The sequence below is a fragment of the Anopheles arabiensis genome, chromosome 2, assembly GCF_016920715.1.
Source record: "Anopheles arabiensis isolate DONGOLA chromosome 2, AaraD3, whole genome shotgun sequence".
Lineage (NCBI taxonomy): Eukaryota > Metazoa > Arthropoda > Insecta > Diptera > Culicidae > Anopheles > Anopheles arabiensis.
Window position 1 is genome coordinate 58,662,294 of NC_053517.1, and position 144,179 is coordinate 58,806,472.

The following is a 144,179-nucleotide window of genomic DNA, read 5'->3' on the forward strand; positions in this document are numbered from 1 at the left end:
TCTAGGATTGCAGTCCTTAGAGAGACGTAGGGAGGTAGCACAAGAAGTTTTTGTAGCAAAATTAATAAAAGGCGAAATTGATGCTCCCGGGCTTCTTCTTAAAATAAATTTGTACGCCCCTGACCACGCGCTACTAGAGGAGCTCATGATCCAATTATTTCAATGTGTAAAGCTTTCAATAAGTTCTACTGCTTTTTTGACTTCAACATTACAGTTGCCACGTTTAAATGTTCATGTCTGTTTTCAAATATATAGCAGGTAAGGTTATTTTAAGTATTACTTTATTTTAATATTGCAAAGGCCCCTGCGCGCGCCACGCAATTATCTTCAATAAATAAATAAATAAATAAATGATCGATTCCCTAGCACATGAGAATGTTTTGGCTGTACAGTCGGAAAGACACTTACAAGTCAAAAGATCGCTGCTAGATCAGCGTACGACGCAGAGTAAGCCCTGCTGGGCATGTGAGGATATCCACTGGCAACGTGATTGCCCATATCGTACAAAAGAATGTTTTAAGTGTAGGAGGATGGGCCACAAAGCTAGTCATTGCAACAAAAATCGAAGGAAATTTAGGCATCCTGAGTATGGCCTCGTATATGAGGAACAGGAATGGAATGTTGCACAAGTGGTAACTGTGATTGTGCAGAGCGTAGCATCTAGGAGAAAATACGTGGAGGTTAGTCTCAACAACAAGCCAGTTCACCTACAACTCGACTCAGGGTCGGATATTTCTATAATAGGCATGCGTACATGGAAACAAATAGGGAGCCCCGGCTCAAACCCCTTTCCGTCGCAGCGAGAACTGCTTCAGGAGCTGGTCTTATGCTCGAGGGTGAATTTCTATGTGAGGCCACACTAGGCAATGTTACGGCTGAAGTAACCATAAGAGTGGCAAAACATGATCTTATGCTATTCGGTGCGGATCTGTTTGAGTTGTTGGGTCTGTGGTCAACACCCATTGAAAGTTATTGCTATAGAGAGGGCAGAAATTTAAAGCAGCATGAGAGGCTTGATAAAAAACAGACCGAATGTCTAGTAGCTAGTATAAAGGCTGGTGATGGCATAGATTATGCAGCAGGCACGGGAAATGCAATTTCATTCCTTTACAATGAGGTGGTTAAGTCCATGCAACGTGATACAATGCTGTGCAGATTATATAGCTATGGCAATTATGAAGGTCGAATAGATAGCGCCAATTACCTTCGTAAACAGCCCTCGCCGATAATTTGTCACGAAGCGTACCAAAGAAAAGGGAGACACATGAGGTCGCAAGAACCTTAGCGTAGGCGTAAATAATGATTTATAAACGGGCATATGAGTTAAAGGATCCCTGGCGAGAGGGCACATGTCTCAAAGAAGTGCTAGAAATTAAGTGATACAAGAATGGAAAATAATGGTATTAATTTACGGTAGAATGTTTTAATGGCTGAGGGTAGAGTTTCTGGAACAAAATAGCCGTCACAATTTTTAGCATTTTAGCAAACCCAGTTTTAGCCATCGTGGCACAACATTCCCCTAGCATAGTCTGCGTATGTGAACAAATGAATGGTCCACCTCGCCGCTCTTCTCGTGATAGAAGGGCGTCGCGCAGGTTGCAGCTGTACCAGCTGAATTAAGAGAGGGAGATGTTGTGTACAGAAACGGTGCAGTGTAACCGCGACTCGATGCTGTCGTGCAACTGACAGCATCCGACGTCCGAATGGCCGTTAAGGGCTTCGGGAGCGATCGGGCTGCCGAGGGTCGGCACTCGATCATAGGCCGCGACCCGACACACACAACAGTCTTGTAGCATATATGTTATTTATATTAGAATATAAGTGGTTGATACAGAAGAGCCGCGTGTGTCCTTAATATCCTCAATTGTGCACCAGTCCGAAACACAAAACTGAGTGTTTGCTCTTTTCCATCCAAGCCAAAGAGCGACTTCAGTGTGCTCTGAACCGTGGACATGAGAGTGTGTGTTTGTGTGCTGCGTGAACTATTTTACCTGCATAAACCACTTTCCCGTACTGCACCATCCGCGATGTTTATTTATTTATTTATTTATTTATTTAAATCAAAGTTATCGGGCAGTATGCCTAAATAACTTAATGCTTACAGTGTACAAGTTTAAATTATGGCCCTAGAACTAACTTGAATATGCTGACGCAGCTGACTAACGGATTGATTGAAATCTGCTGATAACCCTAACCTATTATACACATCAATCATTTTGAGCAGTGGATCATTGGCACCAAAACCAGTCGATCTAAAAGGGCTTCTTAGTAGCTCTCTACTTCTAAGACCTCTAGAGGGAGTAGAAAAGCAAATAAAATTTAAAATGTCAGGTGCATCAAAATCTCCAATTAATAATTTATGCATGAAAGTTATCTGAGCCGTAGTTCTCCTATGCTGTAAAGTCTCTAAGCCAAATAGTAAACACCGAACATTATACGAAGGACGTGGAATTTGGTTTGACCAGGGAAGACGATGAAACATAACACGTGTGATTTTTTTCTGAATTTTTTCAATTTTATCTATGTATGTGATTTGATGGGGACACCAAACTACACTGGCAAATTCCAGGATGGGACGGACTAGAGAACAGTATAATGTTTTTAAACTGAAAGGATCTTTAAAGTCGGCCGAGACACGTAAGACAAATCCTAACAGTTTAAGAGCTTTAGTGACGATAGTTTGATAATGGCTAGATAAACTAAGCTTACTGTCTAAAATAACTCCTAAGTCCCGAACCTGAGAAAAACGTGGAACGCTGTCTTCATTGATTTTGTAGTTATAAATAATAGGATTTTTTTTCTTTGAGAATGTTATACAACTACATTTGCTAACATTAAGTAACATTTCATTATTAAAACACCATGCAGAAAAATAGTTTAACGAGTCTTGTAACATTTCACAGTCGTCAGAATATTTAACAGGTAGGAACATTTTTAGATCGTCAGCATATAATAACAATTTAACATGAGGAATAGCAAACACGACATCGTTAATAAATATAATAAATAGTAAAGGTCCTAATATACTCCCTTGAGGAACACCAGATAAATTATGGAATGTGGCAGATAAACTAGTTCCTATCTTAACGTTAATGCAACGATCAGTTAAATAACTTCTTAACCACTCAACAACATTTGTGTGAACACCATACTTTGATAATTTAGATAGCAATAGAAAGTGGTTGACCTTGTCAAAAGCAGCGCAGAAGTCAGTATAAATGACGTCAACCTGTAAGCCCTTGTCAATATAGGAGTGGCAAAAGTTAAGTAAGTATATTAGATTGGTCTCAATCGATCGTTTCGGCATAAAGCCATGTTGAACATTAGAAATTAATGGTGAAAAGGCTTGGAGCATATGACGAGACATTATCTTTTCAAACAGTTTACTGCACGCACATAACATAGAAATTCCTCTATAATTGCACACATTACTTTTATCAGATTTTTTATAAACAGGAAACATCCACGATGATTTCCAAAGACGCGGGAAGCATTTCGATTGCAAGGATTTGTTGAATAGTTTGGTCAGTATGGGAATGAGAGCAGCCTTGCAATTAATGAGAATTGCGCTGGGAATATTGTCAGGCCCAGGTGCGTAGGAAAGCTTCAACAACGAAATAGCAGATTCCACCTCATCATCGTTGATTAGTGGTGTGCATAAATTAACCTCATCATTTATGAAGGATAAAGCCGATGTTGAGTTAGACGGAACCGAGGAATTGTTGGTGTACACAGAAGAGAAATATGAGGCAAATGCATTGCAAAACTCTTCATCTCCGGTAATGGTGTTTCCCTCAAACTGCATCGAGGAAGGAAGTCGTCCACAGGATTCCTTATCTTTAGCAAATTTCCAGAATGATGTGGGATGTCTTTTGATATTGATTTCAATTTTCCTGACGTAGTTGGCGTAGGCGGTTCGGTTCAGCTGCTTATATATTTTTGAGGCGCGAGCAAAATTTATTTGATTAGTGCTGTTTTTTAGTCGATGCAGTTTTTTAAGGGCCCGTGATCTTCGACGTTTAGCCAAACGTAGTGCAGAATTGGTCCATGGTGGATGAGCACGAACATTAAACCGTGGGATGAATTGTTCATACAGTTCATTCATTTGAGAAGAAAATTCAGCCACACTGTCGTTGATGTCGTCATAGTCAGCGATAGAGTCCCAGTTGATTTGGTTAAGTGCAGAAACGAGATCAGTGAAATTAGTTCGTCTAAAATTGAAATCTGCTTGAATGTTCTTTTTTCTTTATCGGAGGACGAATTGTTATCATCTAATTGTTTCGGTAAGTGTCCTTTTCTAAGTGTCTAGTGCTATGTGACATTTGTTCTAATTAAAACATTGCACTTTACAAGTTTCAGATGTGTGCTGCTACCGCTAGCTGTTCTCCAAACCTCTTCAAATTGGGACACTGTGTGCACGGGCGTTCAAGGCTCAATTGATCCTCAAGTACAAAGGTAAGTTTGTCACATCTTTAAATCAAGTGTATTTTTTTTAACAAAGTGTGTCTATTAATTGTGTACTTTCATCATCAGCCTTCATACAACGCCGCGGTTGAGGCGCGCCAAATCTGATGACATCTTTCCTGAACCAAGCAGGCTGAACACGCGCACCACCACGGGCACCAGCGCGGTGTGAAGAGGGAAGAAGAAAAGACAGAATTGGAAACAACCGCACCAGGCTTCCATCCACAGTGTGTGTGTATGTAAGTATGTGAGAACACATGTGTGAATCCTCTTGTGGGAACTGCAAAAAGATGAGAATAAAGAGTGTGAAGCAGCTAGACTGCCGCAACCAAATCAGGAGAGTGAATTCTCATTTCAATCCGAAAAACTGGGAGAGAGTGATGACATGCGAGAGAGAATAAAACTAGAAACACGAGAGAGGACACGAAGCGCTTTCGGGTTTTTTTCGCCTTCGCGCACATTTTGCTTTATGCGCGCGAAAAAGTGAGCCTTGATCAGCACCCCAGCCAGCAATTTCCGAAGGCGCCCCGTGTAAAAAATTTTAAGCTTTCCTTAAGTTTTTACACTAGCAGCAGCTAAAGTAAAAACTTTCAGCACGGCACAAACCGACGCACACATTCAAATGCTTGGATTGCTGGTCCTGCTTACGCATACATTTGTATTTATCCCTCCCCTTATATTTTCGGATTGCTGGTTGTAGTAGTGACGCTTTTTCTTTTTGCTTTATGCACACTTTCGCATGCTATTTATTGGACCTCCGCTTTCCACATGCGTTTTGGCACACTCACACTCTGTACACGGCTGGATGCTTCACCCCCTACAATTGTAGCGGTTCCGTTACCCTTCCTCTCGTTCCTCCTTCTGCCCTTCTCGCTAGGACATCCTCGACTGGTGCTGCGCGTGTTCAGCCGGCGCCTGTCTGGAAATGACGTCACGGACTGGTGCTGCGCATGTTTAGCCGTATCCTAGGCGTCCATGAAGTGCGCTCTTCTACGAAAGAGCTGTGATGAAATCTGTTGATGAAAATTAACCAATAATAAATCCATGTTTTTTATAACAAACTAAACAATATTTTGCACATAGGATTATAGAAACGCTTACCTTGATATTTTAAAACCGGACACCGTTTTCCTTCCGTCGATCGTTTTGCGAGATGTTGGCAACCGTCGATTAACATGCGCGTGCACCTGTAACTTTTTAGACGACAAGCGTTAGTTTAATGTACACATTCAAGAACACACAAGAAACTTACCTTAGAAATTTACAAGGATAAATCATTCCATAATTGAAGAAGAAGGACTACGACACAAAACGTAAACGAGCAAAGTACGGGGCACAAGAAATCACACATCACTCCTACACATCCTTCCACAGTGAAAGTTCTGGACAGACTGAGGATGCCTAACACCCGGATGAGCGCCATAGCAGAAAAATCATGGGAGATCGAGAGAGATGTGTAGTCTCGGTTCAGCGGAATACGCATGCAGATGCATGCGTGTGTGTCACTCGAAGGATATCGGTTTCCCCTTCTCCCATTTTTCGTTCATAGGCCACACGATCGGCGTTGTGCCGTCCAAAATCTAGAGAAAGAAGACATGCTCTCTCGCTTTGGCACACAGGAAAGTTTTCCAATAGCTTCGGTTTTGCTGGTTGGGACGATGGCTCCCATACAAAGGCCTTCGGCTTTGCTATCTGGGTACATTAGAAAGATCGAATTCAGATTCAAAAAGGATCCACTAGCATTCTGGAAATTCATACGAAATAAGAAATCATGCGACCGTCTTCCAGCTGTAATGAACTTCAAGGGAAACATCATTTCGGGTGAAGATGACCTCTGCAAAGGTTTTGCAGAACATTTCGCTTCCGTGTACACCTGCAATTCTTCGAAACCTCTCAACCTATCTTCAGAACTTTCCGCAATCAACGACGCATGTTGCCCGACCTCTCCGCCGCACCGACCAGCCGCGAAGGTAGCTGGTGCCTGGGTCCGCCGTGGAGACGAGCAGCAATTCGAACTAAGCCCCGCTTCACTAACACCGCCAGGAACTCCGCCTTCGAGATCCCTTTGGCAAAAGTTCGCGCCTCACAGCGACTGGCTTCCAGCTAGTTTCCCCAGGCTTTCGGGGGGCTATGCAGATGGAAGGGGAACCTTTACCGCAGAAACTCTCAAGAGGAGAAGCTCAAGGAGTAGAGAGTGAGCGAGCAGAGATCGGATTCGACTTCGCCTTTCTGCCTACTGGTGTCCGCCGAGGATTACCACTGGAGGGTCCAATAGCGGATCAATAAGCTTTCGAAGATTATATCGTTTCGGGAGTGAAATAATATATTGCGTTTCGTTTCTCTTGCTTAGCTCATTTTGTTTATTTTCAGTTAGGAAAGGGATGATTTTACAGCGTGTTTTTCTAGCGATGGATAACATCCTTTTCTAGGAAAAATATTCTTCCTTAGGTGAGGCGAAAAATATATTAGGATCGAACGCGATCCTCTACTACCGCGCCCTGGACACCTATCTCTAACGCTAAATTATGTTTCTAATTCTGTGTAGTGCATACTAGGTTTTTATTAGGAAATTCCTGGCCTTAGTCGAAAAATGTCCTGATGAGGACGAAGGGAAAATATTTATTCGAGGATCGAACGCGATCCTTTTTAATAGTGTACCGCATTCCTGCCGCATGCACTACCTAGTACGCTCGGATACTAGGCGCTTAGAACCATAGAGGATGCTCTATTCTAATTTACTTATCTGCCTATCGTACGCGCTACTACCACCATCACATACACAGCGCGTTCGCTCGCTTGTGCTCGCATCTGATAAGCCTGAGCGACATCCTTCCCCTCGTAATACAACCCGTTGGTTGGATTACCTTGGTACCTTGGTGAATGGCTTTCAATTCTATTGATTACACCTGTTTGATTTAGCAACGCTAGTTGTTCCATTATTAAACCCTTTTCTTTTCCTGCTATGTAAGTTTAATATGTGTTCCTTCGCAGTGACATCCAGCGACGCTACCTTTACCGCTGGACGTTTGATTATACCGCTGGCGGTCTGCACTGCTACCGATCGTACTTGGTCGTCTGCAGCTCGATGCACTTCAACTATCCGCCCTTTTAGCCATTTTCCCGGAGGCGCGTTGTCGTCCGATAGTACCACGATGTCATCCACCTTCAAGGGTACCACTTTGCTCGTCCATTTGTCTCTCTTAAGAAGCGTTGGTAAATACTCCTTTTCCATTTGTCCCAGAAGATTTTAGAGTGGTGTTGGACTAATTTGTATTGCTGACGTTCGATGCTAGAGGTAGTCAGCGCCATAGGTGGAATTGCAGTACCACTCCTACCTATCAAAAAATGAAAAGGGGTTAAGATCTCCTCTTCGTCTCTAGTGGTGGGTATGTGTGTTAATGGCCGTGAATTCAAAATGAATTCAATCTGAAGTAACGTAGCCATTAACGTTTCTGGTGAGGGTTTCCTCAGCCTGTATTCTTCCATCATCTGTCGAAGTCCCTTCTTTATAGTCTGGATCTGCCGTTCCCAGATTCCGCCAAAGTGTGGAGCCGATGGCGGGTTGAAATGCCACTCAATTTTGAACTGCAACGCTGCTTCCTTGCCCATCCAGGCATCTATATCCATCAGTAGTTGACGTAGTTCTCGTTCTGCTCCGACGAAATTCGTCCCGTTGTCGCTGTAAAGGTGGCTGACTTTTCCTCGCCGGTGCTGAAAGTTCTTTAGACAGACTAGGAAGCTGTCTGTATCCAGCTTCTTTGCCAGCTCAAGGTGTACAGCTCGCGTTGACATGCACATGAATAGTACACCCCAACGCTTCTCCGTCGAACGTTTTACAGCTACTTCTAACGGTCCAAAGTAGTCTACGCCGGTGTGCAGGAATGGTGGGTTGTATGGCGTAGCGCGATATTCTGGAAGCGGGGCCATCATCGGAGAAACTGGTTTCGCAGAGTGCAGGATGCACCACTGGCAGCATCGTTTTACGTTGTTTAGGACTGCTCTCACATTGATTATCCAGAACTCTTGTCGTAATTCGCCGATCACAACATTGTCCGCCTGATGTAATGTCCTCTCATGATAATCACGAACAACAAGTTTGGTGATTCGATGTTTCTGAGGCAAGATGATTGGAGTTCTTGCTGATGACGGCATGGCCTGGATTTTCTCCAATCTGCTTCTGGAACGGATGACACCTCTTTCATCCATAAAAGGAACTAACTTGTTTAGCGCACTTTCCCTTTTCACATTTTGACCATTTCCTAAAGCCTTGATCTCTTCAGGAAAGCCATGTGATTGCGCCATTTTATAAAGATATGATCGTGCTGCTTCTGCATCCGACATCTTGATCGTCGGATCAAATGACCTTTTGTTGATTATGTACTGGACAAATTTTCGAAGAAATATCGTGTGGCGAACCAGTCTTGTCCAGCTAGAATAGTTTTCTACGGATATTAATTCGCCTGATTCTGACATGGTCAATACCATCTCTTCTTGGGTCTCATACTCTCGCTTTGACGTAGGCCAATCAAACTCTGGTTTCAATAAGAACTCGGGTCCATACTTCCACAGATTCTCGTCGTTCGTGATTTTGGTTGCCGCGTCTGCAGGATTTTCCTTACTTGGCACCCAACGCCACTGGTCCATTGTCGTTGTTTCTAGAATTTCACTCACACGATGGGTTACAAATTGTTGGTACTTCCGTTTTCTATTTTTGATCCACCCGAGGACAGTTTGGGAATCACTCCAAAATACGGACCGGTTAATCTCAATGCGAAGTTCCGCTATCACTGTCTTCGCTAGTCGAGTTCCTAGTAGCGCTGCCTGTAGCTCAAGACGAGGAATTGACAGCTGTTTAATGGTGCCACTCGCGCCTTTGCCGCAAGTAGATGATTTGTGAAGATGTTGCCATCATAGCTTCTTGCGTAAACGCACGCGGCGAAGGCGTCTTTAGATGCATCGACGAACGTATGGATCTCCGTAAACAAGGCTGCTGCTGGTCTGATGCACCGTGGTACGACGAAGTCACCGATGTTGTTTAACTGCTTCAACCAACTACGCCAGGCGTCAGCTAGGTCTGACGGTATTTGCTGGTCCCAATCTTTTACTGCGATGTGTATTCCACGTAACTGTATTCGTCCTTGAATGGTGATATGGCTTATCAAGCCTGCTGGGTCGTAGACGCTCATTACCAAACTTACTGCTTCTCTCTTTGTTGGGTTTCGTTGTGAACGCAGCAAATCGTTTCGTACATGCAGTTTGTTGAGGTTGTAGCCGAAAACGTCTGACTTGGTGTTCCAATATACCCCGAGAATCTTTTCATAGGGTCCGTTCTTTTCCTCAAACAAAACAATGGTTTCACCGACCTGCCTTCTGTCTGCTGGAATTGACTGTAGAAGCGTATCCGAATTACTTATGAAGTTGCGGATATAAAACCCGGCATGTTCGTGAACATTAATCACTTGATTGGTTGTTTCTTGGGCAATAGCGTCAGAGGTAAAACTATCGATGTAGTCATCCACGTAGTGCTGGCTCACGATGGCGTCGTATGCCAAGGGGTGGGACGCCTTGTGACGTGAAGCGTTTTCGTTTTTTACGGCCTGAGCACACGCTGGAGAACAGGTAGCGCCAAACGTCATTACTTGCATAACAAATATTTCTGGTGTTTTCTGCTCGTTGCATTCTCGCCATAGTATGCTTTGTGCGTATTGGTCCTCCGAACGCACCTTCACCTGGTGAAACATCTCTTTGATATCACCAGCAACTGCCGTGTTGCCTTCCCGAAATCTCAATAATACTCCGAAGAGTGATGTCGTTGCATCGGGTCCTGCCAACAGTTGCGAATTAAGAGATATTCCCTGCACTTTCGATGCTGCGTCGAAGACTATGCGAGGTTTTGGTTCTTGTTTGTTCGAGTTTGTCACAATAAAGTGTGGCAAATAGTACACTCGGGTAGGTGGTTTCAATAGTTCTGCTGCCGTTAGCTTTCGCAAATAACCCTTTGAGATATACTCCTTGAATGTGCGCAACGCCCATTCCTTTAGTTTGGGTTGTTTTTGCAGTTGCCCTTCTAGGCTCTGTAATCTGCCTAGAGCGTTCCTATAGCTGTCGGGGAATTGAACTTCATTCGTTCTCCATAAAAGCCCAATCTCGTACCTTCCGTTCTCGTACTTCATCGTTTGTTTGATGATATTGCAAGCTCTTTCATGTTCTTCGCTGCATACTTGTTTAGCTTCAAGCTTTACCCCAAAATCTTCCGTAGAGAAGTAGTTTTTTAACATTGTGTTCATGCTTTCTTCTTCTTGCATGATCATTACTCGTTCTGGATCGTCACTGAGTACGTTTTCTTTTCCGAATACTAACCAGCCAAGTTTAGTCTTTATCCCGATGGGCTGGTTGTCTAACCCTGTTTTCCGATCAAGCGGAAGGATTAGTTGGCTGTGGTTAAGGCCGATTAGCAAGGTTGGTCTCACATCTGCAAAGCTCTTCAGTGGAATGCTTGAAAGATGAGGATATTCTTTTTTAAGTCTTTCTGCATTAATGGTCTGCATAGGAAGGTTCAAGTTCATGAGCGTTCTTGCATCATCTATGAAGTGTTCTACGTTGTTGCTTCCAGTTACGTTGAACTTTACTCTACGACTCTTCGAATCACAATTTTCTATATTGCCAGTCCACTTCAGTTTAAGGGGATCGCAATCTCCCTTTAGATCCAGTTTTTTGGCTATATTTTCCTCTAAAAGTGTTAATGAGGAACCTGGGTCAAGGAATGCGTATGTACTGACGGCTAAAGTCCCGTTTCGTAGGGTAACTGGCACTATCTGATAATATATTTTTTGTTTCGCCCTTGAAACTTCGTCATGTTGCAGATGATGATATGATGTTTGGGCGTTGCTCTCACTATATATGATAGGATGGTGCTCCCTTACAACTTCGTGGTGTTGATTTACCGATTGTGCTCTATTTTCGTTATGCATTAAGGGGTGGTGCGGTCCCGTACACCCGTTCACACCACAGCCCTTCCAGATTCTGCAATCAGTAAGCTTATGGTTCGTGAAGCGTAAACAGCCGTGACACAGACCAGCCCTTACTATTGTCTTCCATCTTTCGCTGATCGTCTTCGCTTTGAACGTCTCACACTGTGGTAACGAATGGTCGTTCGCGCATTCCACACAGCGCAGCTTTGACTTGTTATTTCGTTTTGGGATTGCTTGAGGTTGCTTGCGTTCCAACTCACCTTCGTGGATGCAAACATGATCTCGTCCCGCTGGTTTTATTACGCGTCGAATCTTTCGAGCAGCGATTTTTAGCCATTCATTCACTTCATTGATCGTGGCATCTCTTTCCGACTCTGCCACGTCGAACCACTGAAGCTGGTACGACATCGGCAGTTTTGCCACAATGTCATCGATGAGTCTTGCATCGTTCAAATAGTGAGTGCAATTCAGAGCCGTTATGTTGGTTACCAAATTGTCTATGGCGTCTGAAAGTTCTGGTATTTTGGACGTATTATCAATACGCACCTTCAGCACGTCTTTAACCAGATCGCGATACACCAATTCTGGCCTGCCAAAGGACTCTTCTAATCTATCGATGATTGCTGGAACGTTCTGCGGATCAAGCATCAAAGGTTTCACGCTTTTCTCCGCTTCCCCTCGTAGGGAGCGCTGAATTCTGTGCAAATTCTCTAGCTGCGAGAAATTTCCATGTTTTGATGTATCCAGCAGCGTTTTTTTAAACAGCGGCCAATCCTTAGGCTTCCCATCAAAACTGGGTAGTGAGAGAATGCTCTCCCTCTTTATGAGCACCTCAAGCGCCTTTTCACCATGGTTGGGCTCAATCGCTGCATTCTTTAGAGCTTTTACGAGCTCCTGTATAAGCGACCGATCGTTGTTGCCAGCCATGGCCGGTTCTTCCATTTTCGAAGTGCTCGGACGTAGAACGCACTTGATACACAAAAAAGGTTCATCCGGCGTTGGGGGTACGCTAAGCTTCGCGCACTCCAGGTGGAACCACCGGTCACAGTCGTCACACTGGACCATATGTTCCGTTTCTTCGTCCGGGTCGTGGCATAATCTACATGCCCCTTTCTTGTTGTCCACAAAAAATTCCTTCCTCGTGGTCGTTTTTATGGGCGCCGTCGTGGTCGCCCTTTTAGATACCGTCGTGGCCGTCTGGCTGGTATCTTGCTTCGTAGCCATTTCACCTGCTTCGTTGCGGGGTTGCCGAGTACCGCTGATGTCGTCTGCCGGAATTCTCGATGAAATGCGATGGTCTGGCAGCGCCGTCCGTTGTAACACTGTCTGTGTTCAGGATACGATCATCCACCAGCTCCTATTCCTCCACCAGTCCGATCACGCTATCGGGTCCGATCACGCAAACTCGTACGAACCTGGTTCGCGGTACGTATCCGCACGCCTAGAGTCGTCTAAGCGTTTGGGAACTAACGGATGCTAGTTCCTCTCTGGAGCCACCAATGTTGCCCGACCTCTCCGCCGCACCGACCAGCCGCGAAGGTAGCTGGTGCCTGGGTCCGCCGTGGAGACGAGCAGCAATTCGAACTAAGCCCCGCTTCACTAACACCGCCAGGAACTCCGCCTTCGAGATCCCTTTGGCAAAAGTTCGCGCCTCACAGCGACTGGCTTCCAGCTAGTTTCCCCAGGCTTTCGGGGGGCTATGCAGATGGAAGGGGAACCTTTACCGCAGAAACTCTCAAGAGGAGAAGCTCAAGGAGTAGAGAGTGAGCGAGCAGAGATCGGATTCGACTTCGCCTTTCTGCCTACTGGTGTCCGCCGAGGATTACCACTGGAGGGGTCCAATAGCGGATCAATAAGCTTTCGAAGATTATATCGTTTCGGGAGTGAAATAATATATTGCGTTTCGTTTCTCTTGCTTAGCTCATTTTGTTTATTTTCAGTTAGGAAAGGGATGATTTTACAGCGTGTTTTTCTAGCGATGGATAACATCCTTTTCTAGGAAAAATATTCTTCCTTAGGTGAGGCGAAAAATATATTAGGATCGAACGCGATCCTCTACTACCGCGCCCTGGACACCTATCTCTAACGCTAAATTATGTTTCTAATTCTGTGTAGTGCATACTAGGTTTTTATTAGGAAATTCCTGGCCTTAGTCGAAAAATGTCCTGATGAGGACGAAGGGAAAATATTTATTCGAGGATCGAACGCGATCCTTTTTAATAGTGTACCGCATTCCTGCCGCATGCACTACCTAGTACGCTCGGATACTAGGCGCTTAGAACCATAGAGGATGCTCTATTCTAATTTACTTATCTGCCTATCGTACGCGCTACTACCACCATCACATACACAGCGCGTTCGCTCGCTTGTGCTCGCATCTGATAAGCCTGAGCGACAACGCAGTTGACTTATCCATATCTATTATCAGTGAAGATGAAGTCGATGCTGCCATATCGCAACTGAAGCTTTCGTATGCCTCTGGGCCGGACAACATTCCCAGTGCAATTCTTATTCACTGTAAGGCTGCTCTTTTGCCTATTCTGACTCAACTTTTCAACAAATCCTTACAGTCGAAATGCTTCCCGCAAATATGGAAATCTTCTTACATGTTTCCTGTCTTTAAAAAAGGAGACAAATCTGATATATGTAATTATCACGGAATCTCTATGTTATGTGCTTGTAGTCTATATCTGTTATGCAACACGGCTTCATGCTTAAATGTTCGATTGAAACTAACCTGCTTCATTTGCTTCAATTTTGCTACTCCAATATTGACATGGGCCTCCAGGTTGATGTCATTTATATCGACTTCTGAGCTGCCGTTGACAAGGTCAACCACTACTTATTGCTTGCTAAATTATTAAAATATGGTGTGCACTCAATTTTTTTAGCCAGGTTAGAAAGCTACCTAATGAACCTAATGAAAGATAGCAGAAAGCCGGTAGCACCATCCATCTGTTTGTGGGATACGCAACCAGTGGAGCTTTCTCGTTTAGAGGAGAGCTTTCTCATTCCTTCTGTACTGTTGTATGGTTTCGCATTGAAGTTATGCATCGCTAGAACTGGAACGGCGATATATTTGTTTAAATACTAAACTCCAATGGCAATCACCAGCACTGAAGCAAGTGAGATTTGAGTAATGGTCGTTGGTGTTGATACCCACGTATCGGACCACACGACCATTCATATAGATTTTTGGTCAGAAAGTTAGAAGGCTATTGTAAGGATTGAGATAGTACAGCCAGTGGCGGATCTAACGGTAGGCGGACTAGGCGGTCGCCTGGGGCCCCGCCGATTTAGGGGCCCCGTAAATCACCATTGTATAGTATGCCATATGGACAGATGACTAGCGACAAGGGTCTCCGGAAGGATGGCTGATGGGGCCGCGAGGCTGGCGAATCATTTGCAACACCCCCCCCCCCCCCCCCCAACAACATTTACCATTTACATGGGGCCTCAACTCGTCTTTCCGCCTAGGGCCCCTGATACCCTTGATCTGCCACTGAGTACAGCGAAACAATAATAATTAAAAAAAATAATAATGATTAAAAAGACTAAAAGAAATAAAGAAGCAGGAGATAAACTAATATATCAGTTGAATGAGAAGGATGGAAGGATAATATTGATAGGAACGGCTAAGAATAATATTCAAAACAAAAAATTGAATTACCCTTGGAAACAAATATAAATTAATCAAGCAATTTGCTTGAAAGGGCGAAAGAGCGTCAAGCGCAAGACAGGCCGGGCGAAATAGGAGAGAAAAGAAAGTTGGAGATGAAGGACGGTAGTAGGGAGGATCAAAATCGACCGAATAAAGTAAAAAAAAAGAAAGAAAAAATTGGGATAAAAGTTAAGTAAACTAGACGATAGTGAAAGATAAAATGTCCACCGATCACGACAGCTATATAGGTCATGATTAGATCAAACTTGTCGAAACACATTGCAAGAAAAAGACAGCAATATAATAATGGGTTGTAATATGCCATCTATTGTGCAAACCAATGAAGCTAGGGAGCTTTCGTTTTTTCTATGGATATTCGATTTTCTAGTCGTTTAACCGTCAACTCTACAACCGGATACCCGATATGATTTCGATTTTTAATCTTTAATAACTTTTTACAGAGAAGTCGCAGCGACCAAAATTGTTCATGTATCTTTAGACTATTTTATCCTCTTCATTTTCGAGCAAAATAAAAATATTTTTTTTGAAAACTCGAAATATGTTTTTTCTTCGATATACTTTTTGTACCCCTTACCTGTACAACCAGCATATCCGGGTATCCCATACATTTTGTATGGGGATGTTTCATTCATTTTATGCTAAAACTTTAATAACTTCTGTTCTAGTCGTAGGAGTTGAATTAAATTTGAAAAGAAAGTGTATACATTTGTTGTATAAAACAACGAGGTCGGTGAAAAGAGACAAATTGTTGTTTACAATTTGTGTTTATTGATAAGCCGTTGACAGCCGAACCGAAACGTCGCCGATTTGCCGTTACCAGAGGGAGCAGAAAAACCTCGCCGCGCGAATCGAAAAAGGGACATCGCGCTAGCGCCATGAGATCAAGTCAGAAAGCACAGGAAAGCGTACGTGAATTTTTTTAACAATCCGCCGCGAAATTTACTTTGCTACGTTGTGAGATTTTGAGCAATAAAGTAGGGCAGTAAACGACGAGTTAAAAGATCATGTTTTAAGTTTCAGTTGAAGAAAGAACTTTGCTTTTAGAACAACATTATTATTCTTTGCCTTTGTATAGTTGATAGAATTTTAAAAATTCTTTTGATTTTTTTTATCTTTCAACTAATGATCACTCACTTTTGCATCTTTTCAAATCAGTAATATTGCAGGTGTTACGGAACTAATTTATTATTTTTCATGCAAATTTGCATGTTTGTTACTTAAGTTTAGTTTTTGCTATTGTACATTATTGATATATCGTACGAAAAGTGAAATTATTTTATGATGTGATATTTTTGAAAATTTGTAATAGCCAGGAAAAGCAATCGCAAAGTTTAATGTAAAATGTGTAACATAAAGGTGAAAATGGGTACATCGTACAATTTAGCACTCTCTCTTATGCTAGACTATAAATTATCAATCTTGGGCACTGTGAACAAAAAATGTACTTTTGTTCCAGAATTCTTCGTCAACCTAAAAGGAAGGATACAGTATCGGACAGAATGATAGGACCCTAGTGTTTTCAACGCAGCATGCACCCGTTGGGACAGGTTTATGTGTGGTTTGTGTGTTTGTGTTTGTGTGTGTGCATGTGTGTGTATGTGTGTGTGTACATGTGTGTGTGTGTGCATGTGTGTGTGTGTATGTATGTTTGAATGTGTATTGGTGTGTGTGTTTGTTTCACAAGTATGTCGTTTCGGATAGATTTGTTAGTAGTTTTTTTGTGTTTTGGGTTAGGTTTTTGTTGTAATTAGCAGGACCACCGCCCTCGCGAGCAGTGATGCCTATTCAAAAATGCAGTAAGCTCAGTTTTTGATCTTATTGCCGTCGCCCACGATGACATTTATCATGCGTTGACGCATCAACATCACCAGATTTTGGATCGTTTCAGGTGGATTTTGCACCACACCTCTTGCATGTGATCGAAGAGGTGATCCAGATCTTCCGGTATTTTTTTACCCAGCCTCTTCTTGAATATTGCCCAGAGGTTCTCAATGGGATTGAGATCCGGGCTAAGGGCAGGCCACTTCATTGTTTTGACATTGTTGTCAGCAAGCCAAGTTTGGACAGTCCCGGAAGTATGCTTAGAATCGTTGTCTTGCATAAACATCCAAGACCGAGGAAGGTTCTTCCTAGCATGCGAGAGCAAATGAGTATCAAGAATGTCTCGATAGCCAAAACGATTTAAATTACCGTGGATTCGAACCAACGGACCCATCCCATAGTAGGAGAAGCATCCCCACACCATGAGACTACCACCGCCATGCTTGAAAGTTTTGAAGCAGTACTTCGGATCAAGAGCACAATTAACAGGGCGCCGAACCAACCTGCGTCCGTCCGACCCCTGTCGATTGAATTTCGACTCGTCTGACCACAAAACCCTGCGCCAATCCTCCTCATCGAAGAACATGTGCTCAATTGCAAATAACACCCGTGCGTTTTTATGCGCAGGTGTTAAATTCGGCACTTTGCGTGGCACTCGCGCGAGTAGCCCGGCACTGACCAATCTTCGCTGAACTGTTCTCGGCGTCACCGCCAATTTCAGTCTGCCTCGGATCTCTGGTGCCGAGTTAAACGGATGTTTCTTCGATATGTTTACGATCTTACGGTCTTCCTCCGCCGTGGTCTTCCGAGGACGTCCGGGTGACTTGCGCGTTTCGGTTGTCCGAAGGGCGTTTGCCACAAAAGTACGCGATCGTTTCATCACGAACTAGATCGTTTTGCGCTTAATGCCAGCAGCCGCCATTCGCTTTATCATATGGCGCTGATAATCGGTACAATGTTTACCTCGACCCATTGTTGCTAAAATTGCTTGCTTAGACCGTCAAGAAAACACTGGTTAAAAACTTGGACACGACTGATGCCGTGCACTGCCTACGTTCTGCTTTTATACGTGATGAATCACATATAAAACACACCTTTCCTGCCACTTGGAAATCTTCCTGGATGACACCCATCTACAAGAAGGGCTGTAAGAATGATGCTGTAAACTATCGTGGCATAACCTCACTCAGCGTGTGTGCAAAGGTGTTCGAAATGCTAATCTACGAGCCATTGTTGGCCTCGGCCTGCAACTATATTAGTGTGAATCAACATGGTTTTGTACCCAGGCGATCTACAACGACTAATCTACTAGAATTTGTTAGCAAATGCCATAAATCTATCGATAACGGTTTACAACTAGATGCTATTTATACGGATATCAAGGCAGCATTCGACAGTGTATCGCACTCCATCTTGCTAGCGAAACTCGACTTACTTGGTCTCCCAAACCCTATGATAATGTGGCTTAGATCGTACCTTACAGATCGTCAATATTCTGTGAAGTTAGGCCCGTACATGTCAAGTCCAGTACATGCATCTTCTGGAGTCCCGCAGGGCAGCAACCTGGGTCCTTTGCTGTTCCTTCTTTTCATCAACGACGCGACATTGATCCTTCCGGCTGATAATCATCTACTGTACGCAGATGACGCGAAAATTTTTCGTGTTATTCGTGAACCAGAAGACCACGCCCGACTGCAAACTTCCTTGCATGAGTTCCAGTGTTGGTGCAACCGTAATGCTTTATCCCTATGCACAGATAAATGTGAAGTCATCACTTTCTGTCGTTCTCGCTGCCCATCATTGTATGAATATGCGCTTGATGGACAGTCCTTGGTGCGAAAACTATGTGTTAAGGATCTAGGTGTTTTGCTCGATACAAAACTATCATTTAAGGATCAGCTGGATCACGTAGTAGCCACCAGCAATAGAATGCTAGGACTAGTTATCAATATGACTCGCGAGCTTAACGATATACCTTGCACCAAGGCGCTCTATTGCTCACTTATCCGGTCGTTGATGGAATATGCAAATATCGTATGGTGGCCAACTGCAGCGCGTCCGTTAGCTCGATTGGAATCAATCCAGCGCAAAATTTCACGATTTGCACTTCGCTCATGGAACCAAAGGCTCGATTACCGGACTAGGTGTTTACTACTCGGGCTACCCACCCTAAGTGAGCGAATACGAAAAGCCAGGTTGTCGTTCATCACGGGACTTCTCGACGGCCGTATTGACTCTCCGTCACTACTGGCTGCCATCAACCTGTACGTTCCGGCCAGGCCGCTCCGGACTCGGGCAATGTTGGCCCTCGACGACCGTAGAACGCAATTTGGCTCCTCTGACCCGTTCATACTTATGTGCCGTGCTTTCAACGCAGTCAGCGACGCTTTTGAGCCGAGGATTTTGCCAACTGAGTTTAATGATCGTGTTTCTGTGTTAAATTTGGTTCCATAGTGCACATTTTTATGTTTTATGTTATTGTAAACCAATGTAAAGAACTCATTGTAAAACATTGCTAAAATGGTTCGAGAGGGCATTATTGTCCATCGATAGACAAATAAACATAAACATAAACATAAACATGTCGAGCAGCAAAAAAGCGTATTGATAAAAACTATCAATGAGTAAGCGAGTGAGCATCTACCCATTCAAAACCAGAACAGAATACTGCCGCGGTCATGAAACAAAACGCCCATTGAAAAGAACACCTGCGCTCTTGCTCAATGCACACACAAAGTTTCCCATGCGCACACAACGTTCAACGCAGAGATGCACGCATGCCTTTCAATGGCGTGCACTGGTGAAACACCTGTGAGGGAATGCCGAGTTCATTGCTATTGTGCGCGTTTTCATTTCGCACCGGTGTCGTATTCACATTCATGAAACAGCACACCTGCGTTCTCGTCCGAGGAACAAGCGCTGCTGTCGATGCAAACTTTAGCTTTTATCCAAGTGTAAACACACGCTGTTTCACATGATAACACACATAAACAGAATGCTTTCAACCCAATATGAAACCATGTCAAGCTACGTTTCTTCAGACAAAAACCCGCACACACACACACACACACACACACACACACACACACACACACACACACACACACACACACACACACACACACACACACACACATAAACACAAGTAACGTGGCAAAACAAGTGCACGGTGCGTTGAAAACACCAGGGTTCTATCTTAATGTCCGATACTGTACCTGAATCAACCTTATTTGGGTTCAGTGAGAATGTATGTTTATGTTCATACGTCGAAACAAAAAAAAGTGCGTTATCCTCATGTCTACTTCTCACTATGACAAGGAAATAACCTAAGAATAAGCCTAAAATGATCGACGACTACAACAAATTGAAAGGCGGTGTCGACAATATGGACAAGTATTTGTCAGAATATACTACAAAAAGAAAAACCAATAGGTGGCCACTGGCTTTTTTTACAATATGTTAGATGTAGCCGCTCTTGCTGCATTCATATTGTACAAAGAAAACTAATCCTCAGTATAACACGTCTACAAACAAGAGACGTATGTTCATTCAACAACTGTGTGAACATTTGGCAATGCCAGAAATAGAAATTCAATCAAATAATATACATATTACGCGTCACTTCGGGCCACGTAATGGTTATGACAGGAGGTCCTATAACGGCCAAGCTACACGTACCGGACGACATCGGACGATGCCATAAAACGTAGGACCGCAGACAAGAGATTCGCGTCGGGCCGGGCCGTGTCGGATCACAGCGGGCCGATTTTGTATGAGATTTGACAGTTGGCGTTAACGGATTTATGGCATCGTCCGATGTCGTCCGGTACGTGTAGCTTGGCCGTAAAAGCACCAGTTAGGCCCGTGTCTGTGCTCCATCGGATGCAAGGTGTTATAAATGACAAGGTGAAGTTGTTCAGAGCAAAATGACATTTCTCGACTTGACATTTCTCTTCCGGGGGCTCCGGTATAAAAATCGGGGAGGGCTGGTGCGGGGTAAAGAAATTTGTATGCAGAGAGTGACAGATGTCCCCCACAATGTCGCCCAGCAAAAGCGATAAAAATCAACCTTCTAAATACATTATCCTTGATCGGATGCGATTTTATCGGAAGGCCGATTTTATATGGGATTTGACAAATAACGTCGGACGTGCGATTTCGTCGTACGACGGAATCAAAAATTTTTGATTTCGTCGGACGCCGCATCCGATTTAATCTGTCAAACTAAATGTGTGGTGTTTTGTAGGAACAATCTCAACTTAATTTTTCATGATCGTTATATTATTCAAATCATCCAATTAATCGCAATATTATACGAAAAAGCGTTTGACAGCACGTGCGATAAAATCGCATGCGATGGAGCACAGACACGGGCCTTACTAATGAAACAATTACTCCAACTAAACGGGACGCTAGTGGTAGAGTTAAGCACACCGGGACTTGTTTCCTTTGTGTTAAAAAACGGTCTACTAGAAAAGTTTGTGATGAATGTAAGAAACCAGTTTGTGCACATCACTCCAAAATTATAACATAGTGTGATCATTGTGGAGACTCAAATCAAAGAAATCAAATAAAAATTTATTTTCTTACTCTTTTTTCTTTTGCTGAATGTAAATTAAGCTTTTATATTTATAAGGAAAAGTAAGTTTGAAAAAATTAATTTAAAAATATTTCCTGCGTTTTAACTACACTTTAAAAAGTTGAAAATAAATTAATGAATTCCATAATATATGCAGTATTATTGACTTGTAATTGGTACCATAACGAGTAATCATAAGTTTAAGGTTATGTACAAATTATTAAATGAATTTTAAAAATTCTACCAATAACACGATGTCAAATTTTATTCAAAAACTACCACTAGAATAGAAGCTATTCAAGTTTTAGCAAAAAAAGTTTAATCACCCATACACAATGTATGGGATACTCGAGTATGCCGGTCGTAGAGATGAAGGTGTAAATTTGGTCATTGACACAACGGTTAAGCCTAATCTGTGGGGCTTGACCGTTCAATTAGACACAGAGCGACGTCTCGCGCGACAAAAAGTAGCTCAATTTTGCAAACAGAGCTATTCGTCTCACGCGACATATCTGCTTCAACCGAAATAATCGAATTGTCAAGTTTTGTTACGTGCCGAATCAATGCCAAATGCAAAAAATAGATTGGAATACATTTTAAGTCATTTTTATGTTTTTAAACAAAAAGCATGTAGGTTAGCTGGGCCAAAAGAGCTACTTTGATCTACGCGTAGTGAAATTATGAGATACATTTTGTAGCGCGCGACGTTTTCACTCTATGTTTATTTGAACGGTGAGTCGGGAACCAAAGAATTGAACAACAGTCCACGAACGAGCGCACAAGACCAGTAAACAACGACTTAAGAAATAATTACATTATCGGAATTGTCGAAAGATCAAACCTAGCATCTTATATGCCTTGTTAACAGTGTTGTCAATATGTAAACGGAAATTTAAATTACAGTCTAGTGTAACACCTAGATAAAAAACTTCCTGGTGACGATCTTACAACCTGCCTAACAAAGAATAATCATACATGATCGTTTTTTTAGTCTATGAAACGTAATAATGAAACATTTTTCAAGGGCTAACTCTAGATCATTTTTAGACCCCAAGTAGTAAACAAATTTATAATATTTTGAACGATGATGTAATCGTTCGGTTTCTTAAACGGTAAAAAAAGTTTGACGTCGTCAGCATACATTAAACAAGTATCAGGCGGCATACAATACGTCAAATCATTAATAAATGTAATGAATAGAAGAGGTCTTAAATTACTGCCTTGCGAGAAACCGGAAGAGCTAATAAATTAAGCAGAATTAGTGCTCTTCATTTTGATTTGATTACACCTATTTTCGAGATACGAACTTGTTATATACTTAGTGGCCACATCTTAGTGGCAGACTACGATGTGTTCAGATTAATAGCTTTATTCCAACTGACTATTCTATATGGTTATACATGTATACTACGATCGTACAATAACTGTTCTATATGGTTGTACATGTGTACTGTGTGTTGTATTGTTTAAAACTTATTCTCTTTATTTTAAACGCCACACATGAAATTCACTTTTTAACAATTAAATAAGCGTAGCACGCACGTCTGACCCTTATCGCGGTCCGTAGGAGAGAGCCCCAGTTCGTGTATCGATCTCTTGCATCATGCAGAAGACCGATCACCGATTATCTCTCCCGATCGGCACTCATCCAGTCGGCTTCCAGGGGTAGGCAACCTCTTTTGTCGCACACAACACTGTGATATCCAACAGAACTTATTCATGATACTGTATGCTGAGAAAACCCAATGTGTAAAAGCTTCAAGGCAAGTAGTTTATGGTTAACACTATCAAAGGCCGCTGTAAGATCGGTATAAAGCGTATCACCTTGGAGCCGACAGTCAAAGGAGCGCACGCATGATATCTTGCTGAAAGAGTGTACAGTCTGTTCCCGAGTTACGCGGTTTCTGCGTTCCCGGCGAATCCGCGTAAGTCGAATTTCACATTTTTGAATAAAATACTATTCATCACTCAGATTTTTTTATTTAATTTAGTACTTTTATACACTTTATCATTTCTTTGATATGATTTGTGCGAAAAATTCTAATATTTCTGGCTTTTAAGCGGTTTCAATTTGTTAGCAAAAATGAAATTTTTACCAAACTTGAAGCAAATTGTACTGATTTGACATATGGTTTGTCAAATTAAGAAAACCGCGTATCTCCGAATCCGCGTAAGTCGGGAACCGCGTAACTCGGGAACAGACTGTATTACATTATCCGATATACGCTATCGCACGGGACCGAGCGCAATAGCGTATCTCGAGTTTTCGCGTATAGCGGATTCCTATGGAAAAATAGTTTAAATTGTTGAGATACCAATTCAATACGTGGAAACCGTGCTTAATGTATTCACATATACGTACAGTTGTATATATCTTGTATATATCTACTTGTAAATATCTTGAACTAGAATGTGTTGAACGCAGTCAATGTTAACCATTCGCTGAGTAAAATAAAAGAGGACAAACCAATTTGTTCTGCTGCGCAAATCCACGTTTTATTCTTGTCTATTTAATCCAAAGTGGGTAGAAAGGAGGTGTCGTCATGTAGAACAATTGGGCATCGAGGCTTTAGAAAAAAGCAAAGTGAGTAGAAAGGAGGTGTCGTCATGTCCCAGTCCGCAAAAGCCGAAGTTTTGTATGGGATCGTGTCGTACACATATGGCCCCACTTACGTACCCACTTGCAGTAGAAGTGTAAATGTGGTTTCACGCACACATAGACACATTCGACCCGAACGATCGCGTTCACTCATACTATAACGCTCCGATTTCTTCTGCATCTCACGTATACCAATGTGTTTGCTCCACCCTCTTTTCGGATTGCTTATAGAAATGATGAGGCACACATGTTTACTTTTGCTGTATGCACGCATTCGCATGCGGTTTATTCCACACTTTTTCTCTCCCTTCCAACACGTGCTTTGGCATACTCACACTGTGGAGACGGCAGAACGGTCTCCCCCTACCAAATTTACCGTTCTTCCTCCTCTCGATCTTTTTTCTTCTTACCGCGTCCGGGGTACCATCAGAGCTGCGCGCTGGCTTTAGTTTTTCCTCCTCACGTTCTTCCTTTCTCCTACCGCTCCCGGGGGCTGTGCGCGTTTCGACAGGTTCTTAGCGCAATCCAGTGCGTTGTTTTGTGGCTGAGTTGTGCTGAACGCTGTCAATAAAAATGAACCAATAATTAATGCATGTAGTACGTATTACTTTGGATAGTTTTACGTATATGATGAGAGCAACACTTACCTTCATATTTTAAAACTGGAAAACAATTTCTTTCCGTCACCCACTTTGAAGATTGTTGATGATGCCAACAGGTAGGCGTTGATGAATAGCGCATGCACCTGTAACTTTGAAGACGATAAGCATTAGTTGAATTAGTACATTGAAGTACATATGAGATCAAGAAACTTACCTCAACAAGTTAGCTAGGATAAATCATTCCACAATGGAAGAAGAAGCAACACTGCGCAAAACGTAAACAAGGAAAGTAGGGGACACAAGAAATCGCGCATCACTCCCGCACATCCTTCCACAACGAAAGTTCTGGGCAGACTGAGGATGCCTAACTCCTGGATGAGTGCGATAGCAGAAAAAATCATGGTAGATCGAGAGAGATGGGTAGACTCGGTGTAGCGCAATCCAACGGTAGATGCATGTGTGTGTGACCAACGAAAGACTTCGGACCCCGCTCCTCGCGTTTTTCATCCATCGTTTTTCGTCACACGCACACACCTCTACACGCGCAGCGGTTTGCTGTCCAAAATCTAGAGAGAGAAGACAGGGCATCTCGCTTTGGCACACAGAAAAATCTCTGAAAAACTTCGGCTCTGCTACTTGGGAATTGGGCATCGAGGCTTTAGAAAAAAACACAAAACCAGGATCGACGGCAGTTGTCAAATGGGACGAATGTTGCTGGTATTTGGATAGGATAAATGTATTGTTTTCGTTTAATTAACATTTGTTTAGCAATAAAAAAATGTATCTTGCATCCACACTCCATAAATTGGCATTTTACACGTTATCATGTAGCTGCTGCCTGTAAACAAAAATCGACGGCTGTTGTCAAACTGAATCTCAAAATGGCAACATGCCAAACGCTAAGAAGACACCTCCTCTATATTCCACCTTGATTTAATCCACACACGGAAGCTGTCAGCGCGGCTCGATGACAGCTAAAACACAGTTCAATGTCTTAGCCATATTATGGCGTGGAAACACCGTTCAGAGGGTTTATAGGAACAGGGTTCTTCGGCATGACTTCCAACACTCCTCCTCATGTCGAAGAATTTCTCTTCTCAGTTATTCTAACTTCAGCATCTTACAAATAAATAAATGAAATGAAATGAAATGAAATGAAATGAAACATGTCATGTTTCTGCGGACCTAATGGTTTAGTCATTATATCTGCAACCATGACATTCGTAGGGCAATATTCCAAAACAATTTTCTTCTTCTCACAAAGTTCTCTTATAAACCGCTCTCGGGTATCGATGTGCTTCGATTTCCGACTTATTCTGTCTGTTTTTACAAAGGCGATACAACCTTGGTTATCTTCTTTGATTTTAGTCGCGTTCAATCGATTTTCTCCAAAATCTTTAATCAGCTGCCTTAGCCACATTGCTTCTTGGCATGCTTCCGAAAGTGAAACATATTCAGCTTCCATAGTTGATAATGTCACACACGATTGACGACGGCTATACCATGATATTGTACCACCTTCAAACGTGAATACAAATCCAGATGTTGAACGTCTACTTTCTGAATCGCCTGCCCAATCGGCATCGGAATATCTGATCAGGCCTTGGTTTTTGAATCCACCGAGATGCAAGAAATACTCTTTTGTTCCTTTTAGATAACGAAGTATGCGTTTGGCAGCTATCCAATCTTGTTGCGATGGCGATGAAAACTTTCTGCCCAGTATAGCTACTGTCGCCGCAATATCTGGTCTGGTCATAACGGACAGATATAGCAATCCACCCACTAGACTTTGATACATTGTAGCATCTTCTAAATTCTCTGCATTGGCACTTTGTTTCAGGTATCCAGGGTCCATTGGTGATCTAGCAACTTTAGCTTCTAGCATTCCGTGATCCGTTAGTAATTTTTCTATGAATTGTTTAAGCCGAATTCCATATACTCCATCGGTACATATCACTTCCATACCTAAAAAGTGACGTATTTCGCCCAAGCAATTAATTTCAAATTTCTTGCTTAAATGATCGTGTATCTTCTTGGCTTTTACTTTGTCTGCTGCTGCGATCAGTATGTCGTCCACATAGACTAATAAGAAGATATGTTGACCACCATGAATCGACTTGACAAATAAACATTGATCTGCGAAAGAGGATTTAAAACCTAAATTTGTAAGTACTTCATTTAGCGTCTTATGTCAACAACGAGCTGACTGATGCAGTCCATATATACTACGTTTCAATCGACACACTAGCTCCTCGTGTCCTAGAGCTTCAAACCCAGGTGGTTGATGTATATATACTTCATCTTTTAATATTCCATTAAGGTTTGCTGTTTTGACATCATAATGACGTACTGTTAGCTTTTGCTTCCAAGCAATTACGAGAAAAGTTCGCAAGGTAGTGTGACGGGTAACGGGTGCATACACTTCTTCATAATCCAGTCCATATTGTTGTTTATAGCCTTGCGCGACCAGTCTGGCTTTATGTTTAACTATTTCATCATCTTGATTCTTTTTGATTTTGAAAACCCATTTCGAACCTATTACCGTTTTACCCTTTGGAAATGGTACGAGTTCCCAAGTATTGTTTTGTTTGTGAGAGTGAATTTCTTCTTCTATCTCAATTTTCCAATTTGGTTCTTTCATTGCTTCGCGGTAATTAACTGGTTCTTCTTTCGCGCAAGCTGCTAATCCCATGGTTAAATCAAGGATATAATCGTTTAAATGTTTAGGTAGTTTTACTTTTCTCTTATCTGGTGGTTACTGTTCTTTAGTTGTTTGAATATCAGTTTCAGCATCCGTGAATTCATCATTAGAATCATCCTTAACCGTTTGATCATTACTGGTTTCTGATGGCTCCTCCAACAATGATTCAATATTAACTTCTTCCGAAGTTTCTTCTTTATCTTCAATAAAACGAACATCTCGGCTTATAGTGATTTCATCAGTTTCTAAATCAACAAAACGATATCCTTTATGTTCTAAGGAATATCCAACGAACGTTAGTTTTCGGGCTTTATGATCGAGCTTGCTTCGTTTTACATCGGGTATATGTACATACGCTTGACTTCCAAAAAGGCGAATATGGCTCAAATCTGGCTTTCGACCCCACCACAATTCATAAGGTGTTTAGGAACAGTTCTCGACGGACAGTGCAGTGAAAACTGGTGGTGTTGAACCATGGAAGATGATAAAGCCGATTTATAAGATAGGTAGCTGTTTGAACGGCTTCTCCCCAGAAACGCTTGTCTATGTTTGCATCCAGCAACATACAGGTAGCCATTTCAGTGATAGTTCTATTTTTACGTTCAGCCACACCATTGGACTGAGGTGAATATGGTGTGGTGTACTGTGGCTTTATACCCTCTTCTTTATAAAATTTACGTAGCTCTGTATTATTAAATTCTCCACCACCATCTGAACGAATAACCCGAGGCTTACGTCCAAAATTGTTTTCTACCCATCGTACATATTCTTTAATATTTTCTACTGCATCAGATTTGTTTTTCATTAAGTATGTAACTGTATATCTAGTGAAATCATCAGTAATGTGCATCATGTAACGGTTACCGCTGGGTGTTTCAGTTTTCGATGGCCCCCATACGTCGGTGTGCACTAAATCAAGAATTTTGTTTGATTTTCTATAAGAGACGGTTGGAAAAGGAGATCTACATGATTTACCTTTCATGCAACATTCACATGTTATTCTTAAACCACAATCACTCACCTTTATTCCGGTTCCTAGATCTTCTCTATACATTCTCTCAATCGCTGACCAGTCACGATGCCCAAGCCGTCTATGCCATTGATGTTGATAATCTGCTTTGTGTTTTACCAGTAATGCAGTCATCGAGGTTTCTACCTCGTCTAGAAAATATAACCCACCGTTTATAGATCCTGTAGCGACCACTGCACCACCGGCACTCACAATTTGACATCCCTTTTCATTGAATGTCACTTCCAGGTTCTTTTGTGCTAATTTCCCGACAGAAAGAAGATTAGTAGAGAGCCCGGGTACGAATCTAACATCATTCATTTCGATTTGCATTATTTTGCCGGAACCGTCAATGCCCTGTATAATGCCTTTTCCTTCGCCACGAATTTGTGATTTGTTACCGTCGGCCATGGTGATGAATCCACCTTCGTATTCATCTAATGATGTAAAAAATGATCGATTATTGGTCATATGCGCACTAGCGCCACTGTCGATAACCCAGCTATGCGACTTTTCTATTCTGCCCACCGTGAACGCTATTGTTCGCGAGTCGCTTTGTGCTGCTTTTGCTCTTCCGGAATTATTACCGGCACTAGTAGATTGCTCTTCATTTTTCTTGATAGCCAAAAACTTCCTACAATTCTGCTTGAAATGGCCTGGTTTCTTGCAGAAACGGCATGTGCGTACCCCACCACCTAATTGATTATTGAATGGCTTACCCTCAGCAGACCGCATAGCCTTTTCAGTTTTTAGAAGATTCACCTTCTCGTCTTTCCATTTGACGATTATATTCATCGATAAGTTTAGATTTTACTCCTTCAAGAGATATGTCTTCGTCTGAACGACTATCTAACGCTGTAACTAAACCATCATACGAAGCTGGTAAACTGCGCAATAACATGCACACTTTTGTATCTTTATCTAATGCTGTACCTGCAGCTTCGAGGCGGTCGAATAAATCGTCGAAAATGCGCAGGTGATCTTCCACGTTACCTTGTGTTGCCAGGCTTGTCGCACATAATTTCTTCAAAAGAGATACTCGAACAGATCGTGTCGTTTTCTGGTGGTATGTTTTCAATTTGTCATAAACGTCGTGTGCAAACACGGAATTCTTCACCAGTGGTAATTGGCTATCGTCGATTAGTAATATTATTGTGGCCTTTGCTTTTCGGTCTGTTGTCTTCCAAAACGGGGTGCGCTCGCTTTCTGGGGGGAATGGGTGATTCTACAACATCCCACAAATTTTCTCGACTCAGAAGCATTTCTATCCGAATACTCCATGTTTGCCAGTTGCTCCCATTTAGCTTATCGATTGTGAATTTTGTCTCACTCATTTTTCACGTCGTAGCAGCACTGATTTTACAATGTGAAAAGAAATCACTATCCGGCTCTTCTCGGCCGAATCTTTCAGCTGAATGTAATACTCTTGTTTTGAGTCAACTTGCTGGGCTCATAACCTGTTGAACGCAGTCAATGTTAACCATTCGCTGAGTAAAATAAAAGAGGACAAACCAATTTGTTCTGCTGCGCAAATCCACGTTTTATTCTTGTCTATTTAATCCACACACGGAAGCTGACAGCGCGGCTCGATGACAGCTAAAACACAGTTCAATGTCTTAGCCATATTATGGCGTGGAAACACCGTTCAGAGGAACAGGGTTTATAGGAACAGGGTTCTTCGGCATGACTTCCAACAGAATGTAGAATAAAAACCTCAGTTGAGCATTGGCAATCGACAGCAACGGTTGTGTTTACTGCGCTCGCTCAATACGCTCAATAGGTTATGGGCCCAGTCCCGCCTGAACACGTTTAATCCAGTACTGCGAAAACGAATACCGGCTCCTTTTGTGAAGTGATTGTTTAACGGACAGTGCAGTGAAAACTGGTGGTGTTGAACCATGGAAGATGATAAAGTTGTGTTGTTACCATTGCTTAATGGAACGAACTTTGTTTCATGGAAATATAGAATGTTATATATAGAATGTTAATTCTATACTCCGAAAGAAATGTGGGATACACTCCATAGTATTTACGAAAGAAAAAGTTTAGCGTCCCGAATGTTCTTGAAGAAACAGTTGCTTGCGCGGAAACACCAAAGTGGCTCGCTTCGAGAGCATTTCTTGGAATTCGACAAATTGGTGCGCGATTACAAAGCAACTGGTGGAAAAATGGACGATGAATATGTGATTTGCCATCTTCTTCTTACTTTGAATTCGTCGTATGCAACGCTCGTGACGGCTTTGGAAACAATGCCGGAGAATAGCTTAACTGTCGAATTCGTGAAAAGTCGACTGCTTGACGAAGAGACAAAGCATCAAAGTGGTAGTGTGGTGGACAGCTCGAGTTCGGAACCAGCAGCGTTTTCTAGTGCAAACGGTTGGCAGCGAAAACCACAGCAGCAAACGAGAACAATAAAGTGTTTTGTGTGTAAAAAGAACGGCCACAAGGCAAATCATTGTCCAGAAAAGAACAAAGCAACGGGAAGAAACCCAACAAAGAAATCCAGCGCGTACCTTGGTGGTGACGATGACGATTCGCGTGGTGTGTGTTTCGTGAACAATGGGAAATTTCCGATGAATTCTGACGGAACATGGATTGTCGATTCTGGGTCGTCGGAGCATATATCGAATAATAAGAGTTTATTTCGCGAGTTAAGGAAATTAAGTTCATCCGTGAATATTTCGGTCGCGAAAGAAAATCAGTTTATTACAGCTTGGCATGAAGGTGATATAGTATTTGATCGTGGTGGTAGTGATGAAATTCCAGTTACCCTGAAAAACGTTTTGTATGTGCCGGAAGCTCCTACAAATTTATTATCCATACGGAAAATAACAAATTGTAGACAAACAGAGACCGAACTGTCATGTGTAGGCATTAAACGTCAAATGACACATATGTACATACCTTTGCATTTATACAAATGTCAAAAAGATGTGAACTGTCAACAAAAATAATAAAGAAGTCAATTCACGCTGAACTGTTAACAGAAAAACACGTGAATCTGTGTCTGCTGTCCTTACGTCCTTATGTCCCTACGTTCAGCTCGCCTCCTACATCTCAGAAGTGGGATACGATAACTAGATAAAATTCCACGCAGTTTCTGTATTTGTGATTGTGTTTGAAAGTCTGCGGTTCGAAATGCCAACGAAAGAGGAAATGCTGTGCGCGCTCGAGTACGCCAAGGTAAATGTACCACCGACTGCTACAATTTCACAATTACGTGAATTGTACAATGCAAACGTTGGAAATATTGATGAACCAGGCGTGTTAAGCGATGTTCCCGCGGATATTGAAACCCCGAAAGCAGAAGGCAATTTAGCATTGCCAACCGAGCTGGTCAATGCTGAGAACAATGGCGCCGCCATTTTGCGTAGTGCTGTAAGGCATGCTGAGAACAATGCGGTATCGCATGATTCAACTTTAGTCGGAACTCTAGAAAACGTCACACATTTGGTTCCAAACCCAATAAACACCGCTCCAAGTGTACATGAAGAGATAGAACTTCTCAAGAAAAAACTCGAAATACTTGAACTAAAGCAGCGAATTAGTCTCCTCGAAGCTCCGGTTGTTACACATACAACGCAACAACCGTTATCCATCAAGTTCAATGAATTTGTCGATGTATTCAGCGGTGATAAAAGAGAGCATGTTGAGCGATGGTTCAAGTAACTTGAGCGTGCATTTCTTCCCTATCGCATGGATGATACTATGAAGTTCCACAGTACACGCCAATTGCTTACCGGTACTGCTGCTTTGTTTGCTAAATCCCTAGACGTTACAACATATCATGAGTTGAAAAACCATCTGATACAAAATTTCGGCACAACCACATCTTTAGAGAGTGTATACAAGCAACTGAGAGGACGACGACTTGCACGAAACGAACCCGTCATAAGGTATATTTTGGACATGCAAGCTATGGCATGCGATGTACCCATCCCAGAAATGGATTTAATTAATATTATCATCGATGGAATCGGTGATCCCATCAACGAGGCATGGATTAGATTTTCTGCAAAATCTATGGGCGATTTAAAACAACTGCTGAAAAGATATGAGGAGATTCGTCCACGTAATGCTGCCACACCATCATCATCAGGGTCCATCTGCCAGCCGTTAGGATCATCAAGCAACCAACAAAGTGAAGTAAGATGCTACAACTGTTCGAAATTCGGGCATTATAAAAGTTCCTGCCCAATGCCGCGTAGACCACCAGGATCGTGCTTCAAATGTCACCAAGCTGGACACGCTGCTCGTAATTGCCCGAACAACATAATCATTCCATCGGCAGCAGCTCATCACTCAGTTCAGGATAACGTACAGCAGGAAACATTTAATACGGATCTAGAAGAATTTCAACAGGTGAGTGTTGCCTTCAAAGATCAAAAAGGTCAGAGTAGTGTGATGACATGCATACGTTCTCTTCTCGATACAGGAAGCCCAGTGAGCTTTATAGATTCTGCTGTAGTGCCCAAAACTCTTTTGCAACCACCTTCAATTTCACTATATCAGGGACTCGGAAACCAGAGATTAGTCGTCTGTGGTGAGGTGTTATGCCAAGTCAAGTTTCAGAAGAATCAATTAGAACATCCATTTATTATCCTACCCAGTGAAAGTATTGCTTGGCCGATGATCATAGGTCGTGATCTATTAAAAAAATGTAATATTTTTCTTTGTCAACGCAATTTAAACAATGAATTCAATAAAGAAAATCTCACTCCTAACAGCGATGTATGCATGTCTTCACCTGCTCACAGTATTTCGTTGGCTCAATATACACTAGAATCAATACCGACTAAGCTAGAAAGACTATGTCCTGAAGAGTATCATGACAGTCAAAGTGAGGCATTTGCAGAAATTTGTGCTATTGATTTACCTGACGTGAATGAAGTGGAAGAATTAAAAATAGGCAAACATATTAGTAGCGATGAAAATACTGCTCTATTAAGTTCCATTCATCAAAATTACATTAATTACCCGCCTGATAAAATCATTTCACCCGATCATAGAATGAAAATCAGTCTTATTCATGATATGCCTCTATATACAAAACCTCGCCGATTGTCTTACGGAGAACGGAATCAAGTACGAGAAATAGTAAATGATCTTTTAGAAAAAAAAATTATTCGTCCCAGTAATTCGCCATATGCCTCGGCACTTGTTTTAGTTAGAAAGAAGAAGGGAGAAATCCGTATGTGTATTGATTACAGACCTCTTAATAAAATTACGATCCGAGATAATTTCCCCCTGCCGTTGATCGAGCCATGTCTAGAGCATTTGAGTAATAAACGAGTTTTTTCTCTGCTGGATCTAAAAAGCGGCTTTCACCAAGTAAAAATGCACGAGGATTCCACCAAGTATACTTCCTTTGTGACTCCTGATAATCAGTATGAGTATCTTAAAATGCCTTTCGGATTGAAAAATGCTCCTTCTGAGTTTCAACGTTTCATCAACACGATACTCCGGGAATTTATCGAAGCAGATAAACTAGTTGTATATCTAGACGATATTATAATTGCTTCAATGGATTTTAAGTCCCATTTGAACACACTTAGTGCCGTCCTTAGAAAAATACGACATAACGGATTGGAGCTTCGACTAGACAAATGTCAGTTTGCTCAACAAGAACTGGATTACTTGGGGTATAGAGCAAATTCATGTGGAATACGCCCTAGCGATAGGCATATAACGGCTATAAAAAATTATCCTATGCCAACAAATACCAAACAAGTACGAAGGTGCTTGGGACTTTTCTCCTATTTTCGCAAATTTGTCCCTTCCTTTTCCAACATAGCAAAACCCTTGACCAATTTATTGCAAAATGATAAGCGTTTTGAGTTTGATTCATCATGTGGAGAAGCATTCTGTTCGCTACGTGACAAACTTATACAGTCTCCTGTCTTGGCAATTTTTGATCCGAAGCGTGAAACGGAACTACACTGCGATGCCAGTTCTTCTGGTTTTGGAGCAGTTCTATTACAAAAACAAGATGATGGAAAATTCCATCCTCTAGCTTTTTTCTCTAAAAACACAACAAAAGATGAAGCTAAGCTTCACAGTTATGAATTGGAAACGCTTTCTATTATATACGCATTAAAACGATTTCACGTTTATGTCCACGGAATTCCGATAAAAATCATCACAGACTGTAATTCACTTGTAGAAACCCTTAAAAATCGTAATTCCTCTGCAAAAATTGCTCGATGGTCGCTTTTTCTCGAAAATTATGAATACTCCATCCAACATCGTTCTGGTGCTTCAATGTGTCATGTCGATGCCCTGAGCAGACTGCAAGCTAGTTGTGCTGTTCATGAAATTGATTTAGATTTTCAATTGCAATTAGCTCAAGCGAGAGATCGTGCTATTGAACAGATGAAGTCCAAGTTGGAGCTAGGAGCTGTTGATGGTTATACGTTGCAAGATGGATTAGTGTATCGAGAATCTCCAACCAAGGGACTTCAACTGTATGTGCCTCATGAGATGATAGATAACATCATTCGACATACCCATGAAAAGATCGGCCACTTAGCAGTAGATAAGACATGTGACAAAATAAGCAATCATTACTGGTTTCCTTGTATGAAGCCTCGAGTGGAACATTTTATAAGAAATTGCTTGAAATGTATTGTATATTCCGCCCCTCCCCGCATCAATAATAGAAATCTGCATAGCATCCCCAAGGAAGGAACACCATTTGATACACTTCATATTGACCATTTGGGTCCCTTGCCATCAGTGAGGTCGCAGAGAAAGTATATTTTGGTGGTCATCGACGCTTTTACAAAATTTACTAAAATTTATGCTACTCGCTCTACAAATGCTCAAGAAGTCTGTAACATTCTCAATCAATATATGTCTTATTACAGTCGTCCGAAGCGAATTATTACCGATCGAGCAACATGCTTTACTTCCAATCTTTTTAAAAATTTTCTTGAAAATAATGGCATTAAACACGTCTTAAATGCAACATGTTCACCTCAAGCGAATGGACAGGTCGAACGAGTTAACCGCATTCTTCGCCCAATTCTTAGTAAACTCTCAAATAGTCCTGATCATTCTGATTGGAGTTCACATTTACGCGCAGCCGAATATGCATTGAATAATACCAAGCACGCATCTACAAATTTTGCCCCTTCTATTCTCCTCTTTGGCGTCGAACAAAGAAGTCATGATGTTGATGAATTGACCGAGTTTCTTGATGAGAAAAAATATACCGATATAGCTCGAGACCTAGCTGAAAATCGTAATAAAGCATCAGAAAATATAAAAAGATCTCAGGAAATTAATGAAACCTACTTCCGTAAAAACCACAAACCCGCTCCCGAATTCGAAATAGGTGATTTTGTTGTAATAAGAAACGTTGACACCACCGTGAACCAAAACAAAAAGTTGATTCCAAAATTTAAAGGGCCATATATTGTACATAAGATTTTACCTAACGATCGCTATGTTATTAAGGATATAGAAGGTTGTCAGATAACCCAAATTCCATACGATGGAGTTTTAGAAGCTAATAAATTAAGAAAATGGATAGAACCTTCCGAGGTTATTGAGACCAACGAAACTTAACGGCAACATTCACTTAAAATTAGATTTAATTGAGGGCAATTAAATACTCAGGATAGCCGAGTTGTAGACAAACAGAGACCGAACTGTCATGTGTAGGCATTAAACGTCAAATGACACATATGTACATACCTTTGCATTTATACAAATGTCAAAGATGTGAACTGTCAACAAAAATAATAAAGTCAATTCACGCTGAACTGTTAACAGAAAAACACGTGAATCTGTGTCTGCTGTCCTTACGTCCTTATGTCCCTACGTTCAGCTCGCCTCCTACAAAATAGTGGTTTTGTAGGAGGCGAGCTGAACGTAGGACACAGCAGACACAGATTCACGTGTTTTTCTGTTAACAGTTCAGCGTGAATTGACTTCTTTATTATTTTTGTTGACAGTTCACATCTTTTGACATTTGTATAAATGCAAAGGTATGTACAAATGTGTCATTTGACGTTTAATGCCTACACATGACAGTTCGGATTCTGTTTGTCTACAGTTTTAAAGTTATTTTTGATGATGGGTGCGTAGAAGTGTTAACAAAACGAGGGAAATTAATAGTGAAAGGAGAGTTACGTGGAAAACTGTATTGGTTGAATTTCAACAATTCGAACACACATGAGGCGTATTATTCTTGTGGACAAATTCCACGGAACCTAGAACAATGGCATCGTCGATTTGGCCATCTTAGTTTCAAAATTTTGGATAAGCGTGATGAAAGGTGATATCGTTCGCGGTTTGGATGTGTCGGACAAAAGAAGCCTCGGAAACGAAAATGTGTTTTGTGAAGCATGCAATACAGGTAAGCAAACTCGGAAGCCGTTTCACTCGCGAGAAGAAAAACAATCACGTCGTGTGCTTGAATTAATACATTCCGATGTATGTGGACCTAATAGTCCAGTGGACAATAATGGCGCAAATTATTTTGTTACATTTATTGATGATTGGAGCCGATACACAATGGTTTTTCTTATGCAAAACAAAAGTGAAGTGAAAAAGTATTTCCAAAAATACGAAGCGATTGTTAGTGCAAAATTTGGTAAAAGAATATCCAGAATCCGATGTGATAACGGTGGAGAATATAAAAGTGAAAGTTTCTTGAGTTTTTGCTCTGAAAAAGGAATCCAAGTGGAATGGACTGTACCTTACTCGCCCGAGCAAAATGGTGTAAGCGAACGTATGAATAGAACATTAGTTGAAAAGGCTCGTTCAATGTTTGGTGATAGTGGTATCGGAAAGGAGTTTTGGGGAACTGCAGTGCAGACAGCGGCATACTTAACTAATCGCAGTCCTTCAAATGCGATCGATAGTGGAAAGACACCGTACGAGATGTGGGAAGGTGTTAAACCCGATGTTCGTAATCTGCGTATTTTCGGTTCTACAGTACATGTTCACATTCCGAAGGAGTGCCGGAAGAAACTTGATTCGAAATAATGGAAAGGACTTTTCGTCGGTTATAGTCATCGTGGCTATCGCATTTGGCACCCTCTGTTGAAGAAAATCGTCGTGGCAAGAGATGTCGTTTTTGAGGAAACCCAACGAGCAACACAGCTAAAGGTGACGTCAAGTTCTATAACTAATTCTCCAGTTAATATTTTGCAGCACATCTCTGACGATGAAAACGATGATGACGAACCAAATGTGCAAATCGAGAAATCTGGTGAAACATCTGAACCGAGCACAGTAGACGAAAGTTTCCGGACATGCGACGAAGAAGAAGCGATGGATGATCGATCTGATGAACGCGAAGAAGCAGAATCATCGAGTCGTCGATCTGATAGAGAACGTAAACCACCCGGATGGCATGAAAACTATGAGCTGGATTATGTGGGGTTTGCATTAAGTGCAACAACTTTTGTGAACGATTTACCGCGATCTTTAGAAGAAGCAAAGAATAGGCCTGATTGGAATAAGTGGAAAATAGCAGTCCAAGATGAAATGAATTCGCTTGAGAGTAACAAAACATGGTCTTTAGTACAACTCCCAAAAAATGAACTGAATGATGAATGAAATGAAAATGAACAAGAAGTTAGATACAAGGCTCGTTTAGTAGCCCGCGGATTTTCGCAAAGACAGGGTTTTGATTACACTGACACTTACTCCCCAGTTGCAAGGTTAGATACCATAAGAACGGTGTTTGCTATAGCAAACTACAAAAATTGGTATATTCATCAAATGGACGTATGTAAAGCATTTTTGAGTGGTGAAATAAGTGAGGAAATTTATATGGAACAACCAGAAGGTTTTGATCTCGAAAAGGGTCTAGTTTGTTGTCTGAAGAAATCTTTATACGGCTTAAAACTAGCCTCTAGAGCATGGAATAGGAAGTTCAATGAATTTGTTAAAAGTTTAAATTTCTTACCTAGTAATAATGATCCTTGATTATACACAAGAGGAAGTGGCTCGAAAAGAATTATTATGATTTTATATGTTGATGATTTACTAATCGTGGGAGAGAGTTTAGATATGATAGGAATAGTAAAGAAAGCTCTATCAGAACAACTCAAAATGAAAGATAGTGAAGAAGTCAAACATTTCTTAGGAATGGACATAGAACGTTGCAAAGAAAACAAATTACTGTACATTCATCAGAAAACTTTTCTTAATAATTTGTTGTTGCGGTTTAACATGAGTGATTGCAAATCAGTTGCAACTCCTATCGAATGTAATTTGAATTTAGAGAAAGGCAAAGAGAACGAACGAATTGATAAACCGTATCGGGAATTGATAGGCTGTCTAATGTATGTGGCACTAACATCCCATCCAGACCTATGCGCAGCAACGATTTATTTTAGCCAGTTCCAAAGTTGCCCTAATGAAGAACATTGGGTACATTTGAAAAGAATACTGAGATATATTAAGGGAACGTTAGATTTAAAATTGATATACGATGGAAATATGGATAGGGAGATATTAAAAGCATTTGCTGATGCCGATTGGGCTAGCAACAAGTTAGATAGAAAATCGTTATCAGGATATATTTTCAAGGTCTATGGAGCAACAGTTTGTTGGCTCACAAGGAAACAATCAACAATAGCATTGTCATCCACAGAAGCAGAATTAATTTCTCTTACTAATGCAGTATGTCACGGAGCTTGGTTGGAACGATTGCTTGAAGACTTAGGTTGCAAGCTAAGTAGTCCAGTTTCTTATTATGAGGATAATCAGTCCACAATACGTGTAGCTGAAGATGAACGAAACTTAGGTCGGCTGAAGCATATGAGTGTGAAGCATCTTTTTATAAGAGATAGAATCCAGAGCGGAAAGATCGTTTTAAAGTACATTGCTTCAGCAGAACAACAGGCTGACATAATGACGAAAGGTTTGCCTAGACAAAGTTTCACTATGCAAAGAATGAACTTAGGATTGTTAGGGATGTTGAATTGAGGGGGAGTGTTGAGATACCAATTCAATACGTGGAAACCGTGCTTAATGTATTCACATATACAACTGTACACTTGTAAATATCTTGAACTAGAATGTAGAATAAAAACCTCAGTTGAGCATTGGCAGTCGACAGCAACGGTTGTGTTTACTGCGCTCGCTCAATACGCTCAATATAAATTACCGGTTCGAGGGTTGAAATATATCGCCACAGAGTTTTGCAATGAAGTTTTTTTGTTATAAAACAGGTATCTTCTGCTCAAATTTAATGCAAAATGCATTCAGAACACTAAGGAAATTCAAAAAGAGTATAAAATATTTATACAAAATATATAATTAATTAAAATATTTGCAAAAAACAATTGGAGCTGTCAAATTTAGAGGAATCGCGTACTGCGAATTCGCGTATATCGAGTATCGCGTACTGCGAATAATTGTTGTATGCCTGAACTGAACTACAACTCGCTGAACATGTCTGTATACAGTCTGTTCCCGAGTTACGCGGTTTCTACGTTCTCAACGTTTTTTTAAACTAAAATACTACTGATTTCTTGGAGTTTTTTATTTGATGTAGTACTTTTATACACTTTGTTATTTATTTGATATGATTCGTGCGGAAAATTCTAATATTTCTGGCTTTTCAGCGGTTTCCATTTGTTAACGAAAATGAAATTTTTACCGAACTTGAAGCAATTTTTTTTTTGTTAAGTTTATGATAGTCTCTACGCTCTACCCTTGTTTTTTTTCTTTTCTTTCTTGCTAGGTCAAGACTAGGTTAGTTAGGCTTAGTTTTTCATGAATTGTTTTGTTTATTTGTTAGTATTTAATTAGTTTTAAGTCTATTATATTTAGCCTTCATGGCGGATATTGTATTAAATAAATGAAATAAAATGAAATGAAATGAAATGAAATTGTACTGATTTGACATTTAATCTGTCAAATTTATAAAACCGCGTATCCAAGCTGGAATTTATACCCATATAACCAAGATACCGAAAACGCCACCAATTTCTTGTACTAAAAATCCAGTTCCATCAAACAAAGCTAAAAAACTACCAGTTTGGTGGGTTAAGACACACGGCCACAGAAGCAGCCACTTTAATGTTGTTGAAGTCAGTTATTATGCTCGGGCAATTTATTTGCTCAACATGTTTCACCTGTGTTAAAATGTTATTTAATTGTGAAAAGAAAACAATTAAACGTGTGTGTTTAAGTTGGTTTGTTGTAAAACATTCATGTGTAATATGTGTATAGGGTAAGTGTACCAATTATGGCTGCAATATGTCATCAAGATAAGGATTTTACGCCTGTAAAAATAAGTATTGGATAAAATTTTAAACTTATTTATGTTTTTATGTAGCCTACAATGTGTAGAACACGAGAGTATTTTTTATTTTGACTCAATGTTCAGCGAAACAACAGAAAATTACGATTAAAAATTGCATCTCAAGTTACCAATTATGGCTATAGTGTTCCTAGCAATTCGCCATAGCTGTACCAATTGTAGTTGTAGGCTTACTCGTGGATATTTACACCAAAAATTACTTTGTGACATTGTTTTAACTGAAATCAAGTAAAAATAAGTTCACTGAACCAATATAATGTTTGTAGCCACCATTACATACGTAAAACTAACATTTTAAAATATCCGTTTTCTAACACTGGTTGTATTGATATCCACGCTCAATTCGCACAATTGATGAGGCTAATCATAAAAAAAATACTTTCGTACACCTTTGACACCGTACTTGGACACACACCTGACAATCTTTCACATACCGAAGCCAGCCACCGTTTCAGCGCGATACGTAGAGGAGCACAGACAAGCAGGGTGGTCTGTTGGAATTTATTTAAATAAAGAATCGTAGCCATAGTTCAACTATATTCTGACCAAGATACTTCTAGCCAAGACTAGCACTAACTATCGATCAGGGAAGAACAAAAGCGCATTTGGCAATAAGGCGACACGAGCGGCTTCAGATTTCGGTTTCCTCGTATGAAAGTCATTCAAAGCTGTATTATTTTGGTGAAACTGATTCGATTTCATTATACTGACTTTTCCGCTGATTACTGATTTGAACACTTTAGAAGAAAATGATGCTTAAAACACATATTAACACTTTATATTGCGAAAATAACAACGAGAAACCCCGATTTGATCACTTATAAACTACGCACTACGACCAAAACGACAGTTGTCAACAAAGCATCCATAGCATACTGCGATATTTGGTACACCGAAGGTTAGTTGTACCAATTATGGACGTACAGAAAAAAGGCATATTTTCGATGAAATTTTGGTGAATTTTGATGCGTAGTCGTTAAATAACTAATATTTTGCACCAAAATGATGATTTTGAGATGAAATTATGGTTAGGTGCTTGAAAATCGCTAATATCCTACAGTGCTGCTCTTAGCAAAATGGTAAGAGATACCAAAAATCTTGCCAACACATTTTAAAAGGGTGATATTTAACAAACGGAAATGACCAGCATGGAACTAATGAAGCACAAATGTGTTAAAATGTTCATATTTGAAAAGAAAAATCCTTCCGTGGTTTTAGAATGCAAAAAGACTGTTTTAGAGCAAAAATAGTGTTCGTTATAGCCATAATTGGTGCTAAAGCCACAATTGGTACACTTACCCTCCCAAGTGCCACAAATCCACTAAACGATCACTAAACGGCTTCTAAACGACTCAAGTTCTCTACCTAAACGGAATATAGAAAGACTTCGTTTAGCAGACGGCAAACGACTCATGCATTCTAAAAATAGCAAAAAAGCTGGTGGCGCTCTCTGTTGGTGGGATACCCCAACCAGTTGAGCTTCATCGCTTGGAGGAGAGCTTTCTCATTTCCTCTGTACTGTTGTATGGTTTCGCATTGAAGTTATGCATCGCTAGAACTAGAACGGCGATACGATTGTTTAAATACTAAACTCCAACGGAAACTACTAGCATTGAAGCAAGCGAGATTTGAGTTATGGTCGTTGGTGTTGATACCCACGTATCTGACCACACGACCATTCATATAGATTTTGCTCAGAAAGTTAGAAAGTTAGCCAGAAAGTTAGAAGGCTATATTATATAGGTTATGATAAGATGAAACTAGTCGAAACACATTGCAAGAAAAGGGTAGCAATATAATGATGAGTTGTAATACGCCATCTATTGATCAAACCAATGAAGCTGTGGAGCTTTCATTTTTTTCTATGGATTTTCAATTTTCCAGTCGTTTAAGCTTAATTTGTGGCGCTTGGAGAATCATTATTTTTTTGAATTTTCACATTACAGTGGAACGTCGATTATCCGGGAAACTCGGGACCGGGCGGTTGCCGGTTAATCGATTTGCACGAATAATGGTCCAAGAAATGTCAAATTCATATAAAAATTAAAAAATCCACTGGTTTTATGATTAATTCACCTTGAATCAATCGATAAATCGTTATTAGAATATTATTTTAATCAATAACTATAGGTTGAACCACAGTTCATGAACAAAAATAAATTTTGAAAACACCACTAGACACTACAGAGCTGCACAAAAAACTGGTTACCCACTTGACTAGCGCTGCAAATGTTTGCTGTACGTTTGAACAGCTGTCACATTTATGCGCACGGTTAAGCCACTCGCCGGTTAATCCGCCCCCGGATAATCGACGTTCTACTGTAATTCCTCACGTGAGATTAGAACTCTTACTCACATGATTTTAAATTTCGTGCATAAACAAATAATCAAATCTTTTGTTAATATACCTCATTTTTTTGATAAAATCAATAGACACACAAAAATGCACATAATAACATAGAAATCTGTTCTATTTGCTAAGCTTTGTGTGCGGAAATCAATGGTTAACGGTTTTAAAATGACGTAAAGTCCCTCAACTATTACGACCCCCCAAAGGCCCTAATCCACCACCTGATATTTTTAATCCACCTTGATAATATCCAAATACCAGCAACATTCCCCAGTCAGACAAATCGGACTTAATTTACCCCTATCTTACCGCTAAATTACCGGTAATTTAAGAGTACCCGCTGCGCAAAGCGACGCAAGAAATCATGGAGTTCTGAGAATTTTATCATGCCATCTTTTTCCCTCCTACGGCAAATTTGTCAAGCAGCTCGTCGAGCTGCCCGTCCCTGGCTCCGCCTCGTACCCCTCGCCTGAGCGCGCTGTCGAAGGTTTGAATGTGTTGGTGCGTCAGACGGCCAATCGCTGTCAGCCGTCGTCCGTGCTTTTTCCCTCCATAGCGCTATCTCTTTCTCGCGTGTGGTCAATGCTCGCGAGCTGTTGTGGCGCCAAAAATGCCGTTAACAAACTGTTTAGACGGGTTTGATTACGTTTGCTAGTTTTATTTTTAGTCCTACGTTGTGTTACAAAATTACAAGTTTTAGTGAAGTTAATGAAAAAATGGCTGAACAAAATCCGTGGTGTTTAAGTGTTGCGCACAAGTACGACTTTCTTGTCTCGAGTTCACGAAGCGTCTGTCTTCTCCTTACAAAAAATTGATAGTGATGAGCGTCACCGCGGAATCGATCATTCCGTGCGGATCGGAACTGTATCCCTCACTGAGCTGTCAAAATATGACCCAAGCAGCAAATTCTCCTAAACAAAATGTACGATAAATTCAAATCCAAACATGGCGCCCCTCTAAATTTAGGATAAATTTACCCTTCAATTGGCAAAATACAAATCTTTGAAGTTGGTCTGGTATAACTGCCTTTCTGCGTACGCACTTTAACTACTCGTACAACCTGATCTGGCCCTACAAAAGTCTTCTCGATCCTTCCCATTGGCCATTCGCAAACTGGCACATTATCCTCCTTCAAAAGAACTACCTGTCCCTCTTCAACTCTTTTAACAGGCGATACACGTTGCCCATAATTATGTAGTTCAATTAAATATTCTCGCTGCCATTGCTTCCAGTGCAGCTGGACCAATCGCTGAAGCAGTTCATAACGACGCAGACGATTTTCAGGTTGATTGGAGACATCCTTCTCGGGTAACGCCGTCAGGGGTGCCCCAATCAAGAAATGCCCTGGCGTAAGGACATTCATTTCCGACGGGTCTTCGGATAGTGGCGTCAAAGGACGACTGTTCAGTTGCGCCTCGATCTGCGTTAATACCGTTGTCATCTCAGGAAAAGAAAGTCTCTGGTTGCCCAGCACTTTCCGCAGGATCCGCTTAGCAGACTTTACGGCCGCCTCCCACAAACCACCGAAGTTCGGAGCATGTGGCGGGATGAAGTGCCACTCGATGTCATTTTGGAGAGCTGCATTCTGGATACGCTGTTGATTCTCTGGTTCGTTCAGGAGTTCATACAACTCCTTCAGCTCACTGCTGGCGCCACGAAAGTTGAGCCCATTATCCGAGTAGACCTTGGATGGAAGACCACGCCGGGAAACAAACCGACGAAACGCTGCCATAAACGCTGCCGTCGATAAGTCCTCCACCAACTCCAGATGTATTGCTTTCACCGAAAAGCAAACGAAGACTGCCATGTAGCTCTTTTGCGCCGCCGCCCGCCGATGCACCGGTCGCAAATAGAATGGTCCACAGTAGTCCATGCCAACCACTGAGAACGGTCGAGAAGGAGTAGCGCGCGGTTCCGGTAGTTGTCCTGAAGGTTGTGTCACTGTCGTGGGTGCCGCTTTGAAACAAATAACACAGCTTCTGCAAACGCCGTTCACCACGCTCCTCCCGTTGATTGGCCAAAATTCCCGTCTCATAACTGCCAACGTTGCTCTCGGACCACCATGCATAGCTCGAAGGTGGTACACACGTGCCAGTAACTTCGTCAGATGTGCGCTGCCAGGCAGAATCAGAGGATGCTTCTCCGTATAAGGAATTGCTAGTTGTGACAAACGTCCACCAACCCGCAACAATCCTTCTTTATCCAGAAATGCTCCCAATTTCTTCAATTTAGAGCTCGGTGGAATGACACGCCCACTCGCTAGCTCCTTTATCTCCGCTACGAAGTGTTCTTGTTGAAGCATCTTCACTAAAGCCATCTTAGCTGCAACGATTTCAAACATAGTTAGAGACTTACTTGGATACACTTCGCCGGACTTTCTGCATCCTTTTACAAATCTGAGGCAGTAGGCTGTCACTTTGAGGCATCTCCAAAACTGCGAAAACCTCTCAGCCCATTCCTCAGTCTTTTCGCTGCTAACTGCTACCAAGACCTTTCGTTTCCTTTCAAGGTCGCCTTCGTCAGGGGGATCCAACGGCATCGACTTTCTCCACTTGTCCTCTGAAGACATCAACCAAGAAGGACCGTGGAACCACGAAACTGATGCTATCATTTCACTCGGAAGCGCCCCACGAGAAACGATGTCCGCCGGATTCTCACTGCCTCTGACGTGTAGCCATGTATAGCCCTTTCCATTTTCCTGTACCGCCGAGACGCGGTTTGCCACAAATGTAGCCCACGTGTAAGAAGGTGATCGCAGCCACTGCAAAACAATTGTGGAATCCGTCCACATGAAGGTTTCAGCCCCCTCCATCTTGAGCGCTCTGCCGACACACTTTCTCAAGTTCGTAGCTAATACTGCTCCACACAGCTCTAGTCTGGCAAGACTAATTTTCTTCAAAGGGGCTGGCCTGGATTTCGCTGCTACTAGCTCCACTTTGACGTTACCATCGCCGTCCATTGATCGAAGGTAAACACAGGCACCATACGCCGCCTCTGAAGCATCGGAAAAACAATGAAATTGGACACTCACCGGATTGCTGATAACCACATGCCGCGCAAATTTGATTTCCTTCAAACGGGGTAGCTGATCCTGGAACTGGTTCCACAGGAGTTCCATTTGCGTCGGTATTGGTTCGTCCCAATCGTCGGTAGCTATCCACAAAGCCTGCATCTGGATCTTCGCCCATGCGGTAACTGGTGCTAGAAGGCCAAGAGGGTCGAACAATCTAGCCACCATGGAGTATACGCGTCGCCGGGTCCATGGCTCATCAGATACAGGAATGCTGGCCTCAACAAACAATTCGTCATCTTGGGGTTGCCAGGCTATTCCCAAGGTTTTTACCGGCTCCTCAGAGCTCAGCTTCACTATATTTGCACGTGACCAATCATCAGATGCCACTTGTGCCAGAACAGCAGATGAATTAGAATTCCATTTTTGCATATGGAATCCTCCCTTCGCCATGAGTTTTAACAATTCATCAACCAGCTGCCGTGCTTCTTCTTCATTGTTTGCTCCTCCCAAGAAATCGTCCACATAAAAATCTTGTAGCAACGCTTGCTGAGCTCTAGGGTAGGCGTCCCCTTCGTCAATCGCCAGCTGCTTTAAAACCCTGGTTGCTAAGAATGACGATGAAGTCAGACCAAAAGTAACACGCTGTAGCTCATACACTTCTATCGGCAATGCTGGATCCTCGCGCCATAATATACGCTGGTAACGCGTATGCTTCGGATCTACTTTTACCTGTAGATACATTTGTTTAATATCCGCCACCAATACAAATGCTTTCATACGAAATCGTAACAATATGTCCAATAATGAATCCTGAATGACAGGCCCTTTCAGTAAGGCTTCATTAAGCGAAACACCATTCGATGTTTTGGCGGAACCATCGAAAACTGGCCTTACCTTCGTGGTGGTGCTAGCTCTTTTGATAACCGGGTGATGAGGAAGATAGAAACTCTGCTGACGGTCATCACCGGTTTTGTCGATAGTTACTTTCTTCAAAAAACCTTGATTGATGTAGTCGGCAATCACTGCAGCATAATCTCGTCCCAATGACGGATCCCTTTTCAAACGCCGCTCCAACTGCAGAAACCTTTTGGTCGCACACTGCTTCGACTCGCCTAATGGCTCATGCTCGCCAATCTTAAAAGGCAGATTAACTACATACCTGCCTTCGTCGTCACGATGATGAAATTGTGCAAAACTCTCCTCACAATCCTTCTCCTGTTGCGAAAATTGAGGTTTGTCTGGTAGCTCCTCAATGGTCCAAAAACGCTCCAAACATTCCGTCAAATTTTCCAACGACGGCTCAGCGGTGACAAGGTGACATGCGGCTTGCTGGTTCTTCGGAAAACTTGTTCTGCCGGACGCAACCCAACCAAACACAGTCTTCACGAAACCCGGGTGATCACTACTTGCTGGAACAATTTTACACTCGTGCTGAAGAATGTCCACAAAATACTCCGCACCCAATAACAGATCGATCGGTCCCTTCTTGTAAAAGTTAGGATCTGCTAACACCATGTTACCCGGCAACCTTTTCACATCAAAACGCATATCACCACAAGGCTGATTTTCCGTAATATGTTCGAGCACTACAAAATCAACTTGTTCCATGAACATTCTTCCTTCCGATGATACTAACGCCTTTGCCATTTGGGTATTTTGCACACCGATCTTTCCTATACCAGTAACTGTTACCGAACCGCGCACTTTGGGCAAACACAAACGTCGACAAAGATCTGCTGTCATGATGTTGATCTGCGAACCATTGTCCAAAAGGGCTCTAACGGAAAACCATTTTCCACCTTTTCCTTGAATACGAACAATCGCGGTTGATAACATCACTTGCCCATGCGTAGACGATTTCAGCGCAGGTAGCGCGGCTAACATACTGCTAGCCCCCGCGGACACTTCTTGCTCTTCTTCTTCACCTGACACTTGTTGCACTTGTTCGATTGCAGGCATGCCTTCTTTGTGAAGCAAAGAATGATGGCGTTTTCTACACGTGCCGCATCGACCTTTAGAAAAACACTTGCTCGCAAAATGGCCAGGCGACAAACAATTTAAACAAAGCCTTTTCTGCATAGCCACCTTCAACCTGTCATCGATTGTTAACTCACCAAACGACCTGCACACCACAATGCTATGCTGTTTGCTACACTGCGCACATTTCGTTTCTCCTTTGAGAGCAAAATTAACAAAGCGACGATCAGATTTCTTCGTAACACCCAAACTGTGTTGATCAACCGCCATGGCATCCAGAACACGCGTTTCTGCTCGAAGAAAATCGAACAAACTTTGCACCGAACACTCGCTATCACTCTCTAACTGCCGTTCCCAATTCCGCTGAGTTTCATCATCCAATTTTGACAAAAGAAGCTGAGTCAAAAGCATACCCCAACCACTGGTTTTTTCGCCAAGCTGGTCCAAAAGCTTCGCATTTCGCTCGAAACTATCCACAACGCTGTGGATGTCTTTTGTTTTGCGCGTTTTCATTTTCGGCATATTCAACAGTTCGTTTACGTACCGCTTTTTCAAAAGATATTCGTTGGCGTATCTTTTTTCCAGAGCCTTCCAAGCGGCTTCATACGCCGAACCACACGTAGGAAAAGCGTCCACTACCCGGAACGCCTCCTCCTTCAACGCACGCTTCAGATACATTATCTTTTCTGTATCCGTCAAACTATTGTTTTCATGGACTGCCGTTTTGTACAAACTGTAAAAAGGCAACCATTCATCATAATTTCCCGAAAATTCGGGCAGCGCAAGAGGCGGTAGCCGAACCTTTTGTTCGTCCAAAACACGTACTGCCACTGCACTGTCACTTTCTGGACGCTTCAACTTTTCCTCGAATTGCCCGATCAACAACATGCACTGTTCGTCGATTTCGTCCACCAGTTCTTCATTTGCTTGGACTATTCCCTCGATCGAACGAATTTCACGGGTTACTTCTTGGAATTGTTCCCAACACGAACGAACACGTTTCAACCTTGTTGGAACATACATTGCGTCACTTTGTGCGTAACTTTGCAAAAACACTTCCTGACGCTTCAAACACCGGATTATGCCATCACGTTCAGCTTTTTTCACTTCTAACACTGCGTTGGGCTCAACGAATGCTCCTGTCTTAGGGCCCTCCCCCGAGGCTCCCCTGACCATCTTCTTATCCGACTCCGTAGAGTGGTGTTGAAGTAAGGATGCTTCTTTCACCAACACTGTATTAATTGTGGTTTCCAGATCTGCGAAACCACGCAACTCCTCATCCGACTCGTCCGAGTGGCCTTTAGACGTTGCCATTTCACTTCACTAACGCAAAAAACTCCAAACAACAAATCGAAAACCACGCTAAACGATCACAATCACAATCCTGGTCACGGCACCATATGTTTAGACGGGTTTGATTACGTTTGCTAGTTTTATTTTTAGTCCTACGTTGTGTTACAAAATTACAAGTTTTAGTGAGGTTAATGAAAAAATGGCTGAACAAAATCCGTGGTGTTTAAGTGTTGCGCACAAGTACGACTTTCTTGTCTCGAGTTCACGAAGCGTCTGTCTTCTCCTTACAAAAAATTGATAGTGATGAGCGTCACCGCGGAATCGATCATTCCGTGCGGATCGGAACTGTATCCCTCACTGAGCTGTCAAAATATGACCCAAGCAGCAAATTCTCCTAAACAAAATGTACGATAAATTCAAATCCAAACACAAACATTGCGGCGATGAAGTTGCATTTTCACAAATCTCCCTATACAAAACGAAGTAAGAGGTGACGCTCACGTCACGCTCACGTTACGCTCATAGGTGAAACGATTGCTCACTATAGGATCTTCCTGTACGAAAAAGTTACTCACTATAGAACGGTTTTGCTAACCAACTATGGGTGCTTGGATGATTTTTATTTCTTTGCGGTGTTTCCATTCTCCGAGGCAACAAGCAATGGTAGAGTGATTGAATCATTGATATATTCAGCCCAAAAGACATCATTGTTTTCTTCTACACACGTGTTGAAAGTGTATCAATAATTATCAAATTATTCCCAGTGATTCTAAATAATTCTGTGGTGGAGATTCTACCTCGCTCCATCCGTTTTATCATGCGTAGTAGTGTTTTTTGTGTAGTTCAAAAAGTTTAAATTAAAAGACTTGCTTCGAACTATCATGTACTTGCTTCATCTACCATCATCCAAATGCAGTCAAATGCTTGCTTGAAAGGATTGCCAAATCGTACGCTATGAACGTTTAACAATTACAATTTTCCATTGTACATTAACCCAAAAATACGTGGTACCATGCAAAATAGTAAAACCATCGGAGCTGCATAACTAGGACTAAGTGAACAACTTTAAAACATGCATATAACGGGTTTATATTTCCCACGTAATAATATACAATAATAATATACACGGAATAAGGACATTCCTGGGCTATGGGTTTTTTATATGAGCACATGATGAAGCAACAAAGTTAAATGAAGTTAGTTTAATTGATTTTATTTGCATTTAGCACTCCTGGCTGCTTGGTACACAAATAGTCATGCAGAAGATAGGGCACGGGTCAATAATAAGCCGTGACAGTGAGCCCTGTGGATGGAAGACCCATATGTCATATGAACATGTCATGACATTTAATAGAAGCTATTCCATAAGTTCAGCATGACTAAATTAAATTTTCGTATGTCCTATCTTCTTCTTCTTCTTCTATGGCTCAACAACCGTTGTCGGTCAAGGCCTGCCTGTACCCACTTGTGGGCTTGGCTTTCAGTGACTAATTGGCAACTAATATGGCGGCACGGTCTATTTGGGGATTGCACCCATGACGGGCATGTTGTTAAGTCGTACGAGTTGACGACTGTACTATATAGACCGGCTATCTCATGTGCTATATGGTTGTAAAAATGGTCAATGATAGCGGAATAGTCAAACATCTCCTTCTTTACCACAACAACCGTTGTCGACCAAGGCCTGCCTGCGCCACATCGGGGCTTGGTTTTTAGTGTCTTTTTGATAACCTATAGCAGGATAATAGTCAGTCATATTGGAACTTGAACCCACGATGGGCATGTTGTTAAGTCGTACGAGTTGACGACTGTACCACAAGTCCAGCCGACAGTCAAACATATTGAAAAAGAAAGTGGGCCACGATTGCTAATGTAATGGAAACACTAACATTTGTAAATAAAACATTTAAATAAGTAAATAAGACAAAACTATGGAAGGGCTATAAACCGGGATAAGAATTGGTTGGAAACCTGTACCAAGATAGCAACACGGTCATAAAAAGTATCAGTAAAAAGATATCAAAAGAGAGCACGAATCCTTATCTACATGTTTGCATGAAAACATTTAAATATGCCCTGCAGTCAGTATACACGTCTTAAGTTCTGTTGCGAAACCTGCAACCGGGCCAAATTAACTAGTCAAACCAAAAAATCGCAATAAGTTCAATTGCTGCAATTTAAAAATGACTAAGTAATCGCTAGCTAACGCTGGAGGGTTTGCTGTGAAACGCGCTGAATCTAATTCGCATTAACACGTTCATCCCGGCGCTGATTTTCATCAACTTTCCTTTCCACCAGCACCTAGAATGCAGGCTGGAAAGTTCACTGGCAGTCCCTGGGGCCTGCCATCGAACTGAACGTGTTAAGCATTAACCATAACATTGTTACCTTAACCTTTTGCTTTCGTATGCTGTAGATTACACAGATATGCTGAGCCGTTTGCGCATGGGTGGGAGTGTGAGTGTGTATGCAAAACTGTCGCCGAATTTATGCTCTTCCGGAATGTTATGATCGATCGGTCAAAGAAAGGAAGGAGTTTTTAGCGCGTTCTTTCGATTTGTAGGAATTTAACGGGGATAGAGATGTGATCGAGATAGATTGCGAGATAAGACTAACTTAATTTTATTCTGTACAAATTCAACTGGAAGATTTCGTGGTAGTAGTGTAATGATCCTTACATAGCGTAGGTAGTATAAGTTTGTAGTATTAGTGTTAATAGAGGAACGCGTATTAGTTTCGCAATAGACACGGAAGCGTAAAGGTGTGTACGGAACCTTACAAAGGTTAAAAGCTTTCGGCACTTTACAGTGCGTTGCAGTAATACGCAAGGTTGCCACAGTACTCCCCTCCTAGACAAGTTAACGGTAACGAGAAGGGATTATAACTTGTCGACCCGAACGCGTGACATTAGCCGAAGGAGTAATAGTAGGAGTTGTGGCAGCATGTTTCGTAATAATTGGCGATTGCTGTTCTTCCAGCGCGTAAGCGGGTTTTAGACGATCTATCGAAACGTTAGTTGTGCGCTCACGGATGTTCAGTTTAAAAAACTTATCGGTTCGGTTCATCACCTCGAACGGTCCTTCGTACGGAAGTGATAACGATGGTCGAATTGAATCGTTACGCACAAATACGTTCCTGCACGTTTGCAGGTCTTGATGCATGAATACACTTCGATTTCCGTGTCGCGCGGTTTCCTGGGGGCGAAGATCACGCATAGCCCTTCGTAGTTTTGTGACAAATTCAGCTTCATTCGTGCTTTGCGATACGTCAACAAAAAACTCCGATGGTATTCGGAGGGTCGTTCCGTATACCAACTCAGCAGGTGAAGCTTTAATGTCCTCCTTGTACACTGTCCGCAAACCGAGCAATATGATCGGTAAATGCTTGCTCCAGTGGTCGGCATCGTGACAAAGGATTGCTGATTTAAGTGTCCTATGCCATCGTTCGATGATACCATTCGATTGGGGATGGTACGCAGTAGTCCGGAAATGGCTGGATCCGAGCAACCGAGCTAGTTCGGAAAACAGCGATGACTCGAACTGGCGCCCTTGATCGGACGTTATTTCATTTCATTTCATTTCATTTATTAATTTCAATATGTCTGCCTCTGGGGTTGAACATATAATTGATGCAGGTTGAACATATAATGCATGCAGGAACGCCAAATCTGGATATCCACCCGTAAACAAGAGCGTCGGCGATTGTTGTCGCGGTCATGTCTGGAATGGGGAATGCTTCCGGCCACCGAGTGAATCTGTCGATGATTGTCAGACAATAACGGTTTCCTCTACTCGGAGGAAAAGGCCCCACGATGTCTATATTGATGTGCGCAAATCGACTGTCGGGTGCTGAGTACCGAGACACAGGCGATTGCGTGTGGCGAGTGACTTTCGATCGTTGGCACTGTAGGCAGCTTCTAGCAAAAGCGATGCTTTCCTTGCGAATGTTGGGCCATACAAATCTCTCCGTCATCATTGTGGCCGTTGCACGAGTGCCATGGTGAGAAAGATGATGTGTTGCCTGCAGCGCTGTGTTACGAAAACGTCTCGTAACGAAGGGTCGAATGCGATCGCCTGAACAATCACATAGCAGTTGTTTCTTACTGCCTGGAATCGAAAAAGACTTTAGATTCAATGACAATTTTAATTTACCTTGCTGAATGTCCTGGATTTCCTCGTCGATTTTTTGGTCATCAGCAAGGGCGTCGTAATCGAGCGTAGGCACAGTTTGGATGGCAGCGATGCGGGAGAGCAAATCAGCAACGATGTTCTCCTTGCCCACTATATGCCTTATGTCCGTCGTTATCTGTCCGATGAAGTCCAATTGACGAGCTTGGCGATCGGAAGCTTTGTCGAGCTTTTGATGAAAGGCGAAGATGATCGGCTTGTGATCCGTGTAGATGTGGCAATTTCGTCCTTCTAGCATGAACTTGAAATGCCGCACAGCCAGGAAAATCGCTGTAAGCTCGCGATCATACGTGCTGTAGCGAAGTTGAGCCTTGTCGAATTTTTTCGAAAAAAATCCTAGCGGTTGTGCGTTTCCATCTACAATTTGGTGCAATACCGCGCCTGCAGCGATATCTGAAGCGTCGACCCAGAGAGATAGTTCGGCTGATTTGGCGGGGTGAGCTAGCAAAACTGCTTCGGCTAACTGTTGCTTGCAACGGTTAAATGCGGCCATCGTCTCATCGGTCCAGGTCAGCGGCGTACGATCGTTTCGCTTATTGCCGGGAATCATCGTCAGCAGAGGAATCTGCACCTGGATCGCGTTTGGGACGAACCGCCGATAAAAATTGATCATGGCCAAGAAACTTTTCAAATCTTTAACTGTACTGGGCTGTTTGAAATTCTTGACGGCCTCGACGCGCTCCAAAAGCGGACGGATCCCCTCAGCGGAGACAGAATGTCCCAAAAATCGAGTGTGTCACGCCCGAATTCGCATTTGGCTACATTTATTGCCAGGTTGTGTTGCTTCAGCCTCTCAAACAGCATGCGTAAATGCTCCCGATGCTCATCAGGCGAAGACGAAGCGATGAACAGATCGTCGATATACGGAAAGATGAAATCGAGTCCCCGAACGACCTCGTGAATCAGGCGTTGGAAGGTTTGAGCTGCGTTCCTTAATCCAAACGTCATACAGGAGAACTCAAAGAGGCCAAAAGGTGTCGTGATGGCCGTTTTATGTACGTCGTCAGGATGGATGGGAACCTGGTGAAACGCCTTCTGCAAGTCAACTTTGGAAAATATAGTTTTACCTTGCAAAATGGTCGTGAAGTCCTGAAGGTAGGGCAGAGGGTATCGATCTGGAACCGACTGGGCGTTTAAGGCACGGTAGTCCCCGCATGGTCGCCAGGACCCATCCACCTTTTTTACCATATGAAGAGGGCTGGCCCAGTTACTGCTTGAGGGTCGGCATATGCCGAGTTTCATCAGGTGTTCGAATTCAGTTCGAGCTGCTTCTAGTTTGTCGGGAGGCAGGCGTCTTGGTCGAGCGTATACCGGTTGTCCTGTAGTTTCAATTCGATGACAGATCGTCGATTGGCTGATCGTCCCCGGGGGTGCGAGACGGGTGATCGTCGGGAACTGAGCCAGTAAATCTGCGTATGGTGACACTGAATTAAACGTTTTAATGGAGTACTTACTGGATTTGGCAAGCGATCCGTTAGACTCGAGATGGGTGGTGTTGTCGATGAGGCGATTTCTTTTTAAATCGATTAATAAATCGAAATTTCGTAAAAAATCGGCACCAATTATTCCTGATGTGACGTCGGCGATCAGGAAACTCCACAAAAATTCTCGTCGGAGGCCAAGATTGACCTTTAGTATTACTTCTCCATAAACTTTAATTGGTGTCCCATTTGCGGCGAACAGTTGTAGAGAGGTTGGCTTCACTTTTGCTGAATGCAATCCTCGCGGCACTACGGACACATCGGCACCCGTGTCGATTAAAAACTGCATGCAGCTGGTTGAGTCCGTAATTTTTAAGCGAAAGATTGTGACTGTGGAGGAATGTTCGCCGGATTCCCCATAGCATCAGCAGAGTGTCTTCATTGCTGGTTAGATGCAAATCGTGCACCGGTCGTACTCGGGTTTCGACACCTCCGGGCGTCGTTGCCGAACGTGCGATGATACCAACACGGTCCGGTAGAAGGCTCCCTTAAGCTACGGTTATCGTTCCAATCACTACGACGAGAACGGGAAAGCGATCGTCCGCGTTCATTTCTTCGGTTGGGCAAAACTCTTTCGAGCCGTTTAGATAATTCGGCGATTTCACGATGCAGTTCCTGTATAGGGTCAACAACCTCCTGTTCTCTGATGTGGGAAGGCGCCATCGCGAAATTTTGCATGTGGTCAATGGCGTCGATTTTTCGTAGCCCCATCGAATCAACGATGGCGTCGGCGATGGTCGTTTTATCCGCAGCATCTCCTCGAGAAGCGATCACCGCTACTTGAGCATGTGGCGGCAATCGAGCTGCCCACAAATCAAGCAGCACTTCCTCACTCAATGCATCGCCCGCTACTCGCTTCATCTCGTTAAATAAACGACTAGGTTTCATGTCTCCTAGCGGCATGTCCGAGAGGACACGTTGAAGACGGCGCTGCTGGCTATCGGCAAAATGCGCTATCAACTCTCTTTTGATGTATTTGTACTTATCGTATGCCGGAGTGCCATCGATGATCGAGCGTAGTTCCGTCAACTTATTGGGTGGCACCTGAGCCATCACGATATTATATCGGCGCACATCGTATGCTGAGCTGATCCCCGATGCCGCAAACCAAAATTCCAGCGACATGAAATAGGTTTCGATGTTTGTGTCGGTCATGCTGGGCGGATTTAGTCTCGGTGCTTTTATTTCTCCTACGAGCGATTGTGCTGCATCCCTACTCGTGCCGTCGGCGGCGGCGTCGGTTTTTTATCTTCACTATTCATCATTGCGCGAAAACGTAATCAACCGAATTTACACTTAATTTGCGATGCACGTTTCGATGCGGTAATGAATTAGCAAATTACGGATTAAATGATGGTGGATCACGTCGGGGTCACCACTTTAGCGCGTTCTTTCGATTTGTAGGAATTTAACGGGGATAGAGATGTGATCGAGATAGATTGCGAGATAAGACTAACTTAATTTTATTCTGTACAAATTCAACTGGAAGATTTCGTGGTAGTAGTGTAATGATCCTTACATAGCGTAGGTAGTATAAGTTTGTAGTTTTAGTGTTAATAGAGGAACGCGTATTAGTTTCGCAATAGACACGGAAGCGTAAAGGTGTGTACGGAACCTTACAAAGGTTAAAAGCTTTCGGCACTTTACAGTGCGTTGCAGTAATACGCAAGGTTGCCACAAGTTCATGACAGTGGCAGAGAAGGGAAATCAGGGGCCCTAGGCGGAAAGACGAATTGAGGCCCCTGTACATGGTAACTGATGACCGGGAGGAGGGGGTACTGCTTAACAGCTGTTGGGAGATTGAACAGTATACTTAAATTGCCAGCGGGGAGGGAGGGGGATGGTCATGGGATCCCTACGATCATCTTTCCGGGGGCCTTTGTCGCTAATACTTGTAGACAAACGGCATATCACAGACTAGAGATCTTGGGTGACCGCCTAGTTCGCTTACCGTTAGATCCACCGCTGGTTCATGACGGTGTTTTTTTTTATCGTGGAGGTGCATCCTTCCCCCTGCCTGCTGCGTATGCATCGAGCAGGAGACAGTGTGGCAGTATGCAAGTTGCACACTGGATAGGAGCGGGCCCGTGGCACCGCCATCATTCCGCACATCTGCATGCCCGTCGTGGGTTCTAATCGTGTATGTACCGTCCACCGTAGCAAGGGGTTAGTCGCCGGCTCCGACTACGTGGTACTCAAGTCTTGAAAAGGCCGGCATGATCGCGTTGGCTATTACGCCAATAATAATAATAATAATAATAATAATAATAATAATAATAATAATAATAAAAAGAACTCAGCATAGCAGTCCACACCCGGGTAAGAGTTTGTCTTGACTTTGTTGCTGCAGGATCTACCGCTACGGCGCGACAAATCAACGGAATGCAATCGACCAAAACATGAACCTACCGATCCGAACCCATTCCAAGGCAGTGCCGGTCGCACGGCGTCATGATACCGACTCAAAACCAACAAGCCACCAGATTCTGGACGGACAGGTGCAGTATCATACGCGCACCGTAATAAACCAAACCAGAATTCTCTTTTGTATGAATTCAATTCAAGTTTTGTTTCCACTTGCGTCCGCTAGCGGAATTGGAAAGAAATGTGTAACATATCACATGCACGTTTGCTTCGATCGTTTGTCTTTTTAATACCCCCAACAGCAGAACCGGTCGCAAAGATGGTGGTGCCAATTAAATGGTTGTATTGTCTCCTAGGTAGTGGTAATCGACCGGGCGGCGTACAGTGCGTTTTCTGAGAATGCATGGAGTGTGTAGACGCAGCCGGTGACAATGCACGCATCAGAATCAAACAGTTTTGGGGTTCCCGCACGCACACACACACATGCGCACGCACACATGCACGCGCGTACGCGAGAACGCACCACCGAACGCGCGTACATGCACGATCGATTTCCGCTACCTTATCGGTAGAATTGCTGGCTTAACTTGTAGCGCATCCTCATCCAAAGCACCGGGAGGGGGAGGGGGATCGCGGCATGATAGAGTGGACGATCACTTTCCCCGCGCTGTGTGTGTGTGTCGTGGCCAGAAAACTCGAGACAAATTCCGGCACATTGAAAAAAAAAATTTTTTTTATTGCCACTATACACCGTGCTACATGATGTTTAGAAGGTCGTTGAAGCATCAAACATGTTCAGATTTAAAAAAAATATTAGATCAGTGTTAGACGTTCTCGTACGCTTGTTTGAAATTGGCTTCTTCACCCTCGATTGGCACGGGCATTAAATGGCCTCATCAGCAGCGGCACGAAATAAAATAAACCATCAATACACCGATAACACTTTAAATCCCAAAATGAACCAGCTTCTCCCGCATCGTCAAGGTCACACACGAATAAATAAATGCTAACACCCACCAATTACAATACACAACCGCAATGTACATATACACCGCAATGCGCAACGCAATGTGTATGCGTTACACACAATCAGCTGACGGCGAAAGGCACAGACTGAAGCGCAAGTATAAGGCAAGGCAGGGAGGGGAAGGGAGTTAGAGGAAGAGGAGGAGGAAGGAATGGGCGCCAATATTTTTGATTTTTTCGGCCGTTTTTTTTGCTCCACCGTCTGAAATAGTTCATCCATTCCTTCAACAGATGGCGCTCGTTCCGCACCTAAAAACTGCAATAAATACGCTGGCTATCGTACTTTTGGCTGAAGTCTAGCGTATTTTTTTGCGTATTTTTTGACGCAAAACTACCCGCTGCGCAAATTCGAGCTGTTTCCAGCGCAGAAAATTTACCAAAATCTGCGCTGGCCAGCGCAGATTTTAACCCGTTCCCCGCGCTGGACTTCAGCGATTCCTGCGCTGGGTCGAGCAAGTTTAGCGCCATCTGTTGGCGAAATGGACGAACTATTTATGGCGGCGGAGCAAAAAAAACGGTCAAAAAAATTAAAAATATTGGCGTAAATTTTTTATCCGCTTCTTCTCCCTCCCTCACCCTGCCCTGCCTTACTTGCGCGTCTGCCCGTGCCTTCCGCCGCCAGCGGATTGGCTGTTGCGGTGTATGCGTTGATACTCATATATGCATTGCGGTTGTGTATTGTTGTTATTGGTGGGTGTTATTCTTTATTAATTTGTGTGTGGCCTTGAGACGATGCGGGAGAAGCTGGATTGGGATTCAAAGTGTTATCGGTGTAGTGATGGTTTATTTTATTTCGTGCCGCTGCTGATGAGACCATTCGATGCCCGTGGCAATCGAGGGTGACGAAGCCTATTTAAAACAAGCGTAGGAGAACGTCTAACACTAATCTAATATTTTTTTTTTAATTTGAACATGTTTGATGCTTAAAGGACCTTCTAAGCATCATGAAGCACAGTGTATAGTGACTATAATTTTTTTTTTTAATGTGCCGAAATCTGTCTCGAGTTTTTGGGTCACGACACACACACACACAGCGCGGGGAAAGTGGCCGTTCACTCTATCATGTTGCGATCCCCCACCCCGTCCGGCGCTAAGGATGAGGATGCTACAAGAAAGCTGAACCAACCGTTCTACCGATAAGGTAGCCGTAATCGATCATGCGTGGAGGGGGGGGGGTGGTCTAGTGGGGTGGGGGGGGGAGTGCGTGCTTGCGCGACTTCGGGGGTGCCTGCTCGCGAGCGCGCTTTCGTGGGTGCGTGCTGGCGTGCGCGCTTTCATGCTCGCGGGCGCGCGTACGTGCGTGTGTGTGTGTGCGTGCGTGCGTGCGTGCTGGTGTGCACGCGTTCATGCATGTGTGCGCGCGCGCATGTGTGTGTGTGTGTGTGTGTGTGTGTGTGTGTGTGTGTGTGTGTGTGAGTTTGCGCGTGCGTGTTTGTGTGTGAGTTTGCGCGCGCGTGTTTGTATGTTTGTGTGTGTGTGCGTGCGTTTGAAAACCCCAAAACTATTTGATTCTGATGGGTACATTTTCATCCGCTGCGGCTACAAAGTCCATGCATTTTCGAACTCGCTACCTGAGAGACAACACAACCATTGGTATTGGCATCTTTGCGATCGGCTCTGCTGTTGGGGGTATTAAAAAGACACATGATTTAAGCAAACGTGCGTGTGATTTGTTGCACATTTATTTCTAATTCAGCTAGCGGACGCAAGTGGAAACAACATTTTGAATTGAATCCATGTTTGTTTATTACGGTGCGCGTATGGTGCTGCACCTGTCCGTCCAGAATCTGGTGGCTTGTTGGTTTGGAGTAGTTATCATGACGCCGATTGACCGGCAATGCCTTGGAATGGGTTCGGATTGGTAGGTTCATGTTTTGGTCGAGTGCATTCCGTGTATTTGTCTCGTGACAGCGGTAGCCCGGCAGCAACAAAGTCAAGACAAACTCTTACCCTGGTGTGGACTGCTACGCTAAGTTCTTTTTATTATTATTATTATTATTATTATTAGTATTATTATTATTGGCGTAATAGCCAACACGATCATGCCGGCCTTTTCAGGACTTGAGTACCACGTAGCCGGATAGTCACTGTAGTGACCGGAGGAGGAAATACGCTTTTCGGATCTCATTAATACGCCACGCACTCACAGTATATGTGTTCCAGCTGACAGTTCTAACTCAACTGACGATTTATTTTCTTCAATTCCATTCCTTGTCCTTCTCTCGCTGTTGATACAACTATCCATCTATCTCCTTTTTTTCTCTTTTTTCTCTCTCACTCTCTTCCTCCCATACCTTATGATCCCTACAGTCACCTTTTGCTACGGCGGACGGTTCATACGCGGTTAGAACCCACGACGGGGGTACTGCCACACTGTCTCCTGCTCTATGTATACGCTGCAGGCAGGGGGAAGGATGGACCTCCACGATAAAAAAAACACCGTCATGAACCAGCGGCGGACCTAACGGTAGGCGGACTAGGCGGTCGCCGATGATCTCTACAAGTGGACAGAGTATTAACGACAAGGACCCCCGGAAAGATGGTCGTTAGGGCTCCGTGGCTGGAGAACCATTTGCACCTCCCCTCCCACCATGGCGACAACAATTTTAGGGCCTGTGACTAATGATCGTAGGGGTCCCATGTCCACCCCACCGCCCCCCCCATCCAGGATGCTGGTTTTACAATCAGGTTGCGTTCTTGATGCTGGTGGAACGGAAAGTGCGAAAATCAGCGCCGGGCTGAACGTGTCAATGCGAATTAGAGTTCTGCGCGATGCACAACAAACCCTCCTGCGTAAACTAGCGATTCCTAAGTCATTTTTATATTGCAGTGTTTGAACTCATTGCGATTTTTTGGTTTGATTTGGGAAAATGCAACTTCATCGCCGCAATGTTTGTTAACGGCTTTTAAGCGCCACAGCAACTCATGAGCATTGACCACACGCGAGAAAGAGATAGCGCTATGGTGGGAATAAGCACGGACGACGGCTGACAGCGATTGGCCGTCTGACGCACCAACACATCCAAACCTTCGACAGCGCGCTCAGGCGAGGGGTATGAGGTGGAGCCAGGGACGTGTAGCTCGACGAGCTGCTCGACAAATTTGCCGTTGGAGAGAAAAGGAAGGCATGATAAAATTCTCAGAACGCCATAACGCCTTCCGTCGCTTTGCGCAGCGGGTATTCCTTCCTCTATTTTATTTTTATTTTTGTCGGCCAAATTGTTTATAAATAACACGAAATGTATTATATTACAATTGAATGCTTTTATTCAATCAATGTCCTTAACTTATACAAACGATTACAATGTATTTTTTTAAGCAAACTTGATATGAACAGCCGCTTCACCCGCAGAAGGTAGTGCACAAATAGCACTAATAAATGCAATTTCTCGGCTGTTTTTTTACATTTTACAGTTTTAAACACATCGCCGATGTCTTCTTCTACTAAAAGATCATTAAAAAATACTCTTTTTGTTCTAATTTACATCTTTTCACTGACAACAAACGACAACACTTCGTACCGCTAAATTGTTCTTAAAATACTGTTATGACAGACACAAAACTGCTCGAATGGGTAAATTAACAGAAGGCTGTCTGACTGGGTCGTCGCATTTGACAACTGCCGTAAATCCTGGTTTTGTGCTTTTTTCTAAGGGCGGTGGCAACGCTTTTTCGCATGCGATTTTATCGGACGAGATTTCTATTGGATTTGACAGATAACGTCGGACGTGCGATTTCGTCGTCCGACGTTATCTGTCAAATCCCATATAAAAATTTGACAGGCCGTCCGATAATATCGCATGCGAAAAAGCGTTGCCACCACCGTAAAGGCTCGATGCCCAATTGAACCATTACGACACCTCCTTTCTACCCACTTTGGATTCCACCACCTCAACTCATTTATACACCTTGGGTGTGTCTGGTAGCGGCCTCAACCTATACACCAAGGTGGATTAAAAATATCAGGTGTGGATTAGGGCCTTTGGGGGGTCGCCATAGTTGAGGGACTTTACGTCATTTTAGAACCGTTGACCAATGGTTTCCGCACACAAAGCTTAGCAAATATAACAGATTTCTTTGTTATTATGTGCATTTTTGTGTGTCTATTGATTTTATCGAAAAAACGTAATATATTAACAAAAGATTTGATGATTTGTTTTTGCACGAAATTTAAAATCATGCTAGCATGAGTTCTAATCTCAAGTAAATTGTCCATGCGGCTCGTAGATAATGAGGAATTAATGTTAAAAATTGAAAAAAAAAAATGATTTCTTAATTTTTATCATCAAAAATGTCGAAAACACAAAGAATTCTAGAATAAATTCACAGAATAACACAAAATAACACACTTTAGTGTATGTTTCAATGTTAAATAAGCACTCACAAAGTCCAAAATATATTTTTAAAGAATATTTATTCGAAATAATGGGGTAGATAAATTATATGAACAAATTTAATTAATGTAAACAAAGCTTGAATCCTGGGGACCTTACGTCAAGTGACGAATTGTCAAAATGCACTAGAGTACACCACCTGATATTTTTAAATCCACCTTGCCTATACACCATGATTGTGATGGCCCCTCATTTCACATAAAACTTTGGTCATGTCATCATCTTGATGTGCATGCGCAGCTGTTCTTCTGTTTTTGTGGTTTTGCTTATACGAATTTTTCCATTCGCATTGGATCAATAATTCGTGGTTAAATTGTTTAGATAAGAAGGTTAGTTGTACTTCTGATTATGGAATAATCTATATTCATAAGTTACTGGTTTGTATAGTCCCGATTCAATTGTTAAAACTGGGTGTAGGTTTCAACATCAGATTATTTGTAAATTATTTTAGCACTCTTTCTAGACTCACTGGAGAGGATTTAGAGAAACATACCAAAGTAAACTTAATTTCACCGTCGTTCGATTATTACGTACACCAGGTTGGCTAGACTATTTTCACAATGGCAATGGTGAGATTTATTTTGCATGTAAAATATTTGTAATTGAATTATCCTACGTTAAAATCTCAAATCTTTTTTTATTAGATTATGAAAGCAGCAAAATGTCCCACAGATGAGCTGTCGCTGAAGAACAGAGCTATAGTCAACGCAGGAGACTTTCCCGCTGATGTCAAGTAAGATTATAAAAAAGTTAGATAATTTCATTTATTGCATTCGTTTAGACCAGTAATCTAAAACGCTTTGAGTGAACATCACCTTTTCTGGGATATTTAATGTAAGCTGCTATTCATTGACAACTTCATTCATTGACAATAATCATTTAACTCTCTTAACACGTTCAGCTCGGTGCTGATTTTCATCAACTTTCCGTTGCGCCGGCATGTAGAATGTTAGTGGTTGATTTTGAACCTAAAATGTATGCTGCCAAATTGAGTTTTTTTTCGCTATAATTTCAATTCTACCCTGTTCATCAACATTGTTGTGCATGGGATGAGGTTTTCATCGACCACAATAATTCTTAGAACACTATTATTTTATCTGCGCACCACTGCTGTACATGTAGGTGGAGTACGGTTGTGTGTAATGTTTGTTGTTTCCCTAGCAAAAGACCAATGGGAAGCCCCTGGGCCTTCCATCGGCATACGGGAAAATCACTGGCAGGCCCTTTGGCCTGCCATCGGGCCGAACGTGTTAAATAGCTTTTCACCGATGAACATGAGTACGTTGCTGAGCGAGTGGATCATTAACATTTTCAGCTATTTCAAAATGGTTTGACCTTTAAGTAGGCAACCGGATACACGGGTATTTTTTTCATCTTTAATCAGCAATAACTTTTGATTCATTGCTTGTATTGACTTAAAATTTTCAATAGCCTCCCAACTATTGATTTCCCATTATTTGGCGCCTACAGTCTGTTCCCGAGTTTATGCGTTCCCGACGAATCCGCGTAAGTCGAATTTCCCTTTTTTTTGACTAAAATACTATTGATTGCTCGGAGTTTTTTTTTTATATAATTTAGTACTTTTATACACTTTATCATTTATTTGATATGGTTTGTACAGAAAATTCTTATATTTCAGGCTTTTAAGCGGTTTCAATTTGTTAGCAAAAAGGCAATTTCTACCGAACTTGAAGCAAATTGTACTGATTTGATATTTAATCTGTCAAATTTCAAAAACCGCGTATCTCCGAATTCGCGTAAGTCGAGAACCGTGTAACTCGGGAACAGACTGTATATTGTAATTTTAAACAAGCAGTAAGTTTTTTTTTATATTTTAAACTTTACAACTTTAAAAACATTACTATTCCAGCTCGTTGCGGCAAGGTCATTTCTAGCCGACGTCATAAAAAATGTTGTCAGGTTTGAAATGTCTTGAAAGAGTTTGGAATTCAGGTGTCCGAGTTATTGAAGGTATTTTACAATTACAGTGGAACCTTTCATAACGAGTTGTTCACAAAACAAACAAATCAAAATGCTCTACAAATACCTCCCATAACTTACGAAATCTGGCATAACGAGTAAAATCCATTGTATTTCTGGTCCTTTTTACGGTGCGGATGTGAAATCAAGACCATGATCGATAAACGTTAAGTATTTCTTTGATTTTGATTATCGCTCAAGCAAATAACAGCTTTGATGCTAGGTAATCGCTTCATATAATTACGTACACGTAACGTATAATAATTACATTGATTGTTTACGTTTCGTTTGGCTTGAATTTGACAGATGGCGCTACGCACTGTGGTGAACGAAATTAAAAAAAATTGGAGTGCATTTTCAAACGCTAATTTGTCAGTGAATAAAACGAGTTATGAGTTAAACGACACATCATTTTAAAGCTTAACTCTTCTTCTTTCCGTTTTTGTGCATAACATGTGTCAAAATGTGTTAAATAATGTAGAAAACATAGGAAAACGTTCATCCCGATAGGGCTGTCGAAATTGACCGTCTCGTGTACGACCAAAAAACTCAACGTAACCGTACAACCGCCTATCCGGGTAGGCCATGCATTTTGTATGGAAGAATGATGTTTTTCATGGTTAAAAGCTTATATCTTTTGAATTACTTGTTAGATTTGAATGAAAACTGTCTTATAGGCTCGTCACAATGTATTATACATTTTATACAAATCCTTTCGCGGGCTGGATTTAATGTTGAGGCGGGCCGCATTTGGCTCACCTGCCGTACTTTGCCGACCGCTGGTTTAGAAGCTTCAGGAATGAAGTAATGGTAAAGATTTACTGTCTTAATTGCCGTTAAAGACCGAATTGTCTCAATGATAGTAATCATTATTCAGATAGAATAAATTACAGCTTTGCACTGCTTGAACATTTTTTTTTGGTGCATGAATTCTAAATTAGGCAAACATATTTTAAAATATGAATGATTCCTTGACAATAGCCGGCATCGTGAATAAATGAACACGTTTTAACAGTCGTTTAAAGTTAATTTTGGTTTAACTGAGTTCATTTGTTGTTCATTCCTGTTAAAATAAACGATCGTCAAGACAGTTAATGACTGCTCGATATCGCATATAGGCAAACACGGGGAAAAAATTCGAGCAGTATAATTAAACGACTGTTAATTTGTATCGCATACGCTCTTGACAGTCGTTTGTTTAACGACGGCATAGGACCTATCGTTAAAATTAACAAATGAACTCAATGCGTTTGCGATGCCTAATTCTAGCAATTTTAAACGACTCTGGTTAATTTTTAACGACTGTTAATTTTAAACCATTTCTTTCGCGATGCCAGCTAATGTGTTTTCTTTACGTGCGTAAAACCCATCGAGATTCATTTCATACAACCGATAGCTTTGATTCGACCTTCTACCATTCTGTTGTTTGTTATCTTCTTCTTCTTATTTGGTACAACAATCGTTATCGGTCAAGACGCTCTCACATACATATCATTTAAAGTTGGTGTCCCTTCTGAACTAAAAGAGATCGCGCTCTCTCCCACGACTTGGCCGTGTGGTTTTGTTTACAAAGAGTTTAACTTTCGCCCACGCGCTCTAAAAATATCCACACCATATTCGGGATTCACCTTTCCTGCACCGCTTTATCCTCAATCAGCTGTTCGGGAACCTGCGAAAACAAACACTACTCACCAGGACATGAATCTCACCAACACTATCACATCACCACAGCCGACTACTTCTTACTCGATCTCTACCGCGGTTATTCAAACAAACGCTGCATCAACAACAGAACCGCAAATAAATATTGATGGCAACTCTTCCGGATCACCTTTTTTACACAAACAATAACGTGTCCGCGCCGACACGATATTTCACTAAAGGATCCATTCTATATCTTCTATCAAAATGCTAGAGGTTTACGTACTAAAAATACCGAATATTTTACCAGTACAGCTATTTCCGAGTGGGATGTGATCGTTCTTACCTAAACCTGGCTCACCGATAGTTACCCATCTTCTCTATTGTTTGACAGCCACCGCTACAATACCTTCCGATTGGATCGCTCTGTCATAAATAGTGACAAATGTATTGGTGGAGGAGTTCTCATTGTCACGAATATCAAATATGCGGCTTCGCTGTGCACTACTAACATCATCAATTGAGTGTCTTTGGGTGCGTGTAAAAGTTTTGGATGTTTGAAAGGTGTAAAAGTTATGTTCCGCCACATGTCCTACGCTTTCCTACCTGTTATATCTGTTATGTAACACGGCTTCATGCCTAAACGTTCAATTGAAACTAACCTGCTTCATTTGCTTCAATTTTGCTACTCCAATATTGACAAGGGCCTCCAGGTTGATGTCATTTATACCGACTTCTGCGCTGCCTTTGACAAGGTCAACCACTACTTATTGCTTGCTAAATTATTAAAATATGGTGTACACTCAAATTTTTTAGCATGGTTAGAAAGCTACCTAATGAACCGTTGCATTAATGTAAAAATTGGAAAAACTTTTTCTGACCCTTTCTGTATCTTTTCTGGTGTTCCACAAGGAAGCATATTAGGGCCATTATTATTTATTATATTTATTAACGATATTGTGTTTGCTGTTCCCAACGTCAATGTTTTACTATATGCAGACGATCTTAAGATGTTGCTGTTGAAAATTCAAATTACTGCGAAATACTTCAAGATTCCGTAAACCGTTTTTTGACGTGGTGCCATGATAACGAAATGTTTGTGAATGTACAAAAATGTAACAGCTTTACTTTCTCTTTACGAAAAGGATTCCAATAACTTTTAATTACAAAATAGGTCAAGACAGTGTGCCGCGGTCATCTGTAGCTCGTGATTTAGGAATAATGTTAGACAGTAAACTTATATTATCGTGCCATTTCCACACAATCGTCTCAAAAGCATTAAATATGTTAGGTTTTATTCTACGTGCTTCTTCCGACTTTAAAGATCCTTTCTGTCTTAAATCGTTATACTGTGCCCTATTCCGTCCTATACTAGAATTTGCTTGCGTTGTTTGGTGTCCAAACCCAGTGACCTATATAGACATGATAGAAAAAGTTCAGAAAAAGGTGACACGCGCTATGTTTTATCGTCTTCCTTGGTCAAACCAAATGCCACGCCCCCCGTACCATGTCAGGTGTCAGTTATTTGGTCTCGAAACTTTAGAACACAGGAGAAAGAATGCTCAATGTATTTCCATGCATAAATTATTAAATGGGCTTATTGATGCACCTGAAATTTTAAATCTGATCAGTTTTTCTGCACCTACTAGGGATCTTAGAAGCAGGTCTTTAATCAGGATCCCATTTCGATCTTCCTCATTTGGCGCTAACGACCCTTTAATTAAAATGTGTGTCAGCTACAATAGACTTGAATCATCTGCAGATTTTCATATCCCTGTTTCTCGCCTTCGTCAGATGTAAAGGGCTAGTGTTATTTATGTTTAAGTTGTTTACTTATTAAGAATTTGTATCTGTTATTTAGGCCTATTGTCCGATAACGTAAATAAATAAATAAATAATAATAAATAATAAATAATAATAAGACTAGCCTGTACCACTAGTGGGCTTGGCTTTCAGAGACTTACTGATTACACACTGTTATAGCTAGCGCGGATTTTGCGTTTCGCGTGGATTTTGCGTTTCGCGCGGAGTTTGCGTTTAGCGCGGAATTTGCATTTAGCGCGGATTTCGCCCGTTTTTATTCTTTATTGGCTCGGATTTTGAGTAAATGATTTTTTTAAATCGTCATTAATTTTACTTCTGTGTCAAACACCTTACAAGTTTCTACAATTACAATCACTTTATTGTACTTTAATCGTGTGCATGAGAACAGTTTTGTCGCGGTATACCGGAGTATTAAGATAGAGAACTTATCCGTTCGGATGCTTACTCGTCTTACTCTGTCTTACTCGTCAGTGTAATTTAGATTTTGACTAGCGTGTCTTGCGGCGGCTAACCGAAGCATTTTATTAAACAATTGGGAGCCGCTTTAAAAAACATATTATTTTCCATGTTTTTTACTGAAACTGGACTCGAAAAGCATTGTAATTAGCGGGTAAAGCGAAAGAAATGGTTTAAAATGAACAGTTGTTAAAAATTAACCAGAGTCGTTAAAAATTGCTAGAATTAGGCATCGCGAACGCATTGAGTTCATTTGTTAATTTTAACGACTGGTCCTATGCCGTCGTTAAACAAACGACTGTCAAGAGCGTATGCGATACAAATTAACAGTCATTTAATTATACTGTTTATACGGGTTTGATTACGTTTGCTAGTTTTATTTTTAGTCCTACGTTGTGTTACAAATTACAAAGTTTTAGTGAAGTTAAAGAAAAAATGGCTGAACAAAATCCGTGGTGTTTTAAGTGTTGCGCGCAAGTACGTCTTTCTCTTCTCGAGTTCACGAAGCGTCTGTCTTCTCCTTACAAAAAAATGGTAGTGATGAGCGTCACAGCGGAATCGATCATTCCGTGCGGATCGGAACTGTATCCCTCATTGAGCTGTCAAAATATGACCCAAGCAGCAAATTCTCCTAAACAAAATGTATGATAAATTCAAATCCAAACATATACTGCTCGAATTTTTTCCCCGTGTTTGCCTATATGCGATATCGAGCAGTTGTTAACTGTCTTAACGATCGTTTATTTTAGTGATGGGCGGGTCGACCCGAACCTATCGGGTCGGAGTCATCCGTAAGCGACCCGGAGTCGTTCGGGTCGACCCGAAAGGTACAAGTAGGTTCAGTGGGTGCAACGACTCCAGTAGGTGCGAGAAAGCATAAGCGACTCCGACCCGTTGGTGCAACGAGTTCGGGTCGGGTTTGGTCACGGTAGGTTCAGTTTGACCCGAGGGTGCAGCGAGTTCGGGTCGACCCGATAGATCAGTAGGTGCGAGAAAGCATAAGCGACTCCGACCCGTTGGTGCAGCGAGTTCGGGTCGGGTCGGTCCACAGTAGGTTCAGTTTGACCTGAGGGTGCAGCGAGTTCGGGTCAACCCGATAGATCAGTAGGTGCGAGAAAGCATAAGCGACTCCGACCCGTTGGTGTAGCTAGTTCTGGTCGGGTCGGGCCACAGTAGGTTCAGTTTGACCCGAGGGTGGGGTGACCCGAGGGACCCCTAAGTTCGGGTCGACCCGAACTCATTGCACCCGCGGGTCGGATTTGATTCCGACTCCGACCTAGCGCTCCCGCTGCACCCACGGGTTGGAATCGATTCCGACTGGCTTGCACCTGACTCCGGGTCGGGTCGTGAAATGAATCGTATGACCCAACACTAGTTTATTTTAACAGGAATGAACAACAATTGAACTCAGTTAAACCAAAATTAACTTTAAACGACTGTTAAAATGAGTTCATTTATTCGCGATGCCGACTATTGTTAGATAAATATGTACATTAGCCATTTTTATATCAAAAAGCGGTGAAAAAACTACTTGAATTTGAGATCCGGCACAACCAAGGACTGTGTAGGAACGAAGTCCTATTATATAAAACGATTTGACAAAGAGCCAAAAGCTCGTTACAAGCAGTTTGACATCAAAGAGTCCTTTTCGATTCAAATTTTAATTATGAATTATTAATAATTAATCGTCCAGACTGAAAATTTGCAAGAAAATTTATATTAAATTGTTATGGAATGGAATTGAGAGTATTGTGAGAAAAACTCACGAATTTTCTCGGTTTCTTTCCTAAAAGTATATAAAAATGTGTCGGTTGTGAATTCAAATGTGACACGTTAAAATGTCCGTTTGCTACTGTATTTATTTATTTATTTATTTAGATACAATTATCTGCCTCAGAGGGCTAAATATAGGGAAACTTACTGACTAAAACTTAAAATTAATGATAACAAACAAATACTTAAATCTAACTAGACAAACATATACTAGACTGCAAGCAATTTGTAACACAGGCAACACAAGTAAGATGAAAGATTTAGGATGGGGAAACAAAAAGGGAGTCAAAGAACTGAAGAAAAAGGGGGCGAAGGGATAGAGGGGAGATTTGAAAATCAAACACACCAGAGGCACTGTTGAAGCGATGGAGGGATCGAAAAAACGGATCAATGGTGCCATAAAGCGTTCTTCTCGACGGGATTTGAAGGAAATCGCGGCGTCGAAGAAAGTGAGCATACACGTACAGCGGTATTCTGTTAAGTAGTGAAGGACAATCAATCTCGTTCCGAAGCAAACCGCTGATAAGCAAAGCTTGAGAAGCAGAGCGACGATCGTGCAGGGTCATCAAACCAAGCATACTACAACGGACTTCATAAGGGGGAAGAGAAGCACCCGATTGCCCTAAAAGACGCCTAATGGCAATACGGGTGAATCTGCGTTGAACGCTTTCAACCCTTTCAATCCATACCGAGCTGACTGGGCACCACACAATATTAGTGTATTCTAAAATAGGGCGGACTAAGCTACAGAAAAGGTCTTTAAGGCATATAGGGTCACGCACATCTTTTGCCATAGCACAAATCATTCCTAGTACACTATTGGCATGGTTAAAGGTGCGCTCCCCAAGCCAAAGCGAGATGCCCTGTCTTCTCTCTCTAGATTTTGGATAGCAAACCGCCGCGCGTGTAGAGGTGTGTGCGTGTGACGAAAAACGATGGATGAAAAACGCGAGGAGCGGGGTCCGAAGTTTTTCGTTGGTCACACACACATGCATCTACCAGCGGATTGCGCTACACCGAGTCTACCCATCTCTCTCAATCTACCATGATTTTTTCTGCTATCGCACTCATCCGGGCGTTAGGCATCCTCAGTCTGTCCAGAACTTTCGTTGTGGAAGGATGTGCGGGAGTGATGTGCGATTTCTTGTGTCCCCTACTTTCGTTGTTTACATTTTGCGCAGTGTTGCTTCTTCTTCCATTGTGGAATGATTTATCTTAGCTAACTTGTTGAGGTAAGTTTCTTGATCTCATATGTGCTTCAATGTACTAATTCAACTAATGCTTATCGTCTTCAAAGTTACAGGTGCATGCGCTATTCATCAACGCCTACCTGTTGGCATCATCAACAATCTTCAAAGTGGGTGACGGAAAGAAATTGTTTTCCAGTTTTAAAATATTAAGGTAAGTGTTGCTCTCATCATATACGTAAAACTATCCAAAGTAATACGTACTACATGCATTAATTATTGGTTCATTTTTATTGACAGCGTTCAGCACAACTCAGCCACAAAACAACGCACTGGATTGCGCTAAGAACCTGTCGAAACGCGCGCAGCCCCCGGGAGCGGTAGGAGAAAGGAAGAACGAGAGGAGGAAAAACTAAAGCCAGCGCGCAGCTCTGATGGTACCCCGGACGCGGTAAGAAGAAAAAAGATCGAGAGGAGGAAGAACGGTAAATTTGGAAGGGGGAGACCGTTCTGCCGTCTCCACAGTGTGAGTATGCCAAAGCACGTGTTGGAAGGGAGAGAAAAAGTGTGGAATAAACCGCATGCGAATGTGTGCATACAGCAAAAATAAACATGTGTGCCTCATCATTTCTATAAGCAATCCGAAAAGGGGGTGGAGCAAACACATTGGTATGCGTGAGATGCAGAAGAAATCGGAGCGTTATAGTATGTGTGAACGCGATCGTTCGGGTCGAATGTGTCTATGTGTGCGTGTAACCACATTTACACTTCTACTGCAAGTGGGTACGTAAGTGGGGCCATATGTGTACGACACGATCCCATACAAAACTTCGGCTTTTGCGGACTGGGTCAATATGTTGATTGAATGATAGCTTTGCATCAAGGAGAACCCCAAGATCACGAATGACATTAACACGATTTACAGGGTTTCCCACGATTTATTTTTTGGTTCCCTTCAATTTTTTTGAGTTCCCATATTTTTTGGGTGCGTTCTGACGATTTTTTGGCCGTTTCCCAGAATTGTTTGGTCAAATTGTATTGATATCCAATCGGAAAATACCAATAAATTATGAAAACGAACCAAAATTCTATGAAATACGAACAAAAAATCGTGGGAACGCACCAAAAAATCATGGGAACTGTCCAATAAATCGTGGGAAAACCTGTAATACAACAGAGCAAAGTAAAGGAAAGTAAATAAAAAGTAAAGGTCTCAAGACACTACCCTGGGGTACACCAGACAAACAATGAAACTCATAAGAAAACCGTCATTCAATTTAACACAGCAAAAACGATTCGATAGAAATGATTGTAGTCATTCAAGAAAGAAAGGAGAGAAGCCAATTTTCTTGAATTTAGCAATGAGCAGAGAATGGGGGATTTTATCAAACGCAGCTTTGAAATCGGTATACACAGCATCATCCTGCAAGCCAGAGTCCAAATTTGAGAGTGCTGAGGAAACAAATTCCATAAGATTAGTAGTGGTGGAGCGGCCAGCCATAAAGCCATGTTGATTTGTAATGATCCACGATTTAACCATTTCCATAAGAGGTAAACGAATCACAGATTCAAAGACTTTGCTGAACGCAGATAAAATAGATATGCCACGATGCTGCTCTCGTCAACACTCCGGCTGGAGCAATTAACATGAGCACTCCTTTCATCGACAGTGAGATCGTTTTATCTGCCCTAGCGCAACTAAAGCCTTCCTTCGCTCCTGGACCCGACGGAATTCCTTCTACCGTGCTGAAACGCTGTCAAACGACAGTAGCACCTATCCTTGCAAAATTGTTCAATGCATCGCTAGCCAATGGCTACTTTCCCAAAGCATGGAGGAAATCTTGGATGGTTCCTATTTACAAAAAGGGCGACAGGACAGATGCCATCAACTACCGGGGTATTACATCCTTGTGTGCCATTGCCAAGGTGTTCGAACTAGTGATATACAAAAATCTGCTACATGCATGCCGCAGCTACCTAAGTCCGTATCAACATGGATTCGTGCCAAAAAAGTCGACTACCACGAACCTGGTTGAATTTGTAACCTATTGCACTAGTCAAATTGATGCCGGAGCTCAAGTCGATGCAATTTATACAGATCTAAAAGCAGCATTCGACTCTCTTCCGCACGCAATTCTTCTCGCTAAACTCGATAAGCTAGGAGTTCCCAGCCCGCTCGTACAGTGGCTTAAGTCGTACCTAATTAATCGCACATACATCGTGAAAATTGATAAGCACATGTCCAAAGAAATAGTCAGCAGCTCGGGTGTGCCACAAGGAAGCAACATTGGCCCGCTTCTCTTCATATTGTTTATCAACGATGTTACCCTCGCTTTACCTCCCGACAGTATCAGTCTGTTTGCCGACGACGCAAAAATTTTTGCGCCTATTAACAACACAGGTACATTCCTGCAAGACTGCATCGAAATTTTCTGTTCGTGGTGCAAGCGTAATGGACTGACTATCTGCATCGAGAAATGCTACTGTGTGTCTTTTAGTCGATGCAGGAGCCCAGTGACTGGTACCTACTTCATGGACGGCACTGCAGTTAATCGACAGAATCATGCCAAAGACCTGGGCGTTCTGCTTGACTCTAGTTTGAACTTTAAACAGCATATCGATGACGTTGTAGCCAGAGGAAATCAATTACTTGGCGTGGTTATCCGGACAACTAATGAATTCCGCAACCCCATGTGCATCAAAGCTGTGTACAACTGTATCGTTCGTTCGGTTCTAGAATATTCGTGCGTAGTCTGGAGCCCAACTACCGCTTCTTCAATTGCTCGAATTGAGGCGATTCAACGTAAGCTCACGAGATATGCCCTACGCCTACTTCCCTGGCAGGATCGCAATAATCTTCCTCCGTATGCTGCGCGGTGCCGTCTTCTAGGCCTTGAACCTCTTTCGGTTAGAAGACGCAATACACAGTGTTCTTTCATCGCTGGATTGCTAAATGGCTCTATCGACTCATCGCCATTGTTGCATCGAGTCGATATCTATGCACCATCCCGAACACTTAGGTCTAGAGAAACTCTACGGCTCGCTCAACCCCGTTCCAGTGCTGGTCGGTCAGACCCTATGTTCCGCATGTCGGCTGTCTTCAACACTGTCTCGGATTGCTTCGACTTCGACATCTCAACTCAGTGCTTCAAGGAACGTCTCCGGCTTTTGCCGTGGCCGCAGTGAATTGCGATGCAAATCTTGTTTTTGCTATGTATTTTTTTTTTATTGAACTGTTACATCTTAATTAGGCCATACGGCCCGTTGAAGATTAATAAATAATAATAATAATAATAATAATAATTAGAGATACAACCACGATCACCCTTTTTAAAAACTGGCCTAATCCATGCTTGTTTCCAAATATTCGGAAAAGTAGCCGTGGACAAAGAGAGATTAAAAAGGAAAGAAACAGGAAGGGATAGTGCTTCACGACAATGAAAGAGTAAAGCAGCAGGAATACCATCAGGACCCGGCACTGAGGATGGTTTAAGGTTACCTAACGCACGTAAAACAGAAGCAGTGCTTACAGAAACAAATTCAACATTCAGGACATTGAGAGGGGTGAATGAAAGACGGGCCTCAAAGCTTGCAGAGTTATTTAAACCATTTTCATAGACACACGAAAAATGATCAGCAAAAAGCGAACGAAGGTCATTCGGGCACGTAGCAAGCCCATCACCAAGTGACATACTAGTAGGGAGGCCATTATTGTTTCTCATAGAGTTTATGTAATTCCAAAACGCTAGAGTGTTTGAACGGAAACGAGATTGAAGACGCAAAACATATAATTTATGGCGATATCTGTTATATGATCTGTAAGCGGATGCTGCATATTTAAATAACCTACGCGTGTACGGTGAACGCCAAGTCCGGTAAGCACGTGTGGCCCGATTTCTATCCCTAAGCAGAGAGCGCAGATGGCGGTCGGACCATAGAGGGGAAGGAGGTGGTCTGAAGGGAGGAACAGGAGTTTAAGGAAGTGAGAAGGATAGCATTGAACTGTGTTACAGCCTCACTAATGGTCGTACATTCAAACAAAAATGACCAATCAATAGAGGAAAAAATACACACAGCCTAGCATAGTCAGCCTTCTTATAATTATAAATATGACTAAGATTAACACTTTGCGCAGAAACAGGTAAGTTGGCAGTGGATAGATATTCAATTTCAAGAACAAACGGAGGATGGTGGGCATCAATTTTTACAAGAGGAAGATCTGCCTTATAAACGGAACACGGCGTGAAGTTAAGAGAAAACAGTAGTATAAGGTCAAGCACGCGACCATTATGGTTTGGAATATTGTTTAGTTGAAAAAATTCCATAACGTTGAATAAATCGACAAAAGGTGCATGACATAGCAACGCATTATGAGGTGTATAGTGCTGGAAAGGTGCCGTTAAATTAACAGAATTTATCCACTGCAGAGAAGTTTGATTAAAATCACCAAGAAGAATAAGTTGATTCTTGTAACGCATGCGGGCATTTACACCGTGAACGCATTCTAAAAGTTTTTCAAACGTACGCATATCAGCTGCTAAGTAGGGTGGGGCATAGATAACATCTATATATATATATATATATATATATATATATATATATATATATATATATATATATATATATATATATATATATATATATATATATATATATGTATATATATATATATATATATATATATATATATATATATATATATATATATATATATGTGTATATATATATATATATATATATATATATATATATATATATATATATATATATATATATATATATATATATATATATATATATATATATATATATATCAAAGCATTCATTTTTAATCACAACCCACACACACTCAAGCGGCGCGAAATTTACAGAAATAGGCGCTGATGTTAAACTGGTCGAAACAGCAATGAAAACTCCGCCACCGCGAGTACGAGAACTATTTATGTTACGATCACAACGGTAAACGATAAATTTATCACTACCAAAGAGCATACTATTGGGTAAAGAATCATCAGCCCAGGTTTCAGTGAAAACAATCACATTAAAATCAGCAATAATATAATATTCCTGGTAATATTCCTGTACCAAAAACTATTGGTACCCACACGTTTATAATCAAGACTGAACCTCAAATTAAAGAAATGCTCGATTCTGCTATCATTCAGCCATCAACAAGTCCTTACTCCTCACCCACCCCACGTTTACTTGGACGATATCGTCATCATAGGAAACAGTTTAGAATCACATTTGGAAAATGTTTCAACAGTATTTGCACGATTATCACAATTTAACCTTAAAATTCAATTAGACAAATGTGAAATTTTGAGAAGAGAAACTAAATTCCTTGGCCACATCATTTCCCCCTGAAGGCATAAAACCTAATCCAGATAAATTTAAAAAATATTAGAATGGCCATTACCTACAAACGAAAAACAAATGCGACAATTTCTTGGATTGTCCCGGTATTATCGCCGCTTCATTAAAGATTATTTTAAAATATCAAAACCTCTTACTAAATATTTAAAAAATTATCAGAGAGGGGTACGAAAGTGACAGGTCTATAGTATAGCCGAACTTGTCAACGCCTGCTTACGAACAATTCAATATTTCGCTGAAAGTGTCAATTATATGCCCGAACGAATCAACAACTCGCTGAACATGTCAATAATATCATTGAAAACCCTGTATCATTGAAAACCCTGTATCTTTTCGGAAATCATCCTTCATCAATTCTTCATTCAACCATTTATCAAAACATGCATGAAAAATAATAGAATTCCAAATTGGAGGTTAGAGTTAGAGAATTATCAATATTCTGTAGTGTATAGTGTAAGGGAAAGCTAATGTAGTTGCAGATGGTCTAAGCAGAAAAACTGAACTTCCCAGTGAGAATAACGCACAAAACATAAATATTACAGAAACAGTTCATTCATACATCAGACCTTTTTTTTATTAAATCAAGTGAAAGGCCCGTGAATTATTACCACAATCAAATAATATTCGAGCAATGGGATCAAGATCAGGATTTAATAGAAACTCGTTTTCCACATTATAGAAGAACTATTATAAAAAGAACAGAATACGATGGAAATATGATAACAAACATTCTGCAAAAGTACCATAATGGAAAACAAAAGGCAATATTAGCTCGAAAATGTCTCATACCATTAATATAAAATTCGTTCAAGAATCATTTTAACTGCTGCGGTTATATGATTATGACACACTCACAAGTCAAAGATGTGGCGTCAATCGAAGAACAAAACCAGCTCGTATCAAAGGAACACGAAAGGGCTCACCGGGGCATAAACGAATTCGAAAGCCAAATGAAGAGATCATTTTTCTTCCCCAAATTAAATCATATCAAATCAGCAGTCAACACGTGCATCGTATTCAATGAACACAAATGTGAGCGGAAGCCGTATAATATCAAGATCTCGCCGAGACCGATCACCAAAAAGCCAATGGAACGCGTTCACATGGATATTTTTTCCATTAACTCGAAAAGTTTTCATTCAATAGTTTGCGTTGCGTTTTCGAAATTCGCATAAATGATATCAATTGAAATTAAAAACATGATAGACGTTAAAAGTGTATTAGCAAAATATTTCGGAAGTTTTGGAATTCCAATGCAAATAGTCACTGATCATGAAACGAAGTTCAGATCAGTACAACTAAAAAAAATTCTTGAGCAGTTTAGGCGTTTCACTGACATACGCATCATCCTCAGAAAGCAACGGCCAGTTTGAAAAAATGCATTTGACAATAATAGAAATCTACAACACAAAAAAGCACAAATTTTTAGACATTAATACGATAGATATCATCGCCATATCGATTTCATTGTACAACGCGACTGTTCATACAGCAACAGGCTACACCCCAAACGAAATATTGTTCAACCAATTAAATCACACAAATCCCATTGTTGTGTTTGCCTATATGCGATATCGAGCAGTCATTAACTGTTTTGACGGTCGTTAATTTTAACAGGAATGAGCAACAAATGAATTCAGTTAAACCAAAATGATCTTTAAACGACTGTTGAAAAGAGTTCATTTATTCGCGATGCCGGTTAATGTAACCGGTATACGGTAATTTGTCAATTGTTGCACACTTAAGGGAACAGTGAATGTATTTCATATGTTTGAGATGGATAAAATTTCAATATTATTGTTATGTATGTCTATTATGCATGATAATTGCTTAAAAAATAATATGTATATTTCATTTGAGGCACGATAATTATGAATAATGTCAAGAATTACTGATTTTTTAACCTTTTCAAAAATCCAATCGTTACACACTTACGAAAACTCCAACTTGTATTATTGCACTCTTTGAACCCAATTATTGCACACTTTCCAACTCACTGAAATACACCAAAACAAGTCCTGAAGTTGATATTTTCTTTGGAATAGTGTTTAGAACAATACGAAACGCAGTTACATTACAGGGTTTCTACAATTAATTGGTTGATGACCATAATTTTTTGGTTGATACCCATATTTTTTTGGTGTGGTCCCACGATATATTGGTCGGTTTCCAGAATTTTTTGGTTCAATTGTATTGATATCCAATCGGACGATACCAAAAAATTAAAGAAACGAACCAAAAATCTATGGGATACAATAAATAAATCGTTAGGCGAGCCCAATAAAATATGGGAACCGTCCAATAAATCGTGGAAAACCCTGTAAAGGCCGGGCTACATTGATCGTACTCTCTGGTGTAATTTCAATTTTCACTAGCGCATCTGGCGGCGGCTGGAGGAAACTTTTTTTGGTCATCGAGGGAATGGTCGTGCCGGATCTCAAATATAAGTTGGTTTTTCATCGTTTTTTGATGGGAAAATGAAATACTTGCACAACATATTTATCTATCAATTGCATAGCTTTTTCAGTCCAGTTTAAGTAAAAAACATGAAAAAATAACATATTTTCTGAAGCGGCTACCAATTGTTTGGCATAATGCTTCGGTCAGCCGCCGTCAGATGCGCTAGTGAAAATTGAAATTACACCAGAGAGTACGATCAATCCCGCTGTACAAAGCGACAGGCGAAATCATGGCGTTCGAAGAATTTTATCATGCCTTCCTTTTCTCTCCAACGGCAAATTTAACAAGCAGCTCGTCGAGCTACCCGTCCCTGGCTCCGCCTCATACCCCTGAGCGCGCTGTCGAAGGTTTGGATGTGTTGGTGCGTCCGACGGCCAATCGCTGTCAGCCGTCGTCCGTGCTTTTTCCCACCATAGCGCTATCTCTTTCTGTCGTGTGGACAATGCTGTGGCGCTTAAAAAAGCCGTTTACAAACATTGCCGGTCTCGTAGTACAGTCGTCAACTCGTACGACTTAACAACATGCCCGTCATGGGTTCAATCCCCAAATAGACCGCGCCGCCATACGTAGGACTGACTATCCTGCTATGGGGGGGAATCAATTAGTCACTGAAAGCCAGGCCCACAAGTGGGTACAGGCAGGCCTTGACCGATATCGATTTTTTTTTTTTTTAAAATGTTTTATTGAAAACGTGCTTAGGTTCTAATTAACATTAATATTTACAAAGAACAACGCAGAACTTCTATGTCAATCACAGCATCATTGTTTCCAATGATGTGGATGACGTAGTTCGCAAACAAACTTAGGATAAGGTTACGTTTACCTGCACTAATGCCATTTAGTACAGGCAAACGCAACAAACCGAACAATAACGTTGACGAAGACGGACACCCTGAAATTACAACGCTAATTCGCTGGTGCAGAATCTGCCAAGCATCAGCAACTCTTTGCAGCCAGCGAATTTGTGTTCCAGGGTGTCTATTGCAGGACAAAACGAACATGACGGAGATGGGACGCGGTTCATTCGATGCAGCAGCTCTCCATGGCTGATCTTGCCGTTTACCAGCAAGAAGAGCGTGCTGCGTTGAAGGGACGATAGACAGGAGCGATGAATATTGCGCCAGAGTAGCCGCCAATTCACTGACGGATTTTGCAAGACTACCTTCGGCTCAAGTAGTACTTCCGTCAGTGTTTGGCGAATCCAGCGTGTCGTGATGGCGTCTGATGTTGGTTGATAACCAAGTTGCTGTATGACGATACGCAGACATGGGTACGTTGACGAAACAGCGGCGATGTTCGGAGGATTCCCAGCACAAGAAATGTGCTGACCGCCGACTCGTAGACACCCCTGTTCCGCAACATACCGGTTCGTCAACAGCGCCTTGGTCATGATGGCAGGAAGGTGAAGGTTAAGCCCACCACGGTTGCGAGGCAGCGCCAGTTGCTGCAGTGGGACTCGGAATCCTCCGGATCCATCCCAGAGGAACGAGTTCACGGTGCAGGTCACCTTCGCTATGTCCATTGCACGGGCGCCACAAACCGATGCAACAAACCACAGCTTGGGGAGTAGGAAGGTGTTCAGCAGAACAACCTTCTGCACCACGTTCATATCGATTGTTGAGCCAAAGAAGAAAAACAAACATTGCGGCGATAAAGTTGCATTTTCAAAAATCAAACCAAAAAAGCGCAATGAATTCAAACGCTGAGACGTAAAAATGACTAAGAAATCGCCAGCTCACGCGCAGAACCCTAATTCGCATTAACACGTTCATCCCGGCGCTGATTTTCATCAACTTTCCTTTCCGCCGGTATCTAGAACGCAAGCTGATTGTGAAACCGATATACTGGAAAGTTCACTGGCAGTCCCTGGGGCCTGCCATCGAACTGAATGTGCAAGGAATAAGCATAACTTTGTGAAGGCCGGGCTACATTGATCGTACTGGAAGTGTAATTTTGATTTTCACTAGCGCATCTGGCGGCGGCTGGTGAAAGCTTTTTTTTTAGTCGTCGGAGGAATGGTCGTGTTGGATCTCAAAATTAATTAGTTTTTTCACCGTTTTTTATGCAAAAACTGCTGAAATACTTGCACAACATATTTATCTATCAATTACAAAGCTTTTCCAGCCCAGTTAAAGTAAAAAACATGGAAAAATAAAGTATTTTCTGGGGCGGCTCCAAATTGTTTGGCAAAATGCTTCGGTCAGCCGACGCCAGATGCGCTAGTGAAAATCGAAATTACACTTGCGATTACGATCAATGTAGCCCGGCCTTAATATTTGACTTCGTTCCCTGGGCTGGGCACGACCATTCCCTCGATGACCAAAAAAAAAGCTTCCATCAGCCGCCGTCAGATGCGCTATTGAAAAAAATGAAATTACACTAGCGGAAACGGACAATGTCTCTTGGCCTTTAGACAATAAATAAAAATCAAAAGGTATTTGAAGCGCAAACAAAAATGATGGAGAACCTTGTAAATTCGATGAGGCGAGCCTATTCGATAGTTCCAAATTGAAGTTGGCCACGAATGAGTGGGGTGGAGGGCTAGGGGGTAGATATGATGAGTTGAGGATTTCTTTATTATTTTTGTGATTACCGCATTTGTCATATCGATTATGAGGCCAGCACTTTTCAAAATAATTAAAAATCATTCAAAATCAAACAATCAACAGCAATGTACTATCACTCGGACAGGGAATTATTGACCGTACAGAAGACGCACACTCTTAAAAATGTTTGCCGAATCTCGGTTTGCCGAGATCTGCAATACTGAGATCTCGGCAAAGATCTCAGTTAAATTTCTGTTGCCTCGAATAAAAAAATGCAAATGACATTTTATTTCATCGTTTACGTTTGACCGAGATCTTCGGTTAGAGCAAACCGAGATTTCGGCAAAATATAAAAACCATCTTGTTTTTTATTTTAGTGATTTTATTTTCGTAACGAGGTACAGGTAAAATAAAGAAAGAATATTATTTTTTGAGAGAAATAGCCATAGCGGCTTGTGCTCATGATGGTCGGTGTACAAAATTGTGCAGCATGATACCACCTTATTGTAGTAGGGCGGCAGGAAGACACCCTACCCTTGTGAGAGTTTGGTTGTGATGGGATGCATAGGAACGGGCGCCGGTTTAACCACCACAGGGGCACAGCATCTGGATGTGGTACAGGAAAGATGAGCCGGATATGGAGCGGGCACTGGTACAGGCACGGTTCTGTAAAGTGGGCAGAGGGAAAAAGCCTGAGTGAACCCTGATTAGACATTACGTGGTCGAGTGTTTGAATACTTACCTCGTGAAGAAGACCGAAAATGAGACCTGGAAATCTGAACGGTCCGGCAAAGATTGATCCAATGCCCGCGTACACACGACGCCTACGGGCTTGCCCATGCCCGAATGTAGACCAGATAGCTTACGATTATATCTTCACCTTAAGCACCATAAGCTAGCTTTCCGGAAAGCAGTACAACCGCTGGTACCTAATACGCACACATTTTTAACACTTTGACCACCGGCCTGACGTCACAGATTTTCGAGTGAACATGTAGCGCATCGCAAAAGAGCGATGAGAGGGACAATTTTTCGTGCGATTGTTATCACTCTTTTGTTTCGTTGCGATAATTGGCGGTAGCACATATCGTTCTCGTTCTCTCTTTGCTACATCATTTGTTCTCAAGAGAGTCACTGAGCGTCAGATACAAAACTGAGTGGTGAGCGGTTCGGCTCGGTAACGGTCGAGTGGATTCCGGAACGCAAACCCAACCATCAAAACTGAAGCTATTTAAAAAATTTAAAGAGAATACTTTTTATCCGTAAGGAGCAGACTTTTTCTTGATTTTGTATGACTTAGGCTGTTTTGGACATCACGTGTGGACGCAGGCAACTGAACTGCCCTGAGCGACGTTCTGATGAGCACAGACTACGTACGTTGACAAAGTTTCCTAGCCTCAACCTCACTCCATACCCGTGCCTAATCGCACGCTACTGATGCTCGGTTTTTTTCACGCTATTTGACTCATTTTCACTTATTTTTCCGTGACTCCGAAAATAACCGAAATCCCGGTTATTTTGACAGATGTTCTCGGTGACAGCAGTGTTTACGTAAGTGATCGGCATTTTGTGTTGCCGAGTTTCGGTTAAAATATTTATTTAACTGATATTTAAGTTTTAAATGGTACTGATTATCGGCGATGGCAAATGACAAATCGGTAAAACATGCAAGAGTTATTTAAACGAATGGAGGCAGTTTATTTAACCATGGTCCGAAATTATTTTTATATGTGTACGTAATGAAAACTGGGTATGGAAATTGGCATTTGCAGCAGACATAACAAATAATTATAATATACTAGCTGACCCGACAATCTTAGCTATTCCAAAAAAAAAAATTAAATATTTTATTATTGATATGTTACTTGGGATAGTTGTATCGTGCCCGTATCCCCTCAGAATTCGATGATCGAGTGTAAACCGCCAGGCTCCTCACACCAAGTGTCAAAGTTCCGTATACAACACAACAACAATCCTGTTCTTTGTATGGGAGTTAGAAAATCATTTTTAAATTAAATTTAGTGTAACATCTGAACGATTTTTAAGTCTTAAAACCTATTCTCATACCACCATAAGGTTTGTGCAAAGTTTCGTTGAAAATGATCCAGCCGTTTCGGAGTTTGCTCGCAACAAACACCGTGACACGAGATTTATATATATATATAGATTGAATCTAAAACTGCAAAAGCAAGACAATCTTATTTCTGCTACAAATTTAGAACAACAACAAATAAAAAAATAATGCATTTTCCGGAGTGTCAGAAATATCAAGAAGGTTTCTTCTTGCAAGCAGAGTTTTCAGTTGACTATGCTTGTGATCTTTTATTTTAACTACAAAACCATATTCATGAAAGGTTTGCTAAAGTAGAATGTAAAGCTTCTGAAATGAGAATTTTTCAAAATCCATTTGAAGCCGTTTTTGCGGATTGTCTCAATGCGTGCGAACAGACGGCGTCCACGGGCCTGCCCACGCTCGAATGCAGAACCGATGGCATACGATTCTATTTTCACCATTAACATGAGAGGGACAGAGCTTATACCCCGAACATACCCGAAAGGTGTGCATGCTTCACTCATCAGGATCTAAAGGCAAGGACAAGGCAAAAGAGACACAGAAAAAATTCCTCACGGCTACACATGTCCTCTAGACGCGTTGTCTATGCGTCTCGCTCGGTATCACAGCGGCATACGGCAGGTAAGCAGTACAAATGCTGCTACCTGATACGCACACATGTTTATCGAACACAACTATTCTGTTCGGCTCGGTAAACTTCACGAGGACGCCGGAACAAAAGGGCGCAGACTTTTTCATGATTTTGTATGACTTCGGCTGTTTTGGACCTCGCGTGTAGGCGCAGACATTGAAACCATTAGGAGGTTTCCCTTACTTTAGTTGGAGTTTAGAAGCCTTACCTTGGGCAGGAGAACAAAACAAAACTCTTTAAATGAGAAGTCGATAGATGTAGGATGGGCATAGTCCTATCCTGACAGTCCGAACGAATCTGACCTGCCATGATCGGAGTTGGTTTTATTTATACTCAAAAGAAGTTAAGGGTTTCTCACATGTGGTTCCGGGTTGTATGTTGGAAAGTTATTGTTTTCTTTCAGCTAGTTACGTTTGTGTTTTGTTGACAGGAACGATGGTTCTTGTCACTAAGTTCCTGTTTTGGGTTTAATGCTTATACTGTTCCTGCTTTGGGTTATAATGCATAAACTGTTCCTGCTTATGTTTTACTTTTCGGTTGGTTCTGTTAAGTGTGTCACAATTGTTTTTTATATGAACGGTATGGTCTGAATTCTTCAGGTTGCGTTCCTATGGTATGATTTGCTGAGTGTGTTATAGTGAATGTGTTGCAATGGTGTGATTTGGGTTTACAATGTGTCTATAGTTGATATTGTGTATTATAATAAGTTCTGTATAGCAGATATGCTACAGTAATATGTAACCTTCGGTTGATATTCTGTTGCTACAAGTCTAAAAGCCGCTTTGCTATACTTCTTCACGCTGCTTCAACAGTTCAAAGTTGAAGATTTCAAAGGAACGAGTTCTACTGTTTTTTAATCAGCATTTGGACAAATGAGGGTTGAAAGAAGTATTTTGATAGATGGATGTGTGTAGCTATGAAGACAAAAATTAAAGCTACGGGCTAGGGTTGCTTGCAAGCTTTCTTTGGTAATGTAAGTATTTTGCTACACAAATTAAACACGGTATTCAATCGTACTAGTAAAATGGATTCAATCGAAGCCATTTGGACTCCAACTGAGTGATCCCATTTCAGTCAGAGCAATCTGGGTCTAGATTGGAAGAAGCTGGATTCGAAACATAATTTTTTCGGGGTCGGATTCGCATTAAGAATGTAAGAGTCGTAGTGAATTTACGAATTTAATCAGAAGCTCCCTACACTATCACTCACTATGTTTTTTGCTGCTTGGGGATCCTTATGCGGACATCCAGGCTTTCTCTATTTTGGTTTCTTTCTCTTCCATGTCGGAATCAGAGTTAGGATACATCGTGGGAGAGTGCCAAACAGAACGGTATGCAAGAGTAAAGGTTATGCTTACCTGTATACTTAATTGACGAATACAAATACACTACACGTTCTAACACATGATCGATCTAGACACTGCTCCGTTTTCGTAACTTATCAGTGTCGCACACAATCGGAACACTAACTTCACATGCGCTATGATTCAAACACTAACGGGCACACTATAAGGCCAATTATGTGACTCAATCATTTGAGAATAAGTGTTCAAAACGCAGATTTAATTTTATGATGCGTGTTTAGCATAACTATTTTTCTCTTGTTTGACACTTTAAACTGAACGAAGCATGTTGACATACATTTGCATTACGGGAAATGGGGGATTCAAATGGGGATCAGTTTTTGTCAAACAGTTTTGTGTCAGATCAGAGTAACGGAATGTGTTCTATTTTGCGGTTTTCTATTACTTACTTACTTATCGGGCGCTACAACCGCTTTGCGGTCTTGGCCTGCCTCAGGAGTGTCCCAAACCGCTCACAGTCTCGCGCCTTCGTCTGCCAGTCCGTTATCCCGGCCTTAATGGCGGCCGCCTCCACGCCATCTTGCCACCTCAATTTAGGCCTACCACGCCTCCTCTGTCCTTGTGGACGGCCTAAAAAGACTTTACGGGCTGGGTCGTCCGTTTCCATGCGTACAACATGTCCAGCCCATTGAAGCCTGGCGAGCTTAATACGCTGTACGACAGTGAGGTCGCCGTACGTCTCGTATAGCTCGTCAATATATCGGCTCCTCCATTGTCCTTCCACAAATTGGATAAATTGGCGGTTTTCTATTGATGTAGTTAATTTCAAACACACTCATTGCGTGTAATGGCAATCAGAAATTAATAATTATCATTTACAATAAAAATTGATGGATTAAAAATTTGTTCAAATTAACAAATGAACTCCATGCGTTTGCGATGCCCAATTCTATCAATTTTTAACGACTCTGGTTAATTTTTAACGGCTGTTAATTTTTAACTTTTTATCTCGCGATGCCGGCTATTTATTCAAACGGGGACCAGTTTTTGTTAAACAGCTTTCTGTCAGATGAGAGTGACGGAATGTGTTCTATTTTGCGGTTTTTTTTATTGATGTAGTTAATTTCAACCACACTTATTGCATGTAATTACAATCAGAAATTAATAATTATCATTTATTACAATAAAAATTGAGGGAATAAAAAATGTCCAAGGAGTAAAACTATAAAACAGTTACACTTGAGAAAAGATTTGAGAAACTGGTGCTGTTATAGACTAAGTCCCCATAATACAGTCGTTGCCGCTAAATTTTGACTCTAACTCACTTATTTTTGTCTCGAAGGCACCAATTTTTGACATCGTTTCACAATTTTTGTCTCGAAGGCATCAGTTTTTGACAGTGCGCATCAATTTTTGCCTCGAAGGCATCAATTTTTGACTGTGAGTTAATAGCTTTATGTACAAAATTTTATTTAATTTCTGAAACTGTGTGTTCTGAAATGATTGAAATTAAGTTAAATAGTGATTAATTTTATTGATAGCATTTAAAATAAAACAATTGTTTTGCCAATTTTGGCAGGTTAAATAGAGTGAAAAAATTGGCACGTATTTTCAGCTGTAAACAAAAGCTTTAGAAATTCTAAAATTTCATATTTTTTTCTCATGAAACAATCAATTTACACAGTTTTTGTATTTTTTATGAGTTGTGGAATAACAATTGTTAAAAATCTGCTAAAATACCTTGTAAAATTATCATTATTCCTACAAGAGTAAAAAATTGATGACTTACAGACAAAAATAGGTGCGTTAGAGTCAAAAATTGATGCGCACTGTCAAAAATTGATGCCTTAGAGCCAAAATTTGGTGGCAACGACTGTAAAATGCAATATCATACAACGAGTTTAATCCGTACCAGCGCCTTACTCGTTATGCGGGAGACTTGTTGTTTCCAGGATCATAAATGTGCTGGTATAAGTGATAGTAGTTGGTAGATCATGCATTGATGAAATATTAGTATCAAAACACTTTTCCAAGATTTTTCAACAATATTCCTCCAGGTAATATTTTCATATTAAATAATTTATGGTACTCAGATTTACGTTATCGGGTTAACAAAACTTGTGAAGTCTCTAACGACCTTCTATAATAGCGATAATTTAATATAATACCGATAAAATTATATTTTTACAGATATATTGATCTATCTACAGCACCTGGTCAGCATTTCATTTTTTTACATCGAACGTACGGTTTCTGGTGAAATTAATCCTGGAACCATAGGGTTTTCATTACTTCAACGGAAGTGGGCGACACTTTCAATCAATCAAGACATTAGCGTCAAACCATATCATTTCGAACGATCATCTGAAGTTCTCTGCAGTATTGCTCTAGAGGTAGATTTTCTACAGAAAAAAACGTAAGTATTAGCATGTTTACTCTAGATTTTTAATCTTACAAGTCCAGCTCTTCATTGTTTTTTTTCTCTCAAAATTTTCAGTGTAACACATGAACCATACGATAGTGATCAAATGGCAAGAGACTTTTTGCTTCAGTTTGCAGGATTAGCTGTTACGGTTGGACAGCCATTGGTTTTCAGTTTTCAAGATAAAAAATTGCTATGCCTAGCAGTGAAAACTCTTGAAGTAATTGATGCCGCAGCCATGGCTGGTGGTGCATCATCCAGTGGATCTGGTAACGGTCCGGTAGAACCTAAACGAGTAAATTTTGGTCGATTGCTTGCAAACACTGTTGTGACGTTTGAAAAAGCTGAAAGCTCTGGATTAAATCTTGTTGGACGTTCTAAAGGTCGGGTAACGGCTGTGAGACAGTCTATCATTAATCCTGATTGGGATTTTGGAAGAATGGGCATTGGTGGATTGGATCGTGAATTTAATGCGATATTTCGACGTGCTTTTGCTTCGCGTGTTTTCCCACCAGAGGTGGTTGAACAACTGGGATGTAAACACGTAAAGGGCATTCTTCTATATGGACCTCCTGGTACTGGTAAAACACTTATGGCGCGACAAATTGGAACAATGTTAAATGCTCGAGAACCAAAGATAGTAAATGGTCCGCAGATTTTAGATAAATATGTCGGTGAATCAGAAGCTAATGTGCGTCGACTATTCGCTGATGCCGAAGAGGAAGAAAAAAGAGTAAGTAGATATTTAATAAGAAAAATGCAATAAACTTATTCCGTTAAACATTATTCTAATAACGAATGCTTCTAATTGTATTTATTCATTAAGAACGGATTATTTCTAAAATCTTATTAAATTAAAACTACTTTTCAGCTTGGACCAGCAAGTGGTTTACACATAATAATTTTCGATGAAATAGATGCAATTTGTAAAGCTCGTGGTACTGTCGGCGGAAATTCTGGTGTGCATGATACGGTTGTCAACCAACTGTTGGCAAAAATAGATGGTGTTGAGCAATTAAACAACATTTTGGTAATTGGAATGACCAATCGAAGAGATATGATAGACGAAGCATTGTTAAGACCTGGTCGTCTAGAAGTTCAAATGGAAATCAGTCTTCCTAATGAAGAAGGTCGTGTGCAAATTTTGAATATACATACTAGACGCATGAAGGAGTTTAAAAAGTTAGCTCCTGACGTAGACTTGCGCGAGCTTGGTCAAAAGACTAAAAATTTTAGCGGTGCTGAACTGGAAGGATTGGTACGTGCAGCGCAATCCACCGCAATGAATAGACTAATAAAAGCAGCTTCGAAGGTCGAAGTGGATCCTGCGGCCATGGAAAAGTTAATGGTCACTAGAGAAGATTTCTTACATGCCTTTGAAAACGATATCAAACCTGTAAGTATTTATAATGTACATCTTATGGTTCATAAATTCCTGACATTTATTATTATTATTAATTATTTTTAATCATCAGTTTTGAACCGTTATCAACTAAATTAATAAAGCTATGATGTCAATTCCAAATCATTTACAGCATTTATTTTTGCAGACTTTGGTTTGTGTTTTGAAAACATTAATTAATTTAAAAAATAATGCTTTTGATATTTAAAGAATATATTACAATTATTGTTATAAAACTCATAAACCAAAAAATAAATAACAACAATTTTTAAAAATCTTTCCATATGTGTGTGATCCATATATGATGTTATAGTTATGATAGGACCCTAAATTGATTTTTTTTTAAATAGAGGGTTTTGCACGATTTATTAATCGGTTTCCACAATTTTTTGGGCTCGTCTCATGATTTATTTATCGTGTCCCATTGATTTAGATCATTTATTGGTATCGTCCGATTGGATATCAATTCAATTGAACCAAAAATTCTGGGAAACTTTGTCCTAAATTTTAGGAAAATTTTTTCATGATTAAAAAACCGAGGGCTCACACAAAAAAAGGGAAGCAACTAATAAATTATGGAACCAACCAAAAACATCGCGGGAAACCCTTTAAGTCATGAAAAAAATTTCCTAAAATTTAGGACACATATATGGAAATATGTGAAATAGTATTTTTCACAATTCATGTATACACTGTTTTATCTATCTTCTCCGAATTTTCCGCAAATCGAAAAACGATTGTCCATATAGTTATGCTTGGCGGTTTATCATTACTATTTTTTTATCATCATTATTATTATTTGAACATTTTTATTGTTTTTTATTCATGTTATTATTATTATTAGTTTTGGTGTAATTATTATTATTATTATTGTAATTTATTGAAATTATTAATTAATTATTAATTAATTTATTATTGTAATTATTATTATAATCATTAACCGGCATCGCGAAGCAATGACCAAATTTTAATTTTCATTTAATGATCGTTTTGGTATAGCGCAGCGGTTTTCAACCGGCGGAGAATCCCCCCGCCCCCTCTTTCCTAGGGGGAATTTTGACTTTGGTGGAGGGAGAAAGTGATTTTTAATCAAAATTTCGCCTAATACCATGGGTTGCCTCGCTCTTCCCCCACTCATGAACTTTTGAGTGGCGAATGAAATCCTACATGCACCCCCTACGTAAGAGAAAAGCTGGAAAAAGGTTGAATATCAATGGTTTAGCCGTATTCATTTGTTGTTTATTCCTGTTAACACTTGTCAGACCATTTTTGTTTATGCTTCCCTGGGGGCCAAGCACTTTTTATTTACATTTTTGTTGGTTATCATATATGATAGCCATGGCCACCAGGGAAGTATTACTGAATATAAACAAACTAAAAAATGACGAAATTAATGATTTTTAATACAACTTTGCTTGCTATTATCGTATTTTCATTGTTTTGCTTTGTTTTGATCATTATATCGGCAAAACAACAGTTAAATGTTAAGTATAGATTTGTTCCCAACAAGATGTTTCATTGAAAAGCGATCATGTAAACAATGTATGTTGTCATTTAGATAATATTCTAAATAATATGTGGTGTATAGGAGATGTTTTGAAAACTCACATTATAACTAAGATCGATGTGACTACACAATATTAATTGAAGGAATTGTTATTTTGCGTTTATATTCTCTCATTTCAACTATTAATGGGTATAAATGAGTCATTATACAAAAATGAATATAACAAAAAATAGCCAAAACCGTATACATGACAAAGTTACTTATCATTTTGTTGATCTTTTTGCAAAATTTCCCTGACCATTTTTGTATATGTTTCCCTGGGCCAAGCACTTTTGGTTTACATGTTTAATGGCTATCAACTATCCCCAAGGAGGTGTGTTCCGGTTTGGAAAAGTAGCGCTCCTACCAACAGGAGGGTTCAAGTAGGGTCAAACCATTTTTACGACTCATTGCAGATACCCCTTACTGGACCAGTTTAGAATAACTGTATGATATAACCAGTATACATCCAATTGATGTCATTGGTTATATAATAACAGAACGCTTTTAAGTAAAATGCTTAACATTATTTTCTTCCCTTCGAAGTGCACTTTTTTGTATAATTATTAGGACTTTTTTCCTTTTCCTTTTTTTTAGAATTCATTCTTTTTTTTCTTGCTCCTCTATAGTAATAGTTTAAAGTATATAAGTTATTTTAATTTTAGTTCAGTTTAATTTGACGTAATCAAAAGGCTCTAAGCCTAATACTCTTTAAAAATCAAAATCAAACTGCCTCCTGGCAAAAACCTCCACTGCGGAGAAAAGTGAGCGTAACGCTAAATCTCACAATGCAAATGTATTCATGAACTTAAAAGAAAAATACCAATAAACATTTAAGTATTCATTCATTCAGGGAAGTGTTATTGAATCTCCCTGTGCAAAACGAAGTAAAAGGTGATGCTCACATGTTATACTCACGTTACGCTCATAAGTGACGATTGCTCACTATAGAATCTTCATATAGGAAAAAGTTACTCATTATAGAACGGTGTTGGTAACCAACTATGGGTGCTTGGATGATTTTTATTTCTTTGCGGCGTTTCCTTTCTTCCAGCAATGGTAGAGTATTGAAACATTGAGGTTTTAAAATCGTAAGAAATAATTGTTTTCTTCTACCGACGTGTTGAAAGTTGATCAACAATTATCAAATTATTCCCAGTGATCCATTTGATCATGCGTAGTAGTGTTTTGTTGTGTGCTTCAAAACGTTTAAATAAAAAGTAAAACAATTTTGTACTTTCTTCGAACTATCATTTGAGTGAAGTCAAATGCTCGCTTGAAAAGTTTGTGAATTTAGTGAATCCATCGGAGCTGCAAAACTAGGTACAAATGAATGTCTCAGCGTTTTTTTCGATCCGGTATAGAACGTCGTTCTCTTTTCGTTTGCTGTTCTGCATGGATACACATACACATTCTGTCTATGTGACTGATAACAGCGCACGCCATATTCTCTCAGAGATAACGGTACAACACTAGCGCCATGAAGCCAGAAAAGGATAGAGATTTGCGATGAAGTGAGAAGTTAATGGCCAAAATTTAAAGAGACAATCCAGCGCTAGCGGTAAATGCAATCAATGAATTGCTTCTTATTTGCCATATGGATATTATTAGCATTGGTGAGTTATTTTGATAAACTCTACTTGAATAAACTGTTGTTAACTGTCTTGACGATCGTTTATTTTAACAAGAATAAACAACAAATGAACTCGGTTAAACTAAGATGATCTTTAAACGACTGTAAAATGTATTCATTTGTTCGCGATACAGGCTATATGTAGTTTATTTATTCTTTATATCGAATACTCATATGCGAAAATAACTCATACGTACGAACATTGCTAGCCTATATACCGTAGTAAGCAAAGCGATGGAGGTAAAATAAAGGAGATAAGAACGGCCCGAGCATAGCTCGGACAAAACTATAAAGGCGCGCTCACCTACCTCCAGCACTGCTCGGGCTAAACTGTTTAGGGTTCAATTTCGCAACTTTTTAAAAGAATTGTAAATGTTCCATTTAATGCGTGTTCAATATATAATAATTAAATTTCATCATTATTTAATATTGCATTATTTTAGGCTTTTGGCACAGCAGCAGAAGCCCTCGAAAACTATTTAACAAGAGGCATTATCAATTGGGGCCTACCAGTGGCTCATATTCTTGAAGATGGTGCTCTTTACACAGAACAAGCTCGAGGAACAGAAGGTTCTGGATTAGTTTCAGTGCTTTTAGAAGGCCCCCAAATGCGGGAAAAACTGCGCTGGCTGCTAAACTAGCGAAACTTTCTGATTTTCCGTTCGTAAAAGTATGCAGTCCTGATGAGATGGTTGGTTTTAGCGAGGGTGCTAAATGTCTGCAAATACGTAAGGTAAGTAACGAATTCCTAAATACAGGGTTACTCATGATTGATTGGTTGGTCCCATTAATTTTTGGAGCTCTTTTCACGATTTTTCATCGTTTTCCATACAGTTTTGGTTTGTTCCAACGATTTATTGGTATCGTTCGATTAGACATCAATACAATTTAACCACAATATTCTGGGAAACGCCCAAAACATCATGGGAACACTCCAACAAATATGGGAAACAGCCAATAATTTTCGGGAATAACGAAACAAGCTTGGAACCCCTGTATACTTATACAGGCTGTCCCTGAGATACGCTATAAATCGGGACCGAGAAAAAAGCACGTGTTTTGAATTTCCAAATCACGTCGAATCACACATCAGCCAAAATATAGCAAATTTCCTTAAAATTTTGCCTGTAACGGGTGGTTTTAGCTACTTCATTAATTTTTCGATATGATTTTGAATAAAGATTACACTTTGTACCTTTTTCAATGAATTTTAACATTTGACTGTAAGAGAAATTATTTTTCTATTTACATCATTTGCTTAATAAACTGTCAAATATCGCGTATCTCAGAATCCGCGTATAACAGAGACTGCGTATCTTGGGAACTACCTGTATATTTACGATCAAACAAAAAAAAATCATCAATATTAAAATCTATCCTTAATATTAGTACTTCGACGACGCTTATCGCTCCACATTCAGCTGTATCCTAGTGGATAATATCGAGAGACTGTTAGATTATGGACCAATTGGTCCTCGATACTCTAATCTAACGCTTCAAGCATTATTGGTATTACTGAAAAAGTCTCCTCCAAAAGGGAAAAAACTTCTCATTTTGTGTACGACTAGCCGAAGGTAAGCATTTGAATTATGAAAATGTTAGTCATATTTACTCATTCTATCTTTCATATAATATTTCTAGGCAAGTGTTAGAGGATATGGAAATGCTTTCGGCATTTACTGCAGTACTACATGTACCGAACCTTTCTACTGCGGATCATTTAATTGCAGTACTCGAGCAGGAACCAGACGTGTTCGGTCGCAATGAACTGGCTGCTATTTACAAACGTTTAAAAGGACGTCGAATTTTTGTCGGAATCAAAAAACTATTAGATTTGATTGATTTAGCCCGTCAAATGGATCCGCAAACTCGTATGATGAAGTTTTTGTCAAAGCTTGAAGAGGAAGGAGCCATTGAAGATGCTACTGTGGCACATTAAGCAATATTTAAAAGAGCATTTTCAATCGAACCCCTTGTAACGAATTTTTCAATGTAGATGCTCATAACTAGCAAATCTAAATGTTCTACAAATACCCGTCTTAACGAGTTAAATCTCGCATAACGAGCAATTTCATTTTTGTTCCCGATAAGAAATCGTGATCATTTCGAGAGCTACATTACTAAGAATTGTTAAAATTTTGGAATTGATGTTTCCTTTCGTTATTGTTGATCATGTAGCCATTTTAAACTTAAATTATGCCCATTTTTATAGAATAACGTCACGCAAAATTAACTTTTGTTTTTCATCAAAAAATCATAGCTATGAATGAAAAATGAGCTCGACGGCATCGTCCATCGATAGAAGAACGTCTAATTTACGAAATCTTGGCGCTTTCAACACACTTAATCACACACAAATCCACAATTTCAAGCGAATTATATACAAATCGAGCTGATATAGGAAAATAATTTCAAGCAAGTGTCTCTTGGGTTAGGAACCGTCGTTGTTTAATATTACTTCTCGATTTTTTGAGTTTGTTTGCCTATATGCTATATCGAGCTGTCGTTAACTCTTTTGACGATCGTTTATTTTGAACAGAACAGAACAGAAATGAACAACAAATGAACTCAGTTTAACCAAAATGAACTTCAAACGACCGTTGAAATGTGTTCATTTATTCGTGATGCCGAATCATAGCTGATATCGCGAATAAATGAACACATTTTAACAGTCGTTTAAAGTTCATTTTGGTTTAACTGAGTTTATTTGTTGTTCATTCCTGTTGAAATAAAACGTCAAAACAGTTAACGACTGCTCGATATCGCATATAGGCAAACACGGGGAAAAAAATTGAGCATTATAACTAAACGACTGTTAATATGCATCGCATACGCTCTTGACAGTCATTTGTTTAACGGCGGCATATGACCAGTCGTTAAAATTAACAAATGAACGTAATGCGATCGCGATGCCAAATTCTAGCAATTTTTAACGACTCTGGTTAATTTTTAACGACTGTGCTTAATTTTTAACGACTGTTAATTTTAAACTCTTTCTTTCGCGATGTCGGCTAATGTTTGCTTTACTGGGTTTATCAAGTCGCTTTGCGATGTGTGCTGCTCAATTCATTCCATGAATATTCTGATGTGCAACTTCAAGTGGCTCGAAATAATAGCTGGCATCGCGAAAGAAATGGTTTAAAATTAACAGTCGTTAAAAATTAACCAGAGTCGTTTAAAATTGCTAGAATTTGGCATCGCGTTCGCATTCAGTTCATTTGTTAATTTTAACGACAGGTCCTATGCGGTCGTTAAACAAACGAATGTCAAGAGCGTATCCAATACAAATTAACAGTCGTTTAATTATACTGCTCGAATTTTTCCCCCGTGTTTGCCTATATGCCATTTCGAGCAGTCGTGAACTGTTTTGACGATCGTTTATTTTAACAGGAATGAACAACAAATGAACTCGGTCAAACCAAAATGAACTTAAAACGACTGTTAAAATGTGTTCATTTATTCGCGATGCCGGCTAATGTTCTATTCCACCGCACGCATTTTCATCGCATTTAAGAAGCTTTTTCATTAGCTGCGTTCAGACACGGCATATTCTGCCAGAAAATATCTGTCAAACACACTTTCTCACTGAGGTAGGGGAAGTCTAGCAGCCTGTGGTGAATCTTTTTCAGGTAATGCAAGCTGTCTATCGCTGGATGGATAACAAAAATATTTGCCTGCAATCTTTTGACAGGACGAGAAAAATATCGTGTTTTTCGTGTTTAAACATTAGTTTTCGATTGCTTCCAAGTCTTCTATGTTCTAACGGTTGTATATTTTGTATTTCTTTCAACGATAGTTGTATTCTGGTAAGATTCGTGGTGTGTGAACGCCAAAATATTGGCAAATCCTTTTTGGACACTTGTTTCTGGTGGAAGGGGAAAGTTTCGCGAATAAAGATATGCCGTGCCGAACGTACCTATTGGGGTTCCTAGCTGGAATTGTCCGCGATGTTTATTATACCTGCAAATTGTAAGTGCTTTTTATTTTTGTTGAAACAATCGTATTGTTTTACATAACATAAAAGATTACCTTTACTCCGCTGTAGCATTGAAGAAAAAGTGGGTTGAATAGCACATCATATGTGCTGCACACATTGCAAAGTGACTTGGTAAACCCTAATAAAACGGACTTAAATAAGATGGCTATGGAAAAAAACTAAGACAGATAATTGTTTTTCTTAAACTTCCCATGAAAGTTTATTATTCAAATTTGTTAAAAAAAAAACGTACGCCTATGAGAGCTGCCGTCAGTTAAACGGAAACATCGCCATGGCAAACGAAAACGTTTTCACGACAAAATTGTTTATCGATTGTTTACGTATCATAGTACAATTCTCAATTAGACGCAGCTGGGAGATGTTGAACCGATTTGCTGACTAGGGTATCACATCGATATTCACTCGCTCCTAAATGATCACTGCGAGTTATGGCGTCATTGTCTGCCGCTGCGTTCATATTACACAGTTAATTTTTCACTGTTTGGCCAGTTGCATCGACCTAGCGGCCAAGCGCATACTGTGATTAAGATACTTTTCCAACGGTCTTCCTGTTTAGAATCTGTTGGAGCTTTTTGTCACCCAGGGTCGTCGGTCATCCGAAGTCCAGCTTTCGTTAGATGCTCCGATTGTTGTTTAAAAGTGACAAAATTTTTTAGGTGCCGGAACGTGCTATCCGATGTCCACAAATTACTGCAAGATTTCCGTTTTCGGTCGTACCGTTTTTTTTTTATCGCACACGGTTCTGAGCGGAGTTACTTTGCTTTTTTGGCCACCACGATTAGAATTCCACTGATATAGATCATCACTGTCAAATTGGCTCGTGGGTTACTGTTAATGATAGTGCATGAACGTTTTGCCGATGCGAGCGATGGCAAACCCATATAAATGAGGCATTTTTTTATATTTTTTTATGCTAACGCTCTTGGTCATTTTGAATTGTCCCTGAAAACATGTTAGGCAGCTTTACAGAAAAATGTTCACCTTAAAAAATCCCAAACCTATGAAATCAAATCAAATAAAAAGTTTGTACCCAGTATTCTATTCAATGGTAAATTTTATTTTTATTTTTGAAACCTTCTATGAATCAGTACCTCATTTAAAGCTACTTTGAATGTTTTAACAAAGGGTCTTCTAATTTTTCAGTTCACAGGCCGCATTGCTTCGCAAGTAGTGTTGTTGAGGGTCATTTTGGCTTTACTTTTAGTTTAACGAAATTAAAAATCTTGTTATTATAACAAATTTAAAACTGAAAATGTAATATTTCCACAGTTCTCTAATACTGACTTATTTTAGATCTCTAATACTTTTAGTGTCGTTTTAAAATAGTTAAAATATATATTTTGATAAAAATTACTGATAATTATAAATTATTAATTTCAACCTTTTCAAAGCAATCGCGAGCCGCATGATTGACTCTCGGCTACATTTGGCCCCAACTACGTAGTTTTGAAGCCCCTTTTTTAATAAATATATAGTAATTATGAATACTTTGTAAAAAACATAATTTTAGTGTCGTTTAAGGCTGTTTCAATATGCTTTGGAAATTAAAGGGAGATAAAATAAATTAATACTTCCAAATTATCAAATTTTTAAATGTATTTCTAAGTCATATGATAAGGAGCTTAAAGCTTATCAGTTCTATTATAGAAATGTAGGGAAATGTATGATAATCAATCTATTTCAAAATATTACCCTTACTCAAAAACAATGTGTAGGCGAATCATAGATAAAACCCATAAAATTAATGGAATTTTCATTAACCTATTCAATAATAAGCACAGGATGGCCACTCAATCGGGTAAAACCGGGAATTAGCTGGGAATTTTATTTTTCCGGGAAAACCCGGTAAAACAGGAATAGGGTAAATGTACCAGTATTACAACAGTTTCATAAAAACTTCTCCTACTTTAATAATTTTGTTATTTTTCATGAAAGTGACATTATTTTTAACGATAAACTATCGTATTCGGCCTCAGCGCAATTTTTCGATCGAAAAAAATTGATAGGCGCTCACGTAAAACTGACAGTATAACTATTTCTTTCATACTCTTACATGAAGTCGATTCCCATCGAGTTCAGTATTTAGTGTCGGCAAACCATTTTTTTATATAATTAGTAAATGTTTTTTATCACCCAAAATATTGAAAAAGAACCAAAACAATTACCAACTTGCTTTTACATAACGTTTTTAAAAATCATTAACCTTGATTTATCGCATTTTTCTGATATTCGCTAATTTCCGCAGTTCAATGCGTTGCGGATTTTCCCCATACAAAGCGTAACGATCGAATTTTTGTAGCATAGTTCATTTTGCTCGTGAGTGTCATGGTATACCAGTTTTCAAAAAGACTATTAAAAAGAACATTTTGGCGGTGAAATGAGTGTCAACTAACACCAAAATGACAGCCGGCTCGATCGAAATTTTTCGATCGAAAAATTGTGCTGAGGCCGATTATGTGTCTATTTTTTATTTGCCGATTTAAATGTATTTTTTAGAGATATTCGTAAAAATGCAATTAAAGTTTTTGTTCCTATTTTCGGCAGGCTGTGTTCCTATTTTTGGCAACTCGAATACGGGTCGGTAAATGTTTTAATCAATACCAATAGGTAGACAAAAATGTTCAACACGATTTTACGTTCTCACTTTCCTAAGATTGGTGTTGACAAGTACTTAAATTATTAATTTTGTGGTGTTACTTGTCAAAAATCTACATTCACAGTGTACCTATTTTCGGCAGCATTTAAAGTGAATAATTATCTGTTTTTCGTTATTTTAAAACTCCAACCAGGCTAAAATAAATTTTAAAACCATAGAATCTTTCATAAAAACTACAATTTCATTGTGTTAGTATTCTGGTTCTCTTAATAATTAATAATAATAATAATGAAACCTGTCGAACTATTGACTGACAGCAAATATGCCGAAAAACTGCAAATTTTGTTTGATATTTTGATAAATATGTAAGGAAATGATGTGATACTTCGTATATAAACAACAAATGAGCATATTTATATTCAAAAAATATGTGTTGTAACCAATTTCAACGCGTTTTTGCGTAATTACACGTTTTTAGTTACCCTGCCGCAAAAAAGTACTCTGCCGAATACTGGTACTGTTACCCTATTATAAAAAAAAAAAACTGGGAAATTATCACAAACTTTTGCGATCACTGTTTACCATCGTACCAAATGCATTTTCAGTTAGCAGAATGTTTTGTTTATTGTTCCCAATTCCCGTATCCCGTTTCTCACATATGATACGCAATATTTGTACTTCTCATTCGCACTGCTGCAATACTTACGTTTACCAATATCGGTTCTTGTGCATTTCTGGTATGGTGTGCCAATTCGTACTACCTTGCACTCATCTTTTGTTAACTCGTGTTTTGTTTGCAGTGTCAAATTTGTGTCTGTATCTCACTCCCTCATCCCCACAAACCCACATACACTCTCCGCGCACTCTTAAAATTTTGGCGCGCACGCTACGTACGACACAATACAAAAGGTCGTTTTAACTGCGCACACTGATCAAAGTCGCGATGGTCCAATCGGAACGCCGACACTCCTCCAAGTAAGAGATTTGGTGTTAAGAAAAAGTTTTTCTGACCAAATCGACAACACACACGCGACGACACACATCGTCACATCGACCGCCGTCGATGGAGAAGTGATGATCAAAAAATAGATCTGTGGGGGAGTGAGGGGGGGGCGTTGAACAGAATGGAAGCGTGAGTGAGTCGTCGCGTGTGTGTGTGTACACTACACTCTCGAGAACTCATTTTTAGCTCTTTCCTAGAACCCACATGTTTTACATTTTTCTGACTCTAAGCAACCAACGTAGAACGGGATGTAGAAGGCTACTTCATATTCCATTTTTCTTACTACTTCGCAGCGTTTTGAATCGCTTGGGCATCGCCTGTACATTGGTATTTTGCATTTTTGTTTGGGGCCTCAACCTTCATTCCGCTCGGTTGACGAGGTTCCCACAGTGATACGCGCAAGTTGAGCTTCTGGCGCGGTTTCTGTAGTCCGATCTTTGCTCCTTTGTTTTCACGAGGTTTGCATTAACCCATCGATTCTTCACTAGCGTTATGGATAAACATTGCTGCCTTCCTCACCTTTTCCGAGAATCGAAGAACAACCATTTCGATAGCTCATGGTTCTAAAATGTGTTTTCACACCTCCAGATTGGATACTATATTGTTGAATAATTCTCTAATAACTTTTATCATAGTTTATGACAAGTGTTCATCTTTCCCTTGATGCCCGTCTTTACTTACCATCCTCTAGATAACGATTTTTGAAAACGCTTTATGATATAATAATTTGGAATTGAAGTATCAATAATCGGCACTCGAAGTATAGTGAACCGGGAAAATCCCAACCTGTAACATCCCCCCACCCCAGATTGGCCGCATTTTATAATTTAATCAACTCTATTTAAAATCTCACATTCTTCTTTGCAAGTCATTTGTGACCTGCAAAACTACCTTATAACGGGTAGTCTCGGTTTACTTAAACCCATTATCTTTTGATTTTATTAAAAAGTTGTCTGTTACAAATGTGACTTACAACATGGTTTTCAACAGATGTCAAATGTTGCATTTGTATCACACACATGTTTTAGTTTTTTTGCATTTTTCGATGGCATTTGAAAATTATTTGTGATGTGTAGCAAATCTTTTTTAAAAATTGAAATTTTATTGTGAAGCACATACAACACGTGTCAGCTGTTGAAACACATTTTGCAAGCAGTGAATAATGTTATCCAGATTGGAAAGTGATTTCGAAAACCCTGTACGGCTATACTAAAGAACAAAGATAATCCGATTATTCTGACGGTTGCCGGTTAACGGTTTACGGTCCACGAAATGTCAAATTAATATAAAAAAATAATAAAGTTCGAAAATATATCTAGACAAACAAAACCAATGTTTATCATCTTGAATTTCTCTGGAAATGTTCGTCACAATTGAACAGCTGTCAAATTCATGCGCATGGTTAAGCCACCACCCGGTTAATCCGCCCCCGGATAAGCGACTCTCTACTTTATTTTAAAAATAGCTTTTTGATCAGGATACTTAATTCATTATATTCAATGGTTTATGCTCATCTTTTTTAATTCATTGCAAATAATTGTCAAACTCAGTACTGTTTAGAGCGGGTTGCAAATCACGTGAAAGAACAGAAATATTATTGAGACGCAAGTACAATTAATGGGGCCCTTTCCGTTTTAAGTTCGTAGGCTGAAATTTCAGCCTGTCAGCTGTATGCATTGTATAGCAGTTTTCGAGCAGCTATCTAAGTGAGTTTAATATACAGGTGGGCTTATCCCAAGTTTTGTGTATTCGTCAAGCCTCCAGAAAGCTTTGAGTAAAAGCTTTCACCCGTCTTGAGAAAAAGTGGTATTCAAAAATGGTTATAAAAATGCTGAGACCACCTGGACTACATACACTTTGATTCTGGATTCCGTCACCAGATCTCTTTAATGCACCTTGGGGTAAATGTAAACACCACCGTGCCTTTTTTTCGAGCAGGTACTCAAATCTAATTCTAGTTTTGAGGCTAGAATAATCTAGACTGTAAATTGCAGGCTAGTTTTATGTGTGGTTTTGTATGGAGTATTTACATGATTTCAGCCTCCAACTGCCAACTCCAAGTTATATGTCCCTAGGCTGTGAGAAAGTGTGCCAGAAAAAGTGTGCCGCAGTTTTGCGATACAAATCCTCCGATCCCGGTATTGTCAACTTTTTGCGTATCGTTCCGCAGTTTTGCGATTGATTTCCGCCAATTCATTAAAGTGTTCCGCGGTCTTGAGTTCTGCCGCAAAACCTTGTATCAATGCGGATTTTTTTGTTCAAATCTATCAATTTCAGCTAAAAAACAGCTGTGAACTGTTCCATAGTAAAGTCGTCAATTGGTATGACTTAATAACACGCCCGTCATGGGTTCAAGCCTCATATGGACCGTACCCCATTAGCAAGACCTTACTATCCAACTGCGTGGTAATGCATAAGTCTCGAAATCCTGCATAGGCCGGCACATTTCGCTAAATAGAAGAAGATCTGTCAACAACAAAATTATCGTATCTCCGAATCGTAGTATCTTGAGGGTATCCTGTAATGCTATGCACACTGATAACAAATTAACTATAAACGCAATTTCAATTTCAATACAACAGCAAGAAAATAATTATGTTAAAGACAATGGAAAACAGTTGAAAAGGAACCGAAATTGTCTGATCGATGTTGAATGAAGAAATTGAAAAAAAAGCTGAATCTTCGAGATTGATACGGAAAAAAGAAATAACGTTAATAATTATTTCGCAGCGAAGCCCAAGTATAATAAGATAAAGCATTACTATGATATAATATAATATAATATAAGCGATAAAATAATTATTGTATATTGTTAGCACAAATAAGCGCGATAGTAGGCGGTTGTTAGTATAACTTTACTTTCAATCACACTTTATTTACGCACTTTAATCCCCGCAAAGAAAGATAAAATAATGAAGAAAAAAGCTCAGCTCTTGAGAATGATCAGGAGATATCCCTAATCCGAATCGAATCCTTTTCGGCCTCTCGAACACTCACCCATACACGCGTGTGGTATACATCGTGTTCCGGCCACGATCGGGTTCGCTGTTTCTTCGTACGCTGCACCTTTCTCCGGTGGTACTATTCGCCCGATATGCCAGTTATCGTTGCAGGGCTTCCAAATGTTATTTTCGTTACATATATCACAGATGAATATAACATGTTCGTTAGTGTTCCTCAGAGTGTACCATTGATGTGTATGTGTGCTTATAATAAAACATATGAAACAACTATAGATTAGTATTTTAACGATTATAATTAACTTTATTAATTTTATTTCCCGCTACAATTTAACCGCCACTCAAAACACACCCGAACTACACACAAGCCGTCACCGAAGTCCCCCTTCTCTCCGCCATCGCTTCTGCCTCGATTATCCGATCTCTCTCTCCAATCGATCTGCGCCGATCTCTCTCACATCATTATCAGCACCTCCAGTCGCAATTACACGTTATGCGAATCGTAGCGGCCAAGGTCGCTATACATAGAATTACTGTTGAACAATGTAAAAATACATAACTACAATTGTTTTCTCTGCTAGTGTACCTGATAGGGCTTCTTACTTGTTCCGATGCAGCGTATCGCAACGCATTGCGCGACGCCAGGTGGTAATATCACATGCTCTCGACCACCCTGGATATCGTTGAACTTTTTGGGGATATTTAGTTAATAAAGGAGTTTAGGGTTAAATACACAACTATACTCAATGAACGTTGAGAACAGAATAATATTTTAGTATAAACTATTTCTACATCAAGTTTAGATCAATGGTTATTATTATTATTATTATTATTACTATTATTATTACTATTATTATTATCCGAATTTTGTCACTTCTCAGCAATATGCTGGGAACTTTTCACCTACCCCGGGCTATTCAAATGCCAAAGGGGGTTAGGCTCTGTGGATCTCATTCACCAGTTTTCTTAATGTTAATGAGTTTGCACCGGATGTTAGTTATGGTGATTCAGGAACCTTCTTACAGTACTACATAGTCGAAGAATCACCGCCTTTTGAATCCTGGGTAGTTCTCTCTGCAGTTCGAGCTCGTCTAGGGAACGCAAGAGGGCCATAGGGACAATTCCGGTCGCCGAGATGACTACCGGAACAATGCGGATATTCTCCAGATGCCACATCTGCCTCAACTCCTCTGCCAGATCATGATAACAGGTGGGCTGATAATTGTTTGGCCTATGATAGTAAATCACAAATTTTTGCAATTTTCTTTTTTTTTATTCAACATACATCCCTTCAAAGGCTATACACCGAGTATAGCGGTCTTTAAATTTTTCGATACCAATTTTATAGTAATATTTGTCCTCTGCCTCAAAAAAGGCCTCAGTTTCGGCAATCGCTTCTTCATCCGATGAAAATTTCTTCCAAGCGAGCATCCTTTTGAGATCTGAAAAAAGGAAATAGTCGCTGGGAGCCAGATCTGAGGAATACGGGGGATGGGGAAGCAATTCATAGCTTGATTCTTGAATATTCGCCATTGTTTAACTGATTTTTGGCACGGTGCGTTGTCTTGATGAAACAATTTTTTTTCTTCAAATGTGGCCGTTTTGTAGCGATTTTGTCCTTCAAACGCTCCAACAACTTGATGTAGTATTTGCTGTTAATGGTCTTTCCTTTCTTAAGGTAGTCAATGAAGATTATTCCTTGCGAATCCCAAAAAACTGACGCCATAACCTTGCCAGCTGATTCTTGCGTTTTTCCCCGCTTTGGAGCAGGTTCATCGCGACCAGTCCACTCGGACGATTGTCTATTGGACTTTGGAGTGTAGTGGTGAAACCATGTCGCATCCATGGTAACATACCGACGCAAAAACTCGGAATTATTACGCTCAAACAGCTCAAAACACGGTACCCATTTTGCACAGAGCTATCTCATATCCAAATACTCGTGAACGATATGTCCAACACGTTCCTTGGATATCTTTAGAGTGTCAGCTATCTCGATCAACTTCACATTACTGTTACTTTTAATGATTTTGTGGATTTTTTAATGTTTTCGTCTGTAACCACCTCTTTAGGGCGTCCACTGTGTTCACCCTGAGGACGGTCATTTCAACCCGTTAAAATTTAGCATCCATCATCAAGCCAATTTTTGGCTTCAACTGTATTTCTTCATTTCAAAAAGCAATACTTTATCATTACGCGAAATTCCTTCTTTTCCATGATTTATCGAAACACAAAACTTGCGCCACACAAAATGCTCTAGCTCACTAGGTTATTGTCCGAATGCTGTCAAATTTAGACAGAACTCGTTTCAAGGTTGGTACAAACTAAAAAAAAAAAATGGATTTGTAGAATATACAAAATCTCATCTTTATAATATGGCCACCTTGGCAGAGATCTGTTTACCTTTAGTTTAAGTACCGTGTAAAGAATTACCGTCTCGCTCTAACAACCTTGACATAAAATGTCATATGAACTGTCAAAAAATAAAAAAGAAAAGCCAATCTACGTTGAAGACAAGGATAATGTATTTAGAAGGTTGATTTTTATCGCTTTTGCTGGGCGACATTGTGGGGGACATCTGTCACTCTCTGCATACAAATTCCATTACCCCACACCAGCCCTCCCCGATTTTTATACTGGAGCCCCAGGAAGAGATATGTCAAGTCGAGAAATGTCATTTTGCTCTGAACAACTTCACCTTGTCATTTATAACCCCTTGGTTGAAGATTCAGAGAGACAAAACGTGTTTTAAGACTTATGTAATTTTACATCTCAGAAGTGGGATCCAACCATGGAAAATTGATCAGAAATGGAAACAAAAGATACAATGATTTGCACCCTTGAAAATGCTGGAATTTCGATACGTCCCGCTGCCACCATTCGCGAAATTCGCCAGCTATACACCAGCGTTGTTGGTGGTGCTTCTGTCCCGGCAGATATTGAGGTTAAGAGTACGATGGCCGATACACGTGGAAAACATGCTGAAAACATCAGTGCTCCTGCTCCTCCGGAGGTTGATGTTAAACGTGCACTTGCCGAAATGGGTGGAGACAACGCAACAAATATTGAAATCGACCAAGGCTCACAGAACGAATCACATTGTGTAACTCCCGAAGATGAAGTGGCTTCCCTACGAAAGCGACTTGAAATTCTCGAGCTCCGAGAAAAAATTAAGCAGTTAGAAATACGCAGTAATGAGCCTGTTATACAATCACCAATGATAATTAAATTCGAAGAATTTATCGATAAATTTAGTGGTGACAATTCAGACCAAATTGAGCAATGGCTACGTGAATTGGAAAGAGCGTTTCTTCCTTACAAAATGAATGAAACCACCAAATTCTACAATGCTCGTCGGTTGCTGACGGGTACTGCAGCATTGTTCGTAAAAACAATCGATGTGGAAACATACGCTGAGCCTAAAGAGGAGCTTCTTAAAACCTTCGCTAAAACTCCGTCAATTGAAAACGTGTACCGGCAATTGAGAACACGTCGGCTTTCCCGCAATGAGTCAGTAGCAAGATATGTTTTAGAAATGAAACAAATAGTCGGAGATGAAATCGTCGAGGAAGAATTGATCAATATAATAATTGATGGCATTGGTGATCCCATAAACACCGCTGCTATACGTTATTCAGCCAAATCCGTCGAAGAACTTCAACAAATGCTGAAAAAATACGAGATGATACGCCCTCAACAGAACTCAGTACAGCGAGTGAACATCGCTTCATCGTCGACGTCCCCCCGTAATGTTTCTGTGGCCAAGAACAAGAACGCCCCGATTGATTGTCCCGTTGTAATGAATGCTGTGTCCTCTGATGACGTTCCCTCGAAAACTTCGGTGAATCTATTTCAAACGGACATTTGTGGCACGTATGGTACTCTCTCGAAAGAAATCGGTAATCGTCGGCAGTCTAGTAGTTACGAAGACTTGAACACAACATTTGAAGAAATGTGTGCTATTTGCATGGTAGAACCTAACGACAAGCTAAACATAAGTTCACATCGAAAGCCACATGAAATTCAAATAGTAAAAACAATAATATCGGAAAATTACACTCTTTATCCTTGTAGTAAAATTGAACAAACAGGTCATGCGATGAAAATAAGTTTGATTCACGACACTCCCATTTATAGCAAACCGAGAAGACTATCCATCGCCGAACGAAACCAAGTTAGAAATATAGTTGATGATCTTTTACAAAAAGGTATAATCCGTCCCAGCAGCTCTCCCTATGCCTCCGCATTTGTCTTAGTCCGGAAGAAGAACGGTGAAATCCGAAAATGTGTAGATTATCGGCCCTTAAACAAAATAACTGTTAGAGATAATTACCCTCTGCCCCTTATTGATACGTGTCTTGAACACTTAGGCAGTAAGCGATTTTTCACCTTGATGGATTTGAAGAGTGGATTTCACCAGATAGATATGCATGAGGATTCGATAAAGTTTACGTCTTCTGTAACCCCAGACGGACGGTTCGAATATGTTAAAATGCCTTTCGGACTGAAAAACGCTCCTGCCCAATTTCAGCGATTTATAAATCATGTGTTGCATAAGTTTATAGCCAGTGGACAGCTTGTGGTATATTTGGATGACATTATTATTGCATCTGTCGACCTAGAGGATCATTTGTGCATACTTGGTGACGTATTAAGAACATTGCGAAATAATGGTCTTGAACTTCGAATGGATAAATGTAAATTTGTATATGAGGAGTTAGACTATCTAGGATATCGTGCCAATCCAAAAGGTATTCGTCCAAGTGATCAACATATTCAGGCCATTCAAAATTATCCTGTACCTAGGAACATAAAAGAAGTTCAGCGTTGTTTGGGCCTTTTCTCTTATTTCCGTAGATTTGTGTCTTCGTTTTCAACCATAGCTAAACCACTTAGTAATTTGTTAAAGGATAAAGCAATATTCGTATTTAATGATTCTTGTCTACGTGCATTCAATACTTTGAGAGACAAGCTGATTAACTCCCCTGTTCTAGTAATTTATAATCCGTCTCGTGAAACAGAACTCCATTGCGATGCGAGTGCGGTAGGTTTTGGCTCAGTCCTTCTTCAAAAACAAGAAGATGGTAAACTGCATCCGGTAGCATATTTTTCGAAGACTGCTTCTTCAGATGAAGCTAAACTTCATAGTTATGAGTTGGAAACACTCTCAATAATTTATGCCTTAAAACAATTCCACACATATTTACATGGTATTCCTTTCAAAATTATAACTGATTGTAATTCTTTGGTAGAGACTTTAAAGAACCGCAACTCTTCTGCTAAAATAGCCCGATGGTCTTTGTTCTTAGAAGATTACAATTATTCAATATCCCATCGCCCAGGCAGCTCAATGAGCCATGTAGATGCCTTGAGCCGAAATCAAGTAGGTGCTATCACAGACGATATCGATATTGACCGACAATTGAGGATTGCTCAATCCCGAGACCCTATTGTAGAGGAGCTGAAAATGAAACTGAAATTAGAACCAGTTGAAGGATTCGTATTGGAAAACGGCGTGATTTATAAAATTTCACCTTCAGGTAAAAAACTATTTTTTGTACCCAATGAATTGATAAATAATATTATTTAAATAAATAATACACTCTCACTCCAAACGTCACTGTGACTGGTCGAAGATTCTCTGCGCTCCGACTATTTTCAATATTATTCCGAGAAAACCTGTATCTTTGCTGAACTTGTTGCTGGTGTAGGTGACTTCATTGCCTGGTTTTGTTTAACAACTGGATTATTCACCGTCAATCACCTGGAAACGTTTTCCGGCCCACAATCATTACGTCGCTTCAACATCACAATCAATCGCTCATCCACAAAGCAATGGCTGGTATTTGTTCCGCCTGCGCTAACGACATCGTAGCTGCTGATCGCATTGTGAAATGCCAGGGTTGGTGCAACTCTGAGTTTCACTTCTCATGCAGCGGACTTTCTGAGGAACTTTCCGCTACTATAGAGTCCTGTGCACAACTTTTTTGGGCCTGTAAAGCCTGTGTAAAGTTTCACAAGGATCCGCGTACGGCCGTGTTGAGGTCATCCACCCCGTACACTCACACTTCTGTCGACCTACTGTCCAGCATAGCCGACCTTAAAGCGGGCCTCCGTAGTGAGCTGTCACAGCATACCACAGCTATTAAGTTAGAGCTTCTGGAAGTTTTAAAGGCGGAGATCCGTTCCTGCTTGCGATCGACGCATGCCGCCACCGATTTACCGTCTCAACGGCCCATTCATCACAATTCAGCGCCTAAATTGTTTAATTCAGTGGTCAAAAATATCCCCGGTACTATTACACCCACACTACAACAGTATCCATCATTAGCCGCTTCTCTTAGTGTGAGTGCGAACGAACCGTCATCCTTCACCAATATGCCACCAGTTTACAACCCGCAAACACCACTACTCAGAGGATCGGGATCGCCGCTCGATTCTGACACACTAGACACCATCCCACACACCGATACGCGAATGTGGCTATTCTTTACGCGTTTCTCCCCATCGGTTACCACTGAGCAGATTTCTCTCATGGTACAAGTACGGCTAGCACTCGATAAGCGGGATGTGTTTGTACACCGTTTGACGAAGCTTGGTGCCGACACTAGTACACTCTCATTTATCTCATTTAAGGTGGGCATACCAGCCACTTTACGCAACAAGGCTCTCTCACCTAACACATGGCCCTCTGCTCTTACCTACCGAGAGTTCCGTGACTATCGGACCAATAATTATAACACTAATACCTGTGCAACAACTGAAACAAATTCGATGCTCGATCAAAACGTTACTCCCGCTACCGACACTTATCATAATCCTCTCTCACATTCTGGAGGGAGTGCCGCGATGCCAACTACTACAACAGATACGCTCGCACAGCCCGTTACGATTTCCTCACCTGCCATGACCACTACAGACGCAGCTTTGTTTACAAACGAACCACATCTTGACCTTAATGAGCGAATGCTTGTTACTACCACACCTACTAGGTCACCTCCCGAATGCTTAGCCGCTCCTAAAAACGACCGAAGCGAAACGCTAAACGGACTGATGAATCTGCTGACGCTGGCCCGTCGGATGAATAGCAATCTTGCACCGCATCCGGCGATGCACCTCGTTCAGCTCATCCCAGTCTCTCTATCTACTACCAAAATGTACGTGGTCTACGAACGAAAACTACAAATCTTCGCCTGGCGCTATCAGAATCAGAATATGATTTTATCATTCTTACCGAGACTTGGCTTACTCAGTCAATACCTTCCTCGCTCCTCACTGACGATCATTATCATATCTACAGGTGCGATAGGAATCTTTCCAACAGTGCCCTCTCACGCGGTGGGGGTGTTTTAATTGCAAGTTCCTCTTCAATACCGACATGTGAAATCGCATCGCCTAATACCATACTGGAACAACTTTGGATCAAAACATTGCTGCCAGGTGTCTCTGTTTACATCGGCGTTGTTTACATTCCGCCTAGTCATGCGAATGACCCCGCAGTGATGAACGCTTTACATGATAGTGTACGTGAAATTTCAAGCCGCATCAAAGAGAGCGATTTATTATACGTCTTCGGAGATTTCAATAAACCTGATATCAGATGGGAGCTGACTAATACATCAGAAGCCACCGATTGCTCTCCATGTTATTCTGTCATGCATTATGCGCCTTTATGCAATTCCGTGGCTAATACCGATTTCGTTGATGGGTTGCATAGTACCGGATTATTTCAGTTGAGTGGTATTGCAAATCAATCTGGGCGTCAATTGGATCTGGTCTTCGCAAACCTTGCCGCAACCAATATTTTGTGCGACTCAATCACACCTCTGCACTCTGTGAATGGTACTTCGGCTCTAGAGAACTTCCTCCCATACGTAACACACTGTAGTATTCCACTTCTCAGTGAGGACTTTCATCATCCTTCATTGGATATGATGATTTATTATCCCGTACAACTATCCCACACCACCAACAGTCACACTCGCAGTACAGTCAATAGAAATTTCTTCAAAACGAATGTGGAACGTATGAATGCCCTTATTGTGTCGTTTGACCGTAATTTTGACTGCTCCAACTTTTCCACTATCGACGAAGCCACCGATTGCTTTAGCGTTTTTATGCGCTCAGCGATTAATTCCTGCGTTCCTGTTGCTCAACGAAAGCCTGGCCCCGATTGGTCTAATGCATCTTTAAGACGGTTGAAAAAAATAAAATCAAAAGCCTACGCGGATTACAGTAGAACGAGATCATCGCTGCATAGGAGAATTTTTTTCGATGCACTGAACAATTATCGTCGACATAATCGTGTGCTCTACCGCTCCTTCATTCGCCGTACTGAAAGGCAGCTATTTTCCAAGCCGACACGGTTCTGGAGCTTCTGGAACAAACGGCGCAATATAAGAAGTATCCCTCCGTCAATGAGCTACAATGGCCAAACTAGTATCGATACATCCGATATTTGCAACACTCTCGCCAATCGTTTCGCTGATGCATTCACCCTTCCTGTTCACAATCCTAACACACTAGCAGAGGCCACCCGCAACACTCCATCGGATGCTATCGATTTTATTATACCCACAATTGACGAAGCATTAATTGCGCGCACACTCAACGATATAAAACCATCTACATCATCTGGACCTGACAATATTCCCGCATACATATTGAAGCACTGCCGTCAATCACTCGCACCCATTCTTGCCAAAATATTTAATGATTCCCTTATGCGTGGCACGTATCCTGAGTCCTGGAAACACGCGCGAATGATTCCTATCCATAAAAAGGCAGTCGACTTCATGCTAGTAATTATCGTGGCATTGTATCCCTATGCGCTTGTGCAAAGGTGTTTGAGCTCATTCTATACAATCCGCTACTCACAGCAGTTCAAAACTATATGAGCCCTAGTCAGCATGGATTTCTCCCAAGGAGATCTTCCACCACAAATCTTGCTGAATTTGTTGGCTACTGCTTCGACAACATGGATCGTGGTACTCAAGTTGATGCAGTATATATCGACTTCAGGGCTGCGTTCGATAGTATTTCTCATGATATTCTACTTTCGAAGCTAAAAAAACTCGGTTTCCTCGACTGGCACATCACCTGGCTGCGTTCATATTTAACTGGTCGTTCGTACTACATAAGTATAGGATCTCATCGTTCTCACTCTTTCACCAGCCCCTCCGGTGTGCCTCAAGGGAGTAATTTGGGACCGCTACTCTTCCTCATCTATATAAATGATCTATCTTTCGTTTTACCGCCAGGCCAACACCTAATGTACGCCGACGATGTAAAAATATTCGCTCCAGTTAGAAACGACAGTGACTGTGTACGCCTTCAAACGATCCTTGAGAATCTGGATAGCTGGTGCAGCAGAAACGCTCTCCAAGTGTGTGCTGATAAATGCCAGTGTATATCATTTAGCAGAGCCCGTCACCCCATCACGTTTACATACACTATGCTCAACACGGCTTTGGCTCGCACGACATGTATCCGTGATCTGGGGGTGCTACTCGATCAGAAGATGTCATTTCGCCCTCACATTGATAGCGTTGTTGCGAAGGGAAATCAGCTACTTGGTTTAATTACGCGGACCTGTAGCGAGTTTACCGATCCCATGTGCGTCAAGTCGATCTTCTGTGCCATCGTAAGGTCGTGCCTGGAGTACTGCTGTCCGATCTGGTGCCCGCTTGGCGTTGGTGACATCAATCGCCTCGAAGCCATTCAACGGAGACTCACCAGGTACGCGGTTCGACTCCTTCCATGGCAATCCCACCACGCTCGGCCCACCTACCATCAGCGGTGTCTGCTTCTCGGACTTGAACCACTCTGCTCTCGACGTAAAAACGCCCAATGCCTTTTCATATTTCGGCTCCTTAACGGAGAGATCGATTCCCCGGCATTACTAGCCAGCATCAATTTGTTCGCTCCCTGTCGGATTCTTAGATCCAACTTCCATCTCCGTGTACCGCGTACCCGCAACAACCATAGCCAGGGACACCCTATTATACGTATGTCCCTCGAGTTCAATGAAGTGTTAGATTTGTTCGATTTTAGTATGTCTACTTCCACGTTCAAGGAGAAATTGCGTCTACGTCACATGTAATGTTTGCTTATAACTAGATGTTTATTTATATGCTCCTTAATTTAATTATAAGGTTGCCGATTAGACACGATGGTCCGTCGGTTTATATATGAAATAAATAAATAAATAAATTATTCGAAATGCTCATGAAAAGCTAGGTCATTTAGGAGTGAAGAAATGCTGTTGTTCTATAAGCAGTCAATATTGGTTTCCTCAAATGAAAATGCGCGTACACAATTTTGTACGCAATTGTTTGAAATGCATTGTTTATTATGCACCAGCACGAAAAAATTTACGCAATTTGCATAGTATTCCAAAGGTTCCTGTTCCATTTGATACTTTACATATTGATCATTTAGGCCCATTACCATCGATAAAATCACAAAAAAAAATTTATTCTTGTAGTAATAGATTCATTCACAAAATTCACTAAACTTTATGCAGCCACTTCAACCAGTAGTCGAAGTGTATGCATTGCATTGGAGCAATATTTTGCGTACTATAGTCGCCCTAAAAGGATCGTCAGTGATAGAGCTACATGCTTCACGTCTAATGAATTCCGTGAATTTCTATCCGATCGCGGAATCACTCATGTTCTTACGGCTACCTCCTCACCCCAGGCCAATGGACAAGTGGAAAGGGTAAACAGGGTGTTGCGACCAATGTTAAGCAAAACAACAAACGATGACCATTCGAATTGGAGTTCTAAATTGTATTACATTGAACATGCTTTAAACAATAGTGTACATTCTTCCACACAGTTCACCCCGTCAATGTTATTATTCGGTACCAATCAGCGTGGCCCTATTGTTGATGAATTAACTGAATTTCTGGAAGAAAAACAGGAACACATTCAAAGGGATTTTGAATTCATTAGAAACCAGGCTTCCGAAAATATAACCAGATCTCAAAGAGTAAATGAAGAACAATTTGCTAAGAGCCATCATCCAGCTGATGTATTTCATGAAGGTGACATTGTTATGATTCGTAACGTTGATAATAGTCCAAACACAAATAAGAAATTAATAGCAAAATTTAAAGGTCCATACGTTGTCCACAAGTGTTTGCCGAACGATCGATATGTAATTCGCGATATCGAGGGATGTCAGCAGACACAGATTCCTTACGATGGGGTTCTTGAGACTAATAAACTCAGGAATTGGTCCTCTCCCGATTCAGACCCCGTTGAGGATTCACCTAATGCAACACTACAATGCGTACAATCGACATAACAAATTGAGGGCAATTTATGTTCAGGATAGCTGAGTTGTAGAATATACAAAATCCCATCTTTATAATATGGCCACCTTGGCAGAGATCATACCTTTAGTTTAAGTACCGTGTAAAGAATTACCGTCTCGCTCTAACAACCTTGACATAAAATGTCATATGAACTGTCAAAAAATAAAAAAGAAAAGCCAATCTACGTTGAAGATTCAGAGAGACAAAACGTGTTTTAAGACTTATGTAATTTTACAGATTTAAATTTATCAGCGCCATCTGTTAATAATTATTAACAACCGATTCGCACAGAAGGTGTTGTTCCCTGTAATTGCCGACAGAGGGCGACGCGGTAAATGATTAGTGTGGACAACGTCCAACACTGATCGGGCCGAGTACTCCCGAAGGCTCACGATCGGGGCTACGGGAGAGAAGAAAGTTCACTCTTTCGCCTTAGCCCGAGACAGGTGACGGATTTTTTAGCGTTTCTCAATAAAATTCTGACTAAAAGATAGCTTAAAAAACACTTGTTTTTATTAATAATAATTTACTGTGGGCGAAAGAAAGAGTGCTGTTGATAACGTCTCAACACCATCTATATGTCAGGCCAAACATTTATCAGCCGACCTGTTACTTCGTCACCTTGGTGGAAAATGTTGTCTGAACATTTTGGTCTAACGTTACAGCAATGTCTATGATGGGCACTCGTTTCTTTCTTTTCTCGTAGACTAAGATGTCTGGCCTATTGGCATGGATGAGGATGTCCGTTATAATTTCGCGATCCCAATACAGCTTTATGCAATCATTTTCCTAGACCGGATCTGGGAGGTATCGGTAGCAGGGTAAAAATCGCTCTACCAACTTGTGCCTCAGTGCAAGCTGCTGGTGCACAATTTTGGCAACGTCGTTGTGGCGATCGAGATACGCTGACCCAGCTAGCACTGGACAGCCGGCAATGACATGCTCAATCGATTCTCCCCCTGAGTTGCACTTTCTGCATGGGTCCTCCACGTCTTCACGCAATATACACCGCCGATAGTTCCTCGTCGCAATTACCCGGTCTTGGATGGCTACTATGAAACCTTCTGTCTCACAGAAAAGGTCACACCTCACAAGCCAAGTGCTAGATGACACTTTGTCGATATGTTCCAGATTCAGTTGATGGGGGTGCGTCCCATGTAACTCCTTCTGTTTTCACGTTGCGACTTTTTCATCGACGGTTTTTATGTTGCAATTCAGCTGGTAATCTTGCTGCGCTAGATGCAGGGCGCTTAATCCGTGATCTGCTTTATACACAGTGCGGTATAATTCATGTTGGTTTTGGTTTTCCACGAAGTAACTTCGCAGCTGATGGATCTGAGAAATACAAAGTGCCTAAATATCAATGATTCCTACCCCTCCTATTTTTCGTGGCAGGATTACTCTCTCGACGGACACTTTTGGGTGACGCATTCGGTGCTTAGTGGAAACCACACGAATTGTTCGCTCCAACGCTTCCAATTCAGTATTAGACCATTTCATTACTCCAAAGCTGTAGGTCAACAGAGCCACCGCAAATGTGTTTATTGCTTTCACCTTGTTGCCGACTGACAAAAAGCTCTTCAGGATACAGCTAACACGATGTAAGAACTTGTCCTGCAGCTCTTTCTTGATCGCTGCATAGTGAATACCCCTCAGCTGCAGGAAACCGAGGAACTTGTACGTTTCGCCTTGAATCATTATTTGGATTTCCTCTTGTTCGTTGACACGGAAGTTATCGGCATCCACTACTTGACCTCGGTGTAGATGAATTGATCGTCATTTATCGATACCAAATTCCATATGAATGTCGTTGCTGAATCTCTGCACGGTCTTCAACAGGTAGTGCAGCTTCTGTACTGTTTTTGAGAACAGATTCAAGTCATCCATAAAGAAGGTGTGGGTAATTCTCGTGCTTATTTCTTCACTCTTTAGTAAATACCCAAAGTTACATAGTTGGTTGAGTGTTCTACTAAGCGGGTTCATTGCAAGGCAAAACCACAGCGGGCTAAAGTTATCGCCTTGGAAAATACCCCTCCTGATATTGAAAGATCTTGACCGTAGTACAACTTTTCCGTCGGTAACGTGTAGAGATCTTGTTCGATCTCAAATGACCTGCCAATGTACCATAGTGCCGGATTATGGCAGCTGACGTTTTGTCATTAGTGTGGGTCTAGGGAGCTACCGCTGTGACAGGGGTACCGCCATTTTTTTAGTCACTAGTCACAAGCCGAAGCCAAGGGATGCACGGATCAATTGGTGTTAATAAAGGAAGTGAACTTTATTTTCCAGCAGAGAGCAAACGATTAATTATTACGTGTTAAAAACATTAAATATCACAACGTAGGGACATTCACAGAACATTTTGGAGCAAGTGACCAAGATAAGTGCCTGATTATCGGTTGCAATTGTGGTAATCATAATTAATGCAAAAGTTCTCGCTTGTTCTTTGCTGTGTGTGTGAGTGTGTGCTTGGAGCTGGCTAGGATTTTGTGTGCGTGTGCGCGTGTGCAACGTATTAAACAGTGTGTTTAACGCAAGTGTAACAATGGCGACGGCGCGAGAAGACAAAATTCGTGGCAAAGAGCAAAAAAGGAAAAACATTATAGATTCGATGCGGCGAATCGGTTTATTCGTACAAACGTACACTGTGGACAAGGCTCATGAAGTGACCACAAGGCTCGAGAGGCTCGAGAAAGTGTGGTATGGTTTTGAAGAAGTTCAAGAAGAGTTAGACAAGCTAACCCTTGAGGAAGACAACGCTGAAAATGAAAAGACGCGTGCAGAAATGGAGGAGCTATATATGAGTGTTAGATCCAATCTGCTGCGGCTGAAGCCGTTGCCTAATCCAATAGTCAGCGACGTTAAACCGGGGCCCATTGTGTCCCAAATGAAATTACCAGTAATACAATTGCCTGAGTTTGGAGGTGATTTTAATGATTGGCTACCATTTCATGACACGTTTGTGTCCCTGATTGATAAATCAGATGAGCTTTCTGGTGTGCAAAAACTACATTATTTGAAAGCTGCGCTCAAAGGTGAGGCAGCACGGCTAGTTGAGCCAATTCTCACTACGGATGAGAATTACAAAATTGCATGGCAAATGTTGGTAGACCGCTATGGCAATAAACATTTGCTTGAGAAACGTCATTTCCAAGCCATTTTGAGGCTACCGAAGATAATCAATAGCAATCTCGATTTATTGCGACGCACTGTAGATGATTTCCAGCGCCACACATTGGTGTTAGAACAACTCGGTGAACCAATAAAACATCTTAACTCATTCCTTGTTGAGCTTCTTAGTGAGAAATTGGATAGTGCTTCTCTTGCGGCGTGGGAAGAAGCTCAAGCGGATAAAAGTTACACATACAGTGACATGGTTGAGTTTCTGCGTAAGCGTGTGCGTTTGTTGGAAACGCTTGCTAACGATACGGGTGAAACGAGTAAGCGACAACCGCGTGTAACAGTGAGTGTGAACACTGCTGCAGCGGCCGAGAAAAAAGTGGATATGTGTGTTGTGTGTGGAAAGCAGGGGCAAACAATAGTGAATTGTCGGCGTTTCAATGAATTCGATGCAAAGGAGCGCCAGCAAGTTGTGAGGCAGCAAAAATTGTGTTGGAATTGCTTGCAGGGCAGCCATTTTGTAACTTTGGGGGTCCTTTGGAGGTAATGCGAAAGCGGACTGAGAGCACGTGTGGAATTCGGATTGATGGAAACGACTTGTTCGGTTCGAGTTCAGAGTATAAGAGAGAGCATTTTTATTCCGGTTGTCCTAACGAGCTGCATAAGGACGATTCCTTATGCGCTCCGTTTATGCCCACGAGTTGTGCTGTTCGTGCTACTGTCGAGCAGTTTCCTAACTTTCTGTTTCCTGCTATCGAGCAGTTCCCTACATAACCAATTGTACATCAAGGTATGGGTGTCAATCGTGTGGCAAACGGCATCATACCTTGCTGCATGCTGAATGAAGCGATAGTGTAATAGCAGATGATTCGGTGGGTTCTGTTAGTACGATGGTGCTTGCTAATATTCCAATGCAGTGCAACTCTACTGACCGAAGCTCGTATGCTAATGTTATGCTGACAACGGTGGTGTTGTTTGTAGTTGACGCAAATGGTACGCAACATCCAGTACGTGCGTTGTTGGATAACGGTGCGCAGCCCAATGCGATAAGTGAGCGATTGAGTCAGCTTTTGTGCTTGCCGCGTATGCGTACCCATGTACTCATTACAGGTGTGGATGGAACGACGACTCAGGCGTCATGTGAAATGAAGGTGGAAATCCGTTCCAGATTTAGTGAATTTGCTCTGAAACTAAATTTCTTGGTTTTAAGCAAGGTAACAGCAAACACTCCAACCACATCTTTCTCCACATCATGTTGGAAATTACCTGCTGGGTTGGCGCTCGCAGACACAGAATTCCATCAGTCTGGACGAGTGGATATGCTAATCGGTGCATCGCATTTCTACACGTTTCTGAGGAAAGGCCGACTCAAACTTAGTGAACATGGTCCATTGTTAGTTGAAACAGTTTTCGGTTGAGTGGTAACAGGTGAAGTGCTCCGAGAAGAAGCTATAATTCAGCAAGAAGCAGCTCAGTGTCATGTTATGTTATCGTCGGAAAACATTAGTGATCAACTTGAACGGTTTTGGAAGATCGAAGAGCTGCATGTTTCGCATTTCTCGGCGGATGAGCAGAAATGCGAAGCTTATTATGAGCAAACGGTATCACGAGACGAAACAGGCAGATATATCGTGAAACTGCCTAAACATCAGCAACATTCTACCATGATTGGAAAATCAGAAACGACATCACTTAAGAGGTTTGCTGGATTAGAACGTAAGTTATTTGCTAACTCGCAACTTCGTCATCAGTACAATGAGTTTATGTTGGAGTACATACAACTCGGTCATATGGTTCCTGTGTCGCCTGACAACCTGGATGCAGCAACCTGCTGCTACCTTCCACATCACCCTGTATTTAAGGAGACAAGCTCCACGACTAAAATGAGAGTGGTGTTGAGACACAGGCACGGAAGCCCTGTCATCTAATCGTGTTTAACGAAACACGAAGATGGTTCCGATGAGCTTTGAGCTTTCGGCTCGGGCGATTAGTTTATAAGTATAAGTGTAGTTCTAGAAATAAACTCTCTTTTAATTTTGCAACTGAACAAGCCACAACCGCCGGTAAATATCGAACGCTAGAAAAGTTACACCGAAACACGAAAGAAAAGATTATCCGAAATCGTAAGAACGAACATTGGTGCCGTGACCAGGATAACGACCGATATGGTTTCTTCATTTTACGGATTCTCGCGATAATCGCTGTTTCGTGCACGTTACTTTAATTGCTTTAGTCGCTACGCAATCGACCAAGCTCATTGTGTCCGCGAAATTTAGCACCTTTTCCCTGCAAGAATTGCATCATGCCCGTCCAAGTTGATGTTTTATCGGCTAGAAGGACAGTATTACTCGCGGTATTGGCCAGTCACGAAAGGTTTCTGAGTTTCTTTATCCCAGAACGGGATGCAAACGAAGTAGACATTCGCATTGCAAAGCTCAAACTACTTTCCACTGAGCTGGAAACAATTCAATCGAAGTTAGAAGATGCAGCAGTATCAAACGAAGAGCAGATCGCCCAAAATGCTGCTTTACGCGAAGATTTTGAGCCTCGTTTGATTCGTGTTGAGGCCTTGTTGAAGGCAAAACGATGCATTCAACTAAATGCAAACAAACCGCAAATCAAAATTATCAATTCTTTAGGAGGGTTACAGCTGCCCATCATCGCGCTTCCCAAATTATGTGGTAGTTACACTAATGTAAACAGAGCCACAGCGATACCTTGCGGCAAAGAAACGAGCTACCAACATAAACCCGCAAAACACACACTCACATACACACCACACTCCACCAGCACATTTGCCACTGCACCAACGCCGGCTGCGCCAAATGCTCCTGCGTGGAAAGCACAAAACACCGGTACATTTTCCACTGCACCGACGTCAGCTGCGCAAGATGTTCCCGCGAGTTACACATACAGTATCGGTTCATTTTCCACTGCAATCAAGCCAGCTGCGCAAAATGCTCCGGTGACACACACACAACACACTAACGATCACACGGCAAGCACACGAAGAAGCGACAGTACAGCTCTAAGACAAACTCCCAAAAAAGTTATGTCTCAAACTGCGGTTGCGGACACTAGCGATGTACATGCTATTATGCATCCTACACTGTTGGATGTTGCATCCCAGCCTAACCTGATGAGCAATCGATTCTCTCATAGATTAAGAATCAAACCGAGTGTAGTCAGCATAACTCAGATTGGCGTGGTACAATTTTCTACCCCGGAGCGAAAAACGGTGCGTGCGAAGATTGTCCCCTCTTTCGAGCTGCATGTTGATTTGCTGATTGGCGACCGATTGACAGACGATGCCAGCAGTTGCCATGCCATGGGCAGCATACATGGTATCACAACAAGAAGTCATAAGCATCGGAAATCACCTTCGACGTTATCTGCCTCCCTACGAAGCAAAGCATCCAGTTCTGCCTCCTGAAAGCCAGCCTGAAGCTTCGTCAGCGATCATTGCTGTCGACGGCACTTCTTACGATGTAGTCCGCGAGACCAAATTTACTCAGCTGCTCACGAGCATATTCTGCGATTTGCAACTGATGGTGCAGCGCTTCCAGCGAATTGTTTCATTCGATGCCTACAAAAATGCAACACGGTTATTCGAACGGTACGACAACAACTTACGTGCTAAACCAGGGGTCTCCAAACTACGGCCCGCGGGCCGCATGCGGCCCTCAAGAGCTTAAAATGCGGCCCCGATGACTTTACCAGATTTAGAATAAATATTAGGTTATTTTGACTTTTCAAAAGAAATTGTATTTTTTTACATTTCTTAAACAAAAATCAAGCTTTAGTAACACGAATCTGTTCAAGTATCGTTAGTATTTTGTTATAAAAATGAGATTTAAACGTTCACTCATCAGTTATAGGTAACATTAAATGGCCCTCAACTTAGTGATTTTTGAAGCAATGTGGCCCGCGGGCTGAAAAGTTTGGAGGCCCCTGTGCTAAACGGTTCATCCCGAGGATCGGTTCCTCTAATCAATTCCTCTAACCCGCTGGCCACTTGAGAGCTTCAGCCATGCGCACGCCTGCACAAGTAAGCTGGCATGAGTAGTATTGCTCACATATAACGTAATGTATTTTGTATTTTCACTGCAGAATAGCGAGAGCACATGTAATTTACTTCCTTATTTTGTTTTGATTGTAGACTTTGTATATTTGTATATTTATTGAATGATCGACGGACCTCAAAAGCCCTCCCGATATAGTAAGGGTACAATCTCTATTATAAAATTCTAGTAAAGGCTGATCAGCGTTACTTTCCAGCGGTAGCTTGGATGTTTTTTGCTTAGTTTACATCCATACAATGGCAACCACATCGACTATAGAAAACGCAACGCTGACTTAGTTTTTGGTATTTTGAAACGTATGGAGAACAATGATACAAATTTCAGTCAGAATTGAATAATTGAACTTTTTTCCGTGGTCTTTTTCTATGCATGGGCCTAATTTTTGGTTTAAGCAAAGCTAAAGAATGTTTTCTACTACATGTAAGTAAAATGTTCCAATCAGTGGTCCAAAGAACTGGATCCGGATGTATGAAAACGTTGCGAAAACATTTATACGAAAAAGTAACTGAAACAAATAACCTTCTTTTAGGAGTAACAGGACATGCCGATCTATACAGGCTTTCGATACTTAGTACCACTTAGCCGGATAGTTAATCCTTGATTAGGGCGACGGTCCATGGGACGGTCCATGGGACGGGCATGTTATTAAAATGTCCGAGTTGACGATAGTACCGCGGGACCCCTCGATGCAACAAGAGATAAAAATAGGAAAAATGGACTGGGTGGTTCGATTTGTGGAATCAGGTCTGGATCAGGATCTGTTCCATGACAGACATGGAATCTTAATCATTTCAAGGATCAGTAGGGGGTTCTGTTCCAGTACCGAAATGTATATGTTGCAAGATCTGCATGGAGTCAGGATCAGTTCCAGGACCGTTATGGGTTCATTGTAGGTTCTGGTTTGGGTTTGGGATCAATTCCAAGGCCGGTACGGTTTTTGGAGCTGTTATACCGATATATATACAATTTAAGTACCGGTAGGGTAAAAATATCAATGTAAGGGTACAAATGTACTTTAATAGATTTAAAGTGTCAGGAAGGTAAATTTATGAATATTTTAACAGAAAGCAATGGGAATATGTTTTATCTTCGCAATCACAAGCATTTTAACCATCAAACACAACAAATTTACGAAAAAAGGTATATTTTTGTGACTGATTCGTTGTATTGTGTTACTATCGTGTTGGTAAACAAAGATACCTAAAAAATGTGTATAATACACACGGAACTTAGTTTGAAGCTGTTTTCAAATGAATAGTAAGAATCACATCCATAATATTGTTTTCTTACATAATTTGATCGTAAAAATGTATTAAGTGTGATTAGTGATTGAAATATTAACTAAAAAACTTTATAACTGTAGTCTTTAAAAACCAGTAAGAGTAAGATTGATTCGAAGTCGGTTATTCACTCAGTTGAATATACGAATTTTTGACTTTTTTGGTAAATTACTTACAGGAAACTCATTTCCGGTGCTTATTTTAGTGTAAACAATACGAAATGTTAACAATATCGCGGAAAAAAATCTAAAATGTTCGGTTTTTACTAATTTTATAATTATGACCACTATAGCAACATGGCTGTTTTTTGTACCTATAATGGCACTATGGTAAAAAAAAAACAAATAAAAATGCGAATATATGGTCAAAAGGCAATAAATATTAGTAAATCAATAACATTTCACGAAAGTTGTGTTAAAAAAATAATAATTGCATTGTTATGTGGTCATTTAAAACGTTAGCAAAAATATGAGTTTTGAAATCCTAAGAATTTTGGAAGAATGTTGACACATTTCACAAAATATGTTGTGTTTCTATCACTGCAATGGAATGGCCCAATTTAACTTTTATAGCCTTTTTTAAAAGAACAGAGAACATTAAACAATGAAATAAGTAAGTTAATTGTTCTTAATAATCTTATTATCACATTTTAGAGCCATACTACCACTATTGTTACTACACTACTATAGGTACGTTTACCCTAAGGGTCAAGATATTTTTCAGATCCGGTATGGGAATGGGATCAACTTCCCGACCGGAATGGATCAAGATCAGTAAAAAGGATCAGTAAGGGGTTAGGATCAGTGAGGGGTTAGGATCAGTAAGGGGTTAGGATCAGTTCCACGATCAGGTTCATGACTAATTATAATACCTATACGGGAATGGAATCAGTTCCAGCACCAGAATAAGTTCTATAAAATTTCAGGATTACATGGGTTCGGGATTAATGCATCACTTGGAATTAAAAACCACATGGAATTTGTGTTGTATTTTAAGAAATCCGTTGCCTGCAGGTTATTATATACCCCAGAAATTATCTTGCATAACCCTGTAACCGGGCCAAATTAACTAGTAGGAATAAAACATAAATAGTCACACGCTTTACAATAACACAATAATAACAACAATAACAATTACAAGCACGCTAAAGATTCTGGCGAGAGGCGCGAAGTAAATTAATGCGACTCAACACATTTGCCATCGTCATGCCGGGCTCATACCCCCAGGACAATCGCATGGCAATCGGATTGAACGCGCAACATTTTCCATACAATCCGCAGTGTTGCGTTTTCTTCGCGCCTTTGCCTGTATTTTCAATGAGCCAAGCGATTTTACCCCCTCCTACACGCGTTGTATCCTACAGCACGCTTGACGCGGCAACGTTCACCACATACACACACACATCTCCACACTCAGGGTACGACATCTTCCCTGTTGCTGTTCTGGACTCAGACAAAATTTGTGTTTCTACACTTATTGTTCAAACAAGTAGTAGCTCTTAGGATCTGAATTTACAAACAAATATCAAAATGTTATGTTCTGCTAATGATATTGCACTACATTAAGTTTTTACATATCTTTCGTAAAAGTTCGTCAGAGTATGAAAATGTCGATTCAATTTGTCATGAATAACTTGAATTTTAAGATTTTCGCGCATAAAATTATGACGCGCGCTGTCTGTGCGGCGGCGTAAGTCGCTACTCGTATAGCCGTCTCGCTTCTTCTTGTGTGTGCTTTACCGTTGCTCAACGCTTCAAGAACATTGCTGCTCACACACACGTCAGTCTGTGGCAAACAATTGGAGGGGGAGGATGTGTCGGTTTGCTCCAGAAATCGTGTGTGATTTTGGTGTTCTGGATTTGATTCCATCGCTGTTTGTTTTGGTGGAATTGAAAAGGTAAGAATCATCAACCGATGTAAAAGTGTGAGAGTAAGATGATGCTGATGGTGACGGATTCTTTTCTTTGTTTCTTTTCCTGCTTTCATCCACTGATGGCGTCGAGCATCGCCGAGGATGTGATCGAATGCGGAATATCCTAAACGAGGAGCTTCATTCCGGATTTTGTTTGCAATAAGGTAAGTTATGATAACACACAAAGCATACCAAAAAAGAGTGAGTAATCTTATTCTTAACTTTCATTTCTTCAACAGCGCTGAACTCATCCTCCAGCTTACAACGAACGGTCAACGGATGAGGAAGGAGAGGAGGGACGGCAAAGGTACACGCACAAACGTGCACACCTCAGCCTTGTCGGAGAACGAGAACACGGGAGGGGGAGACCGGCAACGTACCCAAGCGGCATCGCTGAGAGAGAATTGAGCTTTTCCCGTTGTTTCCCCCCTGACATACCCACGAACGGTGTGTTTGTTTCTACGCGATGCGTTATTCTCTGTTGTTGTTGTTGTCTTTAACGCTGTTACCGCAAGAGCTTGAAGCAAGAAGCGTTTCACACCATCACCGTCTCACCCAGACTTTGGTGTTGTGATGCGTTTATTTGTACCCCCGCCCCTATGTTCTTCTTACCCGTACCGCGCACCCCATACATTCTGACTTAGAATTCAAAGCAAAGCGAGATGGTCTAACTGAATTTGGAAAAGATGAGTGATGGATATTTATTAACGATTCAGATCACATATTTTAAAACAAAAGTAACAAAAACTTGTACTAAAATTTTATGAAAAAATTAAAGGTTTCCGCCATCGGTATAATGATATAAACATAATTATATTAACAACTTATATATAGTATATTATATATGTTATAATATAATATACCATATGAAAAAATGTATATATAAGTATATATATATATATATATATATATATATATATATATATATATATATATATATATATATATATATATATATATATATATTTCTAAATTTGTATTTATATATGTATGTGTATTTATATATGTATTTATATATGTTTTTTTAAACAAACTTACATGTTTCTACTTAAAAAAACCTTATCTTGAAGAATTGAAAAAGGAACAGAGTAAATTGTCTGTTTTACTTAATAACATTCATATTGGGATCACAAAAAAATTATCAAATAATTACACACGTGCATGAACATGCTTACTAGTTAGGTTATCGTTGTACATAAATGTAATAAAATACATTTTAATCATTATTAAGTTTATAATTGTCTTTCTGATTATTTAAAAAACACTGATGTTTGTTTTAATTTAAACCGCTTTGAAAATAGCAATATATATGATACAATTAGAGCTCGCTAATTGCATTTATATCATATGTCTACAAAAAAAAAGATAGATTTTGTTTATTAGAAAGACATTTTGTAACACGACTAATGTCTGCGTATTTTGTCATGTTTGTTATTTTATACAATGTGGATAAACTGACTTTTTCTCATATTTATGTGAACAACTCGGAATTTTGTATTCAATTGAAAAAGCAGACTTGCAATTGGCGAGGTTTGAATGTATTTGACTTCGTCACATGACAGCTCGCATATCTGTCAAGTTAGAAACGTAAACAAACACGGACAACCGCCCGTAAAGATTGTGTGCAGAATAATCGTGACATTTTATGTGAAATCTCGGGAAAAGGTAAGTGTTCTGTGCATATTTCAGTAAATAAACTATCTTTTAATGCTTGAACACATTATTCCACAGGAAAAACATCATTTCATCCCGAAATTTGGCAACATTCGTCCGAGTATGATCGAGCAGCTGTGTGTGTGTGTGTGTATGCCGACGAAATACGACGCCGGTAAGATGAAATGTTTTACTTTTTCACTTTTACTTTACTTTTTCACTTTACTTTTCATGAAATCACAATGAATTGTAAAAATAATACAGATTTAATGATATTGATCTTTGTTACAGTTTCTACAACAATCACTAAAGCCGGCTGTGATCGTGATCGGCACATTCTCAACCAACGTTGCCATACACCACAAAATAGCATGGAAAGGAAAGTATTATAAAATAATGTCACATATGAAAGCATTCTAATCTTTCCTTGTTATTTTTCCACTGCAACCAGGACATTGTATCACCGCATCGACAAGTGGTGTTTATGTGCAAGTGTTGCGAAGAAGTGTGTTGTACGGTGTATTATGTGTTTTATTTTATTTGTATCGCTTTACAAGTGGTACATTTAGAGCGTTTAATCGTTGTGATACAGCTTTCTAACGATTCACCCGAGGGGTAAAAGCAGCAACAATACATGTGCCTGACGCAGAGACAACAACGCCGTCGGCATCCGTTGATACCATCCAAAGTGATGGTTGAAATCGTATTTAAACGTGTAAAACCATGTATTGGGGCATGTAAGTATTGAATAATAGTTAAATAAAATACATTTTATCGTTGTACTGGACAATGTGCATCGAAATTTAAAAAAAGTGTGTGTGTTTTTGTTTACATCCGAATACAGAACCCTCAGCGTTATACTGTGGTTCGAGCACTCGCTAAGTAACGCTTGAGCTTTGAGCTTTCATTGAGCTTACATAGAATGTTACACGCTACCTGCTCACTAAGGACTGCTATCGAGCAGTGTTATGAGCAGGTAGCGAGCAGTAACGCCTCCATACAAAAATCGCGAAACGTAACGCTCCAATGCTATTTGGGTAGGTTCTATACGTTCTTCATTTACGCTCCCTCATGCGTTCGTGCGTGCGTGCACGCGCGTTTGTGTGTGTGTATGTGTGTGCATGCCTGCGTGCGTGGCTGTGTGTGTTTTTGCCGCTTCGCTTAACGAGATCCTACGGGATCACCTTGTGAAAAACACCAAGAGAGGGGGGAGGGGTAGGTGTATGTGTATGTGTGTGTATGTGTGCTTGCATGCGTACGTGGTTGTGAGTGTGTTTTTTGCTGTTTCGCGATCTCCTACGGAATCAAAAGGGGGTGGGGGGGAAACACGAGGGGGGGGGGAGGAATGAGGTGTGTGTTTGTGTGCTAGCCTGCATGCGTGTGTGGTTTTTGTGTGTGTGTGTTTTTGGGTTCGCGTTCTCCTACGGGATCACCTTGCGAAAAAACACCATGGGGAGGAGAAGGTGTGTGTGTGTTTTCTCTTCTTTGTCGTTTCGCACTCTCCCGTGGGTCTCCTTGTGTGCGTTAGTTTTTTTGTTTTTCAAGAAGAAAAAAAAATACTTCGAAAAATACCAGTGGGGAGGGTGTGTGTATGAATGAAAGAATGTGCTTAGAAAAAGAAAGTAGAAAATAAAAAAAATATTGAACAACGGATTCGTAAGTGTGTTTGAACTCATTGCAATCCGAAAGGAAGCGAGGGGGGCTCTTAAAATGTAGTACACATGTATGCAACATGTATCGTGTCGCCGCGACGGTGTATCTCGCTCAATCCGTTAAGCCTGAAAAGTGCTTCTATCGGATCGTCTAATCGGGCGCCATTTAATCAATCCGTTAGCGAAAAGTCGCATGGATTTTGGTACCGGGGTACGCATCAGATTCCGCATTCAGAGCAAGACATATACGCAAAAACGGGGTCTCGGGAGGCGAAGGCGGTCCTTGTCTCTGGGATAGCCAGCATCGCCCGAGGGCGGAGAGTTTTTGCGGGCACGTACAGTTGTATCGACGAGAGCAAAACTGGGAAATCGATGCTACCATTGAGAAGCCCAACAATAAAAGCCAGCCTAGCATCCCAACCGGCATTATCGCGCGATTTTTATGTGTATCTATAATTTTTCTCATTCTAACATTCAGAAAATTTTTCACTCTGTCTTGCTCTTCTGGGTGTTGGTCACTTTTTGCTCGCAACTTGGCTGTGTTTCACCAACCATCCTCATGTTGCATATGGTTCTTCTCTTTCCATCGTTCGAGAGAAACTCTTGTGTCTCGCTTTTCTGGGACTTGTCCAATTTCGCTTGCTACACCAAGCGTTCACGCAAGCGATCTTCTCTCGTCCGCTCTTTGTATCATCTTGCAGGTACTCCCCGATATACGCTATTAATGCGGACCGGAGGCAATAACGTATCTCGAATATTAGCAAATGTCGAGTTTTCAGTCAAATTATAGCTAATTTTCGTATAATTTTGCTTGAAGTGGTAGGATTTACCACTTAAATAGTTATTTAATCTGATTCAACTGAAGAATACAATTGTACACCTTTTGAAATGGTTTTTAATATTCGATCAAAAGGGAATTTATTTTGAATTTGATATTCGATGTGCCAAATTAGTACAATTTGCTCAAAGAACTTTCAAATTTAGAAAAAAAGCTTATAGCGAAATCGCGTATATCGAGTATGGCGTATATCGGGGAATACCTGTATAGTCACCCGAAGAAGGCGCTACTTCGCGTTCACATGAAAATGTGGTAGTGTGATATCAAGTTTGCAAGCGGTAGGCTACGTCGATGCGTGCCCGTTTTTTTCTCTCGTGAAACCAGTACGGAAAAAACTATTTGGTAAGTACAGCGTTTAATAAAGGATTATATCAATCTGTATCAAACTAAATGGTATTAATAATTGGTGATATCAAATCAATTTCGTTTTCTATAGCAAATCGTAACACACGCACAAACGGAAGTGAGCACGGACCACGATAGAAATAATCAATTGGTTGGTAAGTATCATGCTTCGCGTTAAATGGAACAGCGGTTTTCAAAATAGATAATATTTCCCTCTTTCACCAGCAGTGCCAAAAACAAAAGGACAGGAGAGGCAGGAACGATCATTCAACGCGTTAGCGCCGGACGAAGGAGAAGCGGCAGGAAGGCAGGAACGATCCTCCAACGTGCTAGCGCCTGGTAGAGGAGAGGCGGCAGGAAGGTAGGGACGATCATCCAGCACGCTAGCGCAGCACCTGGGAGCAGCGAGGGGGAGGCAAGCAGGAATAATTTTTAACGCGTGCACACCATTCGACGAAGACAACGCTGGATGAAAGGAAGAACGAGGAGAGAAGGCAGGCAAGACGGGTACGTGTGTATTCCGCACCGGTTTTCGGCAGTGTGAATTGTGTGAGTATGTAAATTTGTATGTGCGAGTAAGAAGGTAAAATAAAGAGCGTAAGCATGTGCGGAATCGACAAATGAGAGCAAGAGCTTTGTAGGGAGAATGAAGAGAATGAAAGAAATTGAGAAGGGATGTAGCATACAGAAACCAAATGTATGATACACGCTGTCACACGGTTGGAAAAACCTTCTCTATAGTTCTGCTATCGAGAACGATTTGACCGCGCTATAGAGAACACTTTTTCAATACAAAAAAAACCGGTTGCAACGTGACAATGTCGGTTGGGATTTCCACGCAAACAATGAGACCCCAAATTTTGAGTGATTCAGGCCGAGGGGTATGAGGAAGCTTGAGGAAGCAAGGAGAAACGCGCTGCGATGAGAGTTTGCATTCTGTTTTACACGCGCGCTTCACTAACACCAATACAAATACCGTGCTTTGACGAGCCGTCTGTGAATGTGTGTATGTCTTCTTTCAGCGAGCTCAACTTGGAGCTGCTCGTCACATCGTGTTGTCTCGCTTACACTACAGCATCGAACCATCGCTCCGTATGTCCCCCCTCCTACGCGTACAAAACCACCAGTACAGCGCGACGCTTTGCCGGAGATAGTTGTGCGCGTTTCGTTCTAAGTCCCGCGCGCAGTGTTTGTGCGTTGATGCGCATTTCGTGCGCCGGTGTGTTTTGATGAAGTGTGAAGTGAACAGTGTGTACAGACGCACATGCAGTGCATGCATCGATAGGTAAGAATTTGATGAACAGAGTCAACGCAGATTGTCGACAAGTTTCCCGCAGCCTGGCTCGACCCGGTATGACGTCATTGGATTCTAAATGTGTACTTTAGTGTGTACTTTATGTTTCAATAAAGTGTTTAATGTAATAAAAAATGACAGTGTTTGTGTTTAGTTTTAGAATAAGTGCATGAAAGAAAAAACGAAAGAAACAACTATCTTTACATGTGTTGGTAGCATGGCTCGAAAGAACACAAACACATTGAGAATTGCAGAGCGCACCGTGCGTTACGGGTGGGGAGGGGGAGGGCTCGCGCGAGGGTGTAACTCATTCGTCGAAGAGACACTGTATTTCGACAGCGTCACTCAAATCACTCAAAAAATACACTCATTTTGCCGGACGGGTTCGTATTCGGTCGTCGAGTTGGGGTAACCCGAGCAACAAACACCTTGTTGTGTAGTCGTTGTTGCTGCCCCACGAACGGAGCGCGAAACGGGTAGCCCTACGCTGGATGGACTCCAAGCGCGCAACCCCCCGAGCAGAGGAGGGCCACCACACAACGCTGCCATACTCCAGCACTGATCGAATAAGAGCACAATAAAGAGTTTTGGTGCAGATTGGGTCAGAGAGCTCGCGAGTAATGTTTACGACTAAACCTAACAATTGACTGCATCTTGTCACAACGTGATCAAGGTGTTGCTCAAACGTGAGTCTCGCGTCGACGAAAACACCCAAGTCCTTGACACAATCGACTCTCTGCAAAGTTTGCCCGTTTAGCGTGTAGTCGAAATGCACTGGAGAGCGAGAACGGCTGATGGTGATGGTAACACACTTATCAACACAAATGGTTAAGGAGTTTCGCGTGCACCAGTTATCGAATTCTTCTAGTGAAGCCTGGAGTATGCGATGGTCGGCTGGTCACTGGATTTGCCGAAAGATTTTGGTGTCGTTCGCATAGAGCAGGTGATTATCCGCAGGAAGGATCGTGGAGACATCATTTATATAAAGGACAAATAGTAAAGGTCCCAGATTGCTGCCTTGAGGGACGCCAGAAGAAGCACGGAGGAATCTAGATAAATGGGGCCCCATCCTAACGGAATAAGTGCGGCCCATTAGGTATGATCTCAGCCAAGCAACTAGGGGATCTGGGAGGCCAAGTCTGTCGAGTTTTGCTAGTAACATGACGTGAGATATCCTATTGAAGGCGGCTTTTAAATCGGTGTAAATGACATCTACTTGAAGGCGAGCATCAATGGATTTATGGCAGCTGCTGACGAATTGCATAAGGTTTGTAGTTGTTGATCTGTTAGGGACAAATCCGTGCTGATTCGGGCTGATGTAATTGCGGGCAGAGGCCAGTAACGGTTCATAAACAAGCAGCTCGAGCACTTTTGCAATGGCCCCTAGCGATGTAATGCCGCGATAGTTAGAAGCCTCATTCTTGCAGCCTTTCTTATGGATTGGTGTTAACCATGAGACCTTCCAGGAGACAGGAAAGGTGCATGAACGTAGTGATTCCTCGAAGATTTTTACTAGTATCGGAGCAAACGACGCAGTGCACTTTTTCAGGATCACTGCCGGGATGCCATCAGGGCCGGCGGTGTAGGACATCTTTAGGCGGTCTATGGCGCGTGACTGACGAGGTATTAATGACCGGAAGCATGGGACGAAGTGCATCAGCGGGTGTGTTAGTAAGTGCAGCATGAAGAGCCTCGGGGTGCATGTTTTCAGAAACAAAAGTGTCCTCAAAACGTGTAACAAACAAATCGCACATATCTGGGAGTGTGCAAGCTTGGTTCCCCTTGTAGCGGATCAAACCTGGGAAACCGGAAGATTTGCGTTTATTGTTTGCGTAGGTCCAAAAGTGTTGAGGATGCACGCGCAGCTTTTTTTCTATATTGCGTAGGTACCTGCGGTGGCAGATTCTGTTATAACGTCGATAATGTGCGTGGACGCTATTGTGCTAAACCCGCAAAGCGGGACACCTTCGATCACGCGAGTTACGATATGCAGCACGTTTCGCTCTTTTCAATGTACGTAGTGTGCGGTCACCCCAGGCCGGACCTCGATGCGGCTTTTTGACGGGGATGCATTCGTTAAGTGCCGTTCGCAAAAACTGAGATAAATCATCGACAGCATGGTCAAGAGTTAAAAAGTTCCAGCAGTCAAAAGATTCGTCATATTGTGAGATCAATCTTTCGAGCTTAGGCAAATTAATACGACTAAAATCGAGCCGCCTTTCCGCAACATTAGATGGTAGTTGGGCGGTAGGAGTATCAATGTTGAGATTGAACTCCAATGGTGGATGGTGGTGGTCGACCGGTAGTAGAGGCGTATCAGAGGTCCGTATGGACGATGAGGCTGAAGCAGCTGGCCAATTTGCATAAATCAGATCAAGAGTTCTGTTCAGATAGTTTTTGTTGTTGTTGAGTTGATATAAAGCGTTCAGGTGCAATCCGTCAATTAATTGGGCACATCGTGCTGATTGAGTATGAGGCTCGAAAAAACTAAAAGCCGTATCTTGTTCGACAGGTGCAGGTGAAAAAACTAAAAGCCGTATCTTGTTCGACAGGTGCAGGTGACCAACGGGGCGACTATGGGCTTCGAACGACGAGATCCGTTCGCCGCGGTTGTCAGAAGGCGCTCACTTGGCGCTCAGTTTTAAAATAACGTACCATTGAGAGACCGTAAGAAGCGCGCGAAAGAATGAGTTCTACCTGCCGGGGTCGAACGTTCCCGTTTGTATGGGGAGAAATCCGCGAGGTTTTGCGCTGCGGATTTGGAACGAATGTTGTTTTCAATGTAACGTTTTGCTTCAAATTTTGCTTTAAATGATTGAAGTGAATTGAACTTAGAGGTATGTAGCATTTTGAAAATATTTTGTGATCTATTTCCAATAAAAAAAGTTTTCATCAGTTTTGTAAATTTATATAAAAAACATAAAATATATCGGAATATAAATATACATACAAATATCTATAATAAAAAAGTAATACATATATATATATATATCTATATAGTAATACATCTACATATATATACATAGATATTTTAATATTCATGTAAAGGTAAAATTTAATGTTTTTCATATTTTTATTTCAACTCTAATGTTTTTCATCACTTTTTTCACTCTTTAAAATAAAATCAAACAGTATTTTTATACTTTTTTATAAAGTAAATCCAATCCTGTCGTCCCTCCTAAATTTGAAATAACTTTAATTCAAATTTAAAGAAAGTGAGTAAAGCTACCTTATAATTCCTAACAAATCATCCAATAATGATGTAACGAATGAAATCCAATACCAACGGCCAAAAAATTCAAATTTCAAAACTTAGCCATCCTTGAATCGTAGATATAAACGTCTTTAAATGCTTGACAGTTGTATCTCATGATTCTCATTCTCTCATGAGCGTCGAACGGATTTCGTCGTTCGAAGCCGGTACTCGCCCCGCAAGAGAGAGTAGGCTGATTAAAGTCACCAATGAGTAAAAATCTATCATCCGGACATAAGGAGGGGCAAATTTCATTGACCCATTTTAGCAATTCATTTATTTTCGTCTCGTCTGTGCTGTGATTTGGTGGAAGATAGGCTGCAGCAATATACAAACGATGGTTGCTTAGCTGAATGCAGATGCATGTTACCTCGAGTGTCTGGGACAGCACATGATTCGCGTACGACGAGAGAGAAACACTGCATGCAATTAGAACACCACCCCCACGAGAGTGAGAGCTATTGGTGGTATCTCGGTCGCAACGGTAAATACGATACTCATCACCAAACAAGAGAGCGGTGGGAATAGAGGGATCAAGTCAGGTTTCGGTAAGCACCAATACATCGTATTCAGTCTCCATTACCGCCACGCAAACAATGAGACCCCAAATTTTGAGTGATTCAGGCCGAGGGGTATGAGGAAGCTTGAGGAAGCATGGAGAAACGCGCTGCGATGAGAGTTCGCATTCTGTTTTACACGCGCGCTTCACTAACACCAATACAAATACCGTGCTTTGACGAGCCGTCTGTGAATGTGTGTGTCTTCTTTCAGCGAGCTCAACTTGGAGCTGCTCGTCACATCGTGTTGTCTCGCTTACACTACAGCATCGAACCATCGCTCCGTATGTCCCCCTCCTACGCGTACAAAACCACCAGTACAGCGCGACGCTTTGACGGAGATGGTTGTGCGCGTTTTTGTTCTCCCGCGCGCAGTGTTTGTGCGTTGATGCGCATTTCGTGCGCCGGTGTGTTTGGTGAAGTGTGCAGTGAATAAACAGTGTGCACAGACGCACATGCAGTGCGTGGATCCACAGGTAAGAATTTCAACGGGTAAGAAGAGTCAACGCAGATTGTCGACAAGTTTCCCGCAGCCTGGCTCGACCCGGTATGATGTCATTGGATTCTAAATGTGTACTTTAGTGTGTACTTTATGTTTCAATAAAGTGTATAATGTAATGAAAAATGACCGTGTTTGTGTTTAGTTTTAGAATAAGTGCATGAAAGAAAGCGAAAAACAAGAAGCTTTTGATGTGTTGGTAGCATGGCTCGAAAGAACACAAACACATTGAGAACTGCAGAGCGCACCGTGCGTTACGGGTGGGGAGGGGGAGGGCTCGCGCGAGGGTGTAACTCATTCGTCGAAGAGACACTGTATTTCGACAGCGTCACTCAACCCGTCCGGCAAAATGAGTGTATTTTTTGAGTGATTTGAGTTACGCTGTCGAAATACAGTGCCCCTTCGACGAATGAGTTACACCCTCGCGCGAGCCCTCCCCCTCCCCAACCGTAACGCACGGTGCGCTCTGCAGTTCTCAATGTGTTTGTGTTCTTTCGAGCCATGCTACGAACACATGTAAAGATAGTTGTTTCTTTCGTTTTTCGTTTTCTTTCATGCACTTATTCTAAAACTAAACACAAACACGGTCATTTTTATTACATTAAACACTTTATTGAAACATAAAGTACACACTAAAGTACACATTTAGAATCCAATGACGTCATACCGGGTCGAGCCAGGCTGCGGAAACTTGTCGACAATCTGCGTTGACTCTGTTCAGTAAATTCTTACCTGTGGATCCACGCACTGCATGTGCGTCTGTGCACACTGTTTATTCACTGCACACTTCACCAAACACACCGGCGCACGAAATGCGCATCAACGCACAAACACTGCGCGTGGGACATAGAACAAAATCCGCACAACCATCTCCGTCAAAGCGTCGCGCTGTACTGGTGGTTTTGTACGCGTAGGAGGGGGGACATACGGAGCGATGGTTCGATGCTGTAGTGTGAGCGAGACAACACGATGTGACGAGCAGCTCCAAGTTGAGCTCGCTGAAAGAAGACACACACATTCACAGACGGCTCGTCAAAGCACGGTATTTGTATTGGTGTTAGTGAAGCGCGCGTGTAAAACAGAATGCGAACTCTCATCGCAGCGCGCTTCTCCGTGCTTCCTCAAGCTTCCTCATACCCCTCGGCCTGAATCACTCAAAATTTGGGGTCTCATTGTTTGCGTGGAAATCACTCAAAAAATACACTCATTTTGCCGGACGGGTTGAGCGACGCTGTCGAAATACAGTGTCTCTTCGACGAATGAGTTACACCCTCGCGCGAGCCCTCCCCCTCCCCACCCGTAACGCACGGTGCGCTCTGCAGTTCTCAATGTGTTTGTGTTCTTTCGAGCCATGCTACGAACACATGTAAAGATAGTTGTTTCTTTCGTTTCTCGTTTTCTTTCATGCATAGACACGATCGCAAATACGCACTTATTCTAAAAACAAACACAAACACGCTCATTTTTCATTTCATTAAACACTTTATTGAAACATAAAGTACACTTTCACAACACATTCAGAATCTATCATATACACGAATGGCGTCATACTGCAAAGTACCGGGTCGAGCCAGGCTGCGGGAAACTTGTCGACATTTTGCGTTGACTCTGTTCATCAAATTCTTACCTGTCGATCCACGCACTGCATGTGCGTCTGTGCACACTGTTTATTCACTGCACACTTCACCAAAACAAACCGGCGCACGAGACTTTGAACGAAATGCGCATCAACGCACAAACACTGCGCGCGGGAGAACAAAACGCGCACAACCATCTCCGTCAAAGCGTCGCGCTGTACTGGTGGTTTTGTACGCGTAGGAGGGGGGGACATACGGAGCGATGGTTCGATGCTGTAGTGTAAGCGAGACAACACGATGTGACGAGCAGCTCCAAGTTGAGCTCGCTGAAAGAAGACACACACACATTCACAGACGGCTCGTCAAAGCACGGTATTTGTATTGGTGTTAGTGAAGCGCGCGTGTAAAACAGAATGCGAACTCTCATCGCAGCGCGTTTCTCCGTGCTTCCTCAAGCTTCCTCATACCCCTCGGCCTGAATCACTCAGAATTTGGGGTCTCATTGTTTGCGTGGAAATCACTCAAAAAATACACTCATTTTGCCGGACTGGGAGTGTATGGTGAGTGTCTGTGTTGTCGAAGGGATTGCTCGGACCGTGTGAGTACCATATGACTGCGCTGCTGTGGTACGGTTACTTCGGAAAAAATTGAGCCATTGTAGTTTGACGCGTTTTTGCTCGTGATGTGGACGGAAGAGTAGGTGAAGTGAGAGTGCGATTCATATCGGTTGGTGAGTGTTCAGCTTGTGTCTGCGAACCCGTCCGGCAAAATGAGTGTATTTTTTGAGTGATTTGAGTGACGCTGTCGAAATACAGTGTCTCTTCGACGAATGAGTTACACCCTCGCGCGAGCCTTCCCCCTCCCCACCCGTAACGCACGGTGCGCTCTGCAGTTCTCAATGTGTTTGTGTTCTTTCGAGCCATGCTACCAACACATCAAAAGGTTCTTGTTTTTCGCTTTCTTTCATGCACTTATTCTAAAACTAAACACAATTACTGTCATTTTTTATTACATTAAACACTTTATTGAAACATAAAGTACACACTAAAGTACACATTTAGAATCCTTCATACTCACGAATGACGTCATACCGGGTCGAGCCAGGCTGCGGGAAACTTGTCGACAATCTGCGTTAACTCTGTTCAGCAAATTCTTACCTGTCGATCCACGCACTGCATGTGCGTCTGTGCACACTGTTTATTCACTGCACACTTTACCAAAACACACCAGCGTACGAGACTTTGAACGAAATGCGCATCAACGCACAAACACTGCGCGCGGGACTTAGAACGAAACGCGCATAACCATCTCCGACAAAGCGTCGCGCTGTACTGGTGGTTTTGTACGCGTAGGAGGGGGGGACATACGGAGCGATGGTTCGATGCTGTAGTGTAAGCGAGACAACACGATGTGACGAGCAGCTCCAAGTTGAGCTCGCTGAAAGAAGACATACACACATTCACAGACGGCTCGTGAAAGCACGGTATTTGTATTGGTGTTAGTGAAGCGCGCGTGTAAAACAGAATGCGAACTCTCATCGCAGCGCGTTTCTCCGTGCTTCCTCAAGCTTCCTCATACCCCTCGGCCTGAATCACTCAAAATTTGGGGTCTCATTGTTTGCGTGGAAGACACACACATTCACAGACGGCTCGCCAAAGCACGGTATTTGTATTGGTGTTAGTGAAGCGCGCGTGTAAAACAGAATGCGAACTCTCATCGCAGCGCGTTTCTCCTTGCTTCCTCAAGCTTCCTCATACCCCTCGGCCTGAATCACTCAAAATTTGGGGTCTCATTGTTTGCGTGGAAGGTTCACGGATAACCACGCAAACAATGAGACCCCAAATTTTGAGTGATTCAGGCCGAGGGGTATGAGGAAGCTTGAGGAAAACGCGCTGCGGTAGAGTTCGCATTCTGTTTTACACGCGCTTCACTAACAAATACCGTGCTTTGACCAGCCGTCTGTGAATGTGTGTCTTCTTTCAGCGAGCTCAACTTGGAGCTGCTCGTCACATCGTGTTGTCTCGCTTACACTACAGCATCGAACCATCGCTCCGTATGTCCCCCCCTCCTACGCGTACAAAACCACCAGTACAGCGCGACGCTTTGTCGGAGATGGTTGTGCGCGTTTCGTTCTAAGTCCCGCGCGCAGTGTTTGTGCGTTGATGCGCATTTCGTTGAAAGTCTCGTGCGCCGGTGTGTTTTGGTGAAGTGTGCAGTGAATAAACAGTGTGCACAGACGCACATGCAGTGCGTGGATCCACAGGTAAGAATTTGCTGAACAAGGCCAACGCAGATTGTCGACAAGTTTCAGCAGCCTGGCTCGACCCGGTATGACGTCATTCGTGAGTATGAAGGATTCTGAATGTGTACTTTAGTGTGTACTTTATGTTTCAATAAAGTGTTTAATATAATAAAAAATGACCGTGTTTGTGTTTAGTTTTAGAATAAGTGCATGAAAGAAAGCGAAAAACAAGAAGCTTTTGATGTGTTGGTAGCATGGCGCGAAAGAACACAAACACATTGAGAACTGCAGAGCGCACCGTGCGTTGCGGGTGGGGAGGGGGAGGGCTCGCGCGAGGGTGTAACTCATTCCTCCAAGAGTAACTGCTAACGGGGGACGGTACTCAAATCACTCAAAAAATACACTCATTTTGCCGGACGGGAAGCCACGCAAACAATGAGACCCCAAATTTTGAGTGATTCAGGCCGAGGGGTATGAGGAAGCTTGAGGAAGCACGGAGAAGCGCGCTGCGATGAGAGTTCGCATTCTGTTTTACACGCGCGCTTCACTAACACCAATACAAATACCGTGCTTTGACGAGCCGTCTGTGAATGTGTGTGTGTCTTCTTTCAGCGAGCTCAACTTGGAGCTGCTCGTCACATCGTGTTGTCTCGCTCACACTACAGCATCGAACCATCGCTCCGTATGTCCCCCCCTCCTACGCGTACAAAACCACCAGTACAGCGCGACGCTTTGACGGAGATGGTTGTGCGGATTTTGTTCTATGTCCCACGCGCAGTGTTTGTGCGTTGATGCGCATTTCGTGCGCCGGTGTGTTTTGGTGAAGTGTGCAGTGAATAAACAGTGTGCACAGACGCACATGCAGTGCGTGGATCCACAGGTAAGAATTTACTGAACAGAGTCAACGCAGATTGTCGACAAGTTTCCCGCAGCCTGGCTCGACCCGGTATGACGTCATTGGATTCTAAATGTGTACTTTAGTGTGTACTTTATGTTTCAATAAAGTGTTTAATGTAATAAAAAATGACCGTGTTTGTGTTTAGTTTTAGAATAAGTGCATGAAAGAAAACGAAAAACGAAAGAAACAACTATCTTTACATGTGTTCGTAGCATGGCTCGAAAGAACACAAACACATTGAGAACTGCAGAGCGCACCGTGCGTTACGGTTGGGGAGGGGGAGGGCTCGCGCGAGGGTGTAACTCATTCGTCGAAGGGGCACTGTATTTCGACAGCGTAACTCAAATCACTCAAAAAATACACTCATTTTGCCGGACGGGAAGTGCAGGTGAGTAAGGATTGTTGTGTTAGATGCGAGACTGTTGTGGTAACGGTGAGAGCTGAGTGCACCAAGCCGAAAATACCGAAATGATTGATTCGCTTGCAGCCGATCGTCGTGAGTTTGAACAGAAATATCATGAGATAAAGGGTTTCTTTTCCGCGTCCAATCCAGACCGACGTGAACCGCAAGCAAACAGTACATTTGCTGCATCATTTAATACAACTCAGCCAAAGGTGCGGTTACCGAAAATTGAGCTGCCAACATTCGATGGTGACACAACAAAATGGCTAACGTTCAAGGATAGATTTGAGTCGCTGGTGCATACTGCCTCTGATGTACCAGAAGTATTGAAGCTGCAGTATTTGTTATCTGCCTTAAAGGGTGAATTGGCCAGCCAATACGACCACACACAGCTCACGGCAGATAATTATGAGCTAACATGGGATTCTCTGGTAAAACGATTTGATCATGAGAAACGTATTAAAAGAGAATATTTCAAGGCGTTCGCTGCGCTGGAGGCGATGAAAAATAGTTCGGCAGATGAGTTGCAGCGCATAGTGAACGAGAGCAATCGACTAGTGAACGGAATGGAACGACTTGAGGAACCCGTGAAAATGTGGAACACGCCGTTGACCAGCTTGCTGTTCTACAAACTGGATGGTGACACCCCGGCAGGCAATTGACAGCTAAACTGACGGCGCCGGAGGAGGAGAAACGGGCGCCCAACCGTGCATGGCTCAGGCGCCCAACGGAAGACATGATTGGGCGTGGGGGGGTACGGATGAAACGGACCTCCCGTTCTTTCGTGTATTGTTTACATTCGTTTATCCGTGTATTTCTTTCATTCGGGTTGTTTATCAACACAGTGTATTTCAAATTTACCGTTACTTTATTGAAAAATAAAATATTCTAAAAATACACTATTTTTCATACAAACCTTATTCAGCGCACGAAAACGGGTATCACGGAGTTCCAGCATTCACCTGTAATTAAATTAAAACATAAAACATAAAATAAGTAAAGAAAGTTATTTGCATTTCGTACAAATAAAGCGTTGAGAATGCAATACATTACCATTATCAACATGTTTGTTGTATTCAACATGTTCAAACATGTTGTAGCCGCCTAAAACAAACATGCCTCCAGTTGAAATGATAGTATGACGACGAACGTGCAGGAGTTGCGTCGTCATCGAGGGCTAAGCCAGCTTCATCGTTTTGGCAGCATTCCGTTAACCAGATGTGATTGTCCTTCGTTATGAAGTGTAACTAACCGACCGTACATGATATGGCATTGATGAGAACGGCTTATCTGAAACTAAAGAAAAAGAATAATATCAGTGAAGTGCATTTCATGCTGTTCATTCGTGATCGTTTCTTGGATGTGCAAAGGAATAATGGGGACATTTTTACATATTTTTTCATTTGCACGCTTCCTACTCGCACCAGTGTAACTAACACCCAATACTGTGCCATAGATTTGGGCGCGTTTGTTACGTACCTGTGGGCCCGGCAAGTTTTTACACTCTCGGAACGTCACCTCTGTGGCTCAAACATCTGTGCTAGCATTTTCAGAGCGCAAATATCGCCTTGCAATCATAACGCGTCTACCACGTCCATTCGTTCGGCGTACGTTTGCTGCAGGTGGTTGCTGTCCGCTTGGGCTTGCTTCAATATGCTGCGCTTCGTGCGGTGGTGATGATCTTTATGTTACCAAATTACTGCGACTTCCGGACGGTTGGGAGAGCCAGCTGTAATCTTCACAGCACAACTGAAATAGACAATATAAGAGAAAAATACTGTTAGTGGAGCGCAATCCATGTTAAACATTAATTTTAATTATATTACTTTAATCGTCAATTTGTCTTTCTCTTACATTTTACACTGTCACTAATTTTGGTAGCTTAGGTAAGCTAACAGTACGACGATGATCTGGATACCGCCAATCACCGGCTCGTAGATTCGTGAACGCATTCATCATCACTGAAGATTTGGTACCTCCATAACAGTCCGCCTCAGACGACGAAATTATTAGCAGTTGCGATCTGATACACGACGCCTAAACGCGATGAGAAAAAAACACATAAAAAACGTTTTAGATGAAAAAAATAATGTCGGTTTGGCTTAATAAACATTAAAATTAAATGTTTATTTTGCTTTTTCGCACGGCATATTAGCTGAAATGAAAAAATTAACATTACTAACCAGTTTATCATACTGTCTTTATATTACTTTAGCTACTGACTTACTCGGACAGACTTAGGTCAGACTTACTTTAACTTTGCTTCAATTTAGCATGGGTCCAAGTTCCAGCCGATATGCATGTTGGTGGCGAGTAACTCGAAAACACCAAGAAAAGGTACATAAAACGCGGGTACGTGAGCTTGGCGACATTCGGTAACACAAGCAACAGGCACAATATTCGACATTACACCATATCCTATTCCTTCTTCCACAAGTCCTTTAACTCCTCCCACTCATTCATAAGTCTGCTCGAAATGCAGTATAAAAGGGCTAACACTTTGCTAAACAATTTTAGTTCAACTTCAGACTCCAAAGTTAATACATCGTGTCAGTGCCTCGTGAAAAAGTGTCTAAAAGTGTCTTTTGTGTAAATTTGAAAATATTAGTGCAATTTCGTACATTTTGCAAAAGTTACACCATGTCGACGCAAGATAAACTAACGTGTCTTCGTTTGGAGGAAGAAGTTGTGGAAGAGTCTCAAGTACCACTTCCTCTACAAGTGATGCCTTCGGCCATTGCGGGTGTGCAGTCGTTTCGTCATTCAGATGTGCCAGTCCGTGTTGTTGGACAACTTCCGACGACAAGTGCAGTGCCATCGGTGGTTCCGGTTGCCGTTCCTCGTGCCATTCGTCCTCCCGGCTTGCCGGTCCGTGTTGTTGGACAACTTCCGACGACAAGTGCAGTGCCATCGGTGGTTTCGGTTGCCATTCTTCGTGCCATCCGTCCTCCCGGCTTGCCGGTCCGTGTTGTTGGACAACTTCCGACGACAAGTGCAGTGCCGACGGTGATTTCGGTTGCCGTTCCTAGTGCCATTCGTCCTCCCGGCTTGCCGGTCCGTGTTGTTGGACAACTCACGACAACAAGTGCAGTGCCTTCGGTGGTTTCAGTGGCCGGTCAGCGCGCACGGCTCAGTCAACAAAGAATGCCAGTTCGTGTTGTTGAACAGGTGAAGGTAACGGATGCAGTGTCAGCGCTGGTCTCGAGTGCCGGTGATGGTAATCATCATCGGTCAACATTACCTGATGTTGCTGCACCATTCCGTCCGTTAGGCCAGCAACATGGACAGCAACCGTCAACTAGTACTGCTGCGCCATCATTGGTACCGGTTGCTGATGCTCTACCGCAGCAATCAGGCATGAAGATCGGTAGACAACAGGCATTGACGGGATCTGCAGTACCATCGATTGGATCGTTTGCCGAAGTTCATGCTCCGAAGAACCAGCGTGGTATGAAGACCACTGTTGTAAGACAACAATTACCCACCAGTGCTTCTGCATCGGTGATAGCGGCTGCTGGAGGATCTGTTTGTGTTGTGAGCCGTACACCAGCCAAAATGATCAGCGTTAATGTTCAAAAACCATCAACGAGTACTGCTATATCTGAGCAATCTTTTACCGGTGTTCCTAGCCAGATCCGA

At 41.4% G+C, this 144,179-nt stretch overlaps 1 protein-coding gene and 4 long non-coding RNA genes across 5 annotated transcripts; 3 read left to right on the top strand and 2 right to left on the bottom strand.

Annotated features, from left to right (window-relative positions):
- Positions 1–4,771: 4,771 nt before the first annotated feature.
- Positions 4,772–6,660, bottom strand: LOC120901241. Its single transcript, XR_005739285.1, has 3 exons — positions 5,717–6,660; positions 5,566–5,657; positions 4,772–5,477 (listed from the first exon to the last, which is right to left on the bottom strand). It is a non-coding gene; the product is annotated as an uncharacterized LOC120901241 (long non-coding RNA).
- Positions 6,661–24,366: 17,706 nt separating this feature from the next.
- Positions 24,367–25,305, bottom strand: LOC120901210. Its single transcript, XR_005739280.1, has 3 exons — positions 24,933–25,305; positions 24,764–24,867; positions 24,367–24,677 (listed from the first exon to the last, which is right to left on the bottom strand). It is a non-coding gene; the product is annotated as an uncharacterized LOC120901210 (long non-coding RNA).
- Positions 25,306–63,000: 37,695 nt separating this feature from the next.
- Positions 63,001–95,465, top strand: LOC120901073 (vesicle-fusing ATPase 1-like). Its single transcript, XM_040308781.1, is given in 11 exon segments — positions 63,001–63,179; positions 63,254–63,371; positions 63,447–63,535; positions 88,244–88,289; positions 88,291–88,469; positions 88,551–89,208; positions 89,347–89,871; positions 93,500–93,656; positions 93,659–93,789; positions 94,446–94,630; positions 94,698–95,465. Coding segments are annotated over 10 exon segments (2,277 nt in total). The 5' UTR covers positions 63,001–63,179; positions 63,254–63,362; the 3' UTR covers positions 94,996–95,465.
- LOC120901181 lies at positions 69,762–72,274 on the top strand. Its single transcript, XR_005739275.1, has 3 exons — positions 69,762–71,708; positions 71,774–71,877; positions 71,964–72,274. It is a non-coding gene; the product is annotated as an uncharacterized LOC120901181 (long non-coding RNA).
- Positions 95,466–129,728: 34,263 nt separating the features above from the next.
- LOC120901248 lies at positions 129,729–130,441 on the top strand. The gene is made up of 2 exons (XR_005739286.1): positions 129,729–129,814; positions 129,909–130,441. It is a non-coding gene; the product is annotated as an uncharacterized LOC120901248 (long non-coding RNA).
- Positions 130,442–144,179: the final 13,738 nt, after the last annotated feature.